The 120,269-nt window shown below is 40.2% G+C and overlaps 4 protein-coding genes across 4 annotated transcripts; 3 read left to right on the top strand and 1 right to left on the bottom strand.

Moving 5' to 3' along the window:
* Positions 1-1,251: 1,251 nt before the first annotated feature.
* Positions 1,252-14,872, bottom strand: LOC134504376 (SH3 domain-binding glutamic acid-rich-like protein 3). Its single transcript, XM_063313560.1, has 3 exons — positions 14,793-14,872; positions 12,042-12,209; positions 1,252-1,558 (listed from the first exon to the last, which is right to left on the bottom strand). The coding sequence occupies exons 1-3, from the start codon at positions 14,838-14,840 to the stop codon at positions 1,484-1,486; spliced, it is 291 nt and encodes a 96-aa protein (XP_063169630.1). The 5' UTR covers positions 14,841-14,872; the 3' UTR covers positions 1,252-1,483.
* Positions 14,873-16,729: 1,857 nt separating this feature from the next.
* LOC134504249 (TLR adapter interacting with SLC15A4 on the lysosome-like) lies at positions 16,730-20,459 on the top strand. The gene is made up of 2 exons (XM_063313366.1): positions 16,730-16,901; positions 19,258-20,459. The coding sequence occupies exon 2, from the start codon at positions 19,305-19,307 to the stop codon at positions 20,172-20,174; it is 870 nt and encodes a 289-aa protein (XP_063169436.1). The 5' UTR covers positions 16,730-16,901; positions 19,258-19,304; the 3' UTR covers positions 20,175-20,459.
* Positions 20,460-33,777: 13,318 nt separating this feature from the next.
* On the top strand, positions 33,778-57,869 carry LOC134504514 (sodium/hydrogen exchanger 2-like). The gene is made up of 13 exons (XM_063313763.1): positions 33,778-33,815; positions 34,794-34,963; positions 37,336-37,799; positions 39,382-39,632; positions 40,907-41,124; positions 42,195-42,391; positions 45,888-45,977; positions 47,961-48,031; positions 49,098-49,262; positions 49,677-49,788; positions 50,682-50,816; positions 57,420-57,486; positions 57,733-57,869. The coding sequence occupies exons 1-13, from the start codon at positions 33,778-33,780 to the stop codon at positions 57,867-57,869; spliced, it is 2,115 nt and encodes a 704-aa protein (XP_063169833.1).
* A 3,283-nt stretch (positions 57,870-61,152) lies between these two features.
* Positions 61,153-79,690, top strand: LOC134504463 (transmembrane protein 182-like). The gene is made up of 5 exons (XM_063313692.1): positions 61,153-61,324; positions 63,126-63,249; positions 67,157-67,255; positions 68,966-69,103; positions 79,355-79,690. The coding sequence occupies exons 1-5, from the start codon at positions 61,172-61,174 to the stop codon at positions 79,582-79,584; spliced, it is 744 nt and encodes a 247-aa protein (XP_063169762.1). The 5' UTR covers positions 61,153-61,171; the 3' UTR covers positions 79,585-79,690.
* Positions 79,691-120,269: the final 40,579 nt, after the last annotated feature.

Raw genomic sequence — 120,269 nt, 5'->3', positions numbered from 1 at the left:
AATGATAACAATAGTGTGAAAAAATAAAATTTCTTCATAGGAAGGATGTGTTATCAGATTAAGAGGACTGGAAGTCTTAAACCCTGCATGCAGAGATTTTTCTCCCTCCCCCTTTTATTTTTGGATACAAGCATTCAGTTACGTGAATCTCTATATGCAGTGAGATTCCGGAAGTAGGTTAACTAAACTGAGATCTGCTGTGTAGACTTTGTCTTTAAAGTCTAGGAAAGCTTAAGACTTGCCAAATGTTACCAGTTCAGGTGCTCTGAATTTAAATCCCCAGAGGATCACTGCTCTTTACGTTATAATGTAGTTATTTTTTAAAACAACAACTATGACTGTTGCTATCAAACTCCTTTTAAGTCTGTTTTATGTCCTGTTCCTTTTCCTAATTGATATTGGTTCACATTTAATTTTTTTAAACCCTTCTTTTCCCCACTTCATGATGGCTGTGGTCTCTGAATTGGGAAAGTTCAGTTAGGAATTGTTTTTTTTAAAAAAGTATTTAATAGGAATCACACATTTTTGAATAGATTTTCATTTTGTTTGTTAAGTTGGTCTTAGTCATGGTAATGAGGACACTTTGACTTCCAAATTCCAGAAATCTATAGTAAAAGCTGCACATCTTCTGTTCACTCTGTTTTCTGTTATAATAATGTGCAATTTCCTAATAAATTTTTCTACTTTTACACTCAAAATAATCATTGTTATTTTTAACTGCAACTTTCACTGCAAGTATGGTGATCACCAGCCTTTTCGTGCCTAGGGATCCACTTGATACTCTTAACATTTTCTTTTGTATCCTCAGTCACTTCTAATAGCTAACTCAGGTTGTAGAGGCCAACAGAAATGGGACCGCTGAAAACTAAAGGGAATTTATCAGCATGTTTTTTTGGTTTTATAGTACAGAAATGTCTTTTTTAAAAAAAGAAAACTTTGGGGGGAAAATCTCTGCTTCCAAACAGTCCAAGGAGTGATTCAAGCTAAACGCCACACATGCATCTGCAGGATATCTGAATCGTGTTTCTCAAAGGAGATGGAATAACTCCCAGAGAAAATTCACTTTATCATTTTATTCATCCAGATAGTGTTGGTATCCAAAGTGCCAACTTCAAGAGATAGTTAGATTTCATTTGGTCTTCTACTCTGGTGTTCAAAATGGGTCTAAAATTTTTCCATCTTGTAGGAGAGTCCAAGCAGGTGTGTATAATTGTAGGGCCACCCACCTAAAAGGTGGTTCACTTTTTGTGTCCCCTACTGTCAGGGAAACATACAATGTACCTTGGCCTGCCTTGTCCTCATAGTAAATCTTACACAAAAAGCTGATACAGTAAACATTTTTTTGCAATCCTTGTGTCTTTCACAGGGAGCTGAATCTTTTTGACCTACAAACTTTGTTTTATTTGAATTTTTAAAAAACGGTTTTAAGTATTGAACACCCATGTAATGCACCATCTTCAAACAGTTGCCACATTTTTGCCACTCAATCTGCAGCTGCTATCTTAAGGAATTTCTTAACTTCCTCATTTTCAGTTGCTTCATACAGCATCTCAAAGTCCTAAAACAAATACAATGGTAGAGGTTAATTGAATCAAGAAACCAACTCGGATGAAAGTAACATTTCAGCTGGACATCACTGAGGTCCAGAATGCTGTTATTGCTGACCTTTAATCTGATTATCCTGGATTCAAATTGCCATTCCATTACTAAAATAACTGGATTATACCAGTCACTCATTGAATTCACACATCACATTAACCCATGATTTGTTAATGAAATTCCCAGAATATGCTAAGCCTGAACAAAACCATAGTATAGATTACCATGATCTGAGAACTCTATGACTATCAACCTTTATTTGCTAACTTGGGTTGCTGGAAGGAGAAAGCAGAGAAGAAAGCTACATGGTGGGACAAACTTGATAAATCATTCCACCTTTTCTTTTATGTTGTGAGGTGGTAGTAGATTTCCTGTATGTACAACAAGGAGGAATATTTCCCAATTGAAGACCAACAGCCCTTCTATGAGAACAGCTAACCCTTTGCAAATCTGACTGGTAGGTGATCGGTAAGAATGGGGACGTTGGGGGGTTCCCGGTGAAGGAGTATGGCGGCTGGTCGAGCCTTGTAACAGCTCGGAAAAATTAATATCTACCCTGTGGAGGCTGAGAGTTCTGCGGAGTTGGAGACAGACGGGCAGACCTCGTAGGCAGCGCGAGAAAAGGAGCGCTGCCGGCGAAAGCCTCCAGCGGCTTTGGAGTGGCAGGTGAAAGCTTTGCTTTCTATTTCAATACTTCACTTTTGCTGCAACAACAAAGCAGCCAGGAAGCCTGGAGGCACACCTGTAGAACCTGCGTGAGTAGCCTGGCTATCTAGGCAATTCTGCAGCCCCCTTCATCTCTAGTAAAAGAAATAACAACTTTTGACTACAAAAGTGAAAAAGAAGAAACTTTCTAAGCAGAGGGGAAAAAAAAACTTTTCTATACCTTGGAGACAAAAAAACTTTACTGCCAGTCCTCACTTAAAAGGAACTGAATTAATTAATTAATTTCTAACGCCATATTGGACTATGTTGCAGATGTTTATAAGATTATTTTGAATTGTATGCTCTGTATGTTTGGATATAAATATTATACATTGCTTTATATAGATAAATATAACATTAGGTGTAGTGATTAAGATAGGTAAATAAAGATTTCTATAAGAACAAAACGAACACAAGGAGACAGAACAGGAGAGGCTCAGAAACCGGGGAAGGAGAATGGTTGAAAGCCATGTTTGAAGTTTTTACGCAAAAAACAATTCAAAATATGACTCAAAATTTAACGCAACTATTAGAGGAGAAAATAGATGGCTTTGAAAAAAGGTTAGGTCACAAGTTAGAGATAATGGATAAAAGAATAAAAGCAGACATTCAGGAGGTAAGAGAAAGAGTGGAGAAATTAGAAGTAGAAAACGATATAGAATTAGACCGATTAACTCTGCTAGAGTTAAAAGAAAAAGAACATTGTGTTAGACTAGAGGTGTACCTGAAAAAAAAGAGGCAGAAATAAGAGAAATAGTGGTTGAAATGCTTGCAAGTTTAATTGAATGGGAGGAAGAAAGGCTAGAAGAAGATATAGAAAAAATATTCAGAGTTAATTTGAAATATGCAAAAATTAACCGGAAACCAAGAGATATAATAATTGAATTTGCGAGGAAGAAGACCAAAGAATTGATAATACAGGCCTCCTGGGGGAAAAAAATTAATATCGAAGGAGAGGAGATTATGATATTGAAAGACGTACCACTGAGAATATTAAAAAAAAGAAGAGATTATTTCTTTCTCACTGAAGTCCTTAAACGAAATAAAATCCTCTTTAGGTGGGAAGTATTGGAAGGAGTGAATGTCACATTCCAACAACAAAGATATAAATTGAATACTATTTTTAAGGCTCAGGAATTTCTCAGAAAATATAAGAAAGATTTAGAATCAGAAGCAGATAGAAGGGAAAGGCCAGAAAGTAAAGAAAGTAAAGTGAAATGTTTAAATATAGAGGAACAAAGTGCAGAGGGACTAGCTTCAAGTTCTAAAGAATTCGTAATACTCCTTTCCAATGAGGGAATTAAAATGCCTTTCCTGGAATATAAATGGAGCCAATACCCCAGCTAAAAGGAAAAAAGTTTTTCACTATTTATACAAATTAAAACAAGATATAATATGTCTTCAAGAAACTCACATTGCGAAAAAAGATAGTAAATATCTGGTAAATAACAAATTAGGAAATGAATTTATAGCAGCAAATGAAAAAAAAATGGAATTGCGATATATGTAAAGCCCCATCTAAATCCTAAATTAATAAGTGTTGATAAAAATGGGAGATATTTAATAATAGAATTAGAACTACAAAACTCTAAAGCAATATTGGTTGGAGTATATGCCCCTAATGATAATCAGAATAAATTCTATCAAAATTTATTAAATGAACTTTCCAAATTATCTTATAACAATTGGATTATGATGGGAGATTGGAACGGAGTTACCTTACCAATTATTGACAGAAAATCTGAACAACAGATAAAAAAAAATCAAGGAAAATTGCCCCAATCTTTTTTTGATATGTCAGAAAATTTGGCTATTGTAGATGCCTGGAGATATAAAAAAGGTACGGCTAGAGATTATACATTCTATTCAGACAGATTCAAATCATTCTCCAGGATCGATATGATATGGGTGTCTAAAAATTTGGCAAATAAAAATTTAAATGTATCAATTCTCCCCCGATCCTTCTCAGACCATAATCCAGTTCAATTGGCTATAAAACTCCACCCAAAATGTTACAGGTAGAGATTAAATGAAACTTTGTTGAGAAATAAAGAACTTGTAGAAGATTGCCAAAAGAAGTTAAAATAATTCTTTGAATGGAATTTAAATAATGAAGTGAGTATTGGGACAGTATGGGATACTAGCAAGGCATATATGAGAGGATATTTTATGTATTTAAATAGTTGCTTAAAGAGGAAAACACAACAAAAATTCAAACAGTTCTTGATCAAATTAAAGAAAAAAATCTTCAAGTCAGACCATCAGATGAAGGTATAAACCATCAAATAAAAATTTTACAGCAGCAATTAAAAATACTTACAACAGATGAAATTGAAAGAAAATTGAGATATATTAAAGAAATTTTGAATATGCTAATAAAGCTGGAAAATGGCTAGCATATAAATTAAAAGAAAAGGAAAAAAAATATTACTAAAATTTGAGAAAATGGGAAAGAATTAGTTGACAATGAAAAAATGAAAAAGGCATTTCATAATTTCTTTACAAATCTATATAACAAGAAATTTCAATTGATAAAATTGAGAACTATTTATTAAAACAAAATTTAAAGAAATTAACTAAAGACCAAAAAGCATTAATTAATAATCCCATCACAACCCAGGAAATTATAGAGGCAATTAGAAAATTGAAAACAGGCAAAGTTCCAGGTCCAGATGGATTTTCAGCAGGTTATTATAAATATTTTCAAGATCAAATTTTGTTACCACTTAAAGATTTAATGAATGCGATTCTGTTAGGAAATCCAATACCAAAATCTTGGTCAGAGGCAAATATCATACTGATCCCAAAAGAAAAACAAGACCTGTCACTATGCAAAAATTATAGACCTATTTCGTTATTAAACAATGACTATAAAATATTTACTTTAATTTTAACTGAAAGACTAAAAACAATACTTCAAGAAATAATTAATTATGACCAGAATGGTTTTTCACCCCAAAGATACATAAAAAACAATATAAGGACAGTTTTAAATATAATAGAGTATGCTCAATTTCATAATGAAAAACAGATTATGTTATTTTTAGATGCTGAAAAAGCTTTTGACAACCTAAATTGGAATTTTATGCTTAAGACTTTAGAATTGATGGATTTTGGCAATATATTTATAAAAGCAATAAAATCAATTTATACATTTCAAAGAGCCAGAATTGTGATCAATGAAGAGATAACACAAGAATGTCAAATAGAAAAAGGAACAAGGCAAGGCTGTCCGCTATCTCCTTTATTATTTATATTGGTATTGGAGGTTCTAACAGAAGCTATCAGAAAGGATCATCGAATTGAAGGGATAAAGATTAAACAAGAAACACATAAATTAAGAGCCTTTGCAGATGATTTAGTTATCGCTTTACAAAACCCGTTAATATCAATTGATTACCTATTAAAGACACTACAAGAATATGGAGAATTAGCTGGTTTTAAAATAAATAATCAAAAAACGAAGATGATAAATTTAAATATGCCACAAAATAATCAGAATGTATTAGAAATTACATCAGGATTTAATAGTGTTAAAAAAGTTAGATATTTAGGGATAGAGATTTCAGCCAATACTAGTGATTTATTCCAAAATAATTATGTTAAAATATGGAAGGAAATTAAACACGATTTACTGAGGTGGGAAAAATTAAATTTATCACTTATGGGACAAATCTCTGCAATTAAGATGAATATTCTGCCGAAGATGCTATTTTTATTTCAAACTATTCCAATATTTATAACTGATAAAATTTTTAAATTATGGCAAAAGGATCTTTTAAAATTTATTTGGCAAGGGAAAAGACCAAGAATTAAATTTAAATTACTACAAGAAGATAAGGAAAGAGGAGGCTTGGGTCTTCCCGATTTCAGGCTGTATTATGAGGCACGTGGTCTATTATGGTTAAAAGAATGGATCATCCTACAAGATCATAAATTACTAATTTAGAAGGGCATGATTTAAAATTTGGATGGCATGGCTTCTTATGGTATAACAAATTGAAAGTAAATAAAACATTTAACGATCATTGTATTAGACCGTCTATTCTTAAAATTTGGGAAAAATATAAATCTATTTTAACATCGACAATACCACTATGGATTTCCCCACAAGAAGCCTTTGTAAGGCGAGAAACAATAAGAAACCATAAGTGGCTAAAATATTCGGATTTAATAAAATTTGAAGGGACCAAATTTACAATGAAAACGAGAAGAACTGAAAAATGAAGGATATTCATGTCAATGGTTTACATATATTCAATTAAAAGAACAATTTAAAATAGATGCCAAAAGTCACAAATTTACAAAAAAACTATCTTGGTGGAATGAACAAATCTATGCTAATAATGTCCACATGATCTCTAAAATATATAAAATGTTATTACAAATGAGAACACTAAATGTACAAATTAAGCAATGTATGAATAAATGGGAGAAAAAAATTGGATACAATATTGAATACGATGTTTGGGAAAGAATGTGGACTAAGGGATTAAAATTTACATTAAATTATAATTTAAATTTTTTTTTATAAAATGATATACATGTGGTATACTACCCCTGAAAAATTATCGAAAATGTTTCGAAATATGTCAAATGTTTGTTGGAAATGTAAAAAAGAAATTGGAACTTTATACCATATGTGATGGACCTGTAAAAAAGCAAAAAAAATTTGGTCATCTATACAGAATATAATTTGTAAAATGTTGGCAGTTAATATTGATAAATTACCGGAACTCTACTTATTGGGCTTTATGAACAAAGATTTGGAAAAAAACTATGGAAAACTTCTACTGTATTTGATTACTTCGGCCCAAATTATCTATGCTACAAAGTGGAAAGAAGAATTAATCCCATCTGTGGAAGAATGGATACTTAAATCCCTAAACTTGGCACAAATGGCAAAACTAACGGACCAAGACAATTCACTCTGCATAACAAACACTCTCTTCCAACAACCTAAGAGACGGCTTTATACATGGACTTCACCAGATGGACAACACCGAAATCAGATTGATTACATCCTTTGCAGCCAAAGGTGGCGGACATCTGTACAGTCAGTAAAAACAAGGCCTGGAGCTGACTGTAGTTCAGATCACGAACTTCTTCTTGCACAATTTAGGATCAGACTAAAGAGATTAGGGAAGACCCACAGATCAGCTAGATATGAGCTCACTAATATTCCTAAGGAATATGCAGTGGAGGTGAAGAATAGATTTAAGGGACTGGACTTAGTAGATAGGGTCCCGGAAGAACTCTGGACAGAAGTTGGCAGCATTGTTCAGGAGGCGGCAACAAAATACATCCCAAAGAAAGAGAAAACCAAGAAGGCAAAATGGCTGTCTGCTGAGACACTAGAAGTAGCCCAAGAAAGAAGGAAAGCAAAAGGCAACAGTGATAGGGGGAGATATGCCCAATTAAATGCAAAATTCCAGAGGTTAGCCAGAAGAGATAAGGAATTATTTTTAAACAAGCAATGCGCGGAAGTGGAAGAAGACAATAGAATAGGAAGGACAAGAGACCTCTTCCAGAAAATTAGAAACATTGGAGGTAAATTCCAGGCAAAAATGGGTATGATCAAAAACAAAGATGGCAAGGACCTAACAGAAGAAGAAGAGATCAAGAAAAGGTGGCAAGAATATACAGAAAACCTGTATAGGAAGGATAACAATATCGGGGATAGCTTTGACAGTGTGGTCGGTGAGCTAGAGCCAGACATCCTGAAGAGTGAGGTTGAGTGGGCCTTAAGAAGCATTGCTAATAACAAGGCAACAGGAGACGACGGCATCCCAGCTGAACTGTTCAAAATCTTGCAAGATGATGCTGTCAAGGTAATGCATGCTATATGCCAGCAAATTTGGAAAACACAAGAATGGCCATCAGACTGGAAAAAATCAACTTATATCCCCATACCAAAAAAGGGAAACACTAAAGAATGTTCAAACTATCGAACAGTGGCACTCATTTCACATGCCAGTAAGGTAATGCTCAAGATCCTGCAAGGTAGAATTCAGCAGTTCATGGAGCGAGAATTGCCAGATGTACAAGCTGGGTTTAGAAAAGGCAGAGGAACTAGAGACCAAATTGCCAATATCCGCTGGATAATGGAAAAAGCCAGGGAGTTTCAGAAAAACATCTATTTCTGTTTTATTGACTATTCTAAAGCCTTTGACTGTGTGGACCATAACAAATTGTGGCAAGTTCTTAGTGGAATGGGGATACCAAGTCATCTTGTATGCCTCCTGAAGAATCTGTATAACGACCAAGTAGCAACAGTAAGAACAGACCACGGAACAACAGACTGGTTTAAGATTGGGAAAGGAGTACGGCAGGGCTGTATACTCTCACCCTACCTATTCAACTTGTATGCAGAACACATCATGCGACAAGCTGGCCTTGAGGAATCCAAGGCTGGAGTTAAAATCTCTGGAAGAAACATTAACAATCTCAGATATGCAGATGATACCACTTTGATGGCTGAAAGTGAAGAGGAACTGAGGAGCCTTATGATGAAGGTGAAAGAAGAAAGTGCAAAAGCTGGTTTGCAGCTAAACCTCAAAAAAACCAAGATTATGGCAACCAGCTTGATTGATAACTGGCAAATAGAGGGAGAAAATGTAGAAGCAGTGAAAGACTTTGTATTCCTAGGTGCAAAGATTACTGCAGATGCTGACTGCAGTCAGGAAATCAGAAGACGCTTAATCCTTGGAAGAAGAGCAATGACAAATCTCGATAAAATAGTTAAGAGCAGAGACATCACACTGACAACAAAGGCCCGCATAGTTAAAGCAATGGTGTTCCCTGTAGTAACATATGGCTGCGAGAGCTGGACCATAAGGAAGGCTGAGCGAAGGAAGATCGATGCTTTTGAACTGTGGTGTTGGAGGAAAATTCTGAGAGTGCCTTGGACTGCAAGAAGATCCAACCAGTCCATCCTCCAGGAAATAAAGTCAGACTGCTCACTTGAGGGAATGATATTAAAGGCAAAACTGAAATACTTTGGCCACATAATGAGAAGACAGGACACCCTGGAGAAGATACTGATGCTAGGGAGAGTGGAAGGCAAAAGGAAGAGGGGCCGACCAAGGGCAAGATGGATGGATGATATTCTAGAGGTGACGGACTCATCCCTGGGGGTGTTGACGACCGACAGGAAGCTCTGGCGTGGGCTGGTCCATGAAGTCACGAAGAGTCGGAAGCGACTAAACGAATAAACAACACAACGGACCAACTAAACGATAAAAATATGGAAGACTTTCAGAAGGATTGGACACCCTTTTTTAAATATGTGGAATGGACTCAAAAAGTTAATATGAATATAGTATGTAATGATCAAAAACAAAGATGGCAAGGACCTAACAGAAGAAGAAGAGATCAAGAAAAGGTGGCAAGAATATACAGAAGACCTGTATAGGAAGGATAACAATATCGGGGATAGCTTTGACGGTGTGGTCAGTGAGCTAGAGCCAGACATCCTGAAGAGTGAGGTTGAGTGGGCCTTAAGAAGCATTGCTAATAACAAGGCAACAGGAGACGACGGCATCCCAGCTGAACTGTTCAAAATCTTGCAAGATGATGCTGTCAAGGTAATGCATGCTATATACCAGCAAATTTGGAAAACACAAGAATGGCCATCAGATTGGAAAAAATCAACTTATATCCCCATACCAAAAAAGGGAAACACTAAAGAATGTTCAAACTATCGAACAGTGGCACTCATTTCACATGCCAGTAAGGTAATGCTCAAGATCCTGCAAGGTAGACTTCAGCAGTTCATGGAGCGAGAATTGCCAGATGTACAAGCTGGGTTTATAAAAGGCAGAGGAACTAGAGACCAAATTGCCAATATCCGCTGGATAATGGAAAAAGCCAGGGAGTTTCAGAAAAACATCTATTTCTGTTTTATTGACTATTCTAAAGCCTTTGACTGTGTGGACCATAACAAATTGTGGCAAGTTCTTAGTGGTATGGGGATACCAAGTCATCTTGTATGCCTCCTGACGAATCTGTATAACGACCAAGTAGCAACAGTAAGAACAGACCACAGAACAACGGACTGGTTTAAGATTGGGAAAGGAGTGCGGCAGGGCTGTATCCTCTCACCCTACCTATTCAACTTGTATGCAGAACACATCATGCGACAAGCTGGCCTTGAGGAATCCAAGGCTGGAGTTAAAATCGCTGGAGGAAACATTAACAATCTCAGATATGCAGATGATACCACTTTGATGGCTGAAAGCAAAGAGGAACTGAGGAGCCTTATGATGAAGGTGAAAGAAGAAAGTGCAAAAGCTGGTTTGCAGCTAAACCTCAAAAAAACCAAGATTATGGCAACCAGCTTGATTGATAACTGGCAAATAGAGGGAGAAAATATAGAAGCAGTGAAAGACTTTGTATTCCTAGGTGCAAAGATTACTGCAGATGCTGACTGCAGTCAGGAAATCAGAAGACGCTTAATCCTTGGGAGAAGAGCAATGACAAATCTCAATAAAATAGTTAAGAGCAGAGACATCACACTGACAACAAAGGTCCGCATAGTTAAAGCAATGGTGTTCCCTGTAGTAACATATGGCTGCGAGAGCTGGACCATAAGGACGGCTGAGCGAAGGAAGATCGATGCTTTTGAACTGGGGTGTTGGAGGAAAATTCTGAGAGTGCCTTGGACTGCAAGAAGATCCAACCAGTCCATCCTCCAGGAAATAAAGCCAGACTGTTCACTTGAGGGAATGATATTAAAGGCAAAACTGAAATACTTTGGCCACATAATGAGAAGACAGGACACCCTGGAGAAGATGCTGATGCTAGGGAGAGTGGAGGGCAAAAGGAAGAGGGGCCGACCAAGGGCAAGATGGATGGATGATATTCTAGAGGTGACGGACTCGTCCCTGGGGGAGCTGGGGGTGTTGACGACCGACAGGAATCTCTGGCGTGGGCTGGTCCATGAAGTTACGAAGAGTCGGAAGCGACTAAACGAATAAACAACAACAAAATAGCAAATTACTTTTTTTAATCTCTTATTAGAATTAATGAAGGCAATTTAGAGAAGGGAAAAAAGAAAAACATGCTAGGATACTAAGCTGTACCGTTGGAAACCCTAATCTTTCTATTTATTTATTTTTCATTTTACCCTTTATTTTTTTTATTTTATTTTATATATATATATATATATATATATATATATATATATATATATATATATATATATCATTTTTTTCTTTTTGTTCTCTTCTCTTTTTTGTAAGATATTATTGTTTGTATGTAATTTTATGTTTATTTAAATAAATTAATAAAGATTCTGTAAAAAAAGAAAAGAAAAAAGAATGGGGACTTTGTTTGGACCTTTTGTGCCTCTTGGATTACTAAATAACAGCTCACTGATAGCGTTCACACACTGCATGTTCCCTATCCCTCCTCCCCTTTTTTTTCTTTTTCCATCTGCAAGTAATAGGATAATGAAGGTGCCATGTGCGCCATGGATGATTCTGATGTTTGAAGGAGAAATAAACTGGGGGAGCAGAGAAGCAAGAGTAGGAGGGGGTGAAGAAATTCCAGGATTTTTTTTTCCTTTTTCCTTTTTTTGGGGTGGGGGAGGTTAACAAAACATTGTACTCGCAAAGCAAATACAGATTGAATAGCTATGCTCTTACGCACCTCCGGTTGGTGCAGTCCAACTTGTTTTCCAGCCATTGTAACAGAATCCATAATTTGGTTGCCTCCCCCAGTCCGATTTTTCTTACCCCGCAGTACTCCTCTCCATTAAATATCTGGGGTGGGATTGCATCCGCCTTGCCAGCTTTGCCCCTCATCTCTTGCAGCAAACTTTCACTGACAGAGACATCCACTAACTGGTATCTCATGTGATGTCCATCCAGAATGCGAAGGACCTCAGACTGCCTCTGCTTTACCTAAATAGACACCAACAGTTTTGGTGAAGAGAAGTTAGACGGTAGAGATGTTCTGGGGTGCTTCAGATCTGAGAACGTCTCTTACATTTAAAATCCAGGGGTTCCCATGGGACTGCCATGGTCCCCTGCTTAGGGGGATTGTGGGTTTTAGCTAGAAGCACTGGAAGCTAGCTGTGTTTGATGAGGCTTTAGGTCAAAAGTGGGTGACCCACAGCCAGGACTTTAGATGCAGCTTCCTCAGGGCTCATGCCCACTTTTTGAGCATAGCCCTTAACATGCCCAAAACAAATTGCAGGTTTTCTCCTCCCACCCACCAAAATTTCCCATCCCTATTTTAGTAATTTTGCATTTCCCTCCTTCCTGCCCTCAGCCAAGGTAAAGTCACTCTTTATATCACAATGACAGCCAGCTGGGCACAGTGGTTAAGGCACCAGGCTAGAAACTGGGAGACCTGGAGTTCTAGTCCCACCTGAGGCACAAAGCCAGCTGGGTGACCTTGGGCCAGTCACTTTCTCTCAGCCCTAGGAAGGAGGCAATGGCAAACCACTTCCGAAAAACCTTCCCCAGAAAACTGCAGGGACTTGTCTAGGCAGTCTCCAAGAATTGGACACAATTCAATGGAATAAATCTATCTACCCATCTATCTCATAACAGAATCTTTTTTACATTAAAATGTTGGTGATGAGGTGGAGAAAAGGGGTACATCCATTAACCAAGCCACATATAGGTAACAATTCTTGGCGTATTCCCTTAAGCCTCCTGAACATACAAGCAGGCTTCTTATGGATCATTTTGCTACAAGAACAAGAAAGAATCCAGAGAACTAATGATTTTAACCTGTACAGAAACATCATTTGGAAAGTTTGCCCATCCCCGTAAGTTACGTCTGCAAGTTGCAGATTCTGATGTTTTAGTCTTTGCATTTCTTTCTTGTAGTATGCATTTCTGATTTTTCTGAAATTTTGAGCCATATTTTGTGGTTTTTTTCCATTTTTAAAAGAGTGCCAGTTTTTGAATGTTAAAGAGTCTGGACCTGAATGCCTGTATTAGGAATTACTTTTGCTTCTAGCAGATGTTGGTATAGAATTAGATATATTTTTATATTAAAAAATCTGATAGCACAAGTCCCTTTTTTTAAAAGCACAAGTTGCTTTTTTTTTTTTTTTTAAAAAGGAAGCTTTCTACTTCTAAAGATTAATTTAAGTACCACGCCTTTGAACTTGTGTGATTCCTGACTGAGCTCTCTGGATACTGGTAGTGCACTTGAAACCCCTCCCCAAATCCACAGAATTTTAAATGTTTCTAAGCTGTTTGGCATTTTTTGAAAGTCAAATTCTCTTTCCCTGACTAGCAGCTCAGTTAATTAGGGCTGTAAGCCCTAATTCAGACATGAAACAGAAAAGCTGTCCATTGAAGAATCCTAGGAAGAACATTTCTCCTGAAAGTAAAAACACGGGCAATTATTACTTTGTTACAAGTTTGTTATTGAAGGTTTTAAGTGTATTTTTATTCTTGCTGCGGTATCTGTAAACTGCCTAGAGTCCATCAGAACTGAGGCAGTGGATGAAATGCATCAGCTACATAGATGCACACGCACTCTTGAATTCTCAATCAAGGCTTGAGTATGAGGTCCAACCACGATGGACAAAGTGGAGTTGCCTCATCCCCCTTCTCAGCAGCCCCAAAGAAGCCCGGGGGGGGGGGCAATCTGGAGCCCCTGCACTTCAGGACCCCTTGCAGACCCAGGTTTGTGCCTTTTGGAGCCGTTACCGTTACCCAGCCTTGATCTCGTTGCAAGCGTTTTATTGATCTTCTGAGTTGAAACCAGCCTGCCTTGGGGATCAACTTGCCAGGCTCTCAACGCCCCACCCGCCGGTACCCCCATCCCATCAGGGGATGCCCTGGACCAGCCTTTCCCAGCCTGGCTGGCCAGAGATTATGGGAGTTGTGGTCTCCGGAGGGCATCCAAGGGTTGTACTTCCAACACGCAATGAGGGTGCTGGGATGGCTGGGGGAGATGGGAGCTGTGATCCCAGAGCCTCGGGAAGGGCACCGGGGCTTGTAGTTCCAAGGCACACAAAGGGTGCTGGGGTGGCTGGGAATGATGGGAACTGCGATCCCAGAGGCTAGAGGAGAGATGGCGTTTGTGGCTCCAACACACACAGCGTGCTGGGGGTGATGGGGGTTCTGATCCCAGAGTCTCTGGAGAGGCACTGGGGCTTGTAGTTCTGAGACACACAGAGGGGGCCGGAGTGATGGGAGTTGTAATCTCTGGAGGGGGTCCGAGGGTTGTACTTCCAACACACACAGAGGGTGCTGGGGTGGCTGGGGGTGATGGGAGCTGTGATCCGAGAGGCAGTTCAAAGCAGACGGGGGTGATGGGCGTGGTGGTCCCAATGTCTCTGGAGGAGGAGGGGAACTGCAATTCCACCCCCCACGGACGGCGCTGGGGGGGACGGGCGTCGCAGTGTCCGCACCCCCGGAGGCCGACGAGTTGGGGAAGGCCCCGAGGCGGGTCACCCTCCAAAGCAGCCCGGCTTGTAAGGGACCTCGGGGGCGGCCGCCCCCCACGCCGCCCCTCACCTCCCTGGAGCCCGTCACGCTGGTGTAATACACCCGAATGGCGGCCATGCTCGCCCGGGCCCGCCGGCACTCCTCCCGCCCCTCCGCCGTTGCTGTGGGAACACAACCGCCAGCGCGGCCTCTTGCGCTCCGAATGGCCGCTCGCGCTGCCACTCAAAGGGCAGAAATCGTCCCCCGGCCTCTCCTTTCCCCGGTCGTTGCTCTTCTGCGCCCCCTGCGGGCCGGCGGGGAACTGCGACGATCAGGCAACGCGTCTGGACAGAACCATCAGCCTGAAATAGACTTTCCTTCTCGTCGACCTGTAGGATGGGTTGGGCTACAGTACATGTCCTTCCCTGCCGGCGAGAAGGTGGATGATGGGAGCTGGAGTCCAGCACCGAGATTGGCTGGGAGTTCTGGAGGGTAGCAGAAGATCTGGGACTCAGGGGAGGGAAGGCAAGACGTGTGTTTGTATTGTCTTCTTGGTCGCCCCTTCTGTCTCTGAAGGATCTCAAGGAAGTTCCTTCTCTCTTCTTCAGCCATTCCACTTTATCACGAGGACAGCTCTGGGAACTCGAGTGAGAGGGTCAGAGCCTGGTTAACAAATAGCACTAACCTCTAAGGTGGGGGGTTTGATTCTGGACTTACTGTCATCTGTGAAACCCATCCAGAATGAGGTAGCATTATGTGGGAACCGGTCTGTCTTGATTAGCAAAGCTTGGTGAAATCGTGCCTCAACAGGATGTGTCAACCAGGTCAGATACTGACCCTGAACACATCAAGTCGTAATCCTATACTCACATATTTGTACATAAACAGTGCTGCTTTGCTTGAAGTCTTTCGCACACCCAGAAGAACTTACCCTTGGAGATAATTGAAACTTTCCTAGCTGTGTGGCCGAAGAAAATTATTTCCAGTTGCTGAGTTTCTTTGCTGGAAAAATGCCTGTAACTGTAGGAAACCATGATTTAGGAATCTAAGCAAACCTTGTTATAATAAACCAGGTATTGAACCATCTCATATACATACATACATACATACATGTATACATACATACACATACACACACACATATCCCTTCTCACCTATGGGTGGTATGTGTCTTCCTCAGTCTCAGGTCCTTCACCAGAGGCCTGGGAATTTGAGGGTTCTGCGCAGGATCTTAGCTGTTCCTAGCTCTGCACTCTTCTGGACAGAGACCTCTGAGGTTGCCCCTGGGAATCTGTTGGAGCCACTCTCCCAGCTTGGGGGTCACAGCCCCAAGTGCCCCTACCACCACTGGGACCACTTGGGCCTTCACTTTCCACATCCTCTCTAGTTCCTCCTTCAGGCCCTGGAACCTCTCCAGCTTCTCATAGGCTTTTTTCCTGATGTTGCTGTCACTTGCCACCACTACATCTATTACCAATGGTGTCTTCTGGTCCTTGTCTACTAGGACAATGTCTGGTTGATTGGCCAGTACCTGCCTGTCTGTCTAGATCTGGATGGCCCACAGGATCAGCCCTGTTATTCTCCATGACCTTCTGTGGAATCTCCCATCTGGACTTGGGAGGGTCTAGCCCATACGCTGTGCAGATGTCCCTATTTGGTTGTGCTGTTCAGTGTATGCTGTTCCTGCCTGCATCTTACACCCTGCCACTATGTGTTGACTGAGTTTCTATATCTTCCTTCTCCAACCCTCCACCACAAGTTACAAGCCAGGTTCAGCCTGTCCTGTGTGTCCTCAAGAAAAGGCAATAGGCTGGCTGGGATCATTCTCTTTAAAATTCACATTTTCACTTTCCTAATTTTCTTCCTCTTTCCAACCCAGTTCTGCAAATTGTACCAGTCACTTACAAGATAACAATGCTATCTGCCTCGTTGAGCAATATGGATTTTAAAAGTCAGATCCTCTTTTGGATTTGCTGTCAACGGATGGGTGATCACAGGATTTCCCCTCCCTAGGGGTGACATCTGTATTAAATGTATGAACGTTGCAGAATTACAGAGAGTAAAACATGGCTTGCTGAGCAGAAGCACATCTGGGGAATCTTTGAAAAATACTTCAGAAAAGAACCTTCCTTATGTCTGTTTTGTTGCTGTTTTCCTCTTTGGTTCCACGGAGCATGTGACTCCAGGTTACCAGCAAAGGTATGTTCATTTCTGTAATTTAAAATATGTTAAGGCTACAGTCCAGGGCAGTTTTAACTGGGAGTAAGTCTTACTGAAGGGGATGCTGGATTCAGCAGGACTCAGCTCCCAACCACCCTGCCAGAACCCCCATACCAGCTTGAGATCTCAAAACACTGCTGAACGTAGTTCATTGTAGGGTCTGCAAGTATCAATGACATTTTGGAATGAACATTTTGGAATTCTTTTTAAAATATTATTTGCAATGTACTATATACAGGGAGGACCAAATAGATGCAAAAAATAGCCAATGACAAATACAAATCCAAGCTTATCTGCAAATCAAGGCCGTTCGTACTCCTACTAAACAGCCTACTTACCTTTGTTGGATTATATTATTTTAATATAGTACAAAATCTACCTCTGCAACCTGTCTCCTACAGTTTACCTGTCCTTTTGTCCCGAGAGACACCACATTAACCATTTTGTCATCAGACAATACTGTACAATTTCCTTCAATATTATAGTAATGACCTATATGACTTTATGGCTTGGATCCTTGTTAAGGTCAGGATAATCTTCGTATAGAATCTGCCCAACCTACACAATCTAATAGAGAGAGGATGTTCCAGCTTCCCACCCTGAAAGAAAATGGGGAGATTGAGTTTCTCACTAGTAGCCCCCTCCTTCTGGACTATTGCCCCCTTCCAAGTTTAGGTCTACCCCCTTCCTGATGATGTTTCAGAAGCTGACAAAAATAATCCTCTTCCAACTTGTTTTATGGCAGCTACAAGTTTGTTTATAGATTCTAATAATCTTTAAAGGTATTCGTTAATCTTATGGATGGATTTTATAAATTTATGAAGGTTTTATATGTTTTAAGCCACCCAGAATCGGAAGAATGGGCAGCTATAAAACTGGACATATGAAAATAATGCAGTTGTAGTTGATTTATTTCATTTTCCATTTGGAGAGGCATAAGGGGCTACCTTGATCTAGAAATGGACGTGCTAGTCAATCTGTTTAGTCAACGTTCTGGCATAACTGAATAGTGTAAAAACCATGACGCTTGGGGAGAAGAATCTCAGATACTTAATAGACGTGTTTAACTTGGAGGATTTTCTGCAACTTGGGGTCCTTCAGATCTGATTTCAGAACAGGGCACCAGGTTGAGGAAGTTTTGACCAGGGATGAGAAATACTTGCGTTTACCACTGTTATGGACACGGGACATGGTTTGGGGAAGCCTCATATGCTCAATCACAATTTCCTCAGTTATCTTTTTTTCTTTTTGAGCAATGAGAATCATAATAGTTACAAGATTGTCATGAGAGATAATAATAATAATTTATTAAAAGTATATATCACCTGCCTCCCAGCAACTCTGGAATGAAAGGGCACTTAAGGCCTGCCTTCCTAAGTACGTGAAGGCAATTATTAAAGTGAAGAAGAAACTGCAGTTTGCCTCACCTATGTGTTTTGATAAAAGAAATTAATGTACCAACTTTCTAGATACTTTAAAAAAGAAGGAAAAAGATGTGTAATAGGAATACAGCTAAGGAAAATGGATCAGAGGCTAAATGTCATATAGATTGCACTAAACCATTACTTCCTTAATCACGGTTTTTTGAACAACCTGCAGTCAGATGGGTGTGCATAATATACTAATACGTAACATTACAGCTTACAAATGATAACATGGATTCTCACGTTGCATTGGGCTAAAGCAAAGCAAACATCTTTGTAAGCAATTTCACACATCAAGCCACTCAAATTACGTGGGCAAATTGTTCATGCTTAGGGTATATTATGTTGTGTGCATCCAGCCATTATGATCTGCAAACCATAGTTTATGGCTTAGAATGTTGTATGATCTCAGCCAATTATGAATTAGTCAGGAAGCCCATTCATTGAGTTGATGTCCCCAGACTGATAATTTTTCATTGGCTGGCTTTGCTACTATTATAGTTTGTACTTGAAGCCTTTTCCAGTGCTTGTGGACCAACTGAATCACTGTTTAGTGTTTCTTCTGGAGTACTTAGAACACTCTGGCTGGGGAATTCTGGGTGCTGAAGTCCACACATCTTAAAGAAACACTGGCTTAGCATAAGGGCAATGCAACAAGGAACAGCAAAAGTTTAATCACTGTAAAATATGCTTTCCAAATGTTTTAGATTATAAATACCAGAATTCCTACTTAATGACCATGCTGATTGGAATTCTGGAAGTTGTTCTCCAGTATACCAGGAAGAACTCGGTTTAAGGAAGGCTGCGGATATTTTGGTGTTTTATTAATTGAGGAGCAAATCTCAGTGAATTAAAGACTAGAATGTGTTTTCTCTTCCCTTCTCCAAATAACATCTCTGTATTTTTTAAAGGCATTTTCTCTGCATAGACTTTTTGGAGATTTTTATTCTGAGCTACCATGCTGGCAGAAAGCTTCCTGGCTGTCTTTGCCTATCAGGTTGAGCCCTGTGACTCACATCAAGGCCGGTTGCTCAAAACTGTTGGAGGAGAAACTTGGAAAAGCCAGTCTGCAGATACAGATGCAAATGAAAAGTTCTCTGTGGAATCCAACCAGCCAGCAGCTGATGAGAAGATGGTGGGGATTCATGGTGATAACCTGGATCAGAAAGGTCATCAATGGATCCCTGGAGAAGATACACCAAAGAACAAAAGCCACAAGATCACTCTGTCTGTTCCTCAGAATATGCCAAGAGAGGAGCAGCACTATGAAAAAGAGGTGGATTTGTACAGATCTTGGTCATGCCAAAGTCTTTATCAGAATTATCCTGATCTGCATATTGGAGGTGATCATATCACTGACCATACAGGTGATTCAGGTTGCATCATGGACCAGACCTATTACGAACTGTCTGGTCCTGTTCTCATGTCAAAAGATATTCCCTTAGATATTCCCTTCCCATCACAGAAACCCAAGGTACTAAAGTTGGGTCATGGGGATGAAGTTGGGGAGAAGAGCATGGTTCTCTATAAGGAGCCGCTTTCCAACTCGGTGCTTAACAACTACATGGAAAAAGAAGTTCAGGAACTCTATAAACAGTTTTTGGAAGAGAAGCTGACTCAGTGCAATTCCATCACCCACTTCCTGATGTCAAATGTGCTGATGAGTAATGGTGAGGTCCACCACCCACTGTCTCATGGGCACCAACAAACTCTTTTGCACTCTCTGGCTCGCTTTGGCTTGCACAACACTAGCAGTGGAAACAGCAGTGAATTTAGCACCCCAAATTTGCAAATCTCCACACCGCTGTGCAAAAGAAAACGTCTGTGATGCAACGTGTGCAATGAAAGAAAAGCTGATTCTTTTTTAATAAAAAAAATGGTGCAGTCTTTGATTAATACTAACATGGACAAGCGTTGATGGCCAAGAGGTACACTCATTGTTTCTGGGAGGTGTCAAATGTAGCAGTGAGCAGGACGATAGCATATCTAGAGTGAGGCCCTATCATATATATACAAGAATCTAAGATCTTTCTGAAAGGTTTTCTTTTTAAGAAACATACAATGTAAAAAAACAAAACAAAAACTAAGCCTATTTTAGGGTTTTGCTGCATTTTTCCTGTGTATCAGTGATTTTTAGCAATCATAGCAGGAATTCTAGAGGTGGTGGTAATCGTGATGGTAAAAAAGTAGACTTAAGAGCTGTATTTGACCCTGGGTTCCTTTCTAGCTTAATTCTAAAGCAATTGAACAGTCTAAAGAAATTGCACAGTTTTCCTTAAGATGCTACAGGACATTTGCAATAAGAGACTTACTTACTCTTAGGAACTGTAACTGTGTGGGTTTTTTAAAATAAATTTTATTAGAAGTTTTACGAAGAACATAAAAACTAACACAAACTAATAAAGAGTAAAAGGAAGAAAGCAAAAAGCAAAAAGAAAGAACACGTGCAGAAAGAAAGAATAAAAAAAGAAAGAAGCAGCTTCCCATTTCTTTTGCAGCAAATATAACTACTGTTACAAAATTAACTCTTACTCTGTGGTGACAAAAGAAAGTTCACTTTTTTCTATTATCCAGGTTTTTTTTTTCCTAATAATCAAAACCACAAATCATAAGTGCATTTTTTCCTGTTACATGCAAAAAGTCTATAAGCGGTTTCTAGTGAGTTATAAATATATTGTTTTTTCTCTAATCAAGGAAGTTAATTTAGCCATCTCCACAAGTTCCATCATCTTCACCAGCCCTTCCTCAATTGTGGGTAGTGTCAACCTTTCCACTTTTGAGCATGTAATTGTCTTGCTGGTGTCATACAAAAACAAAGTCCCATGACTTTTTTCTAATTGCCTATCCATTAGTCCCAAGAGAAATGTCAATCTTGGGAACTGCAATTGTGTGATGGTTGGACTATAAGCATACCTGATTCCATCCCCTCATTTTCTTTTGGCATTTCAAAAACACTGTCCTGTAAAGTTCATATGTTTCTCCAGACCAGCTTTCTTTGACTTTATATAAAGTGTATGCTAAGGAAAATCATCTGGAATACTTTCTGGAGAAAGCCAGATGCACTTGGAGAAAGTTGTGAAGGATTCTAGTTGAAATCTTAGAATTCTTCATTGCAAGATACTTATGAAACCATGAGATGACATAAAAACTTGTGACATTAATTTTCTGGTTAAAAAAGACAGGGGAACAGAAACAAAATGGATTTCTGCTTTTTGATATGTCATTCTCTAACCACTTAAGATAATTCATTGCAGATCCATTTTTCTGAAATGGAAACATCTCTCTGGGCATCATCCAGCTAGAATGGAAAGTTTCTGGACACTAGCAAAACAGTTGGTTCTTGGACTATTTAATGAATGGATCCATAGTTCTGGTGAGAAATGTCTCTGCATTTCTACTTTAATGGTGGATTCCCTTGAGTGGCATCCAGTGGCACCAAACTAACCCCAAACAAGGACTTTGGCAGGAATGTTGGTATCCCCAGAGCTGCTTTTCCCCACCTGCCTTTTTATTTTATTAAAACATATTTTAATTTTTTAAAAGATGGGCAGCAGGTCTTCTGATTAGCAAAATTAGGCAACTGCAGCCTGGTACTTTGCGTGGAAGTACACCCAGAAAAGGACAACGATGAGGGGTAATTGAGAGCTTCCAGGGGAGGGATGAGCTGGGGGTGGCAAATAGTGTTCTGATGAAATTGCTTTGTAAATTGTGTCCTCTCTAGCAGCCATTTTGTAAACGGGCAAGTCTTGTCCTACAACCATTTGGGGAGACCTGTTCTCCAAATTGCACAAAGACTCGCTACCCTCAAAAGCTTGGATCTCTTTGCTTGAATGTTTCTACTCCACCTCTGGAGGTTTTTTTAAAAAAAATTGTTAAAATAATGAAATACAAAATAAAGTCTACAATAAACAGTGATAATCCAATGGAGAAAAGAAAAATGATAAGAACTAGGTATAACAACAACAAAACCAACAATTAAAAAAGAAAAGATCCTTATGATAAGCATAAATATCTCTATGGAATTAATTCCATCGTTGAGCTTATCATTAAGTTTGGATCAGGTGTCATTTTCTCATTTTTAAAGCACAAAAACTTCTCAGAAATAACAAACTCATAACCTAGATCCAGTCTTTAAAATGAAGAGAGTGACTTTTCCCCATATACTGTGTGTGTGTGTGTGTGTGTGATTTTTTTCTTGAGATGGATGGATGGATGATAGGGAATTCTCCTCTTTGCTGTACCCCAAGCTCGACAAAGTGAATTAGGACACTGAAATCCTTAAACATTTCTTCTCATAATTACATTGACATGCATATCAATTTGAAACCAAATGAAAGCTGTAACAGAACGAGACTGAATCATATGCCTTAAAGAAGCTTCAAAGATCTTACATCACCAACTCCATCTCAGGAGCTGTGGCTAGTGGACAATTTCGAAATGTAATAAAGTACAGTGAACAAGGGAATAAAATAGGTTATAGGAGAGCAAATAAACACCACAGGGTTACCAAGACAAACAGTTATGCTCTCAGTGACACATGCCTTCTCCTTAATTGGCTGATTCCAGTTTTCTGTCTCCAGATCTAGAAGAGTTCACCTGCTGTAATTCCTAGAATTCTTAAAAGTTTAAAATATGCCTGAAAATGGAGATGGAAGCCATTCACAGAGAGAGAGATATCTTGCAGCTGCTTGAGGACCTCATATGCTGACAAATCGCTCCCCATCTACCAAAACAGGAAACTGGATGATTTTTTTAAAATTGCCAACAGTACAGGCTAGACGTAATAATATTGATTCCTAGCGTGCTAGTACAAAATAGTATAAAATAGAACATCAGTGGGAGAAGCATGCTGTTGTATTTGTTCTTCGTTTAGAAATGTGTATCATTATATTATTCTTTTATAAACATGAGTGGAAGGAAGGCATGCATAAAGAACAGCGAGTAAACAATATAGGTGGTTCAGACCAGATCTTTATTTTTAAAATACAGATATTCCCTTTAGCCTTCCCTGCATGTTTGCTCTTCATTAAAAAAAAAAAAATGCAACTGCAGCAGAATGGCTGAGGTTATAGGGAGAAGGTTGAAGATCTCAATCTGTGTTCCCTGAAACCCTCTGGGTCTTTACACTCTGGCCCCATCTCCTGTTTGGGGTGACAACTTGGTTATTGCTGCTGCCATCACCTATCCACCAAAGGGACCTCACCTGGTGTCTACTCCCGAACCTGTGAATGTGAGATTAGCGGGCTCTCACATTCTCTGCTTTCTTTCTAGCAGCTACCAGGTCAGATTTTAACAAGTGAAATAACTGATATAATACAAACTGCTGACTGTAGAGGCATGTAAGCCTTTGGTCCTCTCTTGGAGAGAGAATGCCATCTCATGGAGGGTTAAACAAAATGAAAAACAAGATAAAATATCAGAAGCCCTTGTTAACCTGAAACACTGACATGTAAACATTCACTGTTGAAGAGGTTCAGTTACACAGGGGAAAAAGGGGGAAATACGGAAGAAAATAATGATGCTCTAGGCCAGTGTTTCTCAACCTTGGCAACTGTAAGACGGATGGAGTTCACCTCCCAGATTTCCCCAGCCATCCACGCTGGCTGGGGAATTCTGGGAGTTGAAGTCCACCCATCTTAAAATTGCCAAGGCTGAGAAGCACTGATGTAGACAGAACACAAGATGGGGCTGTTCTGTTACTATCAGCCTCTACAGTCGCAAATGAAGATTTTCACTACTCCAAGTTCCCTAATTGAGAGATTTTCAAGGTATTAGTAAGGTGAGGTGTGATGGAAATAAAACTTTACGACAAGGTCTAACACTTGAAGGGCTGACGTTCCACCCTATTTCTACGGAGGAACAAAAGAACCTTACACTAATCCCATACAGGAGACAGAAATCAAAATCTGAATGCACTATTCCTGGCTAGACAGTTTTACCTATCTTCTACCAAAGTAGAAGCAAAATCATCTTATCTGAGCTTCTTGGATTGCTACAGCACCCTGGGGATTGCAAGCTTTTTGCAGAGACTGGTGGGAAGATGAAAATCTCTGTTCCTTATCCTGCCTCTTTCCCCAGCTTGTCCAGAATTCTGCCCGCATTTTAAAATAAAGGGGCTTCTCTCTCTCCCACCATGAGAAAAGCTGGAGTGATTTGTATGTGACAAAGAACATCTCTTCCTCGTGATTTTGTATTGAGCATCTGAGCCTGTCTGCCACTACCCTGCATTCGTAACACGTTCTTCATTTTCCTTCACACTATAAACTCAAAGTGGCCTGCAAAAAAAAAGAAAAGTTAACAAAACACAATGGTTAAACAATGCAAATTACTCAGAACAGATGTTTCATTCATTTCAAGTATTTCTAACCCATGTATTCCTCCACAGAGTAGTGTTTGTACGGTAATAAATGTAGAAAGCGCCAGCTTGGCACTGTGGTTAAAGGCACCAGGCTAGAAACCAGGAGACACTGAGTTCTGGTCCTTCCTTAGACATGAAACCAGCTGGGTAACTTACTCAGCCCTCAGAAGGAGGAGGCAAGGGCAAACCATTTTCAAAAATCTTGCCAAGAAAACTGCAGGGACTTGTCAAGGCAGTCTCCAGGAGTCAAGAATGACTTGAAGGCCCCCACGCACCCAGATAGAATAGAGTAAAACTTAAAAGCAGAATGAGGAAACTTTAATTCACATTAAAAATGAAGTGGAGTTTTAAAAAAATCTTAGTGATTCCCCTACAGCTTTAAAAGGAAGTTTGCTGCTTGGAACAGATCTGTAAAAAGGTAATCCTGCATGGGTAAAGAGATATTACATTAAAAAAAAAAATCTGTGTGCCTTTGAGTCAGTTTGGATTCCTGGGAACTGCCTGGACTAGTCCCTGCAGTTTTCTTGGCAAGTTTTTTCAGAAGTGGTTTGCCCTTGCCTGCTTCCTAGGGCTGAGAGAAAGGGACTAGCCCAAAGTCACCCAGCTGGCTTTGTGCCTAAGGCAGGACTAAAACTTACGGTCTCCAAGTTTCTAGCCTGGTGCTTCAACCACAGCACCAAACTTGCTTTCTTCTGGCATTAGTCCCTCCCTCCCAAAATCTCACATGCATTTTTATTCTGCCTGTCAAAAGAAAATAGCAATAATTATATTAAATCAGTAATAATGACTTTGCCGATACCAAAAAGCAATCTATCAATCAATTTTATTTCGGTCATAGGCTAGCATACAACTAGTAACGTAACAATTACGCTAAAATAGAAATACAAATAAAAAGTCATGTTGACAGCATAAAACAGGGTAAAGATGAAACTACCAAGGCAAAATTACAGAGTGCAAGTATTAAAAAAAACACAAGAATCCTATAAAATTACAACTAATTCTACCATGAATAATCTAAATAGTATAAACAACTAGGGCAAATAACTATAAAAGGACATAAGCAATACTAAAATTTGTAAAACACTACAAGAATGTAAAACTGTGCTAACTTATATTATCAAATCAAATCAATTTTTATTCAGTCATAGACCAGCAATTAAACCAGAGAATTCACATCTAATTAGAATAAAAGAGAAAACACTGAAAATTCTAAAAAAATTCTAGGAAAAATTTGAAGAGATATTGCGGCATGCTGTACAAATTATAGAGCAATATTTAGCTATGGTCAGTGAAACAAAATCAGATCGGTCTGATAGAAACAGCTTGAGATAAAAAGAATCTGAATGACCTGGGATGTTTAGTAAAACATTGAGATAATAATTTCTGCCAAGCATCTGCATAGAGGGGACAGATACCAAAAAGCAGCTGCCTGACTTTGAGACCACTTTCTTTCATAACGAGTCCCCCATGAGGCAGAGATGGGCGGTAAATTAATTTATAAATAAATAAATAATACATAATAAAACAGGCTCTGAAGGTAACTGAACTTCTTTAGGGAAAGAGGGAATTCCATATTTTTGGTATCAGCATCTTCTCGATTGTCTTCATTGCCTGCTAGCACTTCTGAAAGTGCCCACTGGTGGGCAAGCAGAATTGTCTAGAAAGACACACACCTTCTTCTTCCCTGCTCCCAAGGGCTATATGTGGCCAATCCCTTTTGGTGACCCGTGTGGAGTGTCTCCAAAGTTCAGCAATGGGTTTGCTGAAAATCACCAATGTATTTTCCAATTCTTCGGAGGCTGGAAACACACCCCAAAATGTAGTGAGAACTCTTGAGTAGGTCTCACTGCCTTTTCAAAAGAGAAAAAGCTTAATCCCTTCCAAGAAGATAACCAAATATCCCAGCTTTATCCATGTGTGTGGGGGTGAACCCATTCATTTTGCGTTGGCTTTTGTGTTGTTTCCCCCCCCCCTCCCAGTAGCTTCTGTTTTCAGCACTGGGGTCCCACTGGGAGCTGAAAGAAAGAGATTCAGTTAAGAAAAAGCTGAATAGACTTTTCATCCCTCCCTGCCTGCTTGGAATCCTTCCCCCCTCCTCCACACTGAGAGGTTCAGAGGCTAATCTGCTTTTCCAAACTGATTTGCCACACTCCCATTATTTTGATCCTTTGGATACTATTGTGAACAGCTTGTTAGTGTTGCATGGATGGCTCTGAACACGAGAGGGCAGCACAGAATGCAGACGCCCTGTGTTCTTGCAGACGTGTCAGCCTATGGTGGCAAAAGACTGGAACTGTGGTAGCATCTTTCTGACAAATGTGTTTTCTTTAAAGGCATCAGCATTCTTCAGCTGCAACTCCCTTCATCTGATGCATCCGATGGTTAGCTCCCAAGAAAGCCTATGCCTTTAAAGAAAACATGTTTGTTGGAAAAAGGTGCTCCCAGAGTCTCGATTTTTTGGCAATCTTGCTAGGGTCTACTCAGAGGTAGCCCAATAGAAGACTTCAATAGAAGTCTTATTCCTAGGTCATCAGAGATAGGTTTGCAGCTTAGTGTCTGCAAATGCAAAGGACCTAATCCTATCTAAACAGATACAATGGAATATCAGAACTGCAAAAATAAGAAAAATATATCATGATCACCGTTGAAATCAGGCTAGGGAAAACAGCAATTCAGTTAACATAAATCAGAATTCATAGATCCACACATTCCAACAGCACAAACACAGCCTTAAAACAAGGATATAATAAAATGCAGCACATACTTTGGGCTACACCATACTGTTTTGGAGCAACACGATCTTCAAGATGCCAGTCAACCCTCACTTAAGACTTCTAATTCCAAGTTCTTTACCCTCCCAAGGGCTTTCATTGCTCCCCTTCAAGCCACAAGGCACTATTCCATGACCACAGTCCTACCACTCCTTTTGAAAGAAGATTTGGATCATCTTAAGCTGAAAGATCATGGAGGTAGAAAACACCGCTCTGATTCTAAGATGGGTTCGCAGTCAGTTTAAGAAATTCAGGCATCAGAAGATGGGAGAAGTGCCTATCCAAAAGCTGGAGTCTTGGGGTATAAAGGATTCTTCAAGGGAAAATTCTCATGAGTAAGAACTCTTATCTCTGAGGACCTGCAGCTGAGCTTGAGTGGTGGCTTTGAGCTCAGGTTTGAAAGTATTCAGTTCTTTTGGTAAGTCTCTTTGAAGTTCTGGGTAACTTCATGGACAAGCTACTACAGTGGTTTTGTCTGTAATAATACAGAAATGTGGAGCCCCTGGTGCTCTCTGAGCTTGGTGGTTTGCTTGTAGATGTTTTGTTGCCCAACTAGGCAACGTCATCAGTGCCAATGAGTGTGGAGTTATCTCCCTGTATATTATATATTGCATATATTACATATAAGCTACTGTATATAAACAGGGAGGTAACCCCACACTCACTGGCACTGATGACGTTGCCTAGTTGGGCAACGAAACATCTACAAGCAAACCACCAAGCTCAGAGAGCACCAGGGACTCCACAGCTCAGCCTTGAGATACAGATATTCTCTTCTGTTGGAATACAGAAATGGCTTGGCCCTGCCTTCTTCTAATTTCTCTTTCATTTTCCTAGTTTCACCTCTAGTCCTAGGACTCTGAGTTCAGACAAGGTTGGCTGGATACTGCCATCTGCTGAGATCAACTTTCCAAGAGCTGGATCTTAAGAGAGCATCTGTTCTCCTGTGGTCAGACTTGGGATAGGTTTGCTGAGAAGTTCTCTTTTTTATTTTTTTGTGGTTTCTCTGAGATAACAAGGTTTAAGCTCAGGTGAGCCTATAGCTCCTCTCTCTGTGTGTTCTGGTTCATAAGACAGTCAAAAGTAACCAGCTGGGGCCCAGGAGAGGAAGACTGAGTTTGGAGCAGGATAATAAATTCCTTCCCCGTAGTTGTTTTTTTTCCTGAGTATTTTTTTCCCCCCAAACTTGAATCTTCCACATTCCTGCTGATATCCCCTCTTGGGCATAACTTGGACAATGATTTTGCTGGGGATGTTCCTGAAGGGCTACTATAAATGGGCTGGGGATTTCTGGGAGTTGAAGTCCACACATCTTAAAGTTGCTAAGGTTGAGAAACACTGCTCTAGGATCTTTTGCTTTGGCCAGATGAGAAAGGGAATTGTTTAAAGAAATAATCCCCTTGGAAAACGGGAGGTCATCTTGCAGCCACAAATTCTCTCTCTGTGCCACGAAACGGATGCCAGGGTGGGTTTGCTGACCCCGCGAGCCAGGTTTCTAAAGCAGCTTCCGAGAAACCAGCCAGATGGAAGCCAAGTGCTCATTTGCATACATAATCATATTTATGTTAAACAGACCGATTGAGCACAAGCATGTTGGTAAACAAGGCTGACAAACAGCAATCTGGTTAAAATTACATTGAGCGGTATAGCATATTTGCATTTTCTGGAGGGTGGGTAGAACAGTTGGCGATAACAAGGCAGGCTTGTGCTCTGGTTGCCAATCAAGCTGGCAAGATTTGTTTGATCAAGAGACCTAGTGGCAACCTGTGCTGGCTGGGGATGATGGGAGTTTGGAATTTTAGGCATTTTTTTTGTAAAGAATTGTATTAAGTTTGAAACAAAGATAAAAGCTACAAAAGCAAAAAGAAAAGAAAAAAAGAACTAAAGTGTGAAACACAAGAAAAAAGTTTTGAAGATTACATAAAGAAGTGACTTCTGACTTTCAACAACAAGAATATACAGCAATTTCCATAATCAATCCCTTACTCTGTATCAAACCAAGATCATATTATTTCTATAAATCCTTCCATTAGCACATATACAAATCACTAATGTAACTGCTCCTTCCCCTTATATTAAAAGGAAAATATATATATAAATCGAATTTAAGGCATCTGAAAGCCTCCATGGGGGGAAAAGTTGCATTATGGCATCGTTGAATAAATGAAGAGAAAACAGCTTTAAGGGAGAGGGGATGGTACTTTGGTTATTCTTTAAAATAGCCTTCTCTTTCCCATTTTCCCCAAACCTAATATGCATCACTAGTTTTGCAGTATAACCCCCATCATCCTTTTTTTAAAACTACTTTTCTTTATTTATTTGGTGAAATATAACAACCAGAAGATATGATGAAGACCAACCAAAAATGTAACAGTGCTAATAAAATCAGAAAAGAATACACAGAGTAGTGATTAAATGAGTGACATGTGAAGAAATTAAAAATAGATCCATAAAGTGTTAATATGGAACTAGCTCATTTCTTTCACCTATTATTAAATCTAGCCATATAGACCATCTACAATATTGCTCCATCTTCTCAGCTTTAATACAGTCTGTTATTTCAATACAATGATATTTGTATAATGATATGATATAAATATATAATTTATATAATGTATTTATATAATATCTAATAAACTTAGATTCTTAATATTTAGGTGCCTTAGAGTATTGAATATAAATAAGAGGGGAAAATGGATATTCTATCATATTAATTACAGTTTTGGATATTAATGTTATAAACATAATTATTTGACTTTTTCTTCAAAGTTAAATATAACATTGGAAATGAAATTAAACAATGGAGGAAGAATGTACATCAAGGTATTTGTTTTATAATAAAAAAAATTGGTCTTAAGCTAAATTGCTTGATATTAAAATCTCCATCATGTTTTTACTTGGGGTGTGTGTGTGTGTGTGTGTAGATGTATGTGTTTTTATACATGTTAATAAAGGAAAAATAACTGAACAAAACAGGTTTAACAAATATGAAATAAACCCCCATCATACTTGATCATTGGCAAGACTAGTGGGATTTGCAATCCTTTTTTTCCTTCTTGAATAAAATTTTTATTAAGAATTTTACGTACAATAGTAAAAACTAATACAAACTAAACTTAGAGAAAGAAAAGAGAATGGAAAGAAAGGAGAAAAAGTGCAGGGAAAAAAAGAAAAAGAAGAAAAAGAAAAAATATATAAAGAAGTGACTTCCAACCTTCATCACAAGTATAAACAAATTTAATAACTCTTCACCCTCTATAAGGTTAAACAGATAACTCTTCATTCTATATCCCATCCCTTATCTATAAGCAAATCCATAAAACATCAATTTCTCAATCCTGATGTCAGCAAAAAGTCCTTAAAGGGTTGCCAGAACATTGCAAAAAAGAAAAGAAAAGAAAAGTCTTATTTTAACCTTGATCAAATAAACCAACTTTATATTCCTTCCCTTTACTTCTAACACTCTTAATCTTTAATTCAGTCAAATATTGTCATAGGATTTGATTTTTCTTCAATTCTTCTTTATCCCATTGCATAGATTTCTTCAAGGCTTTAACAGGCTTCTTTTGTAGAACCAATAAGAAAACGTTTTCCAGGCCATTCTCTTGGTTTATCGTTTGTATTTCCCTTTTAATTCTTAAAACATCAGCCAGTTTCTTTAGTATATCCAGTAAAGACTTTTCAAACTTGTTGTTCCAAAGATCTCTAATAGCTTTAAGATGGTTAATAGGCAATTTCTGAAAGTGACTGGAGGTGAGGTTTGTGAACTTAGTGTCTTTTAAAAGGCTTTGCCATAGTTGTCTCCTGGCAGTCAACCCCATGGAAAACTGCTACCTTGCAGTCTGCTTGTGAGGAGCAGCCATTTGGAGCACATGTGGGCAATCTCCCATCCTCTTCTAATCCACAGAGGTTGGCTCCACTTTTGCACAGCTGTCTTTAGTTTGCCATACCTCCCTGGGAAGTTTGGGATTTGCAATCCTGGATATGGGGGATGGAGGGAGGGGGTCATGTTGAGGAAGTTTGCCTGAAAGGCAGACTGCCAATGGAGGGAGAAAAAATATGAAGCATGGTTTATTATTACTTATTTTACTGCTTTGTATTATATATGTCAATTTCTCCAAAAGCTTTTGTGGAGATGATTTCCCTTCCACTATATTGGTCAATAAGCAAAGACAAGCTGCTCAGAGGAAAAGTTTTCTTGTTTTTGTTTTTAATGATAATTTATGTCAGGCTGCTGTTTACAGCATTCCTTGTTTGTTTATATCATTTCTGTTCTCTGTCCTTGGTGTCTCTCATGGACCAAAAGGCTATTGATTGCCTTACTTAAAAAATGGCCACAGAACATTATGCAACCTTTCTCACTGTGTCTTTCTCTCTCTCGTTATATGCAACTAATGTCATTGATTTAACAGGAATCAGGATGAAAATGCCTTGCTAGAGGAGATAAAGATTGATCCTCAGATTTAAGCGTCAGTTATATTCAGCTGAAACGCCTTTGTTTAATAAAAGCATTCTGTATCAGGAAAGCAGATAGGGTGAGAGATCTCAGATCTGTTCCAGAGGCCTCTCAATCTGCCCCTGCTTGCCCCACCTCTGGGCATTAGGCTAATGTCTTGGCAGGTCCTGCTTCTTTCATCTATCTTTCAGGGAGAAAGAACCTAGTCTGGTATCTTCCCACTAATTCTGGTTTGTATGAGAAAGAGGGGTCTCACCAGATGTGTTGTGTTGCAGGTAGTAAAAGGGGAAGGAAGGAAAGAAAAAGAAAGGAAGAAAGGAAGAAAGAAAGAATTTCTATAATACAACATTCAGTACAGATTTTATGGTGTGGATAGCGGTTTCAGTCCTTCCTTCCTTTTTGGGGGAGATAAATCAATCTTTTAAGAGATGAACAAAATCAAATTGTATTTTAAAAAAGCTCTAAAATATGATAAAGGACAGGTCACAAGATGGTACTGGTTCCCTATAATTAGTGAGCTCGGTCAGAATCTCTGCTTCAATAACTTGTACCCTGTGCCCCCCACCAACCAGCTGAAAAATATTGCCTCCCTGTCTTATGGGGATGGGACATGGTTGGCATGCCTGTCACTATTGATGAGATGCCTGTCAATGAGATGATATAGCCAGAGCATCATTGGCATTCACACTTGGACTGTGCAAAGTTTTGTGAATCCTGGCAATATCTGGTTTGTTTGGTTGTGGTTTGGTATGTAAAGTAAACCCAGCTATTGGGGTTTATAGGTCATTGTCTATGCCTCAGTATGATGCATAAACTTCGTTTGTGCTGTAGCAAAGCCTGATTACAGCAAACTATAGCTAGCCCAGTCTGTGAACCAGCCATTGCAAGTACATGTTTATACTTGCCAATTACTACCAGCCATCAGCATGGTGTTAAGATGGCTTCTTCCAGTTGTCTGTGCCTCTTGAAAAATACTTTTAGGTAACAGCTATGCCACAAAGTTATGGAAAAATGGATTTGGCTCCCCTTGTTTCCCTGTTATTACTCAGTGTAAATGATTATATCCTAAGAACTTGTTGCTAAAGATTCTACCTAGAAGAGGATGTTGTCTTGCTAGAGACACTATTTGGCATTCTGTTTGATCTGAGTTACAGTACAGGGAACCCAAATTTTTTCTGACTTGCACTTATTTCACAGTAGCCTCATTTAGGAAACTGGGCAAAAGTAGGCCATTGATTTTTGCCCAGCTATAGCCCAGGGCACCTGCAATTGAATTAGCTGTGCTCCATGCAATCTGTACCATTATGTTTCTGAGCCCACAGTATTTAGGTCTTCTACTGTTAAAGTTCATTATCAGGAATGTGTCTCCTGCCTTCCAAAATGATAAAGCCCAGGTTTTCAACACTGTGATAAGTAATGGTTAAATTTTGGCTTAGTGTGTTGTACAAATGCAGCCAATTGTAGCTTGCTAAACCACAGTTTAGCACAAAGGCATGTAGCCTAAGGTCAAAGTGCACTTAATGATCCTTAATCCCTGATGAGCAGGCATAGGATGCATCCTCCATGTCTTATAAGCTGCTATTTACCCACCACAGAGATGCTTGAATAGATGTCAAGAAGATTAACTCCCTTCCCTCTTAGCCATGCAGTTATTAGATCATCCATTGTCAAGGAAAAAGGGGAGGGGAGTGATCTGAGGACACACTTATTTGGGGGCTACAGCCTGGTGCATGATCCAAAATACTGGGACGGTCTTTCAGCTGCTAACAAACCCCTGGGTATGGCAAGCAAGTGAGCTAGACCTGGTGGCTGACCGAGGGTGGGAAGTCTGGGTCTGCTTGCTTGCATGTCCCAGTTACGTTCTGATGGTGCAGTAGAACGTGGGTGAGTGAGTTCAAGGTCAGCCCCGGCCATCTTCCTATCTATCAGAAAGTAGAAAAGGCTGGCTTTCCAAAATGAAATCAAGATGCAGGACAGTGAAAGAAAGTTGTGTAATTCTAGTTCACAAAACAGAAAGTCACCTCATCCCTGCCAGTAAAAACACAATGATGATGGAAAGACTGCTGTCTTTCTTGACATCCCAGATGTGCCAACGATGCCAGCTGCTCCCATCTGCCTCCAGATAGGGCTAGAACTCTTGATTCTGACCAGCACATGATGTTTCCTAAACAAGGGTTTGAACGTGAAATGGAGAGTTAGAATGGTTGGAACTTGGATTGGAGGAAGTGGGGTGGGACTTTGAGGAGAATTTGTTCACCCCGTAAGGTATTTCTGCTCCACCTCGGGGATGTACACATTACAGACTATAAGCACAGCTTCTAAACTGGAAATCTCCAGCCAGAAATACTTCAGAAAGAAACAAAACCTGGAGGTGCTTTGGACAACTGGGGTTACATGTAAAGCCAAAATGGAGTTGGCTTATTTATGGCTCAGTGACATAAACCCCGCCAATGTTTTAGGGCATTGATGTTCTGCCAATCCTGGCTGATATTCTGACTAGTTGAATTAATAACCACAGTGCAATTAACCATAGGATGCATAGTCAAAATACAGTTTTAATTGAGAATTGCATGTTTCTGGCCCTTGAGGGAACTCACTGCTTCCCCCTGTCCAACACTGCATATCCATTTATGTAATTCAGAGGACAATAGAGGGTACATTTAACTTGAACAGCCTGGAGAGAAACAAGCAAGCAGAAACAACTCAGAAGACTATGCTGTGTGAGTAGAAAGCCTGCCAGTGTTGAATTTCCTTGGACAAAGAGAATGACAACAGGCAGAAGGAGATCAGATTCTTCCTAAGTGAGATGGCTGTTCCCAAATCCTGGCTTTTAGGGGCTTTTCTCTTCTTCTCAATGCCAAGAACAGCCACATCCCAGAACATTTCAGTGCTGGAGTCTCTGGGTGAAATGAACTTGGAAACAAATTGGACAAATGAATCCAAAGCTATCGCAGACTTCTTCGATTATCAACACGTCCAGGTTCCCTTTGAGATTACATTGTGGATCATGTTGGCTTCCTTGGCCAAAATAGGTATGTTTCTCTGGTGGTGGGAAAGTTATCTGAAGCTAGAAGAGTGATTTCTAAACAGAGGTTGGGGGCAGTCCAAATTTCCTTAGCAGTATTCATGGATTGCTGAAAATCACATTCTTAACTATAGTTTTCTGATGTGCTTTCTCAACCAATGATGTATTAAACTCATGATAGTAATATGGTTCAAGTCAGGAGTAAGACACCTCATGACACAAAGGAAAAGAAGTAGAAAGAGGCTTTTGGTGTTAACTGAGACTTGGAATTCAATGTTGGAAATGAGATTTGATTAGCCTTGCCTAACCTGATGGAGGTTTGTTCGAACTACAGCTCCTGCTAGGAATGTAATCTCAACTCAGCTACAGGGGGCCATGTTGAGCCCAGATGGAATAGAGGTTGATAAGCTCTCCTTACACCTTTATGTGATTTCTCAGTGGAGGTAAGAATTATGAGGCATGTTAAATTAAATACGTATTCTGTTACGAGGAATCCTGTAACACTGAATACTGCTTCTCCCCTGGACTCAAGGTTTTGATGGAGTTTTAATTGTAGATCTTATGAACAATGCTATGCATCATTGCTATCATATCTGCAGACCTTCAGAGGGTCTTCAGAACTGAAAGGCAGGTTCTAAATGGAATAAGTGGTGCATTTCTCACTGGGCTCCACAAAGAACGGAATTCTAATACCCCTGCAAAGTTGGCAGGTGTTGTTCCACAATGGGGCTGAGGATGTACAGGAGAAGGGAAAGAGTCCAATGGGAGCAGACTGGTGAATGGCTGAGATGAGATTTGCACTGGGAAGTTGATTTTCATGGTTCTGGAATTTAAGGAGAGAAGGTTTCATCTTAAAAGACGATATACATATCTTTCTCTCTTCCCCCAAGTTTTTTCTCAGTGCAAGGAAATTAGTTTCCTTTTGATTCCTAAATTTAATTTCACTTATTCATTTACATGATTTCTGTATCACTCTAATCATAGTTTTAGTGTTCAATGTGTTAAGGACCACTTTTGGCACTTCAATAACTTATGCTGACATAAGGTGAAACCCTTGCATTATTTATTTAGGTATTATTCATTATGTATATTAATAAGATGCTTACAAAGTTAATTTTCTAAGGCTAAAAGAACAATTTTGGCGTACCTTAAAGAGCTGTTGTATGGCTTTTTGTGAGAAATTTTAATTAATACTGCCTCTTCTGGAGTATCAATTTATGTTCCTGGAAAAGCATTACTACACAGTAAGCTCTGGTAGTCAATGTGCGCAAAACCCCCCCCATATTTGACAAATATACATGTAGGAAAGTATATAAATATATATATCTTTGCAAGAATTCTCTGAAATGTGTTGCATTCTTTTGAATGTATGTGTTTGGGTACAAAGTTCTGCACAAATATATTATGCTGTTTTACAGCTGCAAAGGGTGCTGGCGAAATCCAGGAACTTTTTTGCTTTCATCAAAATTCTGTACTAATATAATACAAGTGATATAAAATAAATATTGTTCTCTATTCATCGGTGGTATGCTACTCTTTTTTTTTTGTAGTTAGTAACATTTGTGCCAGTGGATTCTCAAAAGCTGGCTGGAAACAAAAACAGTCAGTTGTGTTAAAAATCTTTTCTAGAACTCCTGTTAAGCTGATTGCATCATCTATTGCTGCAAATATACGAAAATGCAGAGTTGTGCAACCTTGATATCTAAGCATTCAAACTGTTACCCACTTAAGCAACCCTAAAATCATAAAATTCAGTAGTGAGTTTGGTTTTTCTTAGAAAAGACTCCCAATGCTTTTGAAAGATCACTGTGTTTTAACACCAATTTCCTGCAGTTTTCTCCAATTAGGTACTCTGAAGGAATTCACACACAACTCGAGAAAAATTTGAATTTAGGACTCCCTAGCCTTCAACTTAAGGATGCGGTGGCGCTGCGGGTTAAACCGCTGAGCTGCTGAGCTTGCCGATCGGAAGGTCGGCGGTTTGAATCCGTGTGACGGGGTGAGCTCCTGTTGCTAGTCCCAGCTCCTGCCAACCTAGCAGTTCGAAAACATGCAAATATGAGTAGATTAATAGGTACCGCTTTGGCGGGCAGGTAACGGCATTTTGTGTAGTCATGCCGGCCACATGACCACGGAGGAAGTGTCTACGGACAAACGCCGGCTCTTTGGCTTTGAAACGGAGATGAGCACCGCCCCCTAGAGTCGAACACGACTGGACTTAATGTCAAGGGAAACCTTTACTTTTACCTTTAGCCTTCAACTCAATGCTATAGTTGGGATGCAGCATATTCCCAGGGTCAAGTGACTATCAGATAATGATGCTAAATTATGTTGTCTGGAGTTTTGGATTTCTCAAGAATTTCCTCTCATCTTTGGCAGGTTTCCATCTGTTTGAAAAACTACCATCAGTAGTCCCTGAAAGCTGCCTATTGATCTTTGTTGGCCTCATCATGGGAGGCATTATCTTTTGCTTAAATGACCAGTCACCTCCAGTCATGGATAGTGACATCTTCTTCCTCTATCTCCTGCCACCCATTGTCCTGGATGCAGGCTATTTCATGCCAAGTCGCCCATTTTTTGAGAATATTGGAACAATCCTCTTGTATGCTGTGGTGGGAACAATCTGGAACGTCTTTGGCATCGGATTCTCCCTTTATGGGATATGTCAAGTGGATGCCTTCCAGCTGGATGATATCTCCTTACTTCATAATCTCTTATTCAGTAGCTTGATTGCAGCTGTTGACCCAGTTGCTGTTCTCTCAGTCTTTGAGGAGATCCATGTCAACGAAAAGCTTCATATTTTGGTATTTGGAGAATCTCTCCTCAATGATGCTGTGACAGTTGTAAGTATTGAAATCTTAAGGTTCAGTGCACACAGAAGTATTTATTTCAAGGGCTTGATCAGACGATAACCTGTTTTTTAAATCAGCCCATTAAGAAGTGGATATTTATTTGTCCTGTCTCTTCTTCACATCTGTGCAGGGATGGAACTTCCGAATGTGATCTACCTGAATGCATGTGGGCCAACGCATGTTGGCCAAACCCAGATATTGTTTTCTCAGTGGATCTGATACAGTAGTTTTGTCCTTTGCACCCTGGATTCAGTCCATATTTGGATATTCCCTCTATGTAATCACAGCTAGGGCAGTCTTCTAAACTTGATGCTGTCCTAATGCCAGCAGATCCCACCTAAGGTTACTTCCTCTTTCTGCTTGATGGTACAGCCAGCCCTGAAAAGGCCTATCAGGAATCATATTTCAGCCATGTGGTCATTCAGTTGAAGGGAAAATAATTGCTTTCAAAATTGTTACAGGGTTGTGTGAATTTCTCAAGAGCTGTTTGTGCAGTTTGTTGCATGTATTTTAGTTACAAGTTAGCTGTGGTGTGTGTGTGTATGTATATGTATGTGTGCGTGTGTGTATACATATGTATATACGTATGAGAGAGAAAGAGCTTTAGATGATGCTATAATTCCAATAGAAGAGAATTTCTGTAGCTCGGTGCTGAACTGTGGAGTCCTTGGTGCTCTCTGAGTCTGGTTGTTGGCTTGCAGACGTTTCATGACCTGACTAGGTAGCATCATCAGTACCAGTGAGTGTGGGGTTTGCTCCCTGTTTATATACAGTAGGTTATCCTGCCAGTGTTGGTGGGGGTGTGGCTTTCTCCTTGGTAGTTCCTTGATTAGGATATTGTTTCCTGCTTGGTTGCTTGTCTGTTTGTCTCCTTGGTAGTTCCTTGGTTAGGGTATTGTTCTCTGCTTGATTGTTTGTCTGATGTTAATCCCTGCCTATCTGGGTGTTGGTTGCTGGAGAGGATGTGTTCTGGTCTTTTTGTTTCTTTCTTAGCTTTTTAAAAATTGTCTCGTTTGAATGGTGTATAAATGTGGTTTATCTCTATGTCTATTGGCTGATTTGTCTGAGTGCCAAGCTTCCAGGAATTCCCCAGCATTTTGGATTTGGCTTAGTTTAGGATGCTCACAGTTTCCCAGTTGAAACTGTGGTTGAGTCTGTCCATGTGTTGTGAGATTAAGGAGTTTTCATCATGTCTTCTCACTGCTAGTTGGTATTCATGGATGTGTTCCATGTGATCCATGTGTTCATGGATATAATGTCTCCAATGCTCCACTATCTCCCTGGCTTCTTATACTTCCATTAGATCCCAGGATCCCTTTCTGGTCTCCCTGAGAGATTTAGAGATGTATAACAAAAAAGAATGGCAATATTTCCACCACTTTGCAACCATAAACTACATGCAAAAAAATGGGCCAGAAGAAACTCAAAAGGCCTTTTCAGACACCCTAAAAATAAGGTAGAGAAACAGAAGCCTTTTTCTGAGAGGAATAAAACTTTGGAGAAAACTGGAAGATGTATTCTGGCATTTTTTTTTCTCTTAGGAAAAAAAGTGTAATTTCTGTCTTCTTTTTAGGTGCTTTACAAGCTGTTCCGATCCTTCTGTGAAAGACCATCAGTCAGAACTGCAGATGTGTTTGTGGGCATCGGGAAGTTTTTTCTGGTTGGCATTGGTGGGCTCCTGGTTGGCCTTCTATATGCTGTGACTGCAGCCTTCACCACTCGCTTTACCCAAAATACCTTGGTGATTGAACCTCTTTTCGTCTTCCTCTACAGTTACTTATCCTATCTCACTGCAGAAATGTTCCATCTCTCTGGCATTGTGGCGTAAGTAAATGGAAGTTTGATGGCTTCTGTGGCTAAGTATTGACCAGAATGAATCCTAGATTGGAAGTTTCAGTGCAATCTCTGTGGCCATTAAGGTCTGAGCAGTAAAGCTTTTTGGGGAAAAAATAGCTCAGGGACAAAGGCTCTATTTTTTGTAGGCAGAGACAAGGATTACTGTACATAAAATGCAGTTCTTCTGATTATCATATTGCTATTTGAGGACTACAAACACAGAACTCATGACTGTGAGAACTTACTTTCAGTTTCCAGTGCTTTAGTTTTGTTTTGAACTCAACCAGTCCCTCAAATTGCAGGGACATTATCTTGAGTCAATCGTCATTTCCTCCCAAATTTTCTTCCCCATGCAAGAGACTTCAGTTGCTGATTTTTTAAGGGCTTCTTTCTCAGACTGGCTTAGATTTTGCACTGCATTCCTTTTGGTGGTCTTCCTAACAGCCCCTGCTGACCTTACTTGCCAAATGGCATCTGTGAATAGTTAAATATAAAATATTTAACTGAAAAAAAAAGAATGAATGGAAGGCTAGAATAGTCGTCACCAAGGACTTGATGCCAGAAGAAGAAGGCCAAATCCTGTTCTTTATGGTTCTAGAGTGGTGTTTCTCAACCTTGACAAATTTAAGATATGTGGACTTCAGCTCCCAGAATTCCCCTGCCAGCATGCTTTAAGATGTGTGGACTGCTGGCTGGGGAATTCTGGGAGTTGAAGTCCACACATCTTAACGTTGCCAAGGTTGAGAAATCCTGCTCTAGAGTGTAGTGCAGGACGTGCAATAATAGATTTAAGATGAAGAGAGGCAGGTTCTGAGGGAATGTCAGAAGAAACATCCTAGCTGTAGGAGTGGTAGAACCAATTATCTAGAGAGGTGATGAGCTTGATTTTATTGGATCTTCTTTTGTGGGGAGATGCATTTTCCTCCTTGCAGGGATTGCACTTGATGACATCCTTCTAACTTAAGGGCTATTTATAATAACTGAGATTGCTGGCTTCTTGTAGGATTTTGGCCCCTTAAATGTTGAAAAATATGGGGAACCGGCACAAGATTTCCCGGTTACAAAAGGTTCAGAAGCCCCAATTGCCTTCCATACTTGTTTTGTCTTTTCACATTATTGTGAGCTGAGAGTTAACTCTCTTTGTAAGTTGAGAATTTTTATTTGCTTCCACTTTTCATTTCCCCATCTTGTTCCAATAAAACGCTTATGCACAAATTGAATTGAAAAGGACTGTGCTAAATTGCTTTTCCTTCCCTCCTCAGAATCATTTCTTGTGCCTTGGGCATGAAGCGTTATGTGGAAGCCAACATCTCCCTCAAGTCCCACACAACTATCAAATACTTCATGAAGATGTGGAGCAGTGTGAGCGACACCCTCATCTTTATCTTCCTTGGTGTCTCCACCATTGGGGACAATCATGAGTGGAGCTGGCCATACATTTGCTTCACGCTCGTTTTCTGTCTCCTTTGGAGAGCGCTGGGTACGGAGGAGGACAATTGATCTACTTCAAGGATGTGCAACTTTTCAGGGTGGGAGCCATCTTTGCTTTGAAGTGGCATGCCAAGGAAGTGGAGAGAGAAGGCAGTGGTGCCAGGAGGAAGCATTGATTTAGGCTATGATTAAATTGAATTAACATCAAGTTTCCTTAATTCAATGGAATACTATACTCCCCATGGATTTAATTTCCACCCCCTGTGGCATTAGAAGCTACAATTTGGCAGCAATTTGAGTAGAGTTCCAAATAAAGCTTCTGGGGTCCAGTGCTGACAAGGTAGAATTATGGAGCAATTGAGAGATTGGAAGTTTATCAAGAGGGGTAGACCTGGGAAAAATGGGGAAAAAGTTAAAATCCTGATAATACTTAAAAAAATAAAACTGTCCTGCATTTTCCCTCAGTTTCTCTTCTTGGGGATTTTTATGATTTTTTTTTTCTAGGTCTTTACCCAACTAGTTCCAACCAATCACACAGTTAGTTCTGGAAAGCGGGGAAGCAGAAAAAATAATGCCTCTGTTAAATCACAGGATAAGAAACAGAATTATCCTCCTCAACCTCCTATTCCTCCTCCTCCTTTCTGGAAAGTGGGGAAGCAGAAAAAATAACGCCTCTGTAAAATCACAAGCTAAAAAACAGCATTTTCCTCCTCCTCCTCCTTGAAAGCAGCTAGTTTGGTCCACCAATATTCATGAATATTCAGTATGTGAGACCTTATGTCCATTAAGCTGGGTTCTGGCTGGGCTCATACAACACACTTAAGTCCTAAACCCAGGTCAACAAAAATCAGTCGCTGTACTCATATTACATCTACTCATGTAACATGATGGCCTGATTCACACAACATGCTAAGGCAAGGGCTAGGTTTGCCCATCATACTGAACTATAAACTGACCCCAGCCTAACATCCTGTGTAGTCCTAGCCTTTGAATACACTTCAAGTCCCTTGATGCAAATTGAGACGGTGGCACCTCTTATAGGAGGATGGTGGTCTTAGTGGATGATCCTTGGTCTTTCTTTGCTCTTTAAAATTGATCTCCCAGCTTCATCTCTTTTAGGTGTTTTGGTCCTGACCTTCATCATCAACAGGTTACACATCAACACTGTAACACCCAAGGACCAGTTCATTATTGCATATGGTGGCCTCAGAGGGGCCATCTGTTTCTCCCTGGTGTTTTTGCTCCCTGACTTCCAGAGGAAGAAGCTCTTCATTGCAGCAACCACAGCTGTCATCCTCTTCACTGTCTTTGTGCAGGTATTTGAGCAAATTCTGGGTTTGGTGGGAAGGATTCTCTTGCAATTCAGCACACACAGATCTGGAACGTGCCCTTAACTAATTGCTCTGATGTTTGTTTTGAGTGCTATGCTGAGATGACCACTCAGAATTCTGATCTAAAATGGTCAGCAGTCATATTATTTGGAAGTTCTGAGATATGTTAGTCTCCAGATATTTGGAAGGTAGTGTATTGTAGAAGGCTATAATATATCATCTCTCAGAGATGCAAATTGAGTATGTATGCACGGAGAATCAGTGGCCAGTGAATTGATTTTTTTTCCCAAACTGGAACAACATGCATCTTGCGAACATCTGAGTGGGGGGAGCAAAACACCTATCTTTACTAGCCAGCCATTAAGAGAGAAGCAACATTGGAGGCAGGGGATATTTCAGCCAGCATTGTACAAATGTGAAATTACTGATTGGCTAGCAGCTTCAGTTGACACCAACAGCCTGTAATGGCAGCTCCTAGTCAATCAGCATCTGCATTTGCAAGAAGATGACTGATGTCCTCCCTTTGTAAAACCTCCTTATCACTTCACAATAGTTACCCCCAAGGTAAAGTAAAAAATGTAATAGTTGTGAAATATGTAGCTTGGGGAAGTGAAACAGCCAAGCATGGTTACTGGAACTGTGCAACATCTTGGGTAATTACTTCCCATTAGTGAATTGCTTCACAGGCTACTATTCACAGATGCAGCAATATGTCCATTTCATGTGCTTTATATAACATTTGGTGAAAATATATTGATCTACAATCAGGCTTCAAGCGGAAGAAGGGATTTTGCTAGCTGTGTTTTGGATTTGCATGTATGTGTAAGCAAATGATAATTGCATCAAGTACCAGCTTTAATTAAAAACAGCTAAATGGGAAACTAGGTAGCCGCAGAGCAAAGCTTTGACCTTTGGCATTCTATTTATTCTCTATAATGTTTCTTGATCCAACAGAGACTGCAATGGTGTTCTCAGAAAATACTAATGGAGGCAGGGTTCAGCCCAGGGCTTTCTGTGGAAGCTGGCTTACCTGCCCAGAAAAAAATGTAAAAAGTAAACAAATAGTGCAATATCACTACTCCATGCTTTATATGGATGCGCTGTATCTTGCCACGTCCTTATGAAAGGTACTTTAGGTGAGTGGGCGTGACATGTTCTCAAAATTTCAGTGTTGCACTTTGGCCCTCAAAGGATGAAGACCTCTGGCTTATATTCAGATGTGAATGGATAGAATCATTGCCATCCCAGTGCTGTTTTGGGGCTGAGGGAAAGGCATGGAGGATGCAGTGAGAAATCATGGGGTTGGGGGTTGTTTCCAAATAAAAACTATGGGCTCAGCTACTCTACCACTCATCTCATCTTGAAAGAACCTTTCCCTTAGTTTGGTCCTCATAGCTGGCAGGTCTCAAAGGTGTTTGGAGGAGCAAAGCCACCCGATTCCTTCTTTTGTAGGTGGGACATGGTGGGCTGATGTTTTCCCAACTGGTCCAAATGATAAACAATGGTAAACAGATATGCCACCTGCTGCTGCGGAGGCCAGCACCCAGAATGTTCTCCCATTTTTTTCAGCTCAACTCTGCTTTGTGACCAATGCAGTGTGAGCACTAAGGTTGTCTTAAACAGCAATTTTGAGGTTTTCCCTGTGATAGGCCTCAATAATAGGTGGGTTGGGAAATATTCCAACCCCCTCCGCCCCAAATATGGGATAGATTTCTTGACCTTTCTTCTAGATCCTTAGGAAAGTAGGGTCTGGCTCTTTCACAGTGTATGTCCTTTAATTTGGACAGAAGCGTGCTGTTCTTCTTCTTCTTTTATCCTGTCTTTATTATTTTTATAAATAACTCAAGGTGGGGAACTTACCTAATGCTTCCTCCTCCTCCTATTTTCTCTACTACAACAACCCTGTGAAGTGAGTTGGGCTGAGAGAGAGTGATTGTCCTAAAGTCACCCAGCCACCTTTCATACCTAAGGTGGGACTAGAACTCACAGTCTCCTGGTTTCTAGCCTTGTACCTTAATCACGACACCAGACTGGCTCTCTGTTTGGTCTAGTGGCTCTCTGTTCTTCCTGTTCAAATGTATACCTTTGTATTCCCACCTTCATAAGTAAGTCATTTATTGTGATCTAGTAACAAATTAACTTGGGGGCAAATGCGAGTGGTTTTTCTAGCATGACATCTTTTTCATTTTATTTCTGCAACTTGTATTCCACTGTTTTGCCCACCAGGCATTCAAGGCTGCTAATAATAAAAGATTAAAGATGCTGTAACTGAAACTCATGGAAATGGACAAAACCACTGTTACTAAACTAAGTCCCGTGGAAAAATCCTGGCTGAAGAGGACAGGCGAGTTCTTTCCTGAGAGATGAAAGAGGGAGGCCAGAACACACCTTCAGAAGAAGCCCATGTTCTTGTTGAGGAGCAACACAGAAGTATAAGCTTTGATAGGAGGGAGGAAGTTGCAAAATTGGGGGAGGGAGGGTTTGTTGACTTCTAGTGACACCTTGTGGTAAAATTAAATTTTTGACAGTAGAAAGTTGGGACTCTAAAGCTCGCTAAAAGATCACACTATCTGGAGAGTTTTTGCACCCTGAAGAGAGCAGGGTAGGACTTCAACTGCATGTTGCTTGCCCTGTTTAACTTTGTCCCCCAAATATTTACTACTCCGGAAGCTATTCTCAAGTTTTCTAAGCTAGTATCTTGTTAGAACATCCTGAACCACCTTGGGTGCTCTCCAGATGCACAAATCAATTCCTGGAATTTCCGAGCCAGTATGACCGCTGCTGAGAATTGTGTGGACTGAGGCCCACATACATGGAGGACACTCAAGAGCAGGGAAAGCTGCTGTAGAGGCGGCGGCAGAAATGATGGCTTTCCAGATATTACGAACTATTTACTTCTAACCAACATCACCAATGATATGGTTGTTGGATATGGTAATTCAGCAACATCAGGAGTTTGTTGCTATCAAAAAATCCCTACTAACTAAAGGGCAAACTAAAAGATGTTACACACACCTCTGCTTATCTTGCCTTCTTTCCTGTGCAGGTGGTCATTCTTCCAAAGAAAACATTGGCTCAAGTCAGTCTCCATTTTTATTTGTCAAAAATGACTTCTGGAAAGTAGAGATTAGCACTTTGCTGAGATCAACATTCCTCCTCCTCCTCCTCCTTTTTCCTACTGTAGTAAAAGAAACTTAAAAATAATAGAAGTGAGATGGAATAGGGAGATTGTTTCACTATGGGGAATATATAGAGTCAGAATACAATAGGTGATGCTTACAGTTTAGGGAAAGATACAGCAGCTACATCCTGATACAGTTCCCAGTGCTAGTTCAAAATCTATACAAGTCTGCTCCATCCTTCCCCATAACTTGTACCTTTCCATTATGCCCAGTCAGCATACTTGTAATTTATCTAATGATTGAACCAATGTTTGAATTAGACCTATACATTCCTCCTTCTGTTTTCTCCTATGCTACAGGGGATGACCATCCGCCCCCTTGTTGACTTGCTACATGTCACTCGGAAACAAGAAAGTGGTCCCACTGTGGGAGAACAAATTCATATCCGGGTAAGCTCTCAGCAGGAACACTGGAAAGTAGTCTATAATTATTCAAAATGTTGTTTCTAAATCTGAAAGAGATGGAGAAACAGAATGAAATGGTAGACCTGGACATTTGTCCTCAAGTTTTGAGGATGGCTGTTGTTGAATGTTCCGTATGTTTTAAAAAATCATGCTGAGTATCAATGGTCTTTCAAAATCTGCATGTGGAGAAGTAGATGACTATCTCAATTTCTCCAAGGGAAGAAGACATTTTCCAACACTTTCTTCAGACCAGAATTCCCCAATTTGCAGTGACATGGCATCATTAGTAAGAAAGCTCCTTGGAAGTTGTTTCCGCTTGATGCTTTCTCATACAATCGAAAGGCAGTGAGAAGCTTTGGAGGACAAGACATTGGATACTCACCTCTTCCCCACCTTGTGTCCAAGGTTACCACATTTGAACATAAGAATTTCTCAGAAGGCAATTTAAATTCACACAGGCTAGGAGTCACATTAAATAATGCAAGAAGCTCCATTTGCAAGAAATTCTCTTTTTTCCTTTAAAAATAAATTTCAAAAACAATCTGTTTTTTACCTGGTCTACAGAAAGATCAGCTAGTGATCCTGAGCTTCTCAAAAATGGACAACTGAATCTGGGAGCTGTCCACCAATCTCAATATTCCCTAATGCCTCAAGAATATTCCCCAATGCCTTGGGAATTGTGGGAAATTTAAAACAGTAGCTGGAGATCCTCAGAGTGGGAATGGACCTGTTTAATGGACCCATTACACCTGGAGCCGGTCTCCATTGTTATTAACACTTTACAACCACATCATCTTAATTTAACTCAGGTTAACTTCAGGTTTACTCTAATGCAGTGCTTCCCAAATGTGGCAAATTTCCAGGTGTGTGGATTTCAATTTGCAGAATTCTCATCAATGGCCATACTGGCTGTGGAATTCTCCACACACCACAAAATTTGCCACATTTGGGAACACTACTCTAATGTAATGTCAGAATCTGCCTTATGATTGCATGGCAGGTTTCTTACCTTGTAAAAGAGGCTTTAGTTGGTTTGTTCTATTTTCAAGGAGCTTGAGAATTTCATTTGGTGGTGCTTCTGAACTGACCTTACTAGGGAGGTGGGTGATGAAGGGGCTACAGCTGATGTTGCTGCTTTCCATGACTCATCTTTCTACCATTATGGAGCCTCCCTGGCTGTCCACACTTTCCAGTCTGAAGAATAACTATGGTTATGCAACAATAACAATAATTAACCCCATAGGTGAAGTTGCCTCATGAGGTCATTTCTTGGGATTTATTGGGGGCTGCAGGCAGCTGGAGAGAGGATTTCACAACGAAAGGTAGGAGATTCACACACACCCTTGGCTACTTTGTCACTAAAGAAGTGCAAGATCACTGCACTCGACTTGTTAGGATGTCCCTGAAATTCTCTTATCCTTGGAAATAAAATTCTAAAGCCAACTTTGAAAGCCAGTTCTTCAGGGTTTAATGCAGTTGTGGTGAACCAGGGTAGCTGCAGATTGCTAGATAGCAAAACTCTATTGAAAGAGTTCAGTGGAAGTAAATCACTCCCGATGTACTTCCTTGGGATTCAGTGCCAACATGGGGTCTAGGTAGACAGTGGACCATTGGAGAGAGGTTAGTCCAATGAAAGGTAGGGCATTCATAACCATCACTTCATCACCATATAAGGATAAGAAGATCCCACTTCACTTCTGAGAATTTCCACAAAATTCTGTTCTTTGAAATCAATTTCAAGAGGAAATTCTTTTTCATCAGTCTGAATGAGAAAGATGCAGGAGGATTTTCACTGTGGTTTACTCACTCACACAGACACACACAGAGCAACATGAAATCTTTGCCACCCAACATGATTCTGTTTTTGTCTCGCGGCTTCAGATGCCATCGCCTGGAGTTCATCCTTTATGCATCAACAACAATACAACCACGTAAATCAAAATCCTTCTTTCTTTCCTCTCTGTTCAGTTCCTGGATCATTTGTTGGCTGGCATTGAAGATATATCAGGACACTGGGGACAGTATTATTGGAAAGACAAGTAAGGATTTGTTAAAAATACAAGTCTACATGTGTAAAGGGGAAAAAAAACACAACTTGCACATTTGATTTTCTGACTGTATATAAAGTTCCCGTGAGGGATGACTTAGCTTTATTCATCCTTGTGTTACAAAGCAGATTATTCTTTCACAATAGTAAGAAGCAACTGCCCCTTTTCTTCCTTTCCTTTCCTTTCCTTTCCTTTCCTTTCCTTTCCTTTCCTTTCCTTTCCTTTCCTTTCCTTTCCTTTCCTTTCCTTTCCTTTCCTTTCCTTTCTTTCTCTCCCTTTCCCTTTCCCTTTCCTCCCTTCCTTCCCCAACCAGGCAGGAATACACTGTTTGGGAGCACAGAGAGACACTATTCAATGTATAAAATACTTGCATAACTCACAGTGGTCCTGTCAAAGAAAGAATCAGGGAAGGGAATGATAGGAATTGAAGTTCATGACATCAGAAGGCTTTCCGATGAGAAGGACTCTTATATTTAATTTGTGTGCACAGAACGTTCTCTGCTTCTGGACTCCTAAAAGTATTTTGGCAACCATAGAGTCCCTGCAGCATCCTTTAGTTAGTTCTATTTTCAGGAAGCTTGAGAATTTTCATTGGTGGTGCTTCTGAGCAGATCTAATTGTGGGAGGTGGGTGATAAGAGTGCTATAGCTGATGTTGGTTTGCCTCCATCAACCCAACATGCATTTCATGCTAAGGCAGAGATGTACAATCAATGCACTTAGGTTTTCATGGTAGGGGCCAAAGGATCCTTGCATAAGTTGCTGCCAAATTTGCAATTTGTAATGCGACAGAATATTATTAAATGTATGGGGAGTGATCATGTTAAGCAGTCTTTATTAATTCAAGTTTAAATTAAACTAAAGCTTTTCTCCTGGTCCGGTTACTTCCTTGTCCTGGTCATAGCCACAACAGGCTACTCAAAAGCCAAGGAGGCCACATGATTTCCCAGAGTTGTACTAAAGTAGCCTGTGCTCACCAAGAGCATTGCTCTTCCTGAATGAGTGACATGAAAGTCTTTCTCCCTCTGTTTTGTTTCTTCTCCTCCTTTCCTGGACAGATTAGAATATTTCAACAGCAAATACATGCAGAAATTTTTGCTCCGGGAATATGTGCAGCCCAAGTCAAGCATTGTACTCCTGTATGAGAAACTGGAGAGGAAGCGTGCTGTGGAGTTAGCTGAAGCAGGTCAGCTCTCATGGAGACCACCCCGTAAGGCACTGCTGTAAGTGCTTCCTTTCTTCAGTTGACTTAACGAAGTTGTCTCTTCATCTTCCTTACAAACTTGGGTGCACACAAACACATACACTCAAGTGTATGTGTTTGTGTGCCTCATTTACTTGGGGCTCTCTCTTCATTTATCCTCAAAAGAACCTTGAGATATAGGTTGGTCTGAGAGACTGGCTGCCCCAAAGTCACCCAGTGAATTTCTGTGATTGAAGGTGGATTGAGTCTTGCATTCCCCAGAGTCTAGTCCCTCACCTGAACCTACAATTAGGTTCCATCTGCTTTAATAAATATAGAGTGCTTCAAGCTTTGATGCTGTTTTGGAATTCAGTTTTCTGAAACTTGGTGGTCCATTTACTTATAAATGAATGTTACCCTTTTCCTGTAATTTCTCTATCTTTCCCCTTTCTAGCAACAGTGACAATTCTGCCACCATAACTGATGACACAGAGAGTCTCAGTCAAGAAGAGGTGGATGATATCCAGAAGATATTGGAAAAGAACCTGTACAAAACAAGGAGAATGGTGAGATCTTTCCCCAATGATAATGTTATGCAGGAAGGGTAAAGATCCATGAAGGCTTTGGCGGACTTTCACCTAAGCAAGAGATTGACAGTGCTGCCCATACAGGTGGTCCTTGCTTAACAACCACTCATTCAGTGATTGTTTGAATTTATGACAGTACTGAATGAGCGAGACTTACAACCAGTCATTGAAGTTCCAGCTGTCACAGCATCCCCACTGTCACATGATTGCAATCCAGGCGCTGGGTGACAAACTTGCAATTATGATGTCACAGCATCCTGCAGTCATGTGATTGCCATTTGTGACCTTCACTGCCGACCTTCACTGCCAGAACTGTCATTGCTAAGTGGTGCAGTCACATGACGTGTTTTACGACCATGTCGATTAGTGGTGGAAATTCCAGTCCCCATTGCCATCGTTAACCAAGGACTCCATGTATAAGCACCACAGCAGTAGGAACTTCTTACATGGCCTTTGTAGGGCCCCTTAATTAAATACGTGCAAAGGTTTTATGGATTATTTTAAACAGCTGAAATCCTATGAGACCTGATGAGTGTTGGTGTTCCTGCCTAAAATGGTGAGATGCTGGCATTCTTGGCCTCAAATCTCACAAGATTCCACGCAAGAATGCTAAAAATTTGCACAAATGGGCTATTCTGTATTATTCTCAATAAAAATGCTTGCACTAGGGACCACTTACAATGTCCTCATGGACTATTAGTATTCATTGGATCTCAGGATGGGAACCATCAGATTAGCTGAAAGCAGCTCTAATATTCATGAAGATTTTGCAAGCAAGTTACAGTCAGTAGATAGGTTAGTTCCATTGGGAGAAAGAAAAGAAAAAAGGAAAGAAAGAATATTTATTTGTTTGTTTACATTGCCATGACCAGGTGTCGGCATATAATCGATACACACTTCCTTGGGAAACGGAACCAGCGGAACAAGTCAAAGAGATCATGATCCTCAGGCACAAAAGTTTGCAAATCTGCATGAACAGAAGTGACTTCGACTATCTCAGGAAGGAGGTACAACAGCTGTGAGGTCATGGAGTCAGATTCAGATTACAATGAGATAACTCAGCATTTACTCTGGGCTAAACATTCCAACCTTCCTGACTTGAGTTTTCATTCAGTTTCAGAATTTGCTTTATGGACTGTCCCAATTGAGAAGAGATTTTTAGTGACCTTCTCTTGGGTGGACTGTGGTCCTCTTGCCCTTATTTATGATAAGGAAGCCAAGGAAGGCACACAAATGCTCTGCTTTCATTGCATGATAATCTCTCCAGTGATTTCTAGCCTCCCTGGCTCTGATACCTCCATTATCTTCCAAGGGAAGACCTCAAGTGGGAATTTCTCCCATGACGTGGGACCCACTTCCACTGTGGGGCTCCTATCTGCACTAAGGGAAGAGGTGAAATATTTCTGGAGAATTTCTCCTCTCCCTATAGAAATGTTAAGGAATTGTCCACTCAATTCCATTCTCCAGCCACACATTTGAATTTCAAAAGGCAGTTGGAGCCCAGTTATGAATTAAAATAAGATGGATCGATACTTTTTCCTTCCTTGTGCTAAAGGTAGACTCAATAAATATTTCAGTATTTTACATTTCCCTGCAGACTGATTGAACCATTGACTTTAACCAATAAAAATAATGGAGAAAAAAAATTACACTGACATAGGAGACACAAAAATGAACATGAACCTTCTCAATCTGGTGTACTCTAGAGGTGCTGGTGTTGACACCCATAAGCCCCAGCAGCATCAGTGTCTTCTAGAATCATCTAATCCCTACCATGCTGTAATAAAAGTTATATCATTTCAACAGATGCTGTGACTTGCTAGTATGGAAAGGACCTAAGCTGGGAAAGGCAGTTCTGGGCCCAATTTCATTTCAAACATCTATCCTTCATTTGACCACAAGATGGAGCCAATATAATTATGTTTACCAGAGAAAAAAGGGGGGTGGGAGGGAAAAACATAATTTGAAAAATTAGAGAGATATGTTAAATGTGAATTTATCAGTTAACCTTCTAGGTAGGAAGGGCATAGGGCACTTAAGGTGGGAGAGAGCGAAATCAGGGGCTGAAAATAGTAAATACTTAAATAGTAAGTCGACAATAAAATTAGAGCTTGGCTAATCCCTCTATTGTCTTGAATGATGAGGAAGTATTTTATGTGCCCAGGGCTGCCCTTCACTCAAGCTGCAATGATCTTTTATTAACTATAGTTTTCAATTCCATCTGAGTCAAGGAAATCTAATTACTAGCTTTCCAACATATGAGGATTCAACTTCAGGCCATGTTTTAATATCCTAGCCTGTCCGAATCTGATCATAATTTTTCTCGGCTTCAAACAAAATGGAAAACTTGGAGCATTTCCCTTTTATGACAGGGAGGAAAGGAGAGACAAAAGTGTTGTTCGCGTCTTATTCAGTGGAAATTCTGATTATCCAAATTCAGCTAATCTCAAGCATTCCACATAACTTCAGTACAACAGAGCTAATTTAGAGTAAATGAAAGTTTAATGAAACACATACATGGATTGGCCAAATGTCCTGATGTCTCATGAGCTAAACTCTGAGATGGGCTTTCCCTGGGAAATAAAATCACAAATGGGGCTATTGCTAGGAATGTCCATGTAAAGCAGTGTTCCTCAACCTTGTCAACTTTAAGATGTGTGGATTTCAACTCCCAGAATTCCCCAGAACGAAGGCTGGGTGGGGAATTCTGGGAATTGAAGTCTACATGTCTTAAAGTTGACAAGATTGAGAAACACTGATGTAAAGTGTGGCCAAAACTCTTTGTTATATCTGGAAGACCTCTTTCTTAATATCTACTAACTGAACACTTGTTAACTGGCTTGTAATGCCAGTTCTAGAATTTGATTCTGGTTTGCATCATCTCTACATTATCTTCTTTTTGCGTATGTTGGAACTAAAGTTGAGATTACTGCTATGGCAAATACTTCCTTCTGTACTGGTTTTCACCATTTTCATGCAATGTCATAATAAAAGACACTGCTTTTTATTTTTTAAATGAGAACATTTCAATAAGCTCTTTACTGATTGCTCCCTTTAATTTACGTACAAGGTGGCTGAGGGGGTTTTGGGTGACCATCCAATCCTTCATTGAACAGTTTTCTCTTTCTTGGTCTGCACCCTTTTCAGGTTTCCAAACTTCTACTAACTTCCAAGGAAATATTAGATTAAATTAGATTTTATTGATTTTGGTCAGTGACCAGTTTAAAAAAGGAAAAAAAAAGTACAATGAAGTCAAGCATACAAATATGGCATGAAGAAACAGAACAAAATAAGTGTTAGAACAGGGCACACCATTCTTGGATAAAACTTGTATCTAAATCTAAAAGGGGAAGTAAATATGCAATTTATAATAATGAAATTTAACAGTATAAACTTTAACTATCACTTGGGATTGTTACTTTTTGTCTGTCTGTTTAAGTTGTGATGCTACTGCCACTTTCAGTCCTATTGGAGGTACTGTTAGAAAGTTTCTTTTTTCTGCTTCCAAACTGAAACTTTCAAAAGAGGGATTTGCCCACCTATTTTGCATAATGCCAAAATTCCCCATGCACCGTCAATTTTGGAGTAGACTGATTGATTTTGTGTCATCAAGTCAGTGTCGACTCTTAGCAATCACATAGATAGATTTTCTCCATGATGATCTGTCCCGACATGCTCCTCCAATACTACATCCATCTATCTTGCTGCTGATCATCCCTTTCTCTTTCCTTCCACCTTTCCGTGCATCAGAGCCTTCTCCAGAAAGCTGAGTCTTCACATAATGTGTCCAAAGTAGGATAATTTGAGCCAGGTCATTTGTGCTTCAAGTGAGAAAACTGGGTTGATTTATTCGATGATCTATTGGTTCTCCTTCCTTCCTTCCTTCCTTCCTTCCTTCCTTCCTTCCTTCCTTCCATCCATCCATCCATCCATCCTTTTTATGATGTTGTTATAAATCTTAACACGTTGCGTTGTTTCAATACATTGACATTTGTATAATACGACTGAAAATGATTAACATTCAATTATTTAGATAGCTTAGAATATTGAAAAGAGGGAAAAGAAAGAGAAAATACGTTAAGTACAATTTAGGGTGTCAGTATTACAAGCATGAAATTATTTGACTTTTTCATCTGAAGTTGAGTATACCATTGAGAAACAACCAGTACAACTCACATCAAAATATTTGTTTTGTACTAGAGGTTTCAATCTTAAGCTGCTTATTTAATATTAAAGTCTCCCTTGTATTGTTACTTAGGGTGTGTGTGTGTGTTTGAGTATGATACATGTTAATAAAAGGAAAAAATAGAGAAACAGAGCAAATTGAACAAGAATTTATCAAGAAAGAAAAAAAGAAAGGAAGGCAGGCAGGCAGGCAGGCAGGCTGTCCATAGTATTCTCAGGAGTCTTCTCCGACCCCAAAGTTCAAAAGTGTCAATACTTTTTTTATCCAGCTTCTTCAAAGTCCAGGGGTAGAATAACCCATAAGTAATTCAGAAGAGAATATTGATGCAATTTTCATAGGTAGAATGTGACATTCTGATACTTATTTATTTACAGTTTGCCCAAGGGAGGGGTAAGAGTGTCCTGTTTTTCAATGGGCAATCCATTCTCTAGTAGTCCACAGGCTCCTGGCTTCAATTTGGTGGCAGCAGAATTCTTTCCATGCTGTTTTTTCAGAATCAGAAAACAAGGTAATGTGGCTGACTGCACAGTGGGAGAGACAGACATATAATGGGGGGGGGGGGGAACATTGCCACCATCTTCTGCCACCTTGCAACAATAAAATCAGCCTCAGATCATGACCCAGCAATTCAGAAAGAAAATATAAAGCACTTTGGGAAAGGTGGTAGGAAAATGGAATCCCCTGTTGCAGGATAAGAACACTTTTCAGAAATGGAAGGCAGATTTTGGTGTGACATTACACGCTTACTCAAAGAGAAGATGACCCTGAATTTAAAATGATCCCACTTTGCCCACCAGGAAGACTAGACAGCAAAATAACTCCTCTGCCTCTTTTATCATATCACATACCCAGTGAATCTAAGCCAATTCTATAAAAATCGTTATAAAGATAAATTACTTGGGGGTAAAACTTCTGTCTTTATGGTAAGTAGAGAAGTTGAGATACAGCTGGCTTGTCATGTCAGTTGTGAGCTTCTAGTTCATGCCTGGCTCCTTCTCTTCTAACAAGGATGCAAGGAAAAAAAAACCTGGATGCTTTTATTGCTTCATCTGATTAACCACAGGTTTTCATGAATGTGGCCCTCTAATTTGGAAAGGATCAGCAACATGTAGAAATGGAGAAAGCTATTAGTCTTATCCTTGCTAATGCATCTTCCCAAAGCTGCTATTAGTCCTGGTTTCTCTCTCTAGCATGTCTGTGTGTGTGTGTGTGTGTGTGTGTGTGACAGAGAGAGCGAGCGAGCGAGAGACAAAGAGGCATTTATATGCGTCTTCATTTCCTCAGTGAGCTTAATAGCACTTGATGACAGAGGAGGAAAAAAAAGTAAATACCTGCCTCTCCCAAGCTTGTGGTTTAACTTGGGTCACTTTACTGCCCACTGTGCATGAAAACAACAGAATAACTCTCTCCAAATAATTCTAATATTAACACCTTTACCAATACTACTAAATTAAAACAATAGACATGATGATGATGATGACGATGACACAAGAGCTCCAGTTATTGACCTTCTGTCTTTTAGGAGCCACATATCTGAATTCTAGTCCCGCCTTAGACATGAAGCCAGCTGGGTGACCTTGGGCCAGTCACTGTCTCTCAATCCTAGGAAGAAGAAGGCAGTTCCAAAACCTTGCCAAGAAACCTGCAGGGACTTGTCCAGGCAGTCACCAGGAATCCACACTGACTTGAACGCAATAATAATAAAGAAGTTTAAGAGGCTAGTACTCGTCTTTTAGATTCTGGTTTGGTTCTGAGTCCAAAAAACCGAGTTAAGAAGATGGTTCTTTGCACGCAATTCAGTGTCAGAGGAAAAAGAACAGTTCAGTAAAGAAAGCACATTGCAACATAAATGTCACATTTGGAGTGTTCTCAAAACCAAACCAAACCGCAGCCTTTCAGTGCCCTTGCTGACCTTTTCATCATGCCCAGAAGAAAAGGTATGAAATATTAATACCTGGAGAGGAAGGAGATGTTTGCTGCTCTGGAACAATTTGTCCCAGTGTGTTTTTTGCTGCAGTATCCCTTTGGCTCCCCTTCTCAAGAGTCATTCAACTTCTGTCTAATGATAAAACCCATTCATTGTCTTTGCTCTTGAAGAGATAGAGAATCAAACCAAGAGAAGGCGCACAGGCTCCTTTCTTGCAAGCAAAAAGGAACAAAGCAATATGGAAAACGACTGGGAGGTATGGAAAGTTAATTGGTGGCCTGGCTCTGAGAAGCCTAGTTGCCAGACTGTACATCTATCAGACAACAGCTCTCAGCTTGGGAAATGCTACGGGCATCTTAAAGCATTCAACGTGCCAACAGGAGTTCTTGACCAATGCAGATTAGTGCTTTATCAAAAGGACAAAGTATTCATTAGCATGAATTTGTCTACCTACAAGCCTGTCTTTGACAACTTGGTCCAAAGCCAAACAGTACCTCCCCATGGATGGGCCAAGTTTCTGTTTTCTGTATGGTTGTCAGAGGTGCTGTTTTCCAGATTAGATTGGGTAGTTATGACCAAGGTAGATTGGACTTTTTTTTTGTATTACTAAAACAAACACATCTATAAACATTCTTAGCCCCTGCCCCAGCCTAAGTTGAGGCACAAATAACCTGGCTCAAATTACCACATTTTGGATGCTTTATGCAAAGGCTCAACTCCCTTGAGAAGTCAATAATGCTGGAAAAATTGGAAGGAAAGAGAAGAAGGGAGGATTATAAGCAGCAAGGTGCATGGGCTGGACTACAGTGGCAATGAGCGAACTATTGGAAGCTCTAAGCGTCCAGATTGGGGAGAGATCATCCCAGAGAAGATCCATCTATATGGTCACTAAGAGTTGACACTGACTGGATGGCACATAGGATCTGCATACTTTGAGGTCCTCCTTCAACTGGCAGTACTGCAAACCATGGGAAGTAAATATATAGAGAATTACAGTTATACAATCAGATTAACAGCAATCTTTAGAACACTGTTGACATTTAAGGTCAGAAGGTACCACAAAGTTAATCAATACCACCCTCCTTTCCTGGAAGCAAGCATCCTATCCAAAGTTATCTTTGGTCAATGTCCTTGGGTATCCTCAGTTCCAGCCAAAAGAATACCAACCATCTTCTAAAACAAATTTAAAATAGTTTTAAAAATGTGAAAACTAATAATGTCAGAATTTTCAAAGGATTGCCAGAATATATGAGATTTCAATGTTCTTGGCTAAAATATTGGGGCTGGGGCTGGGGTTTGGGGTAGTTTTTCAACTCCTATAAAAAAGATCTATAAGATTGGAGATTAGGAACATACAGTGATCCTTGTACTCTAGTTCATGAGCTACAAATCTCCAAGGTGCCTTCACTTCTACTTCCCAATAGCCAGTTCAAGTTCTCTTGGCTGCAATTATTTCTAAATAATTAAATTATTCACTGAATCACTTGTTCATTGTAGGAAGATGATTCATATTCATCAGATGGTGGAACTGATCCCAAATTCAAGCTGAACAGGTCCCTTACTGGTAAGTTGGAACACTCATTCTCATCTGAATTCACTTAAAAATGGGAATATATTTGATGGCCACTGATGCTGCCTTTGTTTCTTATCCGAATGGCCCAAGGTATTGCTTGTTGGGGTGGGGAGACAGAAACCCAGGAAATGTTCCTTACTGAACAGAGATGTTTAAATGCTGGTATAGTTTTCTTTTGCTCATCTTTCACTAATGCTAGCACAACTTTCTTACTGGATGCTTATCTTATTTCTACAGCCAAACATTCCAGAAAAGTATCATCATTGAAATCTGGTCGCTCGAAGTCGACTGGTTTTATTCCACCTGTGTGGTCAGATGCCATTCAGCATGTGGAAGGAGAAACTGACCAAGCAGTGATTTCTGAGGAGAAGTAGCACAGAGTTGTATATTTTTCTTTTCATCGATTCTAACTGATCCCTTCCCTTCCCAAACCATGCTGGCTGGGGAACTCTGGGAGTTGAAGTCCACACATCTTAAAGTTGCCAAGGTTGGGAAACACTGGTTTGGAGTCAAATATACCTTATACAATTAACCTATAAAATCCTACTTCAATATATGGGACATGGGACTCATCCATGGGCTTCTCAAAGGCAATGTTGGGTCCTATCTTGCAGATCAATGGGTCAGATAACATCCAATAAAGCTACTTCCTCTCCTTTAAGATTAAGATTCCTTTAATTTTGGAATCTCTTGAGCTAGAAGGGTTTTATTTTGCAGCAGGAAGCATTCTAACCTCTCCTCTCTTAAATAAGCAATAGAGAGGGAGAGATTCTTTGTGGCACATTCTATGCAATGAACGTCCCCAATGAGTTCTGCCAGAGGGCTTCCCTTTCTTGACATAATACAATGGGTTTCCCCTCATCATAGCCAATGCTGGATGTCAATTCTTGAGTAGTTCATGTGTCTGGCCAGAACTGGAGAATCCCAGATTCAAATCTGCTCTGTATGGTTATCTTATAGGTCCCTGGAAGGTGTTGTTTATATTAAGAGACCCCTCCTTTTATGTTCATTGTGTCTCTTTGCAAATAAATGTATCTATTGTTGATGATGTCTTTAGTCATTTTTCCTAACCCAGGTAAATGTTATGCCTAGAATTCAAAATCATTTGCTTGAGTGCTTTTCTTGGGCTGGATTAGGCCGAAAACTTTGCTTGTTGCATGTGTGAGGCATAGAACATGGTATTTCAAATGCAGTGGGAATGTGTAGGCTGTGCAAAGCATGCCAAAGAGCTGCTCTTGCAATGGAAATAAGTGGGAAGGAATCCTCTCTTTTGGAAGACTTAAAGCAGCCATGTGGTTTAACGAGGTTTGCATAGCTGCTTTGAAACCTCCATGTCCATGTGCACAAACAGCACACGCACACACACCCAGACCACTGTTGGTGCAGACACACAGGGGCAGCTTTTGAAGAAGCTGCATGCAGCCCTAATAGATCTGTATATAATCTGGGGATAGAATATCAATACATAATCTCAATATTTGCTTTCATGCATATTTAACAGTCAACTGTATCTGAAAAGAAGGATCCCAATCCAACTGGTCATATATTTCGGAGGCAAGCACACAAAGGAGGACTTGAATAGAAAGGATCAGGGGGGTCATAAAAGTCAAGATGGCAGCCACAACCATGAGATCAAAGCCCTACCCCCTTTTTAAGTGCATTGTGACACACACAAATGGGTGGGGCTTCAATCACATGCTTGTGGCCCCCATCTTGACATTTTGTACACAGGAAAGCCAGCAAAAGACTTAATGTCTTTTTCCTCTTTTATAAAGCATAGATTTTTTAAAAAATAAAATAAAGCATTAGCAGCCACAGCAGCAAAATATAATGGTAATTCTTTCCAGCAGAGATTCATTGCAGATCTCATGGCTGTATGGAATAGAACTGCAGTCATTTTTTTCCCCCTCTCCTTTTCTAAAGACATTAAATGATAGTCACTAGGATAATGGTGACATCTTTTAAGTCTATACAACCACAAAGTTTACATGGAAAGTGAAAAATCTAAACAGATGAATGCAGACAGGGACATAATTGCAAACTCAGTGGTCATCAGAGGAATATACAGGTCTGGGTTTAGCCACTGTTCCCTTGTAAGTAAGAGTTATATGGCATTCCAATATAATTCATACTGGAATACAAACTTAATTTGCATTTTTGAAGTAATACACAAAGCAAAAGTTGTAATTCGAAACATGCAGTTTTCTGCATTTTGTAAAACAGTTCACCAATATTATTTGTTTCATTTTTAACAGTTTCAACTTCTCCTGCGCTGTTCTGCTTTAGGAAGCACCTAGGTAGCTAACCCAATTTAAATACAAAATCCCACTATAAAAAGTTACAGCTAAAAATGAAAAATAGCAATAAAATAAACACAAAAAAACATCTCATCATTAAAAGCCTGGTGAAAGAGAGAAATCTGTTCAGATTTCTTAAACCCAAATGCAAGCTCTAAGGGGAATGTGATTTGTAAGACAAAACAAGTTTGTAAGACCATGCGTCGTTACACAAAAATAATGTACAAAAATAAATTATAGTGGGAACATTTTTTTGTTACAAATGTTTGTGTAAAGCCAAATTGCAAACACAAACACATTGATAAAAATGGGTACCAAATATATATACAATTTTTAGCTTGTTCATTTTTTAAAAAAAAAAAACTCCAGTTGACAAACTAAAGTAGACACATCTGCAGAAATGAGAAATGGGGAGAAGCCAAAATTAATAGATTTACCCAACCCAGGTGTCAACTTGCTAACCTACCTGTATTTGGCAAAATGGCCTTTACAATTGTGCCAATCTAAGACTGCTGGCATGGGTCCAGGTTTCCTGAGGGACCATCTCACCCCCATCACATTGACCCATCCCACCCAGTCAGGCAGGGAGGGCATGTTATGGACCCTGTCCATGAAAGACTGTTGATTGGCGGGGCCCAGGAGGAGAGACTTCTCTGCCATGGCCCCCACGCTGTGGAACACTCTTTCCCCAGAGGTGAGGCAGGCCCCCTCTCTCCTGGCCTTCTGGAAAGGGGTGAAGACCTGGCTCTGCCATCTCGCTTGGGGCAGGAGGGGGGGGTAACCAATCCTGGGGGTGGTTAGCACCTTGAAGAAGCTCCCATGAATTGAATTAAGAAGTTTTTAACATCCCTTAGATTTTATATTTCTACCTAAGAGTACTGTTTTTATTGTATTTTAATCTTTATTTATTCTAGTTTTATTGTAAACTGCCCAGAGTTGCTCTCTGAGCGAGATGGGCAGTGACTAAATTCAAAATATCAATATCAATAAACAAATAAGGTAGCAGTGGTGCCCATCCATCCGGGTCAGCCGTGTTGTAACCTGACACAGACCAACTAGTTGGACGCATGAAGCAGAAAACCCCAAGCATGAAGTCTCAGGGGAGAAGCATCTCGGTCCAGCCCTCATCCATAATCCTACTTGAAATGCCTCAGCTGTTTGGAACCTCAAACCATTTGCCTTTGATAGCTGTCTCCTTGCTGCCCTGTGAAATGCGCACGCATGTGAAATGTTGCCAGTCCCATTCTTAAAATAGATCTCCATTCCTTTCAGCTCCTCTCCTGTCACACTCAACTCCTGCATGTTTTCTTTATTTTTTTTTAAAACTTCACCCTTCTAGGCTCCTTGGCTCAAGCCCTCTTTCCCCTTGCTTTTCCACCATGAAGATCAAAATAGCAGCATTTTTAGCTGCGATACTGGGAGTCTTTGGCGTCTTCCTTTTTCTAGTAGCCTTTGGGACAGATTACTGGCTGCTGGTGACGGAAAAGTGTGGCGGATTTGAAGCGAAGAACAGCAGTCACTTCTCTGAAGAGGTAAAGAAAAAAACAAAACAAAACCCAAACCCTGTAACTCCAGGATAAATAGGTTGGGAGTACCATTATTTGAAGGATGCTGTTGGAAACGAGAGGAAAACTTGGAAGTTGGGAATTTCAGTCTCAAATAGAAAGCCACTCTATGTACTCTTGAGTTAGAATCCATTCTTAAGCTGTTGGATTGCAGAGTCTGCTATTCTGTTTTCCTAACATGTAGATTTAATTGATCAACCCTGTAAGCTTCAGTGGATTAATTCATCAATCATTTTATTTAAAAATTAGGAACATTCCTGCAGAAAACAAGTGGCTAAACAGCTTTCAGTCCCTCCCCCATCCTCCCTGCCTTTTCTTTGACTTCTTAATGATTTTCCCAGCAAAAGAAGAAGAGGAGAATGTTTAGGTGTACAATATTTCTGCCCAACACATTTGGGAAGAGGAAACAATGTTATGAGCCCCCAGGCTAATGAATCCTTCTTCCCCCCAAAAGAGAACTAAGGTTGACAGAAAATGTGCATACACAATTTTGCAAGCTAAGATGCAAATTCAGAAGTTGTGATGATCATTTAAATAGAAATAGGGTGGGAAATACTGTGGAAATACTGGGAAAACTGATTTGTGCATAGCTCAGTTTGCTACTAAGGGCATAATGGTTGACCAGGTACTCCCAAGCCACTGACTTTTTCTTCTTATAGAACTAAAATGGGGGTTGGAGGGAAACAGTAACCTGAAATCCACAGGCCACCCTTCACCTAATTTCTAAAATGGACTGCAACTGAGCAGTTCAGATCTCTGGTGAAATTCACCTGGAAAGAGTATTAGAGAAGGTGGAAGAAAATAAGGAGATATCAGAGAAAAAATATCTGCCCCTCAAACGGTAAGCCTAAGAGAATGTGCCTCCCCACAGAGAACAAAAATGTGGAAAATGCATTGCTTCTCAATCTTGAATGCAGATCTGCCCTAGAAGTCGAAGTGCTTGGATTGGCTCTGATCTGAACTGAATTGTCATTTTGATTCAAGCTGTTGATCTGATCCTGTTCAGTGATTCTGATTCCACAAAGTCAATATGAATCACTTATTCGGCCAATTTAATTCTACCGGAACGGGAAGCGTTAGATTCAACTTTCTGATTCAGTTCCAAAAGTGAATTTGATTCAGAAATATGATGGACTCCTCTTTAAAAAGAAGTTTTGTAGCAGCTTGGCATTGGGTTGCTGTTCATATGGAGAATAATCCTTTATTAAGTCAGATGTGTAGCAATGTTCCCATTGGGAGCTGTAGGCTTATGAACAAATAGATAGTAGCACAACTATTTTTGAACGTGGAAGGATCTCCAGAATAATTAGTCTGGCAGTCTGAGAGTGCTTCGGGGGAAATGTACATTATTATTACTGAGTTATTATTATTATCATCAACAACAATATCTTATACCCACATACGAAAGAGCAAGCAGAGTTTTTGCAGCTTTTAAAATTATTTTCATTTGAGAAAGTTTCCTAAATGGATAAGAAAATCACAGATTTCTCTGTATAACTGGTAATGGTAAGCTTGCATTTTCTAAAGTTGGACTTCAGTTCCTATTAGCCCGATCCTGCAGGGCATCAAAAAGCCATTCTTGCCATCTTATATAGCTGCATTTTATGTCATGGCAGCTTCTTTGTGGCTGCAAATTCCATTTTGTCACCCTCAGCCTGTGAATGTTACACTATGAAATTGCAGGTAGCTTGTGTGCTGGGTGGAAAGCTGATGAAACCCAATCGTTTCCATCATATTTCTAAATGGTTTTGGCTTGCTTTGAAAACAGGATGGGAAGCAAGACTGGAAAGAAGATGGCAAAGAGATCCTGACATTTCACCATGAAGGTTTCTTTTGGAGATGCTGGTTCTTTGGTGAAGATTACAGAGAGACTATATGGAACTTCTGGTTTAGTGAGTACAAGAGGAATATAGATCAGAGTTACAGTATATTCTGATCTCTTCATTGGAACTCTTCTGTTTTGGGTTATAGCCCATTTGTCTAGCTCAGCCTTTCTCAACCTTTTGTCCCTGGAGGAACCCTTGAAATATCTTCCAGGCCTTGGGGAACGCCTGCACGTTCAGGCTCAAATATAGGCCAGAAGTTACAAGATTATTATATTTGTTCATGGGTAGGCCTGTAGATGTGCACTAACGGTGTTCTTAAACTAAAAATAAAGAATGAAACTTACCTCTTTAATATAAAGTTGCCCAAATTTGAAATAATTTTTAAAATAAATCATGATCTCCCAGGGAACCCCTAGGGACCTCTTGTGGAACCCTGGTGTTCCACAGAACCCTGGCTGAGAAACCCTGCTGTAGTTTGTCCTGCTGTAGGACCCTGACTTACCATACCTGATGGTTTTTTTCTCAGTAGGTCATCTTGGATTCCTCCCCCCACCCCTCACTTCCAAATAGGCATCCCTGGAATGGGGTAAAGGAGGGGCAAGGAATGAAACATCACTATGCAAGTATGAAAGGGGGGAACTCACATCGTAATGTCACAGTGTACATTCCATCGTTTTGGCATCGTTGTGGTTAGGAGAAGATGCCTATCTCCTCACCTCACTGCTTTTAAAGTTCTTTTAAAATCTAAACCTGAGATTTCTCCATGCATACAGATAACTCCATTTTGCTTATCAGTGGACCTGCGTTCCTCCTAAAATGCTATTACAGCAGTGATCAATGGTCTTTTTCAGCAATTTTCAGCCCCATTCTATCCCTCCCCATGGACCATTTGGAAGTTGCTGGGGTCATTGTGGAATATTTAAGGCATGTTGTTGTTCTAAAAAATCAAAACTGGTCATAGCTCAAGAAGAGGGCCCAGTACAGGTATCACTGACCATTCTGCACCCTTATCGAAGGCCATTTGAATAGAACTTGCAGGTGTCAAATGATCCACAAGCAACGGAGATTTTCTAATTCATTATAGTTCACATTTTAAATGTGGAGCATACATAGGATCTGGACAATGATGCTTAAAAAAATATTCCAGCCATCTCCAACCAGATGCTTCCAAATATCTTATAGAATAACTTCCATTATTATTATGATTGGAGTTTGGGGACGATAAGGATTGCAGTCCAGTCTACTTGGGAGGGAGGCAATAGCGCTGCCGATGCCATAAACCTGTTAAAGCCAATATGCCACAATACTTTAAATTCCCCCAAATGAATCAATATGATTTCTTTGGATTAGTTTCCAATCCATGCACATTTACTTGGAAAGTTCACCCCCTTTGGCCTCCTAGAGTTTACTTATAAGTAAATGTGCAAAGCATAGCAATACAGTCTTAAGATTATTCCTTGCCTTGTATTCCTAGAGACAGTTGATAAAGTGCAGATAATTCTGGATTGCACATTAATGTAATAATCAAGGACTTCCAAACCTAATTATTATAATGCATTGTTTAACAGGATATTACCTTAAGTCAAATGATCAAATTAAACATCACTTGAGATGCATTCCCATGGCCTGAGATAGAGAAGATAACTAAGAGATCTTTTATTACTTTTGGTGTCTGTGTTAATGAGACCGATCACAGCAAATTCATTTGGCTGGATTCTTTTCCCCCGCTTCTTTATGCAGTTGCAATAATTAATGCAGTAGAAATTTCATTAGTCACTTTGCATGAAGGAATGTCCATTTATTATGAAGTGCTCTTATTCTGTGGGAAACATTTTAAAGTAAAGTGGATAATCATTAATTAATTTGTTGAACGTTCATCCTATTACTGTTCATCATGATAAGCTTTGGGGGCATTGATACTGATGGGACTTCTCTAGAATCATGAAGCCCTTTGGTTCCTGGGATGTTGTCAGAAACTCTGAAAGAGGAGCCACAGTGGTGCAGATGGTGTAACACTGCCCAGTTGGCTTGGGGACAAAATAAGGGAAATTCAATCATTATTATTATCATTATTATTATTATTATTGACACACACACACAAAGGAAAGCCTATTTCATCAAGCAAAAGTGTAGAAACTGCAAAAAAATATTGTAGAGTGAAATACATCCATTTAATATTTCAACCATTCTTCCATTACATGCTTTTCTTTCTTTCCTCTACAATTGGTCACCATTCTGGGGCCAGTGTGCATGGGCATTCTTTTTCTTTTCCTTTGGGGAGTTTTCTGAACATGCTGATAATCCATGTTTTTCATACTGGTTTCACGCTAGCTACGTAAGGAGCAGCAATTAGAGATGTGAGTATTTAATATGGCAGGTTGTGCTAAGAACTCAGCTTTCTGCAACATCCTATCTTAAGGTTGCTATTGAAAAGAGTTACATTTTGCAATCTGTATGAAGTGTTTCATTAAGCAGATTTGGGTCTATACCCTATTTTGCTTCTCTTGGGAAAATTAAGGTGTATGTGACATTTAATGTTTCACACATGCAAGTAACATCTAAGTCATCAGTTCTGAATTAGGTCTGTAATTGCAAGCTTCCTTGGCAAATGTGCAGAAAGCTTGCATCTGTTCTCTTTTAGCTCCTAATGTTGTTACTAACATGTGGTCAAACTGCATGTATGCATTATAGAAAGTTATTCCATGGAAAGAAGAACTACTTGGAAATTCAGTGGCCCTCAAACAGAGCCATAAGCAAGTATAAGTAAGTTGCTAGACCATAATGTGTCTTCATCTGTCTTTGCAAATTGGGTGAATTATGGTTTGTAAACTATGCATTATGGCTAAGGATGTTCTGTAAACCTAGCCAGTTGTTGCTTATTCCAGAAACCATGCTCAAGCACACCACAGCTTAACATGGTACATGAACTCAGTTATAATGTGTGAAGATAACTAAAGACCATTACCTAGATAATTGCTTCATGAGTAAAGGGTAAACTCTGAAAAACCATTCAAGTTTTGCCAAAGGCTGAATTTGCAATTCAACTAATTTTAGAAGGATCCAGAAGAGCTTCAGAAAATGTGTAGCTTTCCAGAAGAGTAATGCATTCTCTTGCAAGAGTTTGGGCTTCTCTTCAGTAGCTTTTCACATGAAAAGCTTACTAAATCTCACAGTGAACTTCAAGATAGCAAACGGTAGACTTGGAGGGATCTCCCTTGATTCCTAATACAGCTGAGCATCTGTGGCCCACCACTGTATTCTGAACTATGTAATTACTTGAGTTAAGATGGTGACATGAGAAGCTGAGTCTTGTGACAGCACTCTGGGAATAAATTTCACTATTTTGTTACTGTTCTGGCTACTTTTGTGTCCAAGGAAGGGATTCAAGACTGCTTCAGTAAGAAGAGAGTTTGAGGGTTGATCTAATTTGACCTCAGAAGATAATGTTGCCACTGCAATATTAAGGCAGTTACTTGTTCTTGCATTTATCTTACTTGTGAGATACTTGAAGGAGATAGGTGAGTGTTGCAGTCACCAATTAGATGAGGCAATCATCTTACAGGTTGCACCCTCCTTGGCTTCCCACATTTCTGTGGAGTCCCAAGGGAAGATATTACATAGGATAGCATTCCCACAGGACTTTGACAGATGAAGAAGCAAGGGAGGGCAGGGCAGCTGCAGAGTAGCGGGGAGGTAATATTATAACCCACATAAAGAAGTAGCATCCATAAAATATTCTCAAAACATCGTCCAAAGATTTTGAAATTCCTAGGAGCTCAAGCAAGACAGAACCCCTTTTTGCAGTGGAAAAGAATGTCAAGAAACTGGAAGGAAGAATTGGGCACCATGTTAAAGAAAACAGTTGGGTTGCCTTATATAAGCAAGCTTTGCATTAATGTATGTGCAGGGTTGGAATGCAGCTGCTCGGCTATATAGAAAACAGACTAAAAGAGATTTCTCTTTTCTTCTCCAGCCAGCCAAGCCCATCCTAAGCACTGCATGCACGCCTACCTGTTTCCAATGCCTATTGTGCTTGGGCCTCATCCTCACCCCTCCTACGATGCAACTGCAGGTATGTTCAGAGGAAAAGTTGAATCAGTAACATATTCTTCATACCTAGGCATCATCAATGTGCTAAGATGTGCAGCAGATGTGTGGTAATACGCCCTAAATCTGCCTTCCTGAGATTCAGAGGGGGAAAGCTACTTCACCTCTATTATGTGTACCAGTAGCTAGCTGGTTTTGTCTGCAAACTGTCGTCATGCTTATTTGCTTTTAGAAATGTGAATTTCTCACAGCTGAAGGAATGCCCCCTTTCTAGCAATGTAGTCTCCTGCCTCTTTTAGCCAGGGTAACAGAGATTCAGGCTTCTGAATGACACTATATTCCCAGCCTATTTCACTAAACATTTAATCTCAGCTTGACCTTCTTCTGAGTAAAAGTGCATAGGTTCATGCCACAAAGTCTCTTTCTGAGTTGGTTTTTCAGGAGCGTTGTGGTTCATTAAGCTAAGCACAGGAATACAACCCTGTTGTATCCAAGCTATATAGGTGCAACATATATGCAACTATATGTTGAATCTTTTCACCTGCCACATCTCGAAAGGTTTATGAATGTGGAGAGGGCTGGTCCTACCATTAGGTGGAATGAACCAGTGTTTGGGGTGGCCTTGGCCTCCTGATGTACTTACAAAGCAGGACACTTTGTAAGTACATGCAACTCTCTAGAACAGGATGCCATCTTGGTTACCTGCTTTTAGATGATATATCTGTTCAAAATGGCACTTGCAATATTGCTGGCTGGCTGGCTGGCCTGATCATGGTTGGGTCTATAATGTAGAAAGGAGGACTTAATTCTTTCCTGTTCTCTAGTCCTAAGAAAATTCTACTCCCACTTCCAAAGCTGCTATTTGCTATGAGATGTTAATAGTCATCACTTCAGCTACAACTTTCCTTCTAAAAAAAAAAAAAAAAGAGAAAAGTTTGGGAAGTCACATGAGATCTTCGTGTGAAAGGAAAAAGACTGAAGGACCACAGTCCTGAATATAATGGCCTTTTCCAGCTTTCGATTTCCTTAAAAATATTCAGATACATTCTATATGAGAGCCTTGTGTGGCACAGAGTGGTAGGCGGCAGTACTGCAGCTGAAATCTCCCTGCGACCTGAGTTGGACCTGAATCCAGTGGAAGCTGGATTCTCAGGTAGCCGGCTCAGGTAGACTCAGCCTCCCGTCCTTCCGAGGTCGGTAAAATGAGCGCCCAGCTCGCCGGGGGAAAGGTAATTACGACCGGGGAAGGCAGTGGCAAACCACCCCGCTCTATAGTCTGCCGAGAAAACATTGTGAAAGCGGCGTCCCTCCAAAGGGTCAGACCTGACTCGGTGCTTGCACAGGGGACCTTTCACCTTTCACATTCTATATGATCATGCATGTCATAAACTGCAATTTGACCCTTTGCAAACAGCAAGAGATGGATCTGCCCAGCACTTATAGTACCGTGTCTGCCACACTGTACATCCTGAACTATCTGGCATAACGGTGAGTGCTAAAACGTGCAAGTATGTGACGCTTCCAGCACATTGAAACTTTACATCCAATAAAACCCAATCCCTACTTACTTATGAGAAAGCTAGAATGCGTATTAGCCTGTTTCTCTCTCTTCCTGGTCGGTGGTGGTGGGTGAAAGTGGGATCTCCCTGTATTGATTTTTTTCATGTATTCTGATTCTGCGGCTTGACTCAGCCTTTCACTCAATTTTTGGTGTGTCTTTTCCCTCCATGCACAGTGTACAGGGGCTTCTGGACAGCACTGATTGTACTGGCTATCACTGCCAGCCTTGTAGGAGTGTTTTTGTTGGTGTGTGGTGTGCCCTTTGTCAATGCAAGATTCTATAAAGTTGGAGGTGGATTCCTTATTGCTGCTGGTAAGTGGCCAATTTAGTGTTCACCATTTTAGTTGCCTGGAATGCTAAAATCCTGGGCATGCATGTGCAGGTGGTCCTCATTTAAAGACCACAATTGGGACCAGAACTTTGGTCGCTAAGTGAAGCGGTCATTAAGCAAATACAACCCAAATTTATGACCTTTTTTGCAGTGGTTATTAAGCGAGTCACCATGGGTGTTAAGTGAACCACATGGCTGTTAAGTGAATAACACGTTTCCCCATTGATTTTGCTCGCCAGAAGCTGGCTGGGAAGGTAAAAAATGGTGATCACGTGACCATATGATGCTGTGATGGTCATAAATGTGAACTGGTTGCCAAGCACCCAAATCATGACCATGTGACCAGGGGGGGAAGTGCTGTGACAGTTGTAAAAGTGAGGACCAGTCGGTTTTTCCAGCACTGTCATAAATCTGAACCATCACTAAACGAATGGTTGTTAAGCAAGGACTATCTGTATAACAGAATGCAAATGTGCATAAAAAAAGGAAGAGACTTGAAACATAATGTGCATTTAACAACAAAGGCAGTTGCACGTTTTTAATAACCTTCCCCAAGCCACCGCTCTTCAGAACAACTGGAATTAAAAGCTGTAGAATCCTAGACCGGTTCTTGTGGATTTTGGGACTTGTAGTCCCAGTGCACTGGAAGGTCTCTGGGTTGCAGGAAGCTGGTTTGGATCCTTCCCCCCATAGATGGAGAGCTGGCTTTGGATCTTAGTTTGATGCTTGCTTGCTACTTGAAGGGAATGCAGTATCTTTTAAGCTTATTATCTGACTTGTAATTCTTGCAGACAAGGGCACGGCAGATGTTCTAAAAGCAGATGGGCTGAGAATATGCTCATCCAAAGTTCTTAAGAAGCAGACCAGGAGACATCCTTCTGGCCTGCAAAGACATGGGCAACACTGTTCGGCTTAAAAAAAGTCGCAGTCCTTTTGGAGAACACCCTGTCGATCCCTGTGTTAGTACATTACTGGAGAACCATGGTACATAACGGTGTGCATAACGCGTTGGACGGAATTCTCCTTTAGTTTGGCCTTGCTTCATCAGGGTTCCTTACAGCAGAACCGGAATTACGTGATTTCTTTGCAAGCATGATTTTCTGAATCAGTCCGATGATACAGATTGAGCTTCCAAGTAGAATCATTTAAATGGAGTTACTGTTCTGCACTGATTTCATACACACCTGCCAATTATGTAAATAGGCCCTTTACCTAGGAACATCTTTAAAACACAGACACAAACACGCACGCACGCACAGGCTGGGATGAGACCTTGCACCCAGGGTCCAATCACTATTTTAAAGGAGTTCATTTGAATGCCAGCAAATGGCTCAAATGGCTCGAGTGATGAGAATACGTGTGGACACTAATCTTTTAGCACCTTTCAGGAAATTTTACATTTGGATTGACTAGTAGCCTTATTCTGGCCCAGAATGAGGAACTGTGGGTGACCATTTAGTTTTATGACAAGCAATATTTAAATATGTGGAAAGTACAGTATCAGTATTATGAACTTTTTGTGCATAGCCCAAATTCCCTGCAGTATATGAATACTGTAAAATAAATAAATAACAGCAACAAGGCAACTTTGGCTAAAAAGCCACATATTTTAGTCCTGTAGTATTTACTGTAGATTTGCTAATTATTTTGTCTGTCTGTCTGTCTGTCTTCATATTCTTATTCAGTACGGTAGTCACAAGGGGAGAGCCTTATTTGTCATCTGCTGTGGATGGCAGATTGGTTGTAATTAACTTTTGTATCCCAGTAATTGTTCCTCTGAGGAAGGTGAAAGTGCTTATAATTCATCAAGAGGGAAATTTGTCTGGAGAGTTAAGTTCTGAGACAGGAAATCAGGACGGTGTCCTTTGAAGTCCTGAAGTAAAGCTTTCTGCACTGAAATAATATTCTGGAATGCTCCCCCATAATTTGGTGGCCTCATTATCAGATTTGAGGGGGGAGGGATTTTTAAGCCTTTGGGGTAAAAACCAGATGTAAAAGGCAAAGTTCATGCAACCATATAAAATAATAAAAGCTGCTCTTCTTTAAGTGGTCTGGAGCTTCAACCTCATCAGTGTTCTTCCCAATTTCAACTAGCAAATGGTCCTTTTTTCTTTGCTACCTAGCTGACCCTCTTGATCCACATGTGCTAGGTTTTCCCAAGATGCCTTGTTTCAGTTGGGTAGTTTGTGGATCAGAATGTTGAGGAAACCTGCATTGTCTTAGCAAGTTGCATGAACCAGGCCATTACATTAGGTGTCATTCATTAAGTGAATGCAACAGTTGGGTCTTGTTAAACTGAGTATAGAGTTTTAGCATGTGTCCTTTACGTGTCTCTAAGTTTATTTTTTTTTTAAGTCTCTAAATCAGAGAACTGGCAATGTGATGCCCACGATTTTAGTTAAAAAAAAAGAAGAGAGAGAAAAATGGGAAGGAGTGAAAAGCCAACCTTTATAACAGTCCCATTGACTTTTTTAGGAAATAAGAATGGGGTAAGCTCAGTTTTGTTTTAAAAAAAAACCCTCTATCCTAAGAGAAAGAAGTTCATTGGTGTGACAGAGACTATGTCAAGACTTGCCAACTTTCTTTTGGCTGAAGCAGCGGGCTCTCTTTGGGATGAAAATGTCTCCCCAACCCAGCATTCATTTTATGAAAATGCCCATGACTGGCTTTCAAAATTCCAGATTTATCCTACAGCTCCCCCTTGACCAAATGTTGCCAAATTATGAACTAGATCCTTTTCGCAAGGCTTGTTCATGAGAAATTCAAAATATAGAGTAGTTAAGACCAACGGATATTATTTGTATTATCTTTCAGAACTGAAGAGCACGTGAGCTATATTTCAAAGTATCCCACTTTTTTTTAAAATCAAGAAGGCTCAGCAACTTGAGCTGAAGCAGGAGTGGACATGATATGTTTATAAGTCAGCCCTAATAACCAGATTATGGCCTAAGTGGAGGGATATGTTTTCAAGGCGGGAGAAGGAAAAAATAAGCTTTAAAACTTGTGGAACTTCATGTTCAAAGTGGCTAAAATGGATCAGACTGCAAACAGAAAGCTGCTTTTCCCCGATTACAGCCATGGGTTTCAGATGTTATCACATTAGGCTCCTTCTTTCTAAGAAGATTTGATTGCATTAGACTCTTTCCTTCTAAGAATGGACCACAATTACTTGTATTTTTAGCACATCAACCTAGTAGGTAGCCAGCTACCTTAACAAAACTTGCTGGGTGATTGTTTTGGAAAACTCTTTCAGGGAAAAAAAGAAGAAAAAAGACCCACCTTGCTTGAAGTAGTCAGAGAAGGTTATTCAACTGAAAGAAGTGAAAGCTGTTTGATACTGATTGCTTGTGTTTTATTTTCCTCACTGAGTTCCTTCTTGGCTTTGTTGCCAACTTGCCTTCCAAAGGAATGTAACTCAGCGACCCAACAACAGCTCTGCTACCAGATGTTCTTAACCATGTTTGACATATGAAGCTTAGTTTGCAAGGATTGCCTTTTGGCTTGCATATCCAGGAAAAAAATAAAATAGCCTCATTAAAGGCTAATTTCCACATGTCAAGAAGAGATGTCTAGGCCGGGGTGATGAACTATCTAAGGGGGCTTTCAGGAGTTAAAGAGTAATGTTGGAGTTGCCTTTCTATGGGTTTTATTGAGAGGTGCAGCTTTTTTTCCAAGCTCACTCATTCTTTTCTCTCTCTCTCTCTCTCTCTCTCTCTCTCTCTCTCTCTCTCTCTCTCTCTCTCTCTCTCTCTCACACACACACGCATGTACGCACACATACACAGTCTTGAAGAGACCTTTGAAATTAAGCCATGGGATACAAATTGCTCATTCCTGCTTTTAAAAAGATGGCATACAATAAAATCACAGCAATAATATGCAGAGGAAGAGAAGGCAGGGAATGCTGATGATTGAAATCACAACAGCAAAGGAAATGTTAACACCAAACACTAAGAAGCTAACTGGATTTCCCATGTGTGTTGTAACCTTAAGGCTGCTGTTAAGAACTCAGTCGTATGACTTTCTGAGGCCAGGTACATATGTTGTTTGTCCTTGTACCCTCTGAACCTCAGGAAGTGGCACAGTGGTTTCATTTTGTATGGATTTGGAAGCCAAACAGGGTCAGGCCTATTTAATCCTTGGATGGGAGATTGGTAGGACGTTCCCTTCCTCTTGGCTAGAATGGGAAGTCAGAAAGCATCCGAGAAGCCAATAGAAAATCCCAACAGTACCACTGCCAAAAAACCCGGCATGGATCATCCAATCCATGCAGGTTTTGGTAATTGGTAATCACCCAATTTGTTCAACAGAGGGGCATCTTCACCTTTTCAAAGGAACATTGGAGGACAGATATAGCTATGGAAGCCAAGAATGGTACACCTTCTTTTCTTATTTTGTTTGCATTCTCAGACAAGACAGCCACCAGTGTTAATTTGTCTGTGCTTCATTGACCTCCCATCCCTGGTGTGTCTGTGTGTGTGTGTACACCTTTGCATTATAGAAGTTTCATTCACTGTTGCCCACTGGGAGGCACTTTATAACCAGTTTCTTCTTGTTGAAACTTGTCAGGCATAACACAAGCCCCCATGGGTTAGGTCTTATATAGGGTATGTTCAACCCTTTACTGGGATCTGAACTCATTTCACATAATGAAATGACATTCCTTCTTGTATCAAGAAAGTATGTATCTGAACACATCACATCCATATATATCACCACCCCCATGCTTTACCCACTGCCAAGCAGCTTGTATCTGGGGGAAGCACATGATTCAAATGAGGACAGCATGCAGGATGAATCTTTCCATAACCTATATAAAATGCTACCATTGCATTCTTCTGTTCTCTGCAACTCTATGACAGCTGTGCCAGAAGGGAATTATGCTGGAGAGGACAGTCTTCCATTCTCCTGGCAGAGTTACAAACAAAAGGACATGCCAATCAGTACTGTCAGCCATGGGAAAACAGAATTGTGTCCCTGTTTTTACAGATTACAATCTGCACCCATTTATGTTTGCAGCCTTCAGCCTCTGCTAATGTATGTAATTAATTAGATTATATAGATTTTTTTTAATGGAAATGTCCCTGATATCATTCCTGGTTAGGTAAATATCAGCTTTTCTCTAAAAAAAATGCTAACCACTCCTTTAGTATTCTTTCAAAGGCATACTTTCTGTTTTAAACATCTGTTTTACAAACAGAGGGTTTGTGTTGGTGTGGATTCTTCAGCAGAGAAAGATGGATTGCAGCGGAAATCATTAAGAGCCATTCTCTGTCCTGCAGAGGGACAGACAGTGTGGTGTAGTGGTTAAGGTGTTAGACTAACACCAGGAAGGCCCAGGTTCAAGTCCATCCTCAGCTCCCCAAATGACTTTGGGCCAATTACTCTCTCAATGTCCAGCTGGTCCAGCAGTCTGTTCTCACAGTGGCCAACCTACTCTACGAGAAAGCCCACTACTCTCCTAGCAGATGGCATTCAGAGGCAGTCCCATGGCCATCAAGGGTAGTAGCCGTTGACCCCCATCACTTCAATGAATTGGTCCTACCCTTTTTTTAAAGCTAGCCAAATCATATCTCATGGTAGTGAATTCCCAAGTTTAATTATGCATTCTTTAAAAAATAATTTCCTTTTATTTACCCAGATTCTTCTAGGAGTCAATTTCATTGGGTGACCTCTGATTCTAGTATTTTGGGAAAGGGAAAATAGTTTGTCCACTTTATTCACACCATGAGGAATCTCTCTCTGTTCAACTCACTTTATAGAGTTGTTACTGGGGGGAAAACCAGTGGAGAGAACAGTATGTATGCCATGTTCAGCCCACTCCATGCAAGACAGGATATGAATATCAGTCAATCATCCGTTTTAGCAAAACGTGGTAGTCTGTCTCTCTAGAAATTTGTGATGGGTTCTTGTACATTCCAAGAATATGTCTTGAACAACAGTAGCAATCCAAGTGAAAGGTTATTTGTGCTCATGATAGGCTCTCCCCTTGGTAGACTTCTCAGTAGGTTTAACAGTAATGACTAGCTTGGTCTTCAATTATTCCTTCCAGCTCATGAATAGAGTTCCATGAGGTTGTTTAACTGGAATCAGTAGAAAAATATAGCATACCATTTATATTCAAAACTGTTCTCTCAAAGTTAAAAGTTCCATACTGTGACAGCTATAAACTATTCATAATACATGTGCTTTTGCACTCACGAAATTTGCCAAGAAAGATCTCAACATCTCATTATTTTTTATTAGAGTTTTGAAGTTTCTGCTAGGCATGGAGGTGAGAAGAAAGGGGATTGAGGTTCATTTCCCTGTAATTAGCAAATTATAGATGAACTCCATAAGTTCTAAAGCAAGCCAGGAGTTCACTCACTTGCCTTTGCAATTATCCAATGAAGTTTCACAAGGCTGTGAACTGCAAAAGGAAGGCATGAGGATTTAGTGAACAATTTACTCAAAAGTAAGGTGCTGCTTCCCTTTGAGTGAGAAGATGGAACTTAGAAAGCCTTATGGTTAGCCCCTTGAGAATTGTTATGAGAATAGAAAGGAGAAAAGTTTCATATCATGGTTCAATTCTCTCACAATTAAGTTCTCCCCAGAAGAGACGATTAACCTAAATCAACACTGAGATGCAAATTCAGAGTGAATCTTGTGCCTTTCATAAATACAGGCAGAAGGGGGTTGGAGGGGGGAAAAATGGAGGAAGAATTGGGTCTGTTTGGCTGATACAACAAAGCAAAGCTGAATCCATGCTGGGTGTCTCTGTGCTACAGATCAAATTTTGGAGAATATATAGTATAGTGGGTGCCTCTGAAAGGAAAGGGAGGATGGTGTGAGATATATCTCCCCTTTTCCATTGTTCCCAATGTATCTGCCCCAACATACCTGTCTTCTGTCCCAGAGTATTCTCACTCACTCTGCCCTGAAATATCAATCTCTAGAATTAGGTGAATCTGAGATCAGGGGCAGGACATTTATTTATTTAATTACTTACTAGAGTAAATAAGACTCTGGGTGTCTCACAATTACATAGTCTAAGTCCACAATCAGTATAGCAGTTCACAGCAAGCAAGACAATCCCGGAATTAAAAGCTAGCATGAAGAACAACCATCCCAGGCTATCACCTCTTGCTCCCCAAAAGTTCAATGGAAGAATACAGTAAGGTCTTGCCCAGAGTCTAAAAAGTTAGGAGAACATGGACACAGCCTAAGCTTGGGGTCAAGCTGTTCTATAGGTTGAGGCCATCATAAAGAAGGGCTGATTTTGAAGTCCCCTCTTGCCTCACAGGGGGGGAAGGGGCCTTCACCCTTCTTTCCCAGGCTCACACGTACAGGACAGGCAGATTCCATGTGGAGGAGAGTCAAGCCATAAGGATATTATTATTATTAAATAATAATAAACACTTTGATCTGGACTGGAAGCAACCTGGCAGCCAATGTAGCTTGCATAGAATAGGTGTATCTTGCTATAGAGGCTCATTGTTGTGGAGATTGCTGGTGAAGAAGAGGGGGCCCTATTCAGTGGGAAAGGCCCATGCACAGTCTTGAATCTCTTGGGCTCCCTGACAAGAAGATCAGAAAAAACCCACCTTAGGTTTCTGGGTATTTTTCTAGTAGAGTTTGCTAGGGCCTTTCAGTTTAGCGGATTCTGTCTAGTAGGGTAGAACAATAAACACTAGAGCTTCTGCTTCTTGTCTCAGTGTGGTTCTCCGCTCTAAATCCTGACATTCATACCTACCAGGAGGTGGCTGTCAAATGCTAGCTTCTGAGTGATCTTCAAGGGCAGCCCTATGTAGAGCAAGTGACACTAGTCCAGAGATTTATTTATTTCTATTTATTTGATTTCTATAGCCGCCCATCTCAACAAGTGACTCTGGGTGGCGTACCATCATAAAAAAAAACACAAAACAATTAAAACAATACAAAGTTAATATATATGCTCGCCAGGTAAACAATTGCCATAGGTGTCAATATAGCCAAGAGTCACTCTTCGAATGAGATGGGCAGTGACCAAATTTGAAATATAAAATAAATAAATAGGGCCTTTAACACACTCGGGGTCCCAGGCCCAGGCACATAAACAGGTCTTCATGGCCTTATGGAAGGCCAACAGGGTTGGGGTCATCCTGATCTCTGAAGGGAGAAGGTTCCAGGGCTACAGCAGAGAAGGCATACCTCCTAGTCCCCACCAGCTCACATTCCTTGGCTGACAGGTCCCATAGCATGCCCAGCCTGACAGACCGAATTGGACAGGTAGAAACAACTGGGAGAAGACGCAAGATCAGGTCATGAGACCCTGGGACCAAAGTTTCCTGCTTCAAAAAAAAAAAGGCTTCAACTGATGCAGGGTGTGTCTGCAAAAAACAAGTTTTTGTTGAAAAGAAGGCTTTCATGATCTTTGACTTGCTTTGTAAGTTTCTAAAATGATTTTTGGCTGGAAGGAAGGAAAATGCTAGATGAGATGGAGATCCCTGACTGACACACTAAATAGAAAGCAAAGAAGAATCCAAAAATACAACAACACCCATTTGGTCCAACATTTGTAGAACATTTTTTATTTACTTATTTGATTTCTACAGCCGCCCATCGCAACAAGTGACTCTGGGCGGCATCTATTTTGCAAATGACAAAGAAGTGGGAAACAAGTGAGCTGCCGAGGATCAAACTCATTCCAATGCAGACTTTTGGGGAGGAATATATAAAAAAATCTATCTCAGAAATCAGAAAGCGACAGAGGTAGCAGTACAAGAAATATAATAACAGAATCTTGTGCAGATCTGTGGGATCAAGGATTTTGGCAGTGAAAAAAAGATTTGAGATAATCTGGGCATATTTCTTACAATGATCTGAATTGCTTCACAACAATAAGAAAGGAGGTCCAAATGCAAAAAAATGAGGACAATCAAAGGTGCAGAAATAGGAATTCATATAGTTCATACTTAAAAGCTCATTTTATAACCTCTGCGGAATTTTCTTTCTTCATTTGATCATTCTGCTAGTCAGCTGAAATTCTGGAAGAAGCTTTTCATTTTAAGGGCAGAAGAGTAGCTGACAATTATTTTATAACCTGAAAAACCTTGCTTTGGCCGTTTCTTCTGCTACTTTGTGTTTTTAACTGGCAATTGCATTTTATTTGTTCTAATCTGGTGTTATTGTGAGGTCATTTGTACATCTGTAGGTTTGCAGCAAATATAAAGCTGAGTGAGATAAGCGATCCCAATTTGATTTATCTACTATATTTAAACCTGCCCTTCCACTCTAGGTTCAAGATTATGCACACAGAGAGCTTCCTTCATTTTACCCTTTCACCAGTGACTCTGTGAGACAGGTTGGGGTAAAAGATAGTGACTCCCGAAAATTCAGCAGTGAATTCCCTTGGTTGAGTGGGGACTTGAGTCTGGGCATCTTTCCAACACCATGTCCATTTCAGCAGGTCCATGCAACATTTTTGGACCAAGCACACTGCATACAAGCACTTTTGGGCCTCAGAGACTTCTTTCACTCCTCTGATTCTATGGTTCTGTCTAACAGGAAGGTTTGTGTCAAAAGTAAGCTTTGAGTTGGAATGGGGTTCAGAAGCTTAGAGGTTGAACATACACACTGGCTCTTCAATTCTGCCATTATTTAAAAGCAACTGGCAACTCTTGCAGAACTTGGAGATATTTTAAAGATGGCAGGAGCCACCTTGTCAGCACTTAAAGTCTCTTTAATGAAAAGGAAGCATTTGGGCAAAACAATCACAACAACTCAGACCAATTGCAAGTATAGGTACAGTAGTCTTCATTCAGTGACCACTTGTTTAGTGATAGGTCAAAGTTATGAAAGCACTGAACGAGGGGACTTACAACCATTCCTTGTAGTTGCGTCCATTGCAGCATCCCATAGTCATGTGATCGCCATTTGTGACCTTCACTGCTGGCTTCCAACCAAGGGGAAGCCGGCAGGAGGTTGCGAATGGTGATCACGTGACCACGGGACGCTGCGACTGCACAGGATTCACCTAACAATGGCAACTGGGACTGCTGGAACTGCTGTCATAAGTTGGTGCAGTCACATGATGTCACACTTTATAACTGCATCACTTAGTGACAGAGTTGCCAGTCCCAATTACCATCGTTAAATGAAGACTACCTGAAATTTTTCTCTTGCCAGGATGTTTTATGCTGTCAGTGTCAGATATATTTTTTTCTCTCCCCTCTTTCCCCACCCCCCTCTCTCATTCTCTCTCTCTCAAACAGGAAGTTTATTTGCCCTGCTCATATTTATGTTTGTGGTGTGGAAAGAATTTGTTGCTGATCTCCGTAAATACATACTACTGGAAAGAAGTGAAAGATGCCTAGATGACACTCCTCTATCTGTTTATTATGGCTGGTCTTTCATCTTTGCAACTGCTGGAATACCGTTAGCCTTGTTTTCAGGTCTGCTATTCTATCTGGTTGGACACAGCATCCTGAAGGAGCTTGAGTAAAGAAAATGAGGTCGCTGCTTGGGTACCACCCCTGGGAAGGAAAACTCTCATCTTAGTTATTTATTTCTAGATCTAGTGATATTGTGCCAGGAGTGTTGAGGAATGGTGTGGAATCACCCAAGTGGCAAGTATGAGATGAGGCACACAGAGTCTAACATTTACATTGGTTTGTTGTTGTTGTTGTTTTTTAATGGCCATGGCCTCCACGACCCTCTCTTTCTGTGAGGAGCCATGTTAGCAAGCCACCTTGGGAACTGTTTTTCTGAGTCGGTGTGGGATTTCCGACTAAGCACTGTCAGCTCCCATAGGACTGATGGGTTGCTGGACTTCTTGGCCGGAGTTGGAAGCTTTGATTGTTTGTGCTCTGCCACCTTGCTTTCAAAAAAGCCACTACCTACCAAATTCAGAGGGTATTTAGAATTTTCTGCTTGAGTTCTTAATTGGTTTGTCTGAGATCTGTGAACATTAAGTAGACGAAATGTGCCCTTAATTTGTCCTGTTGGAATCATGCTGCACTGAAATGTCTATGAACCTGCTAAAATTTGAGTAGAACAAGCAAACTTCTTTCTGAGTTTTGTCTAGTGGAAAGATTTATCCTGTTCCCCATCCCGATAAGAGCAAATACCTGCTTTTTTTTTTTAAAAAAAAGGAAAGCAATTGGTCAGTTTTGCCCCACATGCCAAGAGAAATCTAAGCGCATGTGTTTCCTGATTTATCTGAATGGACAAAATCCATTCAGGTATCTGTAGGTGGACTCTCTTGGGTCACTGAATTTAAAGACATTATTTTAGGGTGAGATGGCCCTATAATGGTATGTGGGAGACAGGAGGAAGAGCAACAGCCAGGGAATGGTTAGATAAAAAGCAGCTGAGCCCACAGAAGGAATGTGGGCAAGACAAACATCTCAGAAGGGACCCTCCCTAGTTTCTTGAGAGTAGGTGATGGGGGAAAAATGTACTTTCAGATTTGCAAGACTCATGTCAGCCTTGCGAGATAGTCCAGAGAGGAAGCACACCCAGATGAAGTCATTCTACTTTATTGCAAGGTCTTAACAGAATCTTGCAAGTTTCCCATCTTGCAAGAACCCATCAGTTCCATTTCGTGTCTGATGGGAAGATTATATATGGCTTCTTATTCACAACAGTATTTATGCTTACTTGGCTTTCAGGGTAGCCAAAGTCTCGTAGTAATGAAATAGCAAAGGGGAAAAAATGGCATATTAAATGTTCATCATAATTGGCCCTGTTTGAACTGAACTGAAGTACAGATACAAATGTGAATTTGACTTGAACAGACATAAATTGTACCTAATGGCATATTGGTGAAAAGTTGGTTTTGTTTTCAAAATTTCTTTCAAACATAGTGATAAATATTCAGTTTTAAGTCTCACCTTTTGTGTTTTTGTTAAGTGCAATCAAATCTAGCTGGGATGATGTATGCTATTAGCTCTATTTGTAAATGCTAATTGATTTTTTAAAGTCATTCTAATATAAAAGGGTAGTTTAGCATATCTTTTAAACATTTTATGCATCATGTTATGTTGGAAAGGTAAAAAAGAAGGAATTCTTGCCTGTATGAATAAATGTTCTGATTGTCAGTATGGTCTGGGCAAAATTAAGACTTTGATTTGGAAATTGAGCTGTCAGTATTATATCCTAAGCTTGAGTGGACCTACTCTTTTCACATGAAACAAAACAAGGTTTCTGCCATATTGAAATTAAGTCCCACAATAAAATTAGCCATGCTTCTTATTATATTGGAGCTGCTCTTCTCTTGACACCTAGTGAGTTGTATTTCTAGGATAATTATATAACCATATAATTCTACATGCAAATAAGTCACTCTAGATTCAGCGGAAGCCAGTGTGGTCTAGTGGTTAGTTAAGGTGTTGTACCAAGTTCAAGTTCTCACTGAGTCATGGAAATTCATTGAGTAACTTTGGGACAAAGAGATAATGTCTTTGGTAGAGTCTTGGACTAAAACTTTGGGCCAATCGTTCTCTCTCATTACAACCAACTCTCAGGGGAGTTATGGAGAAAAATAGGTGGAAGGAGTCCAGCAGATAATGTAGGAAGACTGCAACCTACAGGTATTTGGTTATACCCAGTAAGGTTTACAACACTTTGCGATTCATTGATTCCATCAAACAACCTGAGCATATAGAAATATTTTGCCAACGGTCACCCAGGCTGTTCCATAAGAAGGGCACATGAAATCTATCAGTCTTATCAATACAACTACTGAATTTCTGGTGTTAAGAATATGAGAGTGAATTTTATATTTAAAAAAAGAACTTTATTGATCTCCTCCTCCTCCTCTTCCGAATACATTTCATGTCATCAAGTCATTTATGGAATGTACAGTTTTTAATTCAATAATGTGTTCATCCCTTGGAGAAAAGATGTTCCTTGGAGACTCGAAGAATCACTTAAAGAACTAGCAAACACAGGGAAATAAAACTTTTCCCCTCCTTTGGGCACATCAAGGTGCCATGAAAATGGAACTTCGATGCACACTAGATGATCAAGTCTTCTAACTAAACATAAGGTGGGAGAGAAGCAATTTAGAATATTACTGTTTCAGTAGTTTGGAATAAATAGTCTGTCTTGTCTCATTTTATTTTCAGAATATACTTTTGAAATATAAATTCAAATGGGTTGCACAAAGAAAAGTTCTTAAAGAACACACAGTCCTTTCAAGTGTTAATTCCTGATGACTTCATGGAAAGGTCCAGGTCATTTTCTTGGCAAAAGGATGGAAATGGGTTGCCATTGGATTTTTCCATTCTAGCCTATGACTCTCCTATCCATGCTGGGACTCCCTTTGCTTCCAAGGTCAACTAAGTTTGGGTGGATGCAGCCACCTGCTGAGACTTAAAATCTATAAACCACAATAAAAACAATTTACAATACTAACATCAATGTTACTACAAGTAATTATAAACTTATTACAAGATGAAGCAACTTGGTATAAAAAAGTGAATAATTTGTGGCTGAAGGAAAAAAAATGTTTTATCAGTTGATTTGAAGTCAACCAACTTTCTCTAGGAACAGAGAAAATTCAGTATCCTAATGCTGCACCAGAAAATATTCAATCATGGTTCTTGTCTAATCATGCTTTTGAAAATAGGGAATTTCACAGCAGTTGAGATGATGGCTGAGTGAAGTGCAATTAAAATATGAGCTATAATGTTATCCAGTTTGAATAAAAATGCTTTACTTCAGTGTGTTAATTGATGCATAGGTTTTAGTATGAGATCTGTTCACTGAATCAATAAAATGGTCAATTGATTTTGTTAAGATGTCTCATTCCCTCCTAAGGGGATAATCTGTGCAGAATTTCACAGTGATTAGAGCATCCTTCATCAACCTGTTATGTTCTCTTGTATTAATAGTTTTTATCCAACACAGCCAGTGGAAGAAGCCAGAAGTATTACCGTGCAGGTTGAGACTAGATATTGCATTTTTTACTATTGTGTTATCACAAATTGAATATATTTAAAATAAAATGTGTCAATGGAGAAAGTTTTTTTTACCAGGAATTCAACAAATTGGAATGGATGACTTATCCGTTTCTTCCTCTGAAGGTTCAGAATGAAAATTCCCTCTTTCTGGCACAGTTACAAAACTTACAATATATTGTTGGTACCAGTGGAAATGTCCACAGTATATGCCCTCATCCCTTTGATGCTGAACATACAAAGGGAAAAAAAGAAATAAGCTGACTTCCATATGCATTGTGGGTTTTTTGGGAAAATTATCCATGTTGAAAGGATCATAGCATAAAAACAAGCTGCATTTTGGTATGTAAAGAACTTTCCAATGTTTGGATTGTCTGGAAACTATGCATTGGGTTCTTGATTGTTATCTATATCTCTATCTATCTCCTTCCTGTCTCTGGGAAAGACATTGATTTTGAACATTCAAGATCTGATTTTCCGCAGTTTCTTGCTCCCCCTTGATCTAGCCTTCCCTGAATTTGGTTTGTTTGGATTTGCGATCCATATCTCTTTGTCTACACCTGTTGACTTTATCGTAGCTACTGCCTCAACTTTGGGAGGATCATCTGGACAAATTACATCAGCTGATTCAGCTTCCAACTTGGCACACATCTAGGTGAATTCACTTCACTTTCCCATGGGCTGGGCCTTCATATGTAGCGAGGTGGCTGCAGAATTAGTTTTCTGTAGTGCAAATGAACCAATAGGAAGCAGAAAAGTAGTGAAACAGAGTATCGTAAGTTCAGAGTTTGCTTTCTGTGTGTTGAAATCAGCTGTGTCAAAGTGAGTAGCGTCTTTATAATATCAAAAGCATGAGGGAAGTCAGGTTGGAATTTGTTCTAATAAGTGCACTTTTTCAAAAATGCATAATTAAAACTGATTTGATCTCCTCCTAATGAAGTCAAGGTTCTCTTCAAGGATACTTTTCCTCCATCAGCATTTGACACTAGTTAGCAATGAATAATTCCACTTTTTCTTGGCAACATTTCCTGCTTCATTTGCTTCCCACTCAATAGTCTGCAAGAAATCTTTACACATTCTAAGTGCAACAAGAATAAGAACAACAACACATATGCAGTGTGATGTAGTAGTTAAAGTGTTGGACTAGGAGTGAGGAGACCCAGGTTCTAGCTCCCCTTCAGCCACAGAAGCTCAATGATGACTTTGGGCCAGTCACTTTTTCTCAACGCAACCTACACACAGAGTTGTTATTATGGGGGAAAAAAAGAGAGAGCGTTATGTATACTGTCTGGAATTCCATACAAAAGGTGGGTTATAAATCAAATAAATCAATATACACATACTTGTTCATAGACAGGAGAGCCAAAATAATACACACATGCATGAAAATGTGCTTGCTTTCAGATGAGAACAATGTGGATTTCCCAACTACAACTTCCATCATCTCACACCAGCATAATGGGATTTCCCTGGAAGGCAATTGGTAGGGGAAGGATAACAATAACAATAACATATTTTATCAAAAACAATTATGGCTGAAGAAGAAACTTAATTGGTTTTGCAGATCACACCTTTAAAGCAGAGTGCAAATCATTTACTAATGTGCATGCAGTCTTCAATTGCCCCTTCTAACGAATGCATCACACCATCTCTTCCTGCATTTTTCCCCAATGGACTTTTGGAATCTCAAGTAAATGCTCTTGCTTATTCAGCCTATCCCTGATCCAATACTTTTTTTTCCCTAGCTCATTTATTCATAAGATATATTCATGCAGAGCAAAATAGAAGTTGCAACAATAAAGGAGAAGAGGATTTTTTTTCTTCTTACTCCCCAACTCCTCCTAATGACTACTTTTCCTGGGTAAGATCAGTAAAATCAAGTCTTCTTAAGCCAATGCTATAGAGCAATAGGGGAAACAGGTGACCTTCATGGTTTTGCTGAACTACAATTCCCAGCAATCCTAGCTAATAGTGGAGAATGGATCTTTTGAAGTTTCAAAACTCATGAATGGTATATTAAAAACAATGGAAATATATCTGAATGTATTGAGTATTTCTTAGAACATGTTGGAAGTGGAGAGAAACATAGTCATCCATAGGCAAACCAGTTAAACTGGAATATGCAAATTTAAACCCAAGAAATTCTATTGACTTCTTTGGAATGAAATCAAACACAATCAAAGCATTCAGACTTAATGGGTTTGTAGATCAGATGGGAAATCAGCAATTAGATGCTAATTCAACTGCCAGTTCATTTCACATCTGATTACAGCTTTTTACCCCAATGCTTTTAGTTCACTTAGGGTTCTCCCCCTTAATAGAGAGCACTTTTCTTCTGTTATATGACCTGATTAAAATGCTTTCTCCTGGAAAGTGGCTAAAGAAATGAATCTTCTGGAGACTAGTGGTGATCTTCTGCTTCAGTGTTTGTATTACCGATCAAGATTTTAATCATATTTTTGCAAAGCAAAGGTGACTGGAAAACTGGTATAGTTCTGGTTGCTATCTTCTTTTCTGAAGGAAGTCAGAGGCATTGTTAAATACATATTATTGGAAGGATAGGATAAACATTAAAATGGTGCCCCTTTGTCCTCACTTGTCATTATTGCCAATTTCTTGTTTACTCCTAGCACTTACCCCTAAAAAGTACACGCCAAAGATTTATATTCTCTCTCTCTCTCTCTCTCTCTCACACACACACAAACACACAGAGTATATATGGAAAATCCAACAAGACAGAATTAATCATGCAAATGAAACTCACTGGTGCATATTTTGGGTTCCTTTGTATAATTCCTGTTAAGGAAATTTTGGTTGTGTAGAATAGCAGCACTTAGAACACTTCGGCCCTTAACTGAATAAGTTTTCAAGGAAGTAGGAAACAATGTATGGTATTGAGTTTGTGATTCATATTGTATAGAAATCTATCTTGGCAGTTATTTTTCCTTGCGGTGGTGGCTTCTCTCTTCCTATCTCTCTTTGTTTAGAATGTCTTTATAATTTGTTTGGGAGGTGTTTGTTGTTGTTGTTTATTCGTTTAGTCGCTTCCGACTCTTCGTGACTTCATGGACCAGCCCACGCCAGAGCTTCCTGTCGGTCGTCAACACCCCCAGCTCCCTCAGGGACGAGTCCGTCACCTCTAGAATATCATCCATCCACCTTGCCCTTGGTCGGCCCCTCTTCCTTTTGCCCTCCACTCTCCCTAGCATCAGCATCTTCTCCAGGGTGTCCTGTCTTCTCATTATGTGGCCAAAGTATTTCAGTTTGGCCTTTAATATCATTCCCTCAAGTGAGCAGTCTGGCTTTATTTCCTGGAGGATGGACTGGTTTGATCTTCGTGCAGTCCAAGGCACTCTCAGAATTTTCCTCCAACACCACAGTTCAAAAGCATCGATCTTCCTTCGCTCAGCCTTCCTTATGGTCCAGCTCTCGCAGCCATATGTTACTACGGGGAACACCATTGCTTTAACTATGCGGACCTTTGTTGTCAGCGTGATGTCTCTGCTCTTAACTATTTTATCGAGATTTGTCATTGCTCTTCTTCCAAGGATTAAGCGTCTTCTGATTTCCTGACTGCAGTCAGCATCTGCAGTAATCTTTGCACCTAGGAATACAAAGTCTTTCACTGCTTCTACATTTTCTCCCTCTATTTGCCAGTTATCAATCAAGCTGGTTGCCATAATCTTGGTTTTTTTGAGGTTTAGCTGCAAACCAGCTTTTGCACTTTCTTCTTTCACCTTCATCATAAGGCTCCTCAGTTCCTCTTTGCTTTCAGCCATCAAAGTGGTATCATCTGCATATCTGAGATTGTTAATGTTTCTTCCAGAGATTTTAACTCCAGCCTTGGATTCCTCAAACCCAGCTTGTCGCATGATGTGTTCTGCATACAAGTTGAATAGGTAGGGTGAGAGGATACAGCCCTGCCGTACTCCTTTCCCAATCGTAAACCAGTCTGTTGTTCCGTGATCTGTTCTTACTGTTGCTACTTGGTCGTTATACAGATTCTTCAGGAGGCAGACAAGATGACTTGGTATCCCCATACCACTAAGAACTTGCCACAATTTGTTATGGTCCACACAGTCAAAGGCTTTAGAATAGTCAATAAAACAGAAATAGATGTTTTTCTGAAACTCCCTGGCTTTTTCCATTATCCAGCGGATATTGGCAATTTGGTCTCTAGTTCCTCTGCCTTTTCTAAACCCAGCTTGTACATCTGGCAATTCTCGCTCCATGAATTGCTGAAGTCTACCTTGCAGGATCTTGAGCATTACCTTACTGGCATGTGAAATGAGTGCCACTGTTCGATAGTTTGAACATTCTTTAGTGTTTCCCTTTTTTGGTATGGGGATATAAGTTGATTTTTTCCAGTCTGATGGCCATTCTTGTGTTTTCCAAATTTGCTGGCATATAGCATGCATTACCTTGACAGCATCATCTTGCAAGATTTTGAACAGTTCAGCTGGGATGCCGTCGTCTCCTGTTGCCTTGTTATTAGCAATGCTTCTTAAGGCCCACTCAACCTCACTCTTCAGGATGTCTGGCTCTAGCTCACTGACCACACCGTCAAAGCTATCCCCGATATTGTTATCCTTCCTATACAGGTCTTCTGTATATTCTTGCCACCTTTTCTTGATCTCTTCTTCTTCTGTTAGGTCCTTGCCATCTTTGTTTTTGATCATACCCATTTTTGCCTGGAATTTACCTCCAATGTTTCTAATTTTCTGGAAGAGGTCTCTTGTCCTTCCTATTCTATTGTCTTCTTCCACTTCCGCGCATTGCTTGTTTAAAAATAATTCCTTATCTCTTCTGGCTAACCTCTGGAATTTTGCATTTAATTGGGCATATCTCCCCCTATCACTGTTGCCTTTTGCTTTCCTTCTTTCTTGGGCTACTTCTAGTGTCTCAGCAGACAGCCATTTTGCCTTCTTGGTTTTCTCTTTCTTTGGGATGTATTTTGTTGCTGCCTCCTGGACAATGCTGCCAACTTCTGTCCAGAGTTCTTCCGGGACCCTATCTACTAAGTCCAGTCCCTTAAATCTATTCTTCACCTCCACTGCATATTCCTTAGGAATATTAGTGAGCTCATATCTAGCTGATCTGTGGGTCTTCCCTAATCTCTTGAGTCTGATCCTAAATTGTGCAAGAAGAAGTTCGTGATCTGAACTACAGTCAGCTCCAGGCCTTGTTTTTACCGACTGTACAGATGTCCGCCACCTTTGGCTGCAAAGGATGTAATCAATCTGATTTCGGTGTTGTCCATCTGGTGAAGTCCATGTATAAAGCCGTCTCTTAGGTTGTTGGAAGAGAGTGTTTGTTATGCAGAGTGAATTGTCTTGGCAAAATTCTATCAGCCTATGTCCTGCTTCATTTTGTTTTCCCAGGCCATACTTACCTGTAATTCGAGGTGTCATTTGACTGCCCACCTTAGCATTCCAGTCTCCTGTGATGAAAATAACATCTCTTTTAGGCGTGTTGTCCAGTAGGTGCTGCAGATCCTCATAGAACTGCTCTACTTCAGCTTCTTCAGCATCTGTGGTTGGGGCGTATATTTGGATCACTGTGATGTTAGATGGCTTGCCCTGAATTTGAATTGAGATCATTCTGTCGTTTTTTGGGTTGTATCCAAGCACTGCTTTAGCCACTTTACTATTAATTATGAAGGCTACTCCATTTCTTCTGTGGTCCTCTTGTCCACAGTAGTAGATCTGGTGGTCATTTGATGTGAAGTGGCCCATTCCAGTCCATTTCAGTTCACTGACGCCCAGAATGTCTATCTTTAATCTTGACATCTCACCAATAACCACATCCAATTTGCCCTGGCTCATAGATCTTACATTCCAGGTTCCAATGGTGTGTTGATCCTTAGAACATCGGATTCGCCGTTCACCACCAGCACCGTCGGCCGCTAGCCGTCCTTTCGGCTTTGAGCTAGCTGCGTCATCATGTCTGGGGCTAGTTGAGCTCATCCTCTGTTCCTCCCCAGTAGCATTTTGACCATCTTCCGACCTGGGGGTCTCACCTTCCGATGGTATACCGACATATCTCTGGTTGTACTGATCCATTTAGTTTTCACGGCAAGAATACTGGGGTGGGTTGCCATTACCTTCCCCAGGGATCGCATTTAGTCTGACCTCTCTGTCACGACCTTCCCGTCTTGGGTGGCCCTTCACGGTTTAGCTCATGGCATCATTGAGGTGCTCAAGCTCCAGCACCACGACAAGGTAACGATCCTTTGCTGAAGTTGGGAGGTGTATTTGAACTTAATTTATTGTGGTGAGGCAGTGGTAGCATCATCAGTATAACTGTTCTGTAGAAGAAAGCAGTAGGAATCTGGTGGTTGACAGTTGGTATATCCCCTACATGCAAAGACAGTTAAAGGAAACCAATGTGGAAAGGAAGGGGGCTCTGCTCCTAGGTCTGGATTTTGCTATGGTTGTGAATCTTGATCCCCCTTAGTCACAGGAAAGTTCAGTGGATCCATGAAAATCATTATGTAATGACCAGAATGCTCGAGCATTCACTCAATGACAGTCCATAAGCCCTGGCTCATTTCACTGTTTAATGAAGCGTAGTGTTCGATACCAGGTAAAAGTTGCGAATGGCATTTCCCACGCGTTCTGCAGTTTAAAATCACAAAAGCCTCTCATTTCCCCCCACTACCCCCAGAGGTACGCACCCCCCTCCCCATGCCGGCTTGAACAGTGTGCTGGCTGTTAACCTTGGGGCAGGAGCATCCCAGACAAAATGATTCACACTCCAGTCCAACTCCCCCTCCCTGCTGGAGACTCGCTGTCTGCTGGCATGGGCTGCTTGAAGATGGATGCGAGTGCAATAAGATGTTCTGGGAACGGGGTCTGACACATTAGAAACCAATTTCCCAAACTGTAGAGGTTTTCGTAGTATGAGAAGCCTCCATTCTTGGTTTAGGAGAAGTAGCAATGACACCTCACCCCACCCAGTTTAAAGTTGGATGAGTCATCTTCCATCCAAGAAGCCCAGGGGTTGCAGATAACCTTCAGCAAAAGCTTACACTGCCAGGTTACGGAAGCCAGCTCACCCTACTGGGACCCTCTTATTGCTGCATTGTAGCTCCCCTCACCCCCAGCCCACATGGCCATTGGTCTTACGGTCTGGAAATGTTGGGAACTGTAATGTTGCAAAGCTAAAGGACATCGGGCTGGGGAACAGACATCAATATGCTCCAGCTCAATGCTGGAACACCACTCCCTTGTTCTGTGTGGACCTCTCCATGGTACTGGTTTTCGCTGATCTCTTTTCCTTCCTTTTCCTGAAAAGGAAGACACCCCTAAATTAAAGATTCCACCCCCACCCCCAAAAGAAAGATTAGATGGGGGGGGGGAAATCATTAGCCTCATTACCATATTCTCAGCAAATCTTTGTGGACAATCCCTTTATCTGGAGAAAAACTAGTCTTCCCTTCAGGAAAATAAGCTAGGTCAAATGCTCCAAGAGAGCCCTGGCTTTCTAAGTGTTATTACCAGCTCTTTTCCCAATTGTTCGGTGGGACTGAATCCCTAAAGCCACACCTGAAAATTCCTGAACTCCCACCAAACACTCCTTGTAGTGTGATGTCAAAAATGTACAGTATATAGGGGTTTGAACTCAAGAGGTGCAAACAGAAGCTGGCTTCCCCTCCTGTGCTAAACCGTAATGTAGCTTATTTGATTTTGTCTTAGTGCATTATGTGACTCTACTATCATTTATTTATTTTATTTATTTATTTTTCAAATTTTGCCACCGGCCATCTCCCCGCAGAAGAGGAGGGTCCTGGCTTGTAAGCTGTGATCTGTAGTGGGAATCCATTGACTGTTATTTGAAAACCATAGTTTATGGTTCCTTGTTATGGGTGGACCCACTCAGCCACAGTTTGATCATTAGTTTCATGTACCATGGCTTCATGTGCTATGCGATCCTCTTCAGATAGTTATGATGAAAGTAGCACATTTGTATCTATACCAGTCCTTTTTCCTCCTTGGGTTGGGTGTGATTACTCCATACTTTCTTACCAACTTGGTCTCGGACGTTATCATCCTGGTTCTGGCATACTTAGAGTAGAGGGCACATTTCCTGCAGTTATGAAACTAGCAGCTTTGCCCGTCCTGAGGCTATACGCTCATCTGTATAAAAACCACTTGCTTTGTAGTCCCGAGTGCCTTAGCCTATGCCATGAATACTTCAAAAGACATCAAAGGGAAGAGTTGTCATAGTTTCTGCAAAACAGAAGGCTGAGAATATCAGCATCAGCTGATGCTGGTGGTTTCACGATCTTAGAGCATGAAGCACTTCTCAGTCATTTAAAATTAATTAAAGTGGGGAAAAAACATTGCAGGAGAAATAGCAAAAGGTTTCTCTATCACATGCTCTTCTGAAGTTCTTCTTTGGAAATGCTAATTTAAAAAACCTGCTTAAATAATCTCTTTAGAAACAAAGATGAAACACACTTAGTGTTTGAAAAATGGCAACCAATACACTTTGTTGTAGACATTTGGATTAGGGGCATTCACAATTGTTTCCCCTTTCTGATTTGCAGTGGAGTGACAACACTGAGAAGTTTCTTGATTATAAATCTATCACCTAGCTCTATAATGTTTACACTGACTGGCAGCAATTTCCTCCAGTTTCCAGCCATATCCGTAAATGCTGGAGCTCACACTTGAAATTTTTGGCATGCAAAGCATGTGCTTCACCACTGGGCTATTTATCTTCCCCTTGTATTTAGGATAATACCTTAGGATAATATCTAACAGCAATATAAAGCTTTTAGATACATCTCTCTTTATCCTGGATTATCTATTCTGACTGGTATAGTTTCTTCAGGAACTCATGTGGTGGTCTTCCCTTATCTACCTTAACTCTTAACTACATCTCACCTTTTTTAATTGGATTTTTTCCTTTCCTTTCCGTTCCATTCCATTGGAAGCTTCTCAGAGTTGTAATGCTCAGATTGAGCAGCCATGTACATTCTTTAAATACATAATAATTACATGGAATAATAATGTGGTGCCCTTGGGACTAGTGTGCCAGATACCTATCTTCATACCTGTCAGGCTTCCTGCCCCACCTCAAATGGTTATTTGTTTTGATTCGTTTAATTAAAATAAATAAATAAACACATGGAAAGTTAGCATTGTGCAAAGCAACATTTTTTTTAAATGTATAAGAACACCTCTGGACCATGCATAGACTCCAAAGGCAATCTTAGAAAATAAAAATGAGGGGACTTTGATTGGAAGTGGGTCCATCTCTTGAGAAAGCAAGACTAACTCATGCTAAGGTGGTGGAGCACATTCTCAGGAGGGCAAGAGGCAAAGGTGGAGGAGGCATCTGATCAATTTTCCATGCCAAAGATTTGTGCATCCTTATTGGCAACTGCCCTGCCACAGCATTTTGTGAATGAGCAAGCCCATTTGAAGTTTCCTGAAATGGAGACTTGTATTTTGCTTTCTCCTCATGAGTTTAATGAAGAGTGGTGGCAATGGAGGAATGAAGGACAGAGGGAATCTGGCAGGGGAATGGACTTGAGAAGGATGCAGCTGCCCCAGAGTATAACCCAGTATTTACAAGGACCAAAGAAATTCAGATGGGTAGCAATCTTAAGGCAGTTGCAATAATTATAAATGATTATAAATGATTATAAATGAATCCATGAATCCTGAAACAAGAACTGGTTTTGTTGTATGGAAAAGATACATTTTTTAAAAAATCAGCCTTAACCTTTTGCCTTGCAGATGTGATGTTTTACCTCTATCAGTGCTGATGTGAGCTGAGGAATGCCTGGGTAGAAAGTCCACAATCCACCCATGCTCCTTCCCTCTGTCTTTTTTAAACTAATGGTCTCCAGATACACTTCGCAGAATTCTTTCAGATGTTTGGTGTGCTCAGCATAAAAATGGCCTGGGGGTACTGGCCAGGCACCAGATGGTTCCATCCTTATTGGGCAGGATGAAATAATTTGGAGAGTGTGTAGGATGATTACTGTTCATGGAGTAGTATATAACAAAAAGAGGGAATTTCTTCAAAGAGGGAAAGGAAGATAGTTCAGTAATGTTGCAAGCCACCAATGCATCCCTTACCATTGAACAACAGTCACATATACCCTTCCAGCCCTATTTTACTGCAAGAGAAAACGTCAAACTAGGCAGAGTTGGATTCTTACAGATTTCAAGCAATACCACTGTACCTTCCTCACTTCCCATGCATCTCAGTTTCCACTATGCCTATTGATTTCAGAAAATTTTCCCCCAAAGGAAATCCTAGTTGAACAGAAGGATTCAGACAGGAAACTTAGTGCAAGGGTTATAGGGAGTCCACTGTGTAGTCCTTGTGGCAAGTATTGGCTGAGTTCACTTATGATGCTAAGCCTTGTTAAGTTTGTGGTTTTGGGATTAACATGTTGAATGAACGTGGCTGAAACGATGGTTTATGTGAGTCAAAGTAATTGTACTTTATTCAAATGTGATGGCATGGCTGAAACTAGGTGAAAGCTTGGCCGTCTCATCCCCTTTCCCAGAAGTCCTTGGATCCTGCCTCCTCTCTTAGTGTAGTGGCTTAATAGTTACTGCTCCCACCCCTGTATTCTGGTGTGCATGTATGTATGTGCATGAATTGGATCATTCCCCTAACCCCAATGTGTGAGAGGGATAGGGTTCTCCACAACCTGTGTGGCTTTTTGAGCAAATTAGAAAGGGAAAAAAGGACACAAAAAGCAATACACTCTATAGAGCAATACACCTCTTGGCTCTGAAGGATTGAGGCATGGGACTGGAAGAATCAATCTCCTCTGTCTGTCTGTCCTTTGGGAGACAGATCAATCTCACCACTGTCAGTCCTTCAAGGCAGTTCTGGCTAGGAAACCAAAGTCATGTAGGCCAATGCTACTTTTATTGTAAAGTTATAGTAGTAGGATATTGCAAGTCTGAATGTGCTTCCCCCTTCCCTGCCTTTATCTTCATGAGAACAAGAGAAGGACTTGTCTGAGATGTTTTCTCAGGTTACGTTTTTGCCCCGGACTCAGATTTCATTTTTTCTGACCATTGCCTTCGTAGCAGCTCTTCTTCCTGTCCCTCAAGGCCATTCCCTCTGTCCTCTACAACCACAGAGAAAGAATATCAAACTACAAAGTGTAAATACCCTTTTAACTTTAAGTAGCCATATGCAAAAAAAACCCAGTAGCAATGAGGATAGAAAGTAGACCTGGTCATATCACAGATCACAACAAATAGCAAAAAATAAAGGAAAATATAAGGCTCTGAGCAGACAACAAGATGATAAGATCTGTTCCTTATTTAAACCCAGCTCTGCTGTGAAGTGTTTCCAAGTTGTACAAATCACACAATTTCTGAGGTTGTACAGAGAAAATAAATACCAGGACAAAAGATTTGGCTGAGCACCGACACAGTAAAATCAAGATGAAAATACTAATGTAGTTTTCTAAGTAGACTTGTTTACCTATTCCTTAGAGATAAATAGATTCCTGAAGCAAAAATCTTCTGCTTGCTTCCCTGGACTTTTCCAGCTCCTTGTAGATTCCAGCCTTTTATCAGAGGCTCTGGAGAACAATGTTACTTCTCTCCTGTTGCCTAGTCCTGGTATCCTTTGTTCTAAAAAGGACCAACTCTTTTTCTCTCTAGCAAAAAGGGAGAGGTTTTTAAGTACATGATCTTAAGCCATGCCTCAGTTGGCTTGGAGCTGAAATGCAGCTCATTGTCAGTGAAAGTCAAGTGAGCTTTTGCCTGCTCACTCACTACAAAACCATATTTAAGCAAACAATGCTTTAGCTCAGGGTTTCTCAGCCAGGGTTCAGTGGCACCCTTGAGTTCCATGACAGGTCACTAGGGGTTCCCTGGGAGATCAAGATTTATCTAAAAAATTATTTCAAATTTAGGCAACTTCGCTTTAAAGAGGTAAGTTTCATTATTTTTAGTTTAAGGACACTGTGAATGCATATATATAGGCCTACCCATGAAACGAATAGCAATAATAACTTGTAACATCTGGCCTATCTTTGAGCCTGAATGTGCAGGGGTTCCCCAAGGCCTGAAAAAAATATTTCAAGGGTTCCTCCAGGGTCAAAAGGCTGAGAAAGGCTGCTTTAGCTTAATGTGTGAATTAGGAGAGTATGGACGACAGACTACAAGAGGAAAGAGAAGGAACCAAGATAAGTCAAGGGAGAATAATGCAGTAGTTGATGGCTAATATCAACTGAAGACACAGTTGATTCCCTGGATTTTTGTAATGTTGTAAAGAGAGAACTGAGATGATCTGGCAGTAACGTAAGTGGAGACAGTAGTGTATACAAAGAGAAACAACATAGATAATGAAAATGCTAGGACTTGCAAGGAATACGTGCAAATTATGTGAGTGTTACTCCTAACATTGTTTTAGGACTCTAGATATATTGCTTACTATAACTCTCCCCCCCCCCCCCAAATAGCATTAGCCAAAGTGACAAATTCTGGGAACTGAAGGTCAGGAACAACTGGACAGCAAGTGGTTTCCCACCTCATTCTACATATATCCTGCAGACATCTGATGAATGAGGGTAGAGCGAACAACCACAATAACAACATCCTCTGTTCTCTGGATTCATGAATTAACTCGTTCCACGGCTGAGCTGGTCCTACATGCAAATTTCTCAGTGTTAGACTGTAATTACTGCTTTGCCCTGTTCTGCTGTATTTACAGCCATCCCTTGCCTCAATTAAATGCATAAATAAAGCTGGGCACGAAAGCTGACTCACACTTCTCCCCTTGTCAGGCTGAAAGTGACATCAGAAGCAAAACATGCCAGCCCCAACTGAAAGATGGTGTGATTTCTAATTAAGGATAATACAGCTAATCAGGATCAATCAACACGTTACAATCTTGACTTAATATTTTATCATAATGTTAATTATAATTGCATTCACCACAAATTGTGCAAAATGCTGGCTGTGGTTTCATATTCTTACCATACTTGAAGTTCGTTCTTCTTTCTTTCTCCCTCCTTCCCGGGTATATTTAATATTTTATCATAATGTTAATTATAATTGCATTCACCACAAATTGTGCAAAATGCAGCTTTGGTTTCATATTCCTACCATACTTTTCTTTCTTTCTTTCTTTCTTTCTTTCTTTCTTTCTTTCTTTCTTTCTTTCTTTCTTTCTTTCTTCCCTCCTGGATATTATTTAATATTTTATCATAATGTTAATTATAATTTCACCAAAAATTGTGCAAAATGCTGGCTGTGGTTTCTTGTCCCTACTATACTTTAAGTAACCTTCCTTGGTAAGTAATACAAGTAGAAGAGATAAATTGCATTTTGTGCTTTTTATATTATACTTGCTTGTAATATAAGTTTCTTACCAGACCAAGCCTGTCTGAGCCCTGATTCTTCCTTTTGGATAGTCTTCTTATGAAAAGCAGGAGAGGCTTATTAAAGGAGAGTTGCATTATAAACAAGCCCCTTCAGGCTATAAACAAGGAGGGACATTCATTTTACTAAAAAGGTATTTTCCTCCCCTCTCAATTTAAGATGAATGGTAATGCAACTTATTGAATTGGAAGGTGGTTTTACTCTTTTGGAAACATAATAAGGAGCTCCACCTTTTAAAGAAAGAAAATGAGCTTTTAAATGCAGAGGAAGGTAATTTATGGCATAAGTCTTCACGTAATGGCATGTGGGAATGACCTTGGGAAACTGGGCCAAGAGACACTGCCAAGAGAACAGTCAGATAAGAGGGGGCATAGCCCGCAGCTGCATAATAGACAGAGAAACAAACTCAGAAGGGACCCTCCCTAGATTCTCAGGCTGTAAAGGGGACGGCGGGAGATTTGTGCTTTCAGACTTGCAAGATTCTGTCAATGTAGCCTTAGAACAAAGTAGACTTAGCTCATCTGGTTGTGTTTCCTGTCTGGTCTACCTAGGAAGCGGTGGCGCTGCGGGTTAAACCGCTGAGCTGCCGATCGGAAGGTCGGCGGTTCGAAACCGCGCGGCGGGGTGAGCTCCCGTTGCTAGTCCCAGCTCCTGCTCACCTAGCAGTTCGAAAACATGCAAATGTGAGTAGATCAATAGGTACCGCTTCGGCGGGAAGGTAACGGCGTTCCGTGTCGTCATGCTGGCCACATGACCCGGAAGTGTCTATGACAACGCCGGCTCCAAGGCTTAGAAACGGAGATGAGCACCGCCCCCTAGAGTCGGACACGACTGGACTTTACGTCAAGGGAAACCTTTACCTTTACCTACTACCTAGGAAGGCTGACACTTGTAGATGGAAAGGAATTGTTGCATCTGAATAGGAAATGGAGAACGATGAGCCATTTGTGATGGGAGGGGGAGTGACAGTGACCATTTGAAATTTTGTAGTTTTCTGAATTTAGCCCCTGGTGGGATGTCAGGAGAATCTCTTTGCCCCCCTTCCCCCTCCCACTTCTTGAGCATAGAATTGCTGGAAATCAGAGGTCACCATGGGGGCAACATCTTCAGATCCCCGTCTCAGAAGATCATATCTCTGATGAGTCCCTCCCATGTTTTCTGCTCACAACTCTTAGTGGCAAGATTGAATTGCATTTCATTAAGGCTGGATTGTGCTTGCAGTGATGCTTCTAAGATTGTTCCTCAGCAATTAGTCCCTTCATTAAATGGTATTTGCTTCCAGGGAAGTCAGTGTGGGTTTCCTTGGCTAATATCTGGACTTCTCCATAAATCAGCTTTAGGGTTGGGGAGAAATGAATGAGGTAAGGCTCCTCCACGCTGCTGGCTGCCTGCCACAACTCTAAATTTATTACAATGTTCTGGAAGCTTTGATGCAATGTTGTACCAGCACATGGTGAGAAATTAAAACAGCAGCCTGGGTATTTTCCCACCATATCCTAGGATGACATTCCATGGGGTGCTCCAAGATAGTTGAGGAATTCCAACATTCTTTTACACACTGCATGGAAGGACAATGTGGGTTTGATTGGCTTTGGTTTAGAATGATGTGTGAACCAGCTGCTATGATTTATCTGACAAAACATGGTTAAGCAAACCAAGATTTAAGGAGATGAGTGAATTCAGTCACTGTGGTCACCATGAACTGGTGTTTGGGATGCATCTTCCTGTGAGCCCAGGAGCTGTCTGCAATATGTATGCAGTCCTGGGTATCACTGCTGTGTGCAGGGAAGCAAATCCTGATGCTCCATTTGTTATGGATGACTTAGATATGGGTAAACAGAGTTTTTAATGCCACCAATTGGAACAAGAGAGGTAAGCATGTGTCTGATAGAACTGCAAAGTGCTTAGTTCTGACTGCCTTGATCCATGGCTAGGTTTCTTGCTGCTTACCTTCTTAAGCGTTGGTGACACAGTGTGAAAAAAAGAAAGGAAGAAAGATGTTTCTAGATCTAAAATGGTAGTTTTACCAAGCAGCCCTTCCCTTGTTCCACCTCTCCCTTCCCACAAAACATGTCAACTACACCATAAAAGTAACTGTGCAATAAATTAAAAACCTTAAAGATCAACAGGCGGAGGAGAAAAGCAGAAAGGGAGAGATAAAACCCGTTTCTCATAAACAGGCACTGCCTGGAATCACGGAACAAATTCGTACATAAAAATTCAGCTTGTGTTGCATTTATCGGCTCTAGGGGCGAGCCATGTGACTGGTGATTCATAGCCCTGAGGAGTGCACTAAATCACAGATGCCTTTTGCTAGCGGAAATGTAAGGGCCCAGTGCAAAGGGTGAGAAGAAGCAGCATGCAAGGGGGGAGGGATAAAAGGCAATGAATTTTCCGCAGGTTTCCATATGGAGGTGTGTGTGTGTGTGTGTGTGTGTGTGTGGAGAAAGACAATGAGACTGTAAAAATGGAAGTCTGAGGATGGGCTGAATCAAAACATGTGTCACAGATAACAGCCAATCGAATGCATGTTTAAAACTTAATGCTATCCTAAACTTGGCAGCTTTCCATCTAATAAACCTTGTATAGGTTTGCAATCCTGCACTCCTTCTTAAAGTAAAGTTACATAACCTGCAACTCCAGTGCCATATGTCTCCTCATTCCCCCACTCAAAACAAAAAAACAAAAAAACTAGCTGACCTCCCTTAAAGGCAGCTCTATTGTCCTCTTTCATGTAACTGCAGGGGAAACTTATTGAACACATGGGGAATAATTCTATTTAAGCTGCTTAATTATTCAAATTTAAATTACATTACATATAGTTTTTGTCCCGATTCCATACAAAGTTGCACATCTTGACGTCAAGATAAAGCCTGCTTAGTCCAGGGGTGCTTACTCACAAGTTACATCTGTGTAGGATTGCAGTTTAATCTGTTAAAACTTTTGCCAATGTATAATTTTTTGGGCTGGGCTTAAACAACCCATTGAGCCAAACACATTTACATATGCACCTCTCTTTGTTAAGGACATGTAAGGAAGTGGATTTAATTCATTACTAAAGAATGAAGAATGTAGGTTCCTTCATACAAAATACTGATTTTCTAATGATTATTTTTGTATTTCCTTTTGTCTGCTATTTATAGCAATAGCAGAACTGACTTTGGGGATGACTTCCTGGTGGTTGGCTGCTGTTTCGATTTTTTCCAAATGTCCTGGGTGAACTCAGATTACAAGAAAAGGGAGGCCTGGTTGAAAGGAAGGCAAAGGAGCATTTTGACAGTGGAACCACAGGGTAGACTTCCCTTCAAACAGCAGTTGGGTAATCATCTGTTAGGGGTTTTAATTTAATAATTAATTTTAAAAAATAAATAGGAATCTTAATTTAAATTTTTGCATCAGAGAGGATGTGATGGTCATATAGACTTGATGATCCAGTGCCTTCCTAAGATTCTTATGGTATTTATTTATATAAAATGGTCTGTCTCCCCAACATATGCATCATTTGTTCCAGGATTTTATACCTGCTTAACAGCTGCAACTGTATTTTGATATTTCCAGATTTGTTACTCATGGTTTGTGGTGGTTGCCTTCATTTTCTTCTTCAAATTTCATAATACTTTTTTTTCTGCCATTCAATCATGTCTGATTCTCAGCGACTGCCTGGACTAGTCCCTGCTGTTTTCTTGGCATGATTTCAGAAGTGGTTTGCCATTGCCTTCGTCCTAGGGCTAAGAGAGGGAGTGACTGGCCCAAGGTCACCCAGTCAGCTTTCATGCCTAAGATGGAACTAGAACTCACAGTTTCCTGGTTTCTAGCCTGGTGCATTAACCACTAGACCAAACTGGCTCTCTCATAATACTTAGGTCAAAACATTCTTTGATTTCAGGCTGGGGTGCCATCACAATGCATCCTTATGCCAAAAGGCCTTGCAGTGTACATGAAATGCTAAATGTAGAGTCCTCCTATATCCTACCTATCTTATTGAGTCAAATGTGTACAAAAATCCATCCTTTATTAGAAGATGTCATTGGTATTTAGGTAAAGATAAACTCATTTAACATATGATGCTAGGTTTATCAACAACGATGACAAATAACTGCAGATATTTTATTTTCAAAGCAGTCAAGGGGGAAAAAGTTGATATATCATCACTCCAAGTTGAACAAGCCTGTGTAACTGAAAATTCTCTCTCCTCTTTTTTTTGACTATCTGCCTGACTGTGCTGAAGGGAAGAGATACAGACGCATCTTTGATGTCACTGTCTACATGCAGGAAAACAGTACATCCAAGGCTAATTAGATGCTAAACACACAGAATGTATTTCCGCAGACTTCAGTTTTGTGTAATCTAGTATCTGAATTTTCAGTGGTATGCAAAGAATATGGGATTAGAGCAACACATATAGCTTAAAGCATATGCAATATTATAGATTTTCTTTCCTGAAGATTCCATGAGTGTCTGTGGCTTCATTGGTCCACCACCTTCTTTTGACTGTCTGCATTGCCTCGGGGGAACAACTTCGCTGAAAGAAAGCAGCAGAGATGAAGGTAGAAAGTGACATGAAATTAATAGTGTGCCAGAGTCTACTCTGCAATTTCTCAGAAGTGTGCCTTCTCTGCAATAGAAATGTCTGTTTTGCTACCTATTCTCAGGGTGCTTGAGAGTTTCTTTCAACTGTATTTCTGAAGTGTCTTGATCATTAGAGGTGGTGGAGGCTGCTGCTGCTGCTGAAGATTTTTTTTTTAAAAAAAATCACATCTTTCATCACTCTTCAGCCTCCCAGGCTGTGTGCATTTTACAGTATGAAAATGAGGTATTCCCTCTTTCCTGAGGGAACTTCACTGAAAATGGTCTTCTCCTGGAGAAATTCAGAGAAACCATCTTCTGATTTCTCTGCCCACAAACGTGGAGAATTTTGAAAGGTCATTTGTGCCCATCTACTTGGCCTACCCTTCACTACTTGGCCTATCCTCGTTGCAGGTCATCTCCCCTTTCTTAAATGTTATTTTCTTCTCTCCGCTAATTGCAAGTTTTACTGCAACTGGAGCAGAATGGTATGAGCCCTGCATATTGTCTAGCTTGGCAGTTTGGCAGTTGAATAACTTTACAAGTGATCTTGTGAATATCAGGGTTGAAGGAACACAAATGGAGATGGGAACCCTTAATTCAGGGGTGCAAGAAAGTGCAGTGTAGTGCTCACAGATGCCCTGCCAGAATTCATCTTGCGCCTCTCAAAGTCTTCTCTCCCCCACATTGAGTGGAGCAAATAAATAAATAAATAAATGGACACTCTCTTTTGCGTTTTGGGGAATTGGGGGCAATTTAAGGGGTAAAATGGGTGTCTTAAGCATTGTGTGTGCCTAAAGCATCCAGAGCACCCATTAAAACTCCTAAAGTGTGATGATTCCAGAAAACATAAATGAAATATATGTATACATATATATTTACAGATACAGATACATAGTAAGATATATACTGACAGCTGGAGGAACAAATTTAGCACAACATTGGAAAAGAGGAACTATTAATTGGGAGACCAAAACTGGAGAATATGCAGCAATGGCAAAATTAACAGTATATTGTAGATCCACAATAGAAGTCTAATCAAATTTAAGCAAGAATGGCTCCCTTCTATACTACGGGGCAAATTTAGACATTTGGAATAGGATTTTTAGGAAGAAAGTTATGAGACTAATCAAAAATAATAGATGAAAGGATTCAGACAGATATTAGCAATAATCTTTAATGCTTAATGTAAAGCATATGTAGGTTGTGTCAGAGGCTGGGGAAATAAACAGAAGAGAAGGAGGGAATGGGTTGTTAGGAAGTTTTCCCCTTAATGTTTTTATTTATGCTTTATTCAAGCTTAGTAATTGTGTCTTTTTGTGTTATTCAATTGTTACTATCTAATGTAGACCTTTTTCCCCTTTGTATTTCATTATTCTAATAATTAAAATATCGAAAGAAAGAAGAGAAAGGAAGGAAGGAAGGAAGGAAGGAAGGAAGGAAGGAAGGAAGGAAGGAAGGAAGGAAGGAAGACTGACTGACTGACTGACTGACTGACTGACTGACTGACTGACTGACTGACTGACTGACTGACTGACTCCTCTTGGAAGTGGAGAGTTCAACCAACCAACCACTGGGAGTCAGGCAGCATATACATTTAATTTATTATTTAATATGTTGTTGTTGTTGTTGTTGTTATTCCCCAACTTTTTGATTGTCCTTGCCAAAAGGACATGAAATGGTTCACAAGATATCTTCTACACCGTTTGGGATCGCATGGTTTCCTGCACGTGAAATGGTATCAGCTTCCATCTGAATGCTCAATGAAAGATGTAAACTTCATTTTTACAGGTTAAACGAAAATAAAGGGCATTTTCAGGGAATTGTGCCTGTCTGAAATTTTTACTCAGAACCATCAAGGAAATCCATCATCACATTCTTTCTTTCTTTCACCCAGGTGCAAAGGTGTCCCAAAGCTTGGAGATTTTTGGTAAGGTCCCTGAAACAACATGCTGAGTATGATGGTTGAAATTTCAGAGTTCACTTTCAGTTATTTATTCTATTTTTTAGAATAGATCTGGCTTTATATTGCTGAAAATCTAGACAACTGACCAAAGACAAATAAAGTTATATAATTCTCTCCCTTTCTGAAAACAAAAAAGTACAACTTCTAGAACATGTAACTAAAGAAAAATAATGCATCCAAGAAAAATATTCTTTTAGCTGAAAATGGTAGAGTGCCACTAATATGTTGAATTATACCTGCGGTAAGAATTAATTTTTACAACGTGTTGGAGATACAAGAGTTGCTTTAAAATAGGTTGCTAAATGTTCTTACAAGACTCAGATGATCAGATCTTGGCTTGAATCTGGATTTCTATGATTACTGCATTTTTTTTAAAAAAATCATTTTTTGGAGTTGGGATGAGGAAGCAGGTATTTTTTTATAGACAGAAGGACACCATTCTCTAAGTGGCAGAAATGGATCTGTCACTATGGTGCTTCCCCACATTCACTTCTTTTTTAAATTTGAAGTCAGAGAGAGAGAGAGAGTGGGAAGGAGGGAGGGAGAGAAGTTCCCTAAGTTAGATTGTTAGATAGTTAGATTTCTTAAATTAAAGACACTGGTCCAAATAAAGGAGAACAAACAGATTTATTGGATCCAAAGAGTTGCTGGGATGGATATAATAAGAACAACCATAATTATAACGCCTTCTTCTCCCAATGGAACCAGTTCAGATTAGGCAACTGTGTGTCTACAGTTAAGCAAGATTAATTTAAGAATTTAAGAATTAATTAATTAATGAGTCACTGGGAGTCGGGCAGCATATACGTCTAATTAATTAACAACAACAACGGCAATACAACCAGAGGCAGAGCAAGATGACATACACACTCTAATTCAGTTCTGAACAGTTTTTCTTCCCCAACCCAAATTGAATAGTATCTGAGGCAAATTCTTTGGGCATTTCAAGAAAATACACCCTCCTGCCCCAGCTCTTTGGCACTAACCAATCATAACTGGAATAATTTTTACTCTTTTATACTGACAGAATGCAACCACCTCATTCCAGCTGTACTATTGGTGCTGTTGTAACAAGAGCTCAGGTGAGTTAGATTCTTTTTTGTATATGCATATTGTAATGGTTGCCTAACCTAAGTGAACCAGACTCACAAGTGAACTTTATGAAATCTGATTTATTGAAGGATTAGTATGCAAGTACAGAGAAAGCTGAGAATGAGCGAAAGCGCGCCAAATACAAATTAAGAACCCTCGGCTCCAAACGTAAGACCTCCCCCCACCCGGCCGTTCTAACCACCACCACCCCAGGTGCCAGTAACTGTCTTCACCATTCCTGGGAAAGCAACCTTGAGCAGTTGAGAAAACCCAAACACATTCCCTTCCTTCAACCCAGAGATAACAGCCCGGGCTATGGAAGCCTCCCTTCCCTGCAAATCAAACACGCAATTAGCAAATGACATGTGAAGTGTTACGATGTACCAGGCACATTGAAACAGTGAACATGACACATATGCATGTTGTCCTGATTTCTGCAGTTTCCCCCACTGTGAAATGGGTGAAGTCTACAGAAATTGAATTTGCAAACTGTCTGTTTATAGCATCCGGATCTCATGTTACCGGGGAGTTATAGCACTGGCAGACCCTCGAATGTAAACAATGCATATCTGATCCCAAACAGGATATGTATCCATTTTCAATACAAATATAAAAGAAGAATGAATCAAAATTCTCAGTAATCAGCATGTTCCTTCTAAAGACTTCCACAAATATAATCTGGATAGCTGGATAGAGTCAAGCTTCCACTGTTGGGAGAATGTCCAGTGGTATGGGAGTTGAGGAACATGATTGCTAATTATTGACAAAAGTATCTTTATTCAAGTCTTTTAGAGTTTACTTTCCCACCATTTTGAACTTAGTGGCCTTGGATTCCTGCATGAAGACCTTCTCTTCTAATTATCTATAGCAGTGAAATTACGTTCAGAACAGTACTGTATAAGTATAATTTGAGAATCCAATAGTGTATAATGAGATACGTAAATATAAATGTGTATTATGGTTCTTCCCTCTAGTTTCTTTTTTGCTTTTTCTCTAAATTAGCAATTTTTATTGTACTGAATATAGGAAGCTGTTTTATACTGGCTGGATTTACACCATTATAAGCTAACCCTTAAATTAACATTAGAAATGTGATTTTGTCCTAATGTGATGTGTGAAGATAGGCACTATGGCTCATAAATCCAGGTTTAGCTTGATATGTGAAGCTTGCCAATTGTAGCTTATTTAGCAAGCCATGGTTTAAAAATCTTTGCTTAGAAAAAAATCTGTAAAGGAAGCGACCAAGTCAGGCCACTGGTCCATCAACTACGAAGACTCTTGGCAGATCACCAAGCTTTCAGATGTTACTGCTTCCTCTCCTAGCTGGGGACATTAGGCATCCAAAGCTTCAAACCTGAAGCTATGATGTCTTCACATTTCTCACAGTCAGGATTCCCTTTTGGTGGTACTCAAAAGGCCACATGGGAGAAGGAACTTCTTGGTATCTTCGTTTAAGAGTGAATTAGTATGAAGTTTCAAAGAACTGCTTCAGTTTAACAAAGTTTCACTCCAGGTTCTAAATCAAAGTGGTATTCCCTTTCAAAGTGCTTATATGGAGTGGTTGCCAGCATTGATCTTGATATTTTAGAGGATTCTATGCATGCACAGAGGTCTCTTTCCACTGATCAAAGCAGCTAGCTGAATTGAATCAGCTCAGTGACTCAATTTTCCAAGTCAAGAGGCTGCCTCAGATCAGATCGTTTTAAAGATCTAGATCAAGTCATCTCCTTGAAATGGAGGTGAGCCACTTTCCATAGACCTAGTGGGCAGATAGGACAACCCTAGACTCCTGGAGGATGACAATACAGTGAAAGATGGGGCATTCTTACCCATTCCTTGCCCACCTTGTCACTAAATAAGTGTAAGAACACCACACACTACCCATGAAAATTCTTCGAAGTTTTCTCCTTTGACTGAAGTTCTAAAGCAATTTTTTCCCCATTAGACTGAATGTTAATAATAAGGAAAAATGCAGGAAAAATGTCCTGCCTGGCACTAATCTGAAATGTCCCACTTCTTTCTCTTTCAGATCTCTGATGCATAAAAGAAAGCTGAACATGATCATCCAGAAATACATTTCCCCCCTTTGATTCTTCCTTATTTTTCCAGTTTGAAAAGACCTTTCTTGCCCCAGCAGAAATTCAATAAGCAAGCATCCAAAACGAGGTCTCCTTTGCACTGACACATAGTGTGATACATGCTCATGTTTGAGTCATCTTTATTTGCAAACAGACAGTGAATTCTGGAAAGTGTTAGTACAGGAGAGAAATTATAGCCACAAGACCATAAAATACATTGGAACTCAAGTATCTGGTTGCTTAAACAAGAAACTAGTGGGATTTACAATCTTTTCTCCCAAAAAGACAAATCAGTGGCTATTCTGGAGGGTTAGAACAGACCACATCCAGAGTATTTTTTCCCAGAGAGGCTGTAGTTATACCACAAGATGGATGGAAGGATGATGGATGGATGGATGGATGGATATATAAAATTCCCTTCTCTCCCTTATGGGTGGTATGTGTCTTCCTCAACCTCTGGTTCCCTACCAGAGGCCTGGGAGTTTGAGGGTTCTGCGCAGGATCTTAGCTGTTCCTAGCACTGCACTCTTCTGGACAGAGAGCTCTGATGCTGCTCCTGGGATCTGCTGGAGCCACTCTCCCAGCTTGGGGGTCACAGCCCTGAGTATGCCTACCACCACTGGGACCACTTAGGCCTTTACTTCCCACATCCTCTCTAGTTCTTCCTTCAGGCCCTGGAACTTCTCCAGCTTCTCATAGGCCTTTTTCCTGATGTTGCTGTCACTTGGCACCATTACATCTATCACCACCGCTGTCTTCTGGTCCTTCTCTACTAGCACGATATCTGGTTGATTGGCCAGTATCTGCCTGTCCGTCTGGATCTGGACATCCCACAGGATCTTAGCCCTGTCATTCTCCACAACCTTCTGTGGAATCTCCCATCTGGACAGCCAAGGGTCTAGCCCATTGGCTGTGAAGATGTTCCTGTACACAATGCCGGGTACCTGGTTGTGCCGTTCAGTGTATGCTGTCCCTGCCTGCATCTTATACCCTGCCACTATGTGTTGGACTGTCTCTGAGGCCTTTCTGCACATTCTGCACCTCTTTTATATATATAAAAGAGATTCTTATTCTAGCTGGAAATAAGCTTCTTAGTTTTACTCTGTTTAATTTTATTCCTAGCTCTTGTTCACATGGTATTATTGCTATTGTTTGGGTTTTGTCCCCCCTTGATTGCAATGTTTTAATACAGCTTTTGGTATCTGCTCTAATTTGATGTAACACTGTTGGTCAACCCCTCAGTTACCATTTTCTAGAAGAGCTAGTTATTAATAAACAAAATAAAAAATAAGGCACAGTACAGAAGGAGTTGTTTTAGACCAGTGTTTCTCAACCTTAGCAACTTTAAGATGTGTGGACTTCAACTCCCAGAATTCCCCTGAAGTGTCAAAATCTAGTTGCCAGCATAGGAAGAAACAAATTCACTCCCACTCTTCAGTTGAGTTTATGCACCATCTTAATCCTAAACTCATAGAACAAGATGCAAGTATTAGGTTGACATAACTTGTGTGTAAACACATATGCCTTATTAGGACAATGTGATGGGCTGGTTCACAAAGATGATTAAGATACTGATTCAAGTTTTCTACCACACACTGAATCATAAACTATCCTACCTCATTTTTGCATAGTCAACATCTTAGATCAATGTTTTTCAAACTTGGAAACTTTAGGATGCATGGATGTCAATTCCTAGAATTCCCCTGGCTGGGGAATTCTGAGGACTTCTTCTGGCTGGGGAATTCTGGGAGCTGAAGTCCACCCATCTTAAAGTTGCCAAGGTTGAGAAACACTGTTTTAGACTAAGTGGATCAGGACCATTTGGAGCTTTCCCAAGGCCTTGTATTCTCAAATGCTGCTGATCTCCTCTAGAAACTCATCCCACTGAATGGTTGCACAAAATTTGGTCTTACGTAAGGAAAACCCCTGAACATCAGACTGAACCACTTTTAATGTGGCTTTTGCAAGCACCACATGCTAGTTTCTATCTCTGCATTGGTGACTGGCCTTGGCTATTTGTAAGAACTTTCTAAAATCTGAGGGCCAGGCTGAATTTTAGAGAGTGGGTTAAAATGTAATTGTACTTATAACTGCTGTGAAGAATATCGGAAACCACTGCTTTGCATCTTTTGTTTTTTTCTTTTCAATTTTTTCTTCTTTTCTTGCACTTTCTGCTTTGCTTTCTCTCTTTTTCCTTTTTCTTCCTTACTTTATATCGATTCGCAATCGTTTTTATCTTCTTAAAAAAAGTCAATAAAAACCATATATATAAAATTAAATCTGCGGGCCAGGCAGGTGAAATATTGTATACAAGAAGCCAAGCACGGATGACAGAGTCTCTGAATAGCATCAGGAAAATTAGCCGTCAGGGGATAATCCAGCTCTGAGAACTGCAAATCCATGTGTTAAATGCAATCAATGGGGTGAAAGTTTTTTTTTTTTTACTAACCTTCTTATCCATTTTTTTTAAGAAAAAAAGAAGAGAAGAATTAAGGTGATTACTCTTCTAAAAACACAGCTGGTAAGCTATGTATTTATTGAAAGCATATAATTGCTAGGGAAGAAAAAACCTCTGAACCTTGGAAATAAGTTGTGTGCATGTGCATATTTGTGTGTGCGTGTGCATGTGTTTGTGCATATGTATATGTATGTGTGTGTGTGTGTATACATATATACATATATATATACACTGTGTGTGTGTGTGTATATATATATAGTATATATGCCATATTTTCTTAGTGCATGGTTGCAAAGCTAATGTGCAGCGCATGTGATAAGGACCCGCCAAGCTGCTTGCCATCCTTCCTTCCTAAAAGCATATGAAACTGGCATAAATAATTGTGCTGTAGAAAGCCATTCTGTTGAATCTTGCCTATCACTGACAATTTACATATCTTAGGGAAACCTTTTGTCAGCTTCTGCCATTTCGGCGCTATTATGTGCCTTTCTGGATAATTACCAGTTAATGTGAAAAAGCAGATGGGGGGGTGGGGGTGGGTGGGAAGAAAACCCTTGAAATTTCCGATAGAGAATCCTTAAACCTTCCCTCTTATCTATGTGTAGCAGCTTCCTGATTTCAAAAGAAGTTTGAAAACCTTTGTTAGAAATGTCCCTGATTCCCAGTTTGAATGAACTGAATGACATTCAGCTAAAATTATTCGGCTTCTCTCTCTCTCTCCACCCCCCCTCCATTAAATTCCATTATCATGAACTGTCAATGTAAAATGGGAGGCCTCTTAAGTAACGTGTCGGTTGTTTGCTTTGCTTTTCCCAACCGTGCATCACATCCAGGGTGGGCACCATACAAATCTGTCATACTAGGGAAAATAATGGCAATTTTGCATCAGATGAGTGGGGTCTTTCTAGAGTCTATAGTGTACATAAGAACATTTTTTTCCTGTTCTGTTCTCCAGAGGCTCACTGGGCCCTTTGAAAGATGTAGGCATTTGTAGGTGCAGAAAGATCATGATGAAAGATTCCTGGCTTTTAAACTAAGTAGAGTTTAAGTGCAGTAGAACATACTGAGAAGAAGACATTCAGTATGAAAAGCCATATCCATGGGCAAATCCCTAGCAGAGCTTCAATGAGCTGGTTATTAGATATTCTCTTGAGCACTTCATGATTTGGAATATGCAGATGGTCAATTGGAGCTTCAATAAAATACTGTGGACTGAGGTGTTCTTCCTCTGACCTTCAGCTATGATGTTTCATGTTCTCTCTGTCAAGTTCTTAGGCAGCCCACCTCCCCAGAAAAAAAGATTCTTCCTGAGGTTCTGCACAAAGATTTATTGAAAGAGGACAAGATAAGGGTAAAGAAATCTCAACTGTTGCATTGTGTTTGTCCTTTAGAATCCAACTAATCTCCCAGGTTTCTAAGGCAAAGATGTTCTAGCAGTCTTATTCACAGCTTCCAGGAGAACTGATGAGGAGGCTTTTGCCTTAGCTGATAATGGACAAATGTCCAGCTAGTTAAAATGTGAATGCCTTCTCAGGTTAGAGGTACACCTGAGAACTCAGGTTTTCATTTCAGCTCCATAATTGGCTGGCATATTGTCACAAGTGAGCATGCGCTATCTTCATGTGACTAAGATAAGGATAAGTCCTTGGGGTTTCCCCCCCCTAAAATTTCTCTCTTCTGTGATCATAGTTCTTGTGAATGATGCTGGGTCAGAGAACTGAAATTCTTTTCCCTACATTTTAGGTTAAAAATAAACATAGATGTGGAACTCAGATATTCAGTTGGATGCTTTGAGCACTGGGATGAGGGGGAAGAGTTTGATTGTTGACAAATGGCTGAGTCTGATATTTTTCAGGATTCAGATAACCCTGGAATGCCATGGTAGTTTGAGAGTGTACGTTCTGGGATAGAAATACCAGTTTTAATTGCCAAAAATGCCCTAGAGAGGTCCTATATTGGAGGAGACAATTCAGAGAAAATCAAAATGGTGGCTCAAAGGCCATAGACCACCCAGCACAGGAGGGCTGAATCTGGTCCCCTGCCAGAATACTGGAATCCTCATAACTGCCTGAAGGTACTAGATGTTGATATTGAATCTGGATGGGAGCTAATGAGACAGATAATGAACTTACGTTACAGGAAAGTGGGGGGTTGAGCTGGAGGACATAACTTCCTAAATCCAAGAATATTTTGATGGTGGAACCAAATAGAAGATGAACATGCCCAGACTTCATACTGCTGTTGATGTTCATTTTATGTCATTGATCTGAAGAGGGGCGACCCAGGAAGATTGCAGTGGAAGATGAAGGAGCACCCAACTGCTGTGGCATTTTGTTTTCTCCTTGCTTTTGCACATCCCTTCCCAGGGATGATGGAGAGCTTCTGCTTACTCTTTGCCTGGCAGCTGACAAACCACTCCTGAAATATGAGGTGTCCACAGTGGTTATTGGTGTAGACAGTGAGTTGAGACAGACAGACACACAGACAGACAGAAATAGATATCCACTCTCCACTAGGAATCACAGAATGGTTCATAGCCCAGTTTCTTGAAGTGTACCTTGCCATTTCTCAGAAGTTTTTTTCTGCTGCAAAGGAGGGCTTATGTTTTTCCTATTTAAAAAAAAATATCTTCCCTTCACTCTTAAGCCTTCGCTCTTCAAATATGCTATGCTATGAAACATTTTAACTTGGTAGTAACTTTTTGAGGTCCTTGAGAGCCTCCCTCTCACACATCTACACATATACCATATGCACATATTTATTACAAATACATATTTTGGAATTTCTTCTAATCATTGAGATGTTGGAATATTTGCAGCCATAGGTTGAAATTCCCTAATTTCACTGCAGAAGAGAAAGTTTAATTTTTCAAAGTAATTAGGATTTTTTTTAAAAAAATGCCTGGGGGAAAAGTAAGATAGCAAAAATAAATCAACATGCAAAGTCAATATTTTATTTTTTTTTAAATCCAGATGGTTCAGGAACGCAACTCATACTTGTTCCTTCTTTGATAGCTGTAAATATTCTTGAGTCACAGAAGAAGTATGTAATTGAATGAGCAAATTCAAATTTAGGGTGAAGGCTCATTTCTAACCTTGTGAATGTGGAGACTCCCATCATCTTACCTGTGTTCTGCAGCTTTCCTGTCTCCCCATACTTCTTAGATCCCAAGAGAAGACTGCGTCATGGAGAATATCTCCCAGGGAGCTTTTTTTTCAACTGGAACATGTAGGAAACCACTATAATTTCAAAGCAATGGACATACATTGAACGGAAAGCAATGCCAATCCCTTTGGCTTTTCCCACCATAAAGAAGAGGAATTTAAAACGAATTTTGAAGCTCCCTGGAACCAAGTAGAAACCCTGAAGCTACCTTTGCATGAAGGAAGAAAACTTTGGATGGATAGCGAGGCAGATTTAACATTAGCAAGTTGACTGTTATGTCTAACTTACATTTTATCACATTCAACCAATACACTGGTCCACGTTTCTTTAGCATGGTTGCATATTAATTATTTTCCCCCCAAATGATAAACTAATTGTAATGTCACTGAGGAAAAAATGCTGGTGAAATAATATTGGAAGCCAATTTGAAATTTTTTCCTTTATCTTACTCCTTATTTTATTTGTGGAGGGTCCCCCCTCCCCCCCAAAATAGTTTATTGGTACATGGCACATCTAAGTTGTATTTTTCTCTGAGCATCTGTTGGATGCAAAGTAAATTTACTCAAAGAAACTGGGAAAAGCACCTTGGCTTAAAAATAAATTAAAGCAATGTCTCTCCCTCTGGCCAGAGATCAATGCATGGCTGTCATCTGTGCAAAATTGCAAAATCTGATGGCATGGCATGTATCATGGAAATGTGAAGAACATGTTTCTTGACTTCACCATATGGATTGTTAAGTTCTACCTAATTTCCTCTCTGTCTGATAGAAGTTTATGCTATTTGAAGGAATTAAAGATAATTAAAAAGTTAAAGTTGGGAGGCAAAATGTATACATGGAAAATGTCAGCTCGGAAAGCTGTTTGCCCCCAAAACGTTTCACCCATTGAGTTTCATAGCATTCATTCAATTTTGCATATCCTGTTTATTCAGTGTCAACAAATCTGAGCTAAATTTAAAATATTGCTTTTCTAAAAATGTCTGAAGAACCTTGGGATTGATTTCTTGAGCCCAAGGATGTTTTAAACATATTGCTTTTTAATTGCAGTTTGCTTAGTGGGAATAAAATACAAGCTTGTGATTATGATGCTGGCGAAGTCCAAATATATTGGAAAGTGGATTGAATCCTTTAGGTCTCTGACTTTGCCCCATCTGGAATGATTTGGGTTCAGACCCAAATCCCTTTTGCTCTTTTATATGGGCATGTCCACAGCCTTGGTGCTCACTGAAATTCATCAAGTGGGGTTGTGACCTTACAGGTGGATAGGCAGATGAGAGTAGAGCCCCCTAGAGAGTAGGTCATGTTTACACTGCTTGATGATGAAACATAAAGATTAATTTACCTTTCTGTCTCTGTTGTGAGAATGTACCATAGTACTATCCCATTAAAACACAGTGGTAGCAGGCAGTAATAAAGTCCTCCAATTATTTTATGTTGCCCTAAAGTTCAATGCACAATAGGTTGGGGGAAAGTCCTGTAGACAAGAATGTGTGTCAGTCTTGCATTTTGAGTTTGTGGCCCTTCTAAAATGTAGGGGGAGCAATTCCTGGATCTGAGTGGGCTCAGAGAACAAAATATGTATTTAGGTATCTATAACAAGCTACAGTGATGTCAAAACAACATGTGCATTATGACTTCTTCACCCAAGAGGAGCAGTAATATAATGATGTCATGGCAGCTGACGCTTTGGTTTCTTAGTGTGGTCTGCCTTGTAGGGCTGACACATTACTTGCTTGCTACCACTTTGACCATCTTAAAAGCTTATCATCATTTGAGGAACATTTTGCTGAATATGTCTTATAATGCATATTATCATTATCCAAGTATGGATTTGGGCAACCACCCTGTCTGCCTTTGCTTCCTGATTTAAAAACAGCCCCCAGGAGGAGATCTTCCCTGGGCTTTGAAATGAAGCATGGGAAGCAGGAATGCAGTAGATTGATGGACAGAAGTTTGCATGGTTAAAGATAGGATCCCCAGCTCCATAGTCCTTGGGCCATCTCATAACTAAATGGCAACCCCCACAACCAGGGCTGCAACTAGGGGGGACAAGTGGGGCATGTGCCCCGGGCACCGTGCTGGGGAGGCACCAAAATGAGCAGGGAGGGTGCCAAAATGGGCATGGAATCCATGTTTGCCCCAGGTGACAGAGACCCTAGTTGCGGGCCTGCCCACAACCATGAGATTTTTACCATGTTTTCCCTCTTTTGAAAATATGTAGGAAACTTCTCCTCCTCCTCCTCCTCCTCCAATGGCTGAAAGAAAAGGCAGTGAGAATATGCTCATTTCTGACTCCCCAAATGAATGTCATATTGCCCCATGAAGGAGGTCTATTAAACGTTCACCTCTTGCTGCCATTTCTGTTTTGCTTTTGACTTAGCTCAAGGTGGTATCCTGGTGGCTTGTCAATCGGCATGATGCTGGAGTCCAATTTTGTATCTGCAGGCGAAGAACTGGCATTGGTATGCTGGTAACCTGGAGTATAATCACTTGTTGGAAAGAAAGCACATCGCTTTGGGGACAGGCATTTAGCAATCTATTATAGCGTAATTAAGCTTGGTCATGTTTACACTGCTTGATGATGAAACATAAAGATTAATTTACCTTTCTGTCTCTGTTGTGAGAATGTACCATAGTACTATCCCATTAAAACACAGTGGTAGCAGGCAGTAATAAAGTCCTCCAATTATTTTATGTTGCCCTAAAGTCTGTCTCTTAATCCGTCATTTTATACATGGTTATCTTCATTTATTGCTTTGCCATCTAGTTATGGAAAGGCAATTATTGCAAATTATTTTGTGTTATGTTTTAAACAAGACTGGGATACTTTACCATCAAGGAAATAATCCTTTCCAGTTCTGTTTGCATTCTCTCTGCCTGCAGAGGTGGAGGGGGGAAGAAGTTTGATTTGTCTGCAGAGCTGCCAACCTAGGGAAGCCTGCTGAACAAGGCTGCATCATTGGTTTTGACTTCAAAGGATTGCACCCTTGATGCAATTTAAATTGGATCTTCACAGTGGCAGTCCAATTGAAAATTAAAGGAAAGGGTTGTCTACCCTCCCCTCTTCTTACTGTCACTGCCAGTAGAAAGGGGATGGGATTTGTCCGTGGCAAAAACAGAAGCCAATCTATTTTAGCCCAAGTTTTCATTTTCCCAGAGGGATGGTGAGATTTGCACATTTGGAGCAGGAAAAAAGTCTCCCCTCCCCCTCTTTTGCTTGTACAAGGACAGAGTGTGCTTTTCCACCTACAGTAGGGCTTGGTTTTATGGGACAGCTTGGACACCTTTCACACATTATTCCAATACAGCAGAACCACTTAATACAGGTTCATCCTGTTCCCATGCACCTACATTCCACACACATTCATCATGGGTCAATCCATTTCACATCTGAATGGGAAGCAAAGCAACTGCATAATTTTAGGAGACCTTCTCTTGACCTCAGCTGCTGCGGCTGTGATAGCCAGGTGAATGAACAGGATAGGAGAGAAAAAATATTTTCTGTTCTCCCCAAACCACTGGATGCTTGACTACATGTGGTAGAGAAATGGAAGTCTCTTTTGCAGGGGAATAAAGCTGTTGAGAAAAGTTACAGGTGTATTCTTCAAAAATACCTATTTTTCCCTCTGAATTCAGCTGTTCTGAATTTCAGTGATGCTGTTAATCAGGCTACTGCCAGTCACAAATATGCAGCTTGTACTGTGAAGTATCTGGATTTCTGAATTATGCTTCTGTTTCCCATGTATTCAGGTAACAACTGAAAGAGTTATGCGCAGGTTTTCCCCCTCCTAGGTCAAGGCAGCAGCAACAGCAAAGCATCTTGCTTCCATATTCATTTGAAATGTGGGCACCGAGGAATCATGCAGAAATGATTACCACTTGTTATAGTTACTGTTATGTTATTTGTCATATTTATCTATTCATTTGTAAACACAACAAAGAAGGTGTTGGTATTTTAAGGATCTTAAGTTTATTGTTGTTTCTTCTTACCAATCTCATGGCATCATGCATTTGTTAATAATGAACAAATTATAGGACCATTCTTGTTCTTGCTACAGAGTTTTTTTTTTAAATTATTTTAATCGTATGGCATAGCAGTTCGGTGTTCATGCTGCTTTTTTCTTGCTGGGAAATCCTTGTGAGGTCCAGCAGCCAGATGTGTAGACTATTTAGCCATGACAAAGTCACGTTGCCTGGGGTGCACCTTGAGGAGGCTAGTCTGCATTGCACCGAGTTGGGCTGAGAGAGGGGGACTAGCCTGAGGTCACCCAGCCGGCTTTCGTGCCTAAGGTGGGACTAGAACTCACAGACTCCTAGTTTCTAGCAAAGAACCTTAACCACTAGACCAAACGGGCTCTCCAAGAGATGAATGTGAGTTCTTATTGCACATTCATTCTGTAATTATCATCTACTGATTATTTTCTTTACTAGTTGTTGGAAAATGGTGCTGGTCTTCAGGAAAGGGAATGCAGAAAAGATCTCCTGAACATGCCAGAAGTTTCTTAAAATAATGGAAAGGAGACAAAGATGGTCAGAAGCTATTGAGTAAGTCATTGATGATAAATAGTGTGTGTTTCCCAGAACTGTAAAGATCAAAACAGAAATTGTATAGTATTTATAGGCCATCTTTTGGAAGGTCTCAGAAATAATTTCATAACATTCAAGTCAAAGGACCTGATAGAAGAACTTGATTAAGTTATGTAAAGACAAAGATCTATCACCTTTTCCTCTAATCATCTTGAAAAATTGAACTGGGATATTTTTCTTACTCTTTTGTCATTCAGACTTGTGAAGGCTTTAAGCAACTGAATGCTCTCCAAGAAAAGATGCATGCCAGAGAAATTTGGTGAACCAGACCTTTGCAAATTCCTGCATCAAACAATCTGAAAATCTTTATTTGGTTTTCTGAAAGTTAATCATGCTGTAAACATTTTAATGGAACAGAATTACAGGTAAGGGTGAATATTGACACATATTAAATTGGTTCATGCTGAATCTGCACTTGCACATTTTTTGCTTCAGGTTTGTTTTATCTTTGTTGACAGCAGATTTTCATTCTGACCCAGAAGTACAGCACATCAGAAGCAATTCTCCTTTGTTGCCACATTGATTTAGGGGCCATCAGACCATTGTCAGCCCTTAGCGACCATACAGATAGATTTCCTCCATGAATTTCCACATAGTCCTTCCACATGATGGTGGCAAATTCTATAGTTGTGTTTATCCTAACAATCCACACTTTGTTAACAAATCATGAGTAGGTTTATGAGAGAAAGATTTATATTCTTCCAAACAATACAGAAACTGGAACTAAGTGGACTGATTCAAGATTTTGATTGCTACCTTGAACTTGCTTGGAACAGAGGAGTGCTGCTATTGTATATACTTGACTGAAGAATGGTACCCTCATTGTATCTGGGATGGCCATCCACTTCCACCTAGTATGCAGGTGTGAGTGAGACACACATGGAGCAGTGGGGAAGGAAGGGGCTACCTATCTAGCCAGCCAAACCACTTGTGGTGATCAATGGGGTAACAGATGTCACAGTGAGATGGCCCTCAGATCCTGGTTGCTACCTATGAAGCCCTATATGGCATGGAACCTTCCCACTCTCCACATCATCTCCTCCAGGTAGAGTCTCTTTGCCTTACACACTCTGACCAGCAAAGGATGCTGCGAGTACCCACCCCTAGAGAGCACAGGAGTGTAAAAGTTCAGAAGTTGGACAGTTTACCATGGAAGTTGAGCGATTATGCTTCATGAAGCAGTTGAAGGTCTTCGTCTTTTGCAGTGTCTTTGGGGAGTAAGTTTGGTGTTTGGAATTCAGCAGCAGACTTTAAAAAAGATTTTAAAGAGTTCATGTTGTTAATATTTTGGTTTTCATGGAGATTTTTAAGAGGTATGGTAAACCTCCTAGAATCAATTGGATGAGTGGCATACAAATAATTGGAATAAATAAATAAATAAAATATTTCCTTCTCCTCCTTAGGAGGAAATCTGTTTGGGTGGGCTGGATTGCCTCTTATGTGCTCTGTCTGAATCTGCTTAGATTCAGTTTGACTGAAGATGCCTAAAAGCACTGATAATAAATACATAAAATGAATAAAACATTTGTGCCAGATGGAGAAATCCTCCTGCATTTTTTCTCTATCAATTCTCATTCCATTGGATGAAAGAAACTGTTCTGTCAAAACTTCTTTCTATAGAGAAGATAGAGGAATGATCACAGTTGGATTGTGATATTCTTGCACTTCCTTTAGGAATGAGATGGTCCAGATATGTGCGTGTACATCCCATCTTTCATTATACTATCCTTTCTCCAGCAATCTGGAACCATAGGTTTCCACGCATCCATGAAATCCCATCTGAAGCCTTCCATTACTCTTTTTTCATAGAAGTATCACTGTTGTCATTAAGAGGGACACATGCTTTGAGAAAACTAGAAAATTTGTCCTATTCGAGGAGCACTTTCTTTGCTCACAAATGTGAATTTCAAAGGACTATTTGTGCCCAGCATAAATCCAGCTTCATAGCTCAACAAATGCATTTTCCCTTCCTCCTCCCCACTCCTCTAATTTTATATTCTACAGCCACAAGTTTGGAAATCTGACCATAAATTCAATTCTTGTTCATATCAGATTCCCAGGTCTTGGTGCCTTTTATATGGGGCTTGTATTTTATCCCTCAATACTCCAGGATAAGAAAAATATGTTGCCTGCTCTAGATCTCATACAGAGCAACAACAACATCTCTTTCTGATATTTAACACTTTTACTACCAGTTTGACTACAATATTAATATTTCCAGAAAGACATACGCAGATTACAACAGCCTGCAGGCTATATAATGCGAAATAAGAATGTTACATATTTGCTGATTCAAGCCCTTGAAGGAATTATTGCCATTTAAGGTCACCTTCACCAAATGGGGGGGCCATAGAAAAGTGTTTGTGTGTGTGTGTCCATGTGTGTGTGTGAAGCCTCACAATATCCCCCCCCAAAAGTTGGAAATTGCATCATAAAAATGGGCATTTTGCTGTCTAATTTTGATGGCATCATTTGGGGCCATTTTGCAAGTGGCAGAATGGGTGCTGAAGAAAGGGAGATGGTGCTGGTGTTGGGCAGGGTAAATGCAGCCCAGCAACCCAGGATTGTCCACCCTTCATTGATATAATCAGAATTTTTAACAAACTGCAGACAGTAAGGCTGTTTTTGAGCCAGATGGATGAATGAAGTGGATTGTAAGCATAGCATATGATCATGTGTGTCACTTTTGACCCCATCCTTCTTTGGCCAGCTTGCTTCCTCACAAAAAATATACCTCTCAGAATGATTGCAAAAGATCTGGGTTGATCATCTTTGGAAATATTGGGCCTCCCGGGGAATCTTTTAAGAATCATCTGGGGTTGGGAGAACTTTAGAACATGGTATGGTTTCATTAATATATATTAAGTCCAATACTACAGCCAGGATTTTGCAATGTCTTGATGCTTCTCCTGGACCGAAGAGGTATTTCTCTTCCTGAATCCCTGAGATAAAGCTTTGCAGTGGTGCAATTCAGTTGAGTGTGCTAAAGGCAGTGAGCTATTGGTATTTCTTGGTATTGGTATTCCTTGGTACATTAAGTGGTTGTAGAGTAAATACGTTGAATCTCTTTACTCCTAAAATATGCTTGGGAAGAAGGAAAATTAGTGTACAGGAGATGTGATTATAACTGAGTCCCAATGGAATATTAGGGAGCACTTCCAGGGGTATTTGGGGGGGGTGTCAAAAAAGTCAAGTTGGTACCAGCAACTCTGTGACTGAAGATCTACTCTTTTTTAAGTGAGTGGCATGTGCAACACACATAACGAGGGACAGGACTTCAACTGCACAGTTACAGCTGCCATCTTGATTTCTTTTTGACCCTCCATTCTGGATGCCCCTGGATACTTCTTCCCCAGGGGAACCAGAGAATACAGACAGCTTGCAAAGTTTAAGCACTTCTGTCCTTTGAAAGCTGCTTGAAATATACTGGGTGTTGTTTTATAGCTATAAAAGCTGAGTTTGAAAGCCTCCCTTATAAAAGGAGATTTTTGTGATTTCAGCTGCATCCTGAATGGTTCATTTAGCCATGTTTTGTTGAATAAACTCCAGCTCAGCCAAGTTTTAAGCTGTAAACTGTGGTTAACCAATAATAACTGTGGAGTTTGCACAACGTGCTAAACCAAACCCAAACAAACATTATAGCTTAATGGGACTCAGACCACCCCAAAAGACAGATGAAAAACAGAAATAAGAACCAGGAATCTAAGATGCCATAAGCCCTCTTTGATATCTTCATCCAAAGGTGACCATTCTTAAAATCAAGCATTTGACTCAGTGAGGGATATTTATTGCAGTTCGGAAACGAGGCTTTAATCGTTGCGGGTGACATCTGGACAGCAGTGAGGGTTAATGTTTTGCAAGAGTCACTGACAAGCTGATCAGTGTCAAATCAGGTGCCCATGAGACGGAATAGATTGAAGTCGACAGTGCTTGATAAT

Source organism: Candoia aspera, chromosome 12 (assembly GCF_035149785.1).
Source record: "Candoia aspera isolate rCanAsp1 chromosome 12, rCanAsp1.hap2, whole genome shotgun sequence".
NCBI classification, from domain to species: domain Eukaryota; kingdom Metazoa; phylum Chordata; class Lepidosauria; order Squamata; family Boidae; genus Candoia; species Candoia aspera.
This window is presented reverse-complemented; position numbering and strand designations above follow the sequence as displayed.

What these genes read in the sequence shown, in the direction of transcription:
- LOC134504376 (XM_063313560.1), bottom strand. Translation starts at nt 14,840, where the DNA reads ATGGCCGCCATTCGGGTGTATTACACCAGCGTGACGGGCTCCAGGGAG. An exon ending in GCGTGACGGGCTCCAGGGAG is followed by an intron (nt 12,210 to 14,792) that starts GTGAGGGGCGGC and finishes GTGTCTATTTAG; the next exon opens with GTAAAGCAGAGGCAGTCTGA. An exon ending in ATGGAGAGGAGTACTGCGGG is followed by an intron (nt 1,559 to 12,041) that starts GTAAGAAAAATC and finishes TATTTGTTTTAG; the next exon opens with GACTTTGAGATGCTGTATGA.
- LOC134504249 (XM_063313366.1), top strand. Translation starts at nt 19,305, where the DNA reads ATGCTGGCAGAAAGCTTCCTGGCTGTCTTTGCCTATCAGGTTGAGCCC.
- LOC134504514 (XM_063313763.1), top strand. Translation starts at nt 33,778, where the DNA reads ATGTCCCAGTTACGTTCTGATGGTGCAGTAGAACGTGG. An exon ending in CATCTCTCTGGCATTGTGGC is followed by an intron (nt 39,633 to 40,906) that starts GTAAGTAAATGG and finishes TTCCCTCCTCAG; the next exon opens with AATCATTTCTTGTGCCTTGG. An exon ending in GCTGAACAGGTCCCTTACTG is followed by an intron (nt 57,487 to 57,732) that starts GTAAGTTGGAAC and finishes TTATTTCTACAG; the next exon opens with CCAAACATTCCAGAAAAGTA.
- LOC134504463 (XM_063313692.1), top strand. Translation starts at nt 61,172, where the DNA reads ATGAAGATCAAAATAGCAGCATTTTTAGCTGCGATACTGGGAGTCTTT. An exon ending in GCAGTCACTTCTCTGAAGAG is followed by an intron (nt 61,325 to 63,125) that starts GTAAAGAAAAAA and finishes CTTTGAAAACAG; the next exon opens with GATGGGAAGCAAGACTGGAA. An exon ending in TGGATTCCTTATTGCTGCTG is followed by an intron (nt 69,104 to 79,354) that starts GTAAGTGGCCAA and finishes TCTCTCAAACAG; the next exon opens with GAAGTTTATTTGCCCTGCTC.